Source organism: Phalacrocorax carbo, chromosome 8 (assembly GCF_963921805.1).
Source record: "Phalacrocorax carbo chromosome 8, bPhaCar2.1, whole genome shotgun sequence".
Classification (NCBI taxonomy): Eukaryota; Metazoa; Chordata; class Aves; order Suliformes; family Phalacrocoracidae; genus Phalacrocorax; species Phalacrocorax carbo.
Window position 1 is genome coordinate 2287365 of NC_087520.1, and position 118707 is coordinate 2406071.

General features: G+C 50.3%; 2 protein-coding genes across 2 annotated transcripts in view; both read right to left on the reverse strand.

The window, feature by feature from the left end:
• The window catches only part of LOC104049698 (solute carrier family 22 member 4), a 26852-nt gene extending 3276 nt beyond the window's left edge, over positions 1 to 23576 (reverse strand). Inside the window, exons 1-9 of the mRNA XM_064458279.1 lie at positions 23121 to 23576; positions 16050 to 16153; positions 14219 to 14373; positions 10374 to 10545; positions 7541 to 7667; positions 5501 to 5601; positions 4277 to 4491; positions 3441 to 3623; positions 936 to 1071 (exon numbers count right to left, since the gene is read on the reverse strand). Coding sequence (XP_064314349.1) covers positions 936 to 1071; positions 3441 to 3623; positions 4277 to 4491; positions 5501 to 5601; positions 7541 to 7667; positions 10374 to 10545; positions 14219 to 14373; positions 16050 to 16153; positions 23121 to 23513 — 1586 coding nt within the window. The 5' untranslated portion in view covers positions 23514 to 23576. The remainder of the gene's footprint in view (positions 1 to 935; positions 1072 to 3440; positions 3624 to 4276; positions 4492 to 5500; positions 5602 to 7540; positions 7668 to 10373; positions 10546 to 14218; positions 14374 to 16049; positions 16154 to 23120) is intronic.
• Positions 23577 to 30387: 6811 nt separating this feature from the next.
• PDLIM4 (PDZ and LIM domain 4) lies at positions 30388 to 86589 on the reverse strand. The gene is made up of 7 exons (XM_064458280.1): positions 86400 to 86589; positions 70534 to 70685; positions 59800 to 59884; positions 41629 to 41807; positions 39061 to 39218; positions 34128 to 34248; positions 30388 to 33233 (listed from the first exon to the last, which is right to left on the reverse strand). The coding sequence occupies exons 1-7, from the start codon at positions 86490 to 86492 to the stop codon at positions 33029 to 33031; spliced, it is 993 nt and encodes a 330-aa protein (XP_064314350.1). The 5' UTR covers positions 86493 to 86589; the 3' UTR covers positions 30388 to 33028.
• Positions 86590 to 118707: the final 32118 nt, after the last annotated feature.

Genomic DNA, 118707 nt, shown 5'->3' on the forward strand with positions numbered 1-118707 from the left:
TTTCTAGCTACGGTTTGTCAACTGCAAAGCTGAAAAGCCATAGGTCAGACATATGAGAAGTCCCTAATTGTGCTAAAGAGCAGTATGCCCTTCTCAAGAAACCTGGCCCGAGAAGTCTTCTTATTCTGGAAGCATAATATCATCTCCTTATAGAGACCAGGAATGAGGACATGCAATTCCAGCTTCTTCAAGAGCAAATTCTGTTCCAGCACCAATTCTCACTAAGCTGGATGGAAGCTACGCAGCTGCAATTTGCCTGATTCTGTTTCCCTCTGCTGCTCCCAAGAGCTTTCCTCCCACGATAGGAACTCGCAAACGCTCGCCGTCTCCACCGCACCAGCACTATAATGTACGCGCACGGATTTCAGCGGAGGTGTTTGCTCAGGGTACCCTAAATAGCAACGGCGGTGGGGCAAGAGAACCTTTGCTGCTTATAGCTGAACAAAATAAACCAGGAGAAAAGCTGTCCTGGCGTGTCTCTAGCCTCCCAAATGCAACAGGCTAGAATACTGAAATCCTGTGTTTAATCTGGAGTAGTGCCTAATGAACTTACACCAAGAGTGAAGTGTTTTGTAATGTAAATCATCCCACAAAATGAATAGTTTAAATGAAGAATTAAGGTGAGTGGATGGTGTCAAAGGATGGAAAGTGTTGGGAGATAATGAAGCAACAGTCTCAGGGTAATGTGAAGGTCAGCCTTGATTTGCGAGTGCCCACTTTCACCTGTCTCAGGTTCAGAGATTCTGCAGAAACTGCATAATGTCAATGTCTGTCAAATTAACAACCCAAGGAAAGAAATAACCTAAAGGGCACTTTGAAAGCTGTGATGTTTTGCAGTGGCTCTGCTGAAACACGTTTACTGATTGTGAAAAGGGACTATGCAGAAAGAGGTCCTGAATTCCTGTGAAGCACAGGGTGAATGACAGCCGCCTTACCATTTCACCTTCAGCATTTGCTCAAAGCTCTCAGGCAGAGAATTGCCGTAGCTCTCCGGGAGAAACAGGGTGAGGATCCCGATCAGCACAGTCAGGCTTCCCATCAGGATATATGGCAGGAATCTGTCGTAGGCACCTGGCAGAACACAGGACATGACAACAGTACTTAACATACACAATCAATGAACTCGTGTAAAATTTATATTCCAGACATCGCTGTAACACAGAATTAGTTTGGAATAGTCTTCATAAATACCAAAGGTGAATCCAAAACTGAGTTACATCTGTCATCTGCCAGCAAACAAAGGGGTTTTTCAATTTTAAAGCTACAGTGTGTGCTCTGGGATGGTTAACGCCTATCTATCATCAATTTCATGCCATCCCGTGTGTTTATGTAGCGGCTAATAGGGGGGTTTTGTACATTTTCAACTGGGATAGCCAACATCTTTGCAAGGTAGCAGCTCTGGTGGGATCGCTGCTGGAGTCTTCAGTACTCCACTGTCATCTGGAGCCAAATCCTCAGTTAAATAATTCAATGTGAGGGAATAAAAATGCTCATAAGCAATAAAAATGCGCATAAGCATTCATCAGCCGCCTGGGATTGTGCATCCTGCTGATTTTGTGCAAGAGAAGGGAAAAGACTGACGGCAGCTGAACAGACCAGTTTCAGACTAACGGGCCATTAACGGGGGAATCCTTAAATACCTTCCTTGTTGCAAGGGCTTCCCATGACAGACAAGAGGCTCTGACCTTGGTCTACTCTGAATATTATTTTGGCCTAGAAGGCAGCGGCCCCTGCCAGCAGCCTGAAGGTAGTGCACAAATGTCTGGGCAAGAATGCAAGATCTTCAAATCACAATAGCACAGCAATGAAAAGGGCTTTCAGGAAAGGGATTAGCTAGGGAGTAAAGTACTTAAGGTAAAGTACTAAACTGGACTTGACAGCTTTATTTTTTGGTTGGCATAGAGCAGTATGCTTTATAACATATGGAAGAAACTAGGACTAAAGTGAAGACCCCTGGGTGTTTCACATAGAGCCAAAGTTTGTGATTTGATCTCTTCTGTGTTCATGAGCTAGATGAACTGCAAGGTCCTAATTTAGCTGTAGCAAATAGCAGCAGCTGACGAGTTTCTCTGAAAACCTCCTAAAATACAGGAAACTATTCTGATGACTGGAACAAGATTTTTTAAAGGTTGAGCCTACGGAAACCTGGGAGAAAAAAAAAACCAGTAGTAAAAAACTTTATCCTGTCTACATCTCTCTATTCCTGTTACCTGTGCTGCAACGGAGACTGAAGACCCTAAGGAGCATCACAGTCCTACTTTACAGCCCCTTCTACTTTACATTTGCACTGTATGAGTATGAAATAAAGACATGTATTTTCATCATTTTTAGTACAGCGTGTTACAGTCACACGGGAATGTAACGGTGAGACAACACAGGTGAGCTGCAGGTCTCCTCTGCCCTTTCCTGGCACGGTGAAGCAGCATTAACCCGTTAGCAGTACACCAGCGATGCTCCAGAGTCAGGAGGCACGCTTGGTTTGCATCAAAGGTCTCAGCAGAAAGCAAAATTTGTCAGCTGCAGGGGATTGCTGGATTGGGTCCAGTCATGGCAGAAGGAAATAAATCATGTGCGAGTGAAAAACAGGAGATTGAGCACTGGACTGAGCAGGTACTTCCACCCTTAATCCCCTCTCTGTCACCCTTTCCTGCCTGCAGCATGAGGATCACTGCTGTGTACCTTTTAAATTAAAAAAAAAAATCAATTAGTATTTGCACAGCACTCAGAACGTGATGGTAATAAGTGTCAAAAAAAAAAAGCCTATGAGGAAATCAGTAATTCCACTTACAGACCAAGGCATGAACAATAAGAAAAAGCAAAATGAGCCCCAAGGTGCCTGTCTTATAACCCCCCAGAAAAAGGTCACTTCACAAAGGTCACAATTAAATACACACTTATGCTGCTTAATCTGCATGGGTTTTCCCATGGATTGCTTTAGAGAGCACAAATTCAGGGGATGTTTGGATGCCTGCCTGGTTCATCTGCTCCTGACATACCTGTCTCGGGATGCGCATGAAGAGTACAAGGCAATGAGCTTCCTCCTGGTGCTAACTTGCTGGATTGCTTCTTGTCACACTCTGCTGGGAAACTAACTGGCGTCCCAGGGGTAATGCCCATTGCCAAGATGTGACCCATTATCAGCCCAACCACTCCGCTCGCCCTGTTTATAAACACTATCTTTGTCTTGGACCGGCTCGGACCCGCTCCGGTGCCGTACAAACGGTCCTTGGCCTCAATAAGGGACAGAAGTGCCTTATTCTTCTGTGAAACCCAAAGAGCTCCGCTTTATATCTACAGTGTTTGACAGCGAACTTAGACCCAACGTGAGAGAAGGGACTTAATAAATGAAGGGGCTTAAAGCTAAGCCCGCACTGCAGAAGCTCCCGTAACGTTTCTGGGCAGTTGTGTAGCCGCAAGGCAGGAAACAAAAGATGTCTCACCCAGGTAAACGAAGTAAGGAGCAATGATGCTGCCCAGCCTGGAAGCCGTGGAAGTAGCTCCGACCGCCATATTTCGCACTAGCGTTGGGTACAGCTCCACGTTGTAGACGTAAAGCATTGAAAACGCAGCCGTGATGCCAAATTTTCCAAGCATCACCAGGCCAACAGACAGGACGTTTAAATCTGGAGGAGGAAAAAAAAAATAAAATCAAGGCAAATAAACAACACCCTGTGCTTATTACTTGTGTTCCTTCTACATCCCAAAGATCATATCGCTGTTTTTTTCCTAGTGGTCATGAGTTTGGGTTGTTTTTGTTTAAATTATACCACGTATTAGCCCCATACTTAGATGACTCAGCTCCAAACTTAACCTGAGCATCTACATTATGCTCAGGGGGATTTTTGTACTTCTCAGATTTTGGTCCTCTCCCAGTAAAACAACATTCTTGAAATGGAACAAAATTCTGGATTATACAAGAATGAAGCACGAGCGTAAATCCGCCCCTTTTTTCACAAAAACCTGCGGAGATTTTCACACAGCGAAATCTGGAAGACTTGCAGGGATTTCTTGCCTCTGTGCACAACCAGATAAATCACGGTACATTTTTGGCTCTCATTTTACATGCTGGTTCCCCTGGACTATAAAAAGCTCAGTAATTTGACACAATAAATGAGAGCCGTGCATGACTCAGCATACACATATACCTATCAAAAACCCACAGGTGCAGGTGATCAGCACAAACTGGTGGTTTCCAGTAATTTTACAGAACTATTAGAGAGCACCATAAAATATTTCTAACATTTTATATACTTAAGTCATGTATTGAGTCTTGTACCTGCCGGAACCAGCTGAATGAAGAGGATAACGCCTCCCCCTAAAAACAAGGTGCCAGATAAGGAGTAGCGCCGAGGGAAGGAGCGGAGGAGAAGCCAGGCAATCACGTAAGCTGGAACTTCAATAACAGCCGAGAGGAAACAGTTGATGTAGGCATTTCCGTGCCAGTTTGGAGTGCTGAGGGACAGGCCAAAGTAACCAACTGATGTGAAAAACCTGAGAAAAGCAACAAAACCAAATGATTCCAGGTGGTCTCCGAGCGCCTCCAGTGCTGCCTCAGATGTCGTTACAAAAATAGGATGTCGCAACGCATCGCCACAGGCATCGTGGCTTAAAAAAAAATCTCAGTGGCAACCCCATCTTTCTAATTCTGTCATCCCTTCCAGTGATCATATCCACAGCGGCTTGAAGAGACCTCTGATTGCTCTGGCCTTCCTGCAATATACTATACCGGGTAAAAGGCTTTGTGGAAGTCGTTCACAAAGGCTTTTCACTGCAATGGACTCATTAACGGCACAAGGAAATAACTCTTGAAAGGTTCCCATGCCAACTATGTTCCTACTTGTAGCCAACTCCAGTGACAGGATCTCCCACCCTCAGCAGTTCCGTGACATCTTATTTAATCTTCATGAGAGAGCTGGATGTTCGGGTTTCAAATCTCAAGAGTGCCCCACTATGGCACCAGTGTGCTAGCCAGTTCCTTTCTGCTGGGGGAAATAAGTACAGAAAAGGGTCCCGGTTTGTCTATATGGTATTATTGGGTCCTCATTCCTTGCGGCTGCCCAGGCAGGGACCAGGCTCTCACTGAGATGGGCACTGCACAGAAACAGAACAAAAACGCTGGCCATGGGTCTGGTTCTTGTTATGTTACTGAGTTGCTGCCTCTGCTTCAAGAAGGACATTTCTCTTCAAACAGAGATTATAGAGGTGGGAGCTTCATAAAAAAAAACACACCAAAAACCAAACAAAAAGCAACAAAATTTAAAATACATAAGTTATTACATATCGTTTCCTAACTATTTTACATCTGAGTCGAGGCTACTGTCTCCATACTCTTGTGTATTAAAGCAGTGCGGGTGCAAGGCCGTTGAGGGCCATGTACTGGCCAAGGACCACGTGTAGATGGGCTCCGAGGCTGAGATTTATTATCTAAAACTGTGGCTTGTGCCCTCAAATCAAAAACTGTTCTATTGCCTGGGTACTTTAGGAATACACATTTCCTTACCACAAAAGTAATGACATAATAGTAATAGTTGCAATGTTTCGGGTTCGAAATAGGTCCAGAAGGATAGCCTTCTGCTGCTGCTGAGGCTTCGAATCCTCCATCTGAAGGAAAAAGGAAAACAAAACCAAAAAAATTCCCACACACCTAAGAGCAAACCAACCTCTGCACACGCACAAGTTTGGGCAGTTATGAAGTTACGACTATCGGGGATAACTAGCCAGCCCAAGGGCCACTTCTGCACCAGGGAAGGCGGTCCTTAGTTGTACTCGTGGTAGTTTCCAGCTTTTTGTTAAAAAAAAAAAAAAGGTAGCACCGAGACCACCGCACCGTGCTGACTAATTAAAAAGAAGTATCAGCCAACAAGAAAGACGCATTAACATTTCCTTAAGGATCTAACACAGTACTTCCAGGAGTAACCTCGTTATCAAAAGCATTTTTCTGTGCACTGTGACTCATCTCTCTTCTGGTTCAACCTTCACAAACGATGTGAAATAAATGCAGAAAATCACCCAGTTTTGCTGCCCGCCTGCTGGCACCCTGCCAGAGAGGGGGACGGATGCCAGACCTCGGCGTGGTGGCCAGGGCGCATCACGGAGGCATCTAGCACCCGAGATCGGAGATGGAGGGTCCAGTTTGAGGCTTGGAGCACAGGAATGTTCTGGATGGCGTGAGGGTGCCCTCCTGCCTGCTCCGAGAGCCCTCGCCGGGGCAAAACCAGTGCCTGTGGCCGGGCTTCCCCGCAAGCCCAAAGAGTGAACCCCCTTGGCCCTCCCTATGGGGCTAGCCAGGAGTTTTTCTTTCATAGGAAGAGAGGATCGTTTCTGAAGAGTATCTTTCTAACAACATTTGAAAAATACTTCCAACGGAGGACTTCACATGCAAACATCATCCTCAGGCTTTTGCGGCCAGATGCTTTGCACACAAGCTTCCCACGAAGTGAATGAAGGACAGCTGAGCTGACGCTTGGTCTCAAAAATACGCAGCAGCAATGAAAAGCAAACTCACGTGCTGGAGCCTGAAAAAGTCACGTACGAAAGACATCCGAACTCTGGCTGTGAAGTAAGGGAAGTGGTTTTCCATGGTTTCTGTAGGATGAGCTTCCTATACCTGAAACGTGCACCTCAGTTTACACCAGAACATACGCTTGGAAAAGAGATCTTCCGCAGCTCAGCCAAAATGTAAGCGTGACATTCAACAGATGGATCCTGCCCCCAGGAGGCGTAGCACGCAGCATTTCTCTCCTACAGATACTGCAAAGGAGCGCGCGGTGCTTTGCTTTCTGCTCTAACAGGAGGCATCAGGAGGCATAAAACGCAGGTGCTAGCATAACGCAATAAAGTAAGAGCTGACGTACGGACACGCGGTCATTGCTGACGCAAGGCTGGAAGCGGTGCTCGTTTCTTTGCACAAGAAAAATGGATGTGCCTCTTCAGCAGGGCTTGCTGGGGGACTAGGTTTGTGCTACGCTTTCTCCTTAATACAGGAAAAACGCAGGCCTGAACAAGAGCTTAATGTTCTTCACTGCCTTCGCTACCATCACGGTTTTCAAGTGCCCTTGTAGCACTCGGGTGCTTTGGCTGGTTTGTGCAACCCGAGGAGTCCCTCAGGGCTCCGTGCAGCCCTGGCACACGTGGGTGCCTGTTTAAGGTCCCCTGCACAGCCCCCCCCTGTGAAGGGCTGCTGTTAAACTGCAAATCACTAATGTCGCACCAAGTTGAAATGGGGACAAACGCGTCTTCCTTAGGTCTTCTCAGTGCCCAAAGGATGAAGCAATCTGGGTCACCCTTGCTCTGAAAACCACAACCAACCACTGCTGAGGAAGAGAATTTTACTGTAAAAAAACCCCAAACAACTAACCCCCCGCCTCTGGCTTCTCATTTTGTACTCACTAACCCAGCACTTACCTCACACCAACAGTCACCGCCAGCCTCTAAGAGCTGCTGGTGCAAACTGTTTCTCTGCTGGCATTTCCCAACAAGTCAACTGGCCAAAGTGGGGAAACTGCCGGCGAGGTGAAGTACCAGGCCATGTGAAACGTACCTCTGCGGTGTTGAAAAGCACGTCTGGGGGTGTAATGCCATTTATTTTCGCAGCCTTTTGGATAATAACTTCTGCCTCCTTGTATCTTCCCTGGGAGATCAGCCACCGAGGGGATTCAGGAATGATCCTGCAATAAGTTTTAGAATAAATGACTCGACATTTTCACAAAAGTAAAATGTTATTAAGAACACATGTATCGTTTTTAAGAGTTATGCTCTCCTCTCATAGATTGCTTGCAGCGGAAGACAGTCAGCACAGAAGCATGTGGGCAATGTAATTCATGGATTTGTCCCACTGGGATCAGTGGAAGAATTCAAATATATGGGATGTGTTTATTCTCGTGCTGAAGTAGATGCACGCTTGGGCCCTTGTCCTGGGCGGTTGTTTTTTAAGGAATAACCGATGCCCACAAGAAGAAAACAGATGTGACCAGACAGGCAGCAGAGATGGGGGTAGCTTAACCAGCGTCGAGCAAAAATATTCTTAGGAAACTGCACGCGATGTGGAAATGCTTTAAATAAGCACGAGGTATATTTAAAGGCTCTGTGTGACAGGAATCTTATATACAAACCTCACAATTTTACCACAGCTCTGAGGCAGGCTCTCCCAGGCAGAGGACAGTGGCAGTGTCCCCTTGCAGAGTTGATGACATTTTCTAATAGATTCCAGGCACGTGTTGAGTGAATTAACACCAAACACAGGACAGAAATGTCTCACCTTTCCTTAACTAAATCCTTTGATCTAAACAGATGCTACCTTCCTCCCTTTGACCAGCAGCATTTTTTCCTCTCCTTGGGAAAAAAGCAGGTCAGACACTCCTTTTCTGATGAACTCCCTGCAGGACTGACCCAAAGCCATGTCAACTGGTTCGAGCGTCAGATGATTTATATCGGATCGTTCAACCACTAACGTGACTTTCTGTGACGTGAGCTGCCTCCACTGCTCTTCTTTGTGGGCAAGCTGAGGAACACAAGACTGCAGAGACGATGCTGGCAACCTTCTGGAGAGTTTGGAAGAGGAACGAATAAAAGAGTAACCACGTCACGGAGCAGTGGGATGTGCAAGTCACATCGCCTGGGGAAGCAGTGGGTCCAGATGCCCAAATGCCAGCTAATACCAACCTGCCTCGGCACAGCTTTGCCAGTGTACCTTGATCCCCATCACCACCACATTAGCCCCAGACTGGAAGTGCCACCCGTGGAAGTTTTTGGTGAGCTTTACGATGTATGCTCTTGAAAAGCATGGAAAGTCCCACCAAATACATTTCAAAGCAGGACTCTGAAGCCGTGCCTTGGGAACAAATTTAATGTGCCTCATGGTGCCTGTTCTATAGCAGACATCTGGGAGGCTTCCACCCAAAACCACCCTCCCCAAGGAGCAGCTGCTTGGTGCAGAGGGAAATGCCGCTGTGTTGAAGGAGTTTGAAGCATTTCAAGTTAAATAAGCAAATTAACCCTTAAACAGAATCAGACTATCTTTAACGGTTGGACAGTTGGACTTGATGATCCTAGAGGTCCTTTCCAACCTAAATGATTCTATGATTTTAAAGTCAAACAATAGCAGAGGTGGAGCTAAAAACCATTTTAAAGGTTTGGTTTGAAGGATGAGATTAAAAAAACCCCAAACCAAAACCATCAGCAGAGACTTCTGACAAGACTGAGATCTGCAGGAGGTCTTTTAGACTATAGAAGAGTGGGTCTAAATCACTTAATTGTGATAAAGACGTTAATCTCAGCGGTACAACTGTTTCAAGATAATAGGAGGAAAGGAGTTCCCCAGATGAGACTAATATGAAAGGAAGGAACTCTTTTTGTTGTAAATTATCCTTATTTTAAGAGTCTAAGTGATAACCTTGCCTTTCCCTTCCTATTTTCTAAACAGCTATCTCTTCAGAAAACAAGAGATGACCAAGGCAGCAACGGAACAAAGGTATCTGCCCTTCTTCAATGCTTCTGTCCAGCTGAGAAGAGCAGGGAGTTCTCCTGAGCTGTTCTGTCAGTCCCCCAGGGCAGAGCATCCATGGGCAAGTGAGGGTGCGCCCAGATGCCCACCCGTGCATTAGAGCAGGGGTGGGTGAGTGCAACGGAAAGATGAGAGAAAACATGGGCTCAGCCACTAAGAAGACAGCGTGGGATGGCTCGGAGGGGCAAGCTAAGGAAGAGCCAGCCTTTGGCTTAGCCAGAGTTAATATGGGCTGAAGGAGCTCACAAATCAAAGTCCTGCTCCAGCAGCCAAAGCAAAGCCTGGCAGAGCCCACAGCTCCCGGCATGCAGCGCCTGTGGGAGAGGGCTGGCCAGGCGAGCGCTGCCAGCATGAACTGCTTAATGACACGGAGTGCAATAACCTGCTGCGTGCCAAATGAGCGGGCTGAGCCTTTCACTGAGGTTTTAGTGCCAATCAGCAGGGGAATGAGCATTTACAAATGGGTTAAAGTAAAAAGCAAGGAAGAAAAGTTAGAGTGAATCAGCCAGCGGTACTACAGGGGTAAACCTAGAGGTGGTTAACCGTGTCAGAGTTAGGAGTCAAATACAGAATTCCCAAGCTGCTCTGGGAAGCTGGTGAAAAAGTGGGTTCAAGCACACGGCCAGCACCACCGAGGCTCTGCACGTAGTTAACTTGACTTAAAACCGGCAAAAAAACCCCAAACAAAAAATCCCCCCAACTCCCGCCTGAAGGCAAAGCCTCCTCACATGGCAAAGAGGAAAAAAGAAAAAAACCCAAGCGGAGAAACGGGACGCCCCGACACTCTGCCATTACCCAGCACCCGGGGCGGGAGAGCATCAGGTGGGGAGGGGAGGTGGGGAGCGCGGCCTCGCGGCGCGGGGGCACTCACCACCAGAGCGGGATGCAGAACAGCCCCGGGACAGTGAGCGCCAGCAGCAGCATCCGCCAGTCTCTGATGAAGTAAGCAAACAGTGGCAGCAACATGTAGCCAATTGCAAAAAATATGCAAACTCCTAATGTAGAGAATATAATACGAACTGATTTGCCAAGAATTTCTGTTCCTGTTTAAAACAAGGGAGGTTGGATTAGCATTTTAACTCTTTCTTTTCAATCATGACTAAATACTTTACTGCATTTACAAAAAAATAAGCTAAACAATCTTAGAAAAGAGCGGTTTCTCTTATCGTACTTAAAGAGACACTGTCAAGGAGCAATGGTCCAAGAGATGATCATCATCACACTGCTATTAATCTGGTGGGAGGTTCCTCCAGATTTTTTTGTGCATCTCCCCTGGGGCTGCCACTGAAGCACCCGTGAGACCAGCACCATTTGGGCTCTTCCCGTGCCCCAGCAGTCTGGCAGAATCTGGTACAAAACCATTTTCAATGCTAAACATAGTTGTAACAGCAACATTTATGCAGCTTCTATGTTATTACCATCAGTATTTGCTCACAGATCTAGCAGAGGATTCAGAGACCCACAGTTCAGTGAGTTCTCCTCTATTACAAAGGCTGGCAAAGTAAAAGAGAAACAGAAAAGTGTCCTTTTAACGAAGTCTTCTTGTCCACATCTGCCGGGAGTTTACATGAGTTGGGAACAGAAAATGAAGGCTACCATGTGGAAACACACAGTGAAACACGAACCCTCTGTGCTTTCCTCCAAGGACACGAAGATGAAGGAATCCCAGTACCGGCTGATGGAGCGCCCGGTGCGGCTCCCACCCGCGGTCAGAGGTGCGTGTAAAGGCATGAAGCCGCCGCGGTACCGGCAGTACCGCAGGGACGGGACCGAGCCTGCTGATCAGCTAGTGCATACCCGCAAACAGGCTGAGCTTCCAGCGGAAGAGTTTGTGTCACATTTTTGGTCCTCTGTGTCAGCCTAGGAAGGCGCACCTGGACAGTTAAAGCAGCTCGGCTGACGGGCAGTAACTCGAATGGGTGTTCAAAGCCCAAATGATGCTTGGCGCTGCAGTACTTCCCACAGCAGTGAGTCCCATACGTTCCAACTGCATTCAACAGCTCATAATGCCCTCTCCTCATGGGAAGGACTGAGCAGAGAGGATTTCGGTTATCTCCATCAGCCTCATTTCCAAAATACTGAGCTCCGTGTCTGTACACTAACACCCCAGTCAAACTATTGAACTGGAAGACTTGTGAGGAACCGGGGGAGCTTCCCTCCTCCCTGGTCCTTCTCCCTGCCTGGCAAATCTGCTTCTGTCCGACCCAGCGGTTTGTGGGACGGCAGAGAAGACCTGGGCTGCCGTGCTTCCCACACCAGCGACAGCAGCGGTCACCCGCAGCATGGCACGGACCCACCCGGTACAGAAAAGCTGCTGGGATTATCCGGGACCTTCAGATGAAGGAGCAACTTCTGTTTGCTTTGATTAATGCATTGTCTGAGACAGATAAAGGCTGGCGTGGGGAATGGCTGGCAGACTTTCAGGAGCCTTCCTGACGTGCTCAGCTAGGACATAGCCTGCTCCCCCGCTTAGCTCGCCTGGGATATAAGGTGTGGTTCATTGCTGAGCACTTCTGGAGGACAGCGGGTCTGTGGACGGCAGACTGACACAGGATGGAAGGATGTAAATTTACAGTGAGGTGGGAACAAATCTCACATTTATTTTTTGGAACAGAAGGCTGTAGGACACAACCTAGGGGTGTCCCCTACAAGGGAAGATCCCATCTTCTAATAACGCTACTGCACCAGTAGCCAGGCAGCAGTCACTGAGAGCATCCTACAACCAATGCTCAGCCTAGTACCATCCTAATATCTAGTAATAAAAATTGAGACTGTTGTAAGCCTTCAAGAGCACCTGATTTCTTTTCCAATAAAATACCTAGCCACTGCTTAATAAAATCCACGGACGCCCTCAGGTCCACCTCACTTCTCACTGAGCTCTCAGCCCTGGGTCTACAGAGCCCTCCTCTCCATCAGGAGCCCCACAAGTGCCACAACTCCCACAGTTTGGTCTGGACTCGGTTAAAAAGCAAATGACACTGAGCAAGCAGGAGGGTGTCAGGAAGTTTGGAGAGTGTATGTTGGTTAGGTAACGTGGTAAGACCTCCAACATTTAAGCGGCTGACAGCTCACTTAGGAAGCTAATGTCTAAGTTTAGATTAATGCCACCCTTAGTAACAGCCTCAAGGGTGCCGGGGGAACGGCCAGCACAGCGAGCGCCCAGGGCACCTGCCTCTCCACTCCCAGGGAGTCATCGCTGCTGCAACAACGCTACAGAAGACAGAATGGCAGGAGAGAGAACACAAGGGGTGAAGTGCCCTCTAACTGCAGCCGTGCAATCAAACAAACCTGACGTTGCTTCAGGAGACCCGGTCCTACCCCTCAGCAGTGGGGATGTTTGGCCAGTGGGGTGCTCTGGACGCCCCCACGGCTTTGCCCATGCCAAACGCTGAGGCAGCATCCCGATCTGCAGCCGGCACTGCCCCACATTCCTGGGGGAGCTGCGGAGCTAAACTCCTGCCTGATCACATCCCACACCCCCATCAGAGATCCTCATGATACCCAAATCCCACGTGCTTCCGAGAGGATTCTGAGCCAAGCCAGTGCTCCTGACCCAGCGCCGTACCTCCCAGCCTTCCCACGGCAGGCGTTCGCTCCGGCTCCATCAGCTCCGCACAAGAGTTAACTACCAGGTCGGAGGGAGCAGTGGCGATGGCAATGGCAAGGGATCTCCCTGCTGACAGCCTGACCTACTTAATCCTCCCTCTGCCACTCGCAGCAGTGACTCATGGCATCATGTCCCCTGTGTCCCCTCCATAGCACAGATTTCATATCATGCTCTATTTTTTCCCCCATTAAAGCCTCATGGGGTAGGAAAAAACGAGCATTAACTGTTATTATACGGTTTTAATTTAGACTAGCTCATGTTACGATCTACAAATTGTAATTCTGACACCACTGGCTTGAAAGCTGACATAAACGTACACATGCATATTTTAAAGACAGCTCTTGCAAATCCCAGCTCCTTCTCGAGACCTGCGTCAGTCACCCCAGTAATTCACCCCTGCAGTTGCCTTTCCTGAAAACCCCCTGACTAGCGAGAGACTCTGCGGGGTCCCCTTCCCCACGGGGTACCCCTTTCCCCACAGGGTCCCCCCTTCCTTCCCCACGGGGTCCCCAGGCAGCGACTGGAGCTGTGCAGCCTCCCCATGGCCACTGGCTCTTTCCTCCTACGCTCCCTGGAGAAAACAAACCAAACCTTGGCCTCTAAAATTAGGGACTTCATCATTAACCTTGGCACTGAAACTGGTGACTTTATGGCTAAGGGGGCTCTGACACCCACCCAGCTCCTCCGCTCCGGTCCCGCCACGCGTTGGCTTTGCCTGGAAACGCTGGTTTGCTCCAAGGCTCTGCACCCCAGTATGCACCGACCCCTCTGCAAAGGAGCGGAGGGGCAGGGAGGAACCCGAATGCCTTCCCTGTCTCAGACCTGCTGCTTCTGATAACAACCCCTGAACGCTTCTCAGAACCTCTTCTCCAAAGAGGAGGGAAACGAATGTTTATTTAGAGGTTGCCTGCTCTCATCTTTTTCTTGAAACCCGTAGAAAGTGTAGGTTTGATGAATCCAAGAGCAAAAAAAATGAAGTCATACTGGCCTAAATTAGGAATTGTACCAGTGAGGATTTACCGCTGTTTAAATGATGCGGGTTCAGAGGAAAATAAAATAAATAACAGTACATTAAGCAAGCATTTAATCTAATGCAGACATATTCATACCTAGTATGAAGGCCACCACGTAGTTAGAGATCTGTCCCATCCCCACTATGAGAAAGAGCACTGTGAACATCTCCCAGCTGGTAGAGAAGATCTGCAGGAAGCTGAAGCCAGTCTGCACGGCCATCGTCAAGAAAAGGATGTTCTTCCTGCCAAACCTTTTGCAAAAGATAAAGCGAGATTATTATTGAAATGGCATTTATTTACGGAGCAGGGCTCAGTAAGAGAGCACAAGGGAGCACGAATATCCAACCTCAAGTGATGCAGCTTAAAACAACTTAAGTTTCAGGCATTTAAAAAAATTTTATCATTTTCATAAACACTAAAAAAAACCACCACAGTAAGTAACATCTCCAAGACCCAGGAAATAAACCGAGAAGAAAAATTAAGAGCAGAAACTTCAGGGAGCCATTAGACAGGGACTAAAGAGATGAGACAGCAAGAGAGACACCCGAAGATTGCAAGCCATGCAGCCTACGGGCATCTACGCATTGCAACGCCGGTACACTGCGAACCTGCTAAACAGCTTTATCAACTGGTTTCAGCCTCTCTGAGCTGCCATACATAGCACACCCTTTCTCTCACCCACTTGTCTGCATTAGAAGTACGTAGCATTTTCTTACGGGAAGGTAAGAGCAAGCTTACGTACGGGTTTGCGCACCCACGTGCTGACCCGGGGCACGCTGCCCTCCGCGCGGCTGCGGCGCGGGCTGCATCGCCGGCTGCCTGCAGCAGCCCTTGGCTTAGGAAAGGTTTCTGCAGCAGTGCAGGGGACACGGCTCGGGGACAGGCTCAGAACATACCCCTTTACTGCCAAACCGGTAAAAAAAAAAATTAAAAATTCACCGAATAGCTCATGCTAGGAGGTGACCCGGCCGTCGGGCAGGCTGACCGCCAGGGCACGCACGCTTTCTTAGATGCTCCCAGTGGGCACATGGCCCCAGCGGGATTTAGTGATTTAGGGATTATCTCATCTCCCTTTCAAACATTAACACCGACTGACTTCTGCACCGGGGGTAGGAGTCAGGAGACCAAATTCAGATCACATGGAATTTAACGGTGGAGGCTTTAGGATTCAGACTCCCATGGAGTTTTGAAACCCCTCTGCTAAACACCCAGAGAAGTGCTGAAACTGTTATGAATTCCTCACTAACAGGCAGCAGTGGAAGCAGTATTTGTGACCCTGCCATAATGAGAAGGAAAAAAAAAAGGCTAAGGGACGTATAAGGAGGGAAGCAGAGACTCACAGAAGGAGCACATATTATGCGCTTGTCATTTGTAAGGCCAGAACGTCAATACGGCCGAGATAATTGTCAAATGCCTGTAATTTTTTCCTGATGTTTTGCATCTCCTTAGATGGTATGACATGACTGCTACCCATCTACAGGTTGTCTCTTCATCTTCCTCTTGAATATGCTTACTTCATTTCCAGCAAACCACCTCTTCTATGCAGAGCTTCCAAAGGACAAGTTTTTATCCTGCGGCTCTAAGAACGGACTGTCAGTTAATGTGTGACAAAGAACAACATCTTTTAAACTACAAAAAGGGCCAGATAAAGAGACAAACGCAGTCGTGAAGTGAAAACCACCACATGAATCTGCAAAGCAGCTGCATGAGCTCCGTGTGGAGATCAGTCGTTGGTCTCCTGAAGTGCCCAAGAGGCAGGAATCCTGTGCCTGGGGTAGATCAAGGTTGGGATTTTTGAAGAAGCCAGGCCAGTTACCTCATTTTGATCAAACCTCCGAGAATTGGAAATTTAACTCCTTTACGCCTCTTAAAAACAAACGCACCAGCCGTGACACCAGGTCTGACCTGCCCTGCGCACGGGTGTTACCTGTCTGAGAGCTGCCCCGAGACGAAGGAGCCGATGAGGACCCCCACGAAGAAGAGGGAGGTGGTCAGCGGGGCTTTCCAGTCGTCCTCACACACCAGGTTCCACTGCAAGAGAAGGGCCCGCGCTCAGACACAGCCGCAACGCTGCGTCGAGCCTCATCCAGGCGCAGGGGCTACTGCCGGAGACACACACATTTCCGTGTGATTTCATCTAGTTTCCCCACACCCGCATTTCCACCCATCGCTGGCACCAGCGCAGCTTTCACAGCGAAGGTCACTGCCAGAACGCCCTGCTTAAAGCACAAAACCCCAGGGAAAACTCTTACCTCCCCAGGCAAGCCCCTTCAGGCCGAAACAGCAGCCGTCTGATGGGACCCCATCACCTCTGAAGTGGGCGAGCGGCCAGCAATGCCAAACCTGATGGGCAGTCAGTGCGTGCAGCCTGGGGGCTGCCCTGGCTCTGCTTCCAGCACAACCTCCCCACCACACGCCTGTCAGACCCCCCAACACCCAGGACCTGGGCCCCCCCGGCCCGAGATGCTCCCCAGCAGAAAAGCAGAGCGATGGAGACGGGTGGGAGACTCTCCCATCCCTGGCTGGGGACGGTTTCCAGTTTACCTGATCTCTTCCAGCACAAAAACTGCTGCATTTCTCTAATTTCTGGGTTCAACAAGACATATGCAAGAAGATGCACAGAATAAAATCACTTCTCCTACGCTGACGTTGTTTCGAAGTTCCTTTCCATCCCTACAACCTGCAGCGCTGACTCACTGCCCGTCGCTCAGCCTCACGACCAGACCCAGCTGGGACTGGAGGCTTAGGACAGGAGCCAGCGTGGAAACTTCCACCTAAAGCCACTTGTAACCCCAGACAAGGTTTAGAAAAATAAAAACAGCACCACGAGTCTCCGTCCACTGAAGTTACAGCTGAGTGTGTTTCTGCCACGGCTTGCTCCCATCCCAGTGACTAATCTCCCGGTTAAGGGATGCCTGCCAGGAGTGCTTATGGATAGACTTCAAACACGTCAGTCTCAGATTAGATAATTCTACCAGAAAAATAAGCTAATTAGACCACAGATCAAAGTATAGCATAATTTTAATAACTAGCCATGCTATCAGAGAGTGGGGACATCGCCCACACCAGCCTGTGCCCAGGGAACGGATGGGCTGAGCGGTCTCGGCAAGCGGTGGCCAAGCCCAGGCAAAGGCAGGGGTGGTGGAGCAGAAACCTCCCCTCTGGGCTGCTCAGTCTCCTCAGCTCAGCTACAGGCAACAAAAAGGAGCAATTCTTGCATTACAAAGAGAGCCAGATGCCATCTGACAGCACTGCCAGTCCTGCCAAAACCAAACCTAGCAGCTGATGGCTCGGCGGCTGGGCTTCGTTTCCGTTGCTGCTGCAGAAGAAGAAGCAGAAGTAAACCCCAAAGCAAGGGGGGATGTGGCGTGGTACGACGCAGTTTGCTCTGAACTATAGTTTAGGAAAGAGAAGCAATCAATGCCTATTTCTAAACAGAGTGAAGGGACGCTGCCAGCGGTGGGGAGCCGGGTACCTCTGCCCTTCTGCCCAGCTTGTGAAGTAACGCCAGCTACGGGACAAAAAGAGATGAATTGAGCTTCAAAACGCAGCTCACGCCTCTTCCCGAGAAACACACAGTCTTTAACACGGGAATATGGAGATTTGAGGACTGAAACACCCGTCCAATACTTAAATCTGATCAATAACAAAAAGAAACCTACAGCAGCCGTTTCTGTAAAGTGTTTTCTCCTCCCTGCCGGGAAGGGAGAGGTGGCGAGGCGTGGGCCCATCTGGGCACGCACCTGTGCTTTTCTTCGCTGTGCTTGCTATGGTGGATGGGAGCGTGTGGGTCAGCCCGGCTGCGATATGTTCAAGGATGCTAGTCCTGAAAAATACGTATAAGGATCCATTTGACGCATCAAAGAAAACTGAGATTTCTGTAAAGAACCTGGTGGAAATCACGCACCATATTTAAAACGAAGCGAAATTCAGCATCAGGAAACATGGCGTTAAAGGCAAGAGTTTCTTTACGAAGCGCAAGCAGGGAAGAAGGAAAGGCAGCAGAGGGGCTGCTTCTGCAAGCGGTGGGAGCTGTGGGAGCTCCACGGCAGCCGGGCTCGCCGGGGCCCCACACCACGGAGGCGTTTTCCCACAGCCTCCTGCACCTCCCTCCCCCCTCTCCGGGAAAGCTGGTGACTAACGAGGTGGCACAATTTGCAGCCGATACAGCCCCTTATTAACCATCTGGGTGCTGAGCACCCCGCTCTAGGGCTGCCAGCGCAGTGCCTGCTCCCGGACCTTCAGACTTCAGTCCCTTGAGGTTAAGGGTCAGCGCTTCTAAAATGCCTCCACTGTGCCAAAGGCACTTTGGCTGCAAAATAAATCCAGCTAAATAATAACTTGCCCGTGAAACCGAGTTGCTTCCTGTGGTGCCAAATGCCTCCTACCCAGCTGTTTGCTCTACCTTTTCGATGACTTACTGCACAGACAGCAAAAATTCATTACACAGCGTTGAGTCTTTAAACTCCAGCGGGAGCTGGCTGGCTGGAGAGGGGTCGGCGTCTACAGAAACTCGCTGTATTTGACCACAAAACACACAAACACATCAAATCCACCCGACTCCAAGTATACCTGAAGCTGCTGAGTGAAAAACACTGCCTCTTTTAGATGCAATACCACACGCAGCACGTGGGACCTGGGCGATGATCTATGCAGCCCTATTCTATGGGAACACATCGTCTTCTACCAAAACGCCAGCCTCCCCTCCCCAAAGGCTCAGACGGAGGCTCAAGCCCTAGTGCTGCCCAGTGGTCAAGCAGGCGTCGACATGGTAAGATTTCACGCGTGCTTGAATTCATAGGGCTTTAAGGTGTTCATTGCACACTGACTCCTCTCAAGCGGTACTTGGGGGAAAAAATGAAACTTAACTTATTTGACCTCTTCCTCAGAGGCTGCATCCATCACAGCCGGCACCGAGCACACCGTGGGCACGGGAGCTACACCCCGGCCACAGCTAATCTACCTACAGCTACAACTTCCTCCTGTGCTGTCTGTAATGGCATGATTATTCATTAACTAGAAAATAAGTAATTCTGTAATGTCCCTGGCTAAGCACACTGGAGAGCAAAGTTCATGTAAGCTTCCAAGCAAGTGCTTTGAACGCTAGGAGTAAGAGCTGCTCAAGAACACTGTTAAATCACTTTATTACCATCAAATCCCTCCAACCCTTTCCCACAAGCTCCCAGATACGGCTCCTGGAAGAGCCAGTTCTGTCAGGCACTACCAGCAGGAATGCTATGGATGGAGAAGCTTTCTGAAAAACTGCTGCAGAAGGTGCCTGGGCTGCCCAAAGTGACCCTGCCGCCGGAGTTCTCAACCAGAAATCACTAATTAACCATCCTGAGTATCAGCCCGTTCACATCAGAGAAGAACACGCTAGCAGAGCCTCATGTAAATGGCCGAGGCCATAAACCAGGGGAAGTCCGACCTTGTTTCTAAGAGTAAATCTGAAGACAAACAGCTCAAGAGGTATTTAAAAAAATCTTCAGCAGCAGGGTGAGCATCACCCTCCGTGCTGCTCCCCTGGGCACCAAGTCCAGCCACGAGACCGGCTCCGCTCAGCGCACGAGTGATGAGCACAGACACCTCCACGCCCAAGCACAGGGCAGGCTACCAGGTTTGGGTAGGGCTGCTCGCTGCTGCTGGAAAAAGCCATAAGGGAACAGAAAAATCCTTCAGACGCCTTCAAACCACAGCAGTTCATCTCCAGCTTCTCACCTCTGCCAGTCCCAAAAGCTGCTGGTTTCTGCCTTCCCTGGGAAGTCACCGCCAGGGCAGGGACAGGGGGGCTGAGCAGGGTAACACAGGTGAGAAGCCCAGCAAAGCCTCCAGCACTCGCTCTGCCCTTCGCAGGGGTCTTGTGGCGGTGCCTGGGGTACGTGCCATGCCCTGGTAGTGGCGAGCAGCCCAGCGAGCGTGGCCCCAGGGAGCGGTGCTGGAAGGCAACCTGGCTCAAGGGAATTAACTGGATGCTAACGCCTCGCTCCGGAGAGCAAAACCGGTGCTTGTGCTTGAACCTCTAATTATGGTCAGATCTCAGCACCGTTATCCGGAATTGAAGCAGAAGTAGGTTAAGTTCCATACCCAAAAACACCCCAACATAACAAAAATACATATGTTAACATTTAGATTAATTTCAAAGCACAGATGGTAGAAAGCAGGATGGGGTGGCGAGAGGAAAACAGCCCCGGTTTGGAGCCATGACCTGCTAAATTGGCTCAAGCCCCCTTGTGCAAGCACAGGTGGCACCGGCCCGGTGCAGCGGCCACCTGGTTAGGCAGAAAACAAGGTTTATGTTGGGACAACTCAAGGAGGTGCAGCAGACGGGGAGGCTGCACCCCGGTGCCTGCCAGGGTGCCTGGCTGAGCCCCACAAAGCAAAAGGAAGCCCTGGAGCCTCCTCGACTCACCCAGACCACACCTAATCCCTCACTTGCTCATCGTTAACACTTACAGACTCACTCTTATCACCCTGGCCTGATGATCACCTTTTTCACCTGTGCTGGAAACACATTCACTTTTCTGCCATAACCTCCATTTTAAGACCAAGCAGATGACTGAGTCTAGGATCCTCTGCTCCCAGGGTTTAGCATGTCCTCACAGACCAAGAAACGCTGGTGCTGAGCCGGCATCTCCCAGCCTGCTCCCTTCCAGCAGCAATGATAATTGGACTTGATGCAACTGCACAAATAAAATAAAACCTCCAGTGTTTAATCCTGTACCATCAAGTTTTGTTCCTCAACTGAGTTCTTGAACTGAAGAGTTTTTTTGGTGGAGATTTCCTGATGGCATGTCCTGGCTTGTCCTTCCTAATATGGAGCAAAATGTTGGGTACAAAAATAATCATCTCAAGTTTAACTGAGCTGCTTCTTCTCAGGGTTTCATCAGTGCCTGTTTTCCTTGTTTTAAAAACCAAATTCTATATTTTTTCCAAATGTCCATGACGACTTTAAAACAAAACAAGTATCCTCTTCCATCTGGCTTACAGATGGGAACCTGGCACTTGACTTCCATCTCTGAACGTGCTATTGCCTCCCTGGCGTGCCCCAGGCCCCGTGGCAAACCCCACTGCTGCATCCCACCCAACCTGGCACGGAAGGCTCTTGACTGGCATCTGCCAACACAAGTTGTTTGCTGCTCGTTGAGGAAGAACACGATTTCTCCTCCTTTTGCTTCATTTACCTTCTCCCTCAGAGCAACTGCTAACTCCAAACCACAGATTACGAGTTCGTGGCTGCCCTGGGATAATCCAGCCTCCTGGCAGCGATCGCTGTGCCACAGCCTGTGCCAGCGGTGGCTACCAGGCGCCTGCCACACGGCCGTGCCAGCCCAGGGTTACAGCCGGGCACGGCTGCGTGCAGCATGTGGGCTGCAGCCGGGCTGCCGCTACAGCTCACCCGCGGCCAGGAGCAGGACGAGCTTCCCAAGCACACCCTGCCTTGATTTGGTGCCGTGAGGGCTCCCCAGCAACCGAACGCGACTGCCAGCACGAATGGCAAGAGCCACGCGTGCACAGGGGTGTCACGAGCGCTGATGGGCTTTGTGTCAGGCACGCAAGAGGCTGGCATTCCCCTGCCCGCATCCTGCCCTCCCCTAGCCTGGAGCTGCTCCCCGCTCACCTCCCTCCCCCCATGCTTCAGCGCGGCTGAGCCCATGCCTGCACATCCCTGGCACAGACCCTGGCCGTGTCCCTGCGACCCAGACCCTGGCCGTGCCCCCTCATCCCCAGGGCACAGACCCACAGCCACGTGCCTCTCGGTCAGGACCTTCCCTGTCCGTGCCCCTGTGCAACAACCTTTGGTGGCAGATGCTGCTGCTGAGTCACGGCGACCCGAGAGGAGGGCCGGGGACCCGAGAGGAGGGCCAGACACCCGCTCCCCACCACGCCATGCACCCCGAGCACGAGCGGGGCATCCCGCAGCTACCCGGGCCGCGCTGCTTGGCCACACGACGGCGGTGCTGCCAGCTGCCAAACCCAAACACCGGTGGCACGAGGATGAGCCCGTTATTCCTTTACTCCACTAACACAACACAAAAGAGCAGCAGCACCCCTGCAGCTTTAGGGGAATTGTGTTTTCCTGCTCTACCAGAGCTCCGCGCTCCCCGCTGGTGTGGACAGACAGAGCATCCATGTGGCGACACCGCAGCACGGCCAGAAAACCAAACAAGCGCTTAGTGGCCCATCACCATTGATGTTCCCACAAGACACCCTATAGAAATGATGCCATTGTACAGTCTTAAAACCGAGCTGGCAGCTTGGCCGCAACCCCGGGGGCCGGGCTCATGCCCGATTCCATGAGCCGGCAACGCCGCAGATTGCGGGCAGCTCCCGCGACACCTGCCTCGCACCAACTCCCCTAACCCAGCGTCGACGGCCACCAACGCCACCGGCGTGGCTGGCAGTGCTGGCGCGGGGCGCGGGGCCCAGCAAGGGCCCGCCGCCGCTCTAAACCCAGCCAGGCTGATGGAGAGCATCGACGTCCCCATCCACAGCAAGACTGGGAACAAGCGATTCCATCGGATGGAAAGTTTACCGGCGCGGTCAGCGTGCCGGCAGAAGGAAACTACCGGGCTTCTATTTTCAGCCTTTGCCTCCCCGTCCACAGAAAAATGCTCTCCAAACAAAACAAGCTGAAGTTTCAATAGCAAACACAGCCGAGATAATAAGGACGGGCGGCTTCTCCGGGGGCCGTTCACCCCACGTACCCTCTCCCCGTAGCATCGCGTCCACCGGACCCATTCCCACAGGCACTGGAGCCGCTGGTCGCGGCTCCCCCCGTTCATCCCCCTCCCCAAGGGCAGGGCGACCCTTCCCAAGGCAGAACGACCCCCTCTCCCAAAGGCGAAACGACCCCCTCCCCCAAAAGCGGAACGACCCTCCTAAGGCAGAACGACCCCGCCCCGAGCCCTGGCACAGCCCTGCCGGGCACAGCCTCCCCCGGGGGGCACCGACTCGGGGCCGGGGGTGGGGGGAAGGGATGCCTCGCCGCCCCCCGCACCTCGGTGACGATGGTGGAGCGGTAGACATCGCGGCTGTACTCCCAGCCGTCCAGGCACGGCTCCAGCTCCACCGAGCCCAGCTCCACGTCGGAGCCGGGCCGCAGCCCCAGCGCCGAGAAGTTGGCGAGGGCGGCCAGGCGGTAGCGGCGGCAGCGGCTCGGCGCCGCCCGCCCGTCCCGCAGCTCCAGCGGGATGCTGGCGTTGCGCCACTCGCCGCTCAGGTTGGCCCCGCGGGGCACGGCGCACCGGTGCTCGGGGGTGCCGGCCAGGAAGACGGCCGACATCCCGTTGAAGCCGTTGGGGACGATGCTGGCGCTGAGGAGGAAGAAGACGAGGCGCTGGAAGCGGCCCCACTCGCCCAGGAAGGCGGTGGCCGCATCGTAGTCGCGCATGGCGGGGTGCGGATCTCCCGCGGCGCCCCGCGGACGCTCCCGCGCGCCGGCCCCGCCCCGCCCCGGCCCCCCCCCCCCCCCGCGGAGGCGGCGCGTCCCCGCGGCCCGGCCCGGTGCGGGGTGGGGGGGGGGAGCGGGGGGGGGCCGGCGGTGCCTTCCCTGCAGCATCCCCCGGGGAGGGGGGACACGCACAGCCCCGCACCCACCTGTGCCCCGCGGCCGGCTCCGGGATTTCCCCCATTTCCGCCCCCCCTTTTTTTTTTTTGCACCGAGCCCCGCCCCACCCCCCGCAGCCCCGAATCCAGCCCCTTCAGGAACCCAAACCAATTTCCCCCCCTCTAATGCCGCCGCACCAGGGACACATATCATTGCACAACGCGTCCTGCAAGAGCTGGGCAAAGCCGAGCCGTGAAAATAGCTAACAGATTGGAAACTGGAAGAGTTATCGATCAGCCCATGAGCTGGGGGGGCTGCCGTGGCCGGTGGGAGCACAGCCGGGGGGCAGCGGCAGCGGGGTTCCCCCTCCGCAGCTCCCCGGCAGCAGCAGCACCCCACGAAATGCAGGCAGAGCCGGAGGCGGCAGTGGTGTGAGCCCATCCCACGCGCTGGCACGGGTGAAAAATAAGCATCAGACACGGCTTCAGAAATCAAATGCGCTCACAGCCCCTGCAAATCTGTCATTTAGCTGCAGCGCAGTGCTTTTTCCCAGCGGTGTTTACTCTGCGCAGCAGACAAGGTCAGCAGTGTCTGCTCTGAAGGAGCCCGAGGCAGCTCTGGCCTCGGGAAAGGAGCTTTTTATATTCCGGTTTCCTATCTGTTAACTATTATTGCTTTGCATGTGACTCTTGGCTTTGCCTGCAGTGCGATGCGTACGTAGCTGGTAAAGCCATTTCAGAAACCCGAGCAACGCTGTCATCTTCTAAAATAACTCACGGAGCCCTTGGAAACACGGTGGTGTTTCAAAAAGGCCCAGCTCGAACGCTCCAGCTCCCCGGAGGCGCGCAGCAGCGTGCCCGGCGTGCGGAGCTGGGGGTGCTGCTGCTGGCGGTGGGCGAGGGCAGGCCGGGGGAAGCACCTCTCCGGCAGAGATGATCGAGGGGGGTTACGTGGGTGTGTGGGGAGGTGGAGGCACAGGCTGGGGAGCGATCGCTGCGGCAGTGTCTGGGGAGGAGAAGCAGATGGCAGCATTTATCCGGGCCAGGCAGAGATCCGCTGCTACTCAGGATAAGGGATGGAGAGCCGATGTCATGCAGTAAATGGGGATGATTTCGATACCTCCTGCTTGGAGAGAGGCCGGAGGCGGCATCTCGATGCCAGGCCTGTGCCACCACACAGCCAAAGCTGTCCCCAGTGATAAGAGAGGAGTGGGAGCCGGGGCGGGGGCTGGTTCGGGCAGATCAGGGGCTCGCAGGAGGCAGCAGGAGGCAGCTGTCGGCCTCCCCTGCCCTGCCTTGGGGCTGTGCAAGAACCACAGTAAAGACAGGCAAGGCATGCCTGTTCCCATGAGGAAATAAGGAATCGGGAGTGTATTGTCTTAAGCATTACTGCTAATATATTCTTGATAATTATCCAGTCAACAGTAATTGTTTACAGAGGACTAATTTGCAGTACTCGTAAATAACTGTGGTTAGGCTGCTAATTTAGTGTATCAAAAGTAAGTGGTAGACATGTATGACATGCTCAGGGGTATCTGGTTTGCAGATAAATCCTTAATGCATTATAGATTTCATGTGTTCAACATGAAAACACCGTGAGGATTTTCTCTTATATTGTGAATCTGCATAAATTAGTAGTAGTTACAGAAATACCTTGTGTTCTGGCCACCTCTGCCACAGCACCACTGACTACTGCATACGACCATTTTAGCCCAGAGCGATGCCACTCTCCTGCCAGCCTCTGCCGGGTGCTCCCCAGATCGCAAACCCAACATCAGGGATGCTTCAACCCAGGCACGAAGATCATGAAAACCACATGGAATTAGCAGCTGGTAAATGGCTCTGGCAGTCGTGGAGCAAATTCACTGTAGAGGAAGGACCAGTCCCAGTTCTCCCAAATGACCCCCTCTGAAAGCAGTCCGTGCATTTCACTGCAGTCTTCTAAAACACGCTTTCAGCTATTAGATGGAGAGCAGCGTGTGGGAAACGAGGTCAGAGAGGCTCCTGTAAAGGGAAATCAGATGAGGAGCCTGCAGAGAAAAGGAGCACTTCCGTCATGGGGCGCGGGGCGGGGGGGGGGGAAGGCGTGAATCTTTGATTAGCTGAGAAACCACCTCGTGCAAATATTTTGTTCTTGTGCAAACACATTTTCTAACACGGCCTAAACCAGTCAGGCGGGTGCCGGGGGAGGAAATGGCACCCACAGGCTGCTGTGATGCTGTAAGCTGCCCAGCGGCCGTGGAGCAGCACGCCTTCTGCTCATGTGTGGTCACATCACCCTCACCCCCGTGCGACGCTGCCGCCCGGCACGGCCGTCACCAGAGCTCCTGGTCTGCTCCGGGTTAGGGTGGTTACTGCCCGCGGTGGCTGTGCCTGGGCAAGGTTCCCTCCCAAGGGATCCTCTGCCTTGGTGGGACTACAGTGTCACCCTCCCAGCAGCCACCTCGAGAGCTGGGAATTAAGAAAACCCGTGTTAATTTAGAGTTTTGTAATTCCGCGTTGTTTGCGTAGCGCTCGGATCGTGTGGAAGCTTGCTTATTGACGGGGCAAAGCAAAATCTGTTTTGTAAGCGTGCTTGCTGAGTCTGCAGTGTGCTCCAAGGGGCCCTGTGCCCAGGTGCTGGAGCACACGTGCCACCCAGGGAGGGCACGGCACGGCCGCGCTCTGCCCAAAGCCCCGCACTTACACCCCTGCCCGCCTGCTGTCCGCCCAGCAGCGGCTAGATCCGCTGGTCGTGTCCATCAAGGCCACGTCCCACTGGATCGATGGCATCTGGAGAAAAAAAAACTCTCTTTGGCAACCCTTGAAAAGTCTCTTGACTCATTTCAGCCTTGCTGCTCTCGCAGCAGTGCAGTGCATTAACCCACGGAGCAGCGCGGAGCATTGCCCGGCGCAAGGCTCCCTTGAAACCATATTCATTTACGGGACTTAAAGCTTTTAGGGGCAGTTGTGGCCGCCGCTTCCCAGTTCCTGGCAGCGGGGTGTGAGCTTCCCCCTCCTAAGCAGAGCTGGGCAGAGAAACACTCAGCGTGATTATTTTCCAGGCAATTGTATTTGTGGTAGGAATCCCCTAGAAGAGATGGAGCCAGGGTGCCTGCCCATAGTGTGTGTGAGGATTGGAATAAACCCCCCCAAAACCCATCTGCTCCAGTGGAATCAGCTTTCCCAAGACCACCCACTGCTCACCAAGGACTTAAGTAATTTACCTGGTGCGATGTCACTCTGGTCAGGTAAGACTTTGGCCCTGTGAGCTAGCAGGGCACCAGCCCACGCTCGCACCGCAGCTCCGCGGCAGGAGCAGATGCATTGAGGCATCCAGCACCCGCACCATGGGGCAGCACCACCCCGTCCCGCTTCCCGGCCCCGCAGCCTTTGGGTCAGGGCCCGGTGATGTGGGTCAGGGCTGCATCAGAGCAAGGAAAGGCAAGGGATCTTGCCAGAGAAGCGACGGGATGTGTGACAGCGCGCAGAAGCCCAGGGGACAGGCTCAAACCCATCGCTGCGGCTTAAACCCTCCTCTCCCGGGGCAGCCTTTGCCAGAGGTTTCTCAGAAGCGCTGCCCTCTGGGTGGATTTGGCTGTTCCCACCCAGGAGCCACCCCACAACGCCGGGAAACCTCTCAGCGCCGGTTCTTCTCCCACCCTGCTTGAAACCGCGGGTTATTCCGGTTTCCATCACTAGATGGTGCAGGAGACAGGCGCTAGGCTAGGCTGGGCCGGGCTAGGCTGGGCCGGGCTAGGCTGGGCCGGGCTAGGCTGGGCCGGGCTAGGCTGGGCTGGGGCTCGGCCACCCAGGCACCCCATGTGCCCCATCTGCCCCTATCCACCCCATGTACTCCCGTACACCCCCTACACATCCTATATAGCCCCGTGCACCCCCATTTTCCACTCTCTACCCTATGCAACCCTCTGCACGTCATGCACCTGATGCACTCCTTTGCCTCCCCCGCACCCCCGGGACACCCTGCCTGGGGAGCTGGGAGTCTCTGGCCTCAGGACAGGTTAGCCATCTCCCGGGAGGGACGCGGGTGGCTGGTGCCGCCTGGGACAGGAGCAGGGACCGGGTGGCCTCCCCAGGTCCCCTCCGGCCGGCTTTTCCAAGGCCGGTGCTCGGTGTCCCGCCGGTGAGCCGCAGCTTCCCGAGGTGCCGCAGTGCCAGCAGCTTGCGTCTCCTCTGCTCAGCTTGGGGAGGACAGACGCTTGCCCCAGGCCTCCCGGCACCCCTCGGGTTTGGGACTGAAGAACTAAGGTGTTTCTTCAAAAAAAACCCACCCTAGCTGTTTTCATTAATAAAGCATCTCTGCACAGCAAGAGAGCGACCCTGTGTCCGTGAACTGCCCAAAGCAGCAGAGCTGGCGGCAGACCAGACCCTCCCCACCAGCTCTCCCTGCACGAATAAACTTCTTTAGGACTATGTAAAAATTCAAAATATTTAAATGTCCCGGTGTGGGAAGCTGCTCCTGGGTTGGGGGAGCTCTGTGGGTGTCTCCCGATGGCCTGGGCTTTCCCAGGGAGAAAAAAAGAGAGGCAAAATAACTTGCAGATAAGTACCCTTACTGTCTGGAGTGATTTCATGTGTTCTATTAGATGCGTGGGGAAGATTTTTTCCCCCTGAAGTAATTAAAATAGCCTCTTTCATACATGAGAAAGGGAGGAGATGGAACTTTTCCAAAGAGCCTCTTTCGCTCTACCTCGCCTCCTGTGGCACAAGGACTTTTATCCTAATACAAATGGACCAGCTGAGATTTTTTTTTTAAGGTCCCTGGGGCAGCCATCCAATAACAAAAGCAAAGTTAAAACAGCTCCAGACAAAAGCAGCAGAAAAAAGGGGGTGTGGTGGTGAAAATAATGCCCAGCTAAGTAGGAAACTTTAATGATGATACATGGAAAATGTTAAACAATTAGAACTTGAATCAGTTTGGCCCTGGTCCCACCTCATTTAGTTAATAAACAGTGCCCTTCGTCCCGTTTGATCTTATGCGTTGTTTTTTCCAAAGCAGTGAGGAGCCTGGAGGAGGCTCCCGGGGTTGGGCAGGTCAGATGGCGGCTGCTGCGTGGGCTGGGGCTGCCGCGGGGGTCTCGGAGGGGCCCCAGGGATGCCGGGGTGCCCTGTGTCCCCCTCTTTGGTCTCCCAGCCGGGGATCGCCCCACTGAGCTCAGCCGTGGGGGTCTGAAGTGCCCAGGGCAGGGGGGCCGGGGATTGCGGTGGCTATAATGTATAAACACATCTGACATGTGTATGCATTCAAGGGAGAATGAAAAATCAGTAACTGGGGAGAGGCAGAAGCATGTTAATTATTTGGACATGTGCACTGATTAGACATGGAGTTCCACAGACCCAGAACTATATGAAAATCTGTCATGCCACATGTGGATCCTCAGAGGCTTTGTCTTTTTAAATATTTTTAGGCACATACAAGCAACGATTCCCATGTATGAACGCTTTCCAAATAAAACCTTTTAGATTAAATATCTGTTGGAGGCACTTACTTCTGACTTTCCCACATACCAGTGAATCAAACACCAATCAACTGTTAAAACCAGAACTAGTGGCGTTCAGCTACATAAGCAAACATCCCTCCATCATACAGCTGCTAAACCCCAGCAAACCCACTCTCATCTTCCTCCTGATCCCCTGTGCTCCTTCCACCCAGTGGGTTCCTGTGGTTTGAGGGTCAGCAGTGACAGGGTGGGACGGGGCTTTTGGGACAGGCTTTGCCCTGCCGTGCCCGCGTCACACCTCCAGGCTCCCCGTGCTGGCTTACGGGGAATGAGCCTGAGCGGTGGCGCAGCGGAGCAGGCAAAGGGGAGTTTCAGGAGCGCTGTGTGCTTACGGCTGTGCCGTGGTTTACATCATCCTCGAGGAGAAGGGTGTTTTCCAGCCCGGGTGCTGCCCAGAACCCTCCCACAGTGACGGGGCAGGTGACATCCCCAGCCCCGCAGAGCTGCAGCTCCTGGACTGGTGAAAGTCTGGGCCATCAGGCGGGAGAAGGTGCCCTTGGAGCAGCACCGTAGCTGGTTAAATGCTGCGAATAAACCTAATTCATTGACATTGCAGGGGCAGACGCAGTAAAGCTCTGGACCATCGCAGCTGGTCTCTGCTCCCAAGTCACCAGTGACAGGACGAGAGGGAACGGCCCCAAGCTGTGTCAGGGGAGGTTTAGGTTGGAGATGAGGGAAAATGCCTTCCCTGCCAGAGCGGTCAGGCCCTGGCACAGGCTGCCCAGAGAGGTGGGGGAGTCACCGTCCCTGGGGGGGTTCAAACACCGTGCAGACGTGGCACCTCAGGGCATGGTTTAGGAGGCCTGGGGGTGTTGGGTTGGGGGTTGGACTTGACCATCTTAGAGATCTTTTCCAACCTTAATGATTCTCTAGGATGAGTTGGGCCCCGCCAATGGAGAGGAGCCGGGCACCCGCAGGCATTCCCATAACGGGCAGAGATGAGATAGCCCTTCCCCCCCCTGATGGGATACAGGGACCCAGGAATGTCTCAGGAGTTAAAAACCAACCAACACCCCCCACCAAAACACAGACCAAACCTCACACAAGGCTCTGGATGCACCATGCCGTGAGAAGGGCAGCTCTCTGTCTCCAAGATGCTTTTTAAAGTTTATCCAGTGTCCTCCTTATCTGGATACCGAGGGACCCCCGCACGTCCGGGTCCTGCCGCGGGAGACCCAGCCAGGACCAGGCAAAGGCCAAGCTAAGTAATGCGAGACATAAAACCAACAGTACAATTTTATTTCGTATTTCATACAAACGGCACCCTCCCCACATTTTACAGGGTTAAATAGCGTTACCGGTGACTCGGCAGGCTCGCTTGAGGCAGCTCCTACAAACCCCGTAATGCGAATGACGTGGCCTGAAGCCAGGAATCAACGTGCCCCGGGATGGGGTTGTGTGAGGCAGCTCCAGCTTTAGGCTCCTCAGCGGGGATCAAATGAGTTGATTGCTCCCAAGAAAGGGTATCATGAGACAACCGCGCAGAAAAATTGATTTGTGGGAACGTGGTTTTAAATTAAAAGAAAAGCCCCATGCCCGGTGCTCCCAGTGCTGTACTGGTGCAGCAGCCAGGGGGGAGCACCGGGGATGCCCTGCCAGCAGCCCACGCACTCAGGTGTTCACAGGGAGGGCGGTGAAGAGGTGGTCCCTGTGTCAGGGCTGCAGGAAGCCTGGCACCTCCACAAGACACAACCGCCGCGCACATGGAGTCGAACGGGGGACAAGAGCTGCAGAGAGTGAAACACAACCCCAGCTGGCAGCCGTGGCCGTCTGCCCTGGAAAATGGGAAAAGCCCCCCAGAACCATTCGTGTCGTGAGATTTCCATTGCTCAGCTGAGCTGGATTCAGTCCTGGCTTTGGGTGAAGCCTGAACTTTCAAGCCACAGGCAGCGGAGCTTGGCCCGGCAACGCACGAGGTTAATGGAGTAATCAGAACAAATGTTTCTGACGATGGCAAACGAAGGAGCTCCAAGCAGAGGCCTGCGAACAGGGGGCAGTTACGCTTTGCACCTGGTTGTTGTTAGCCTCCTCATCATTTACCCTTGCCCCAAGTATTTCCCTTCAGCTGGTCCAACCTACTGAGCAAGGCTATGCAAACACGAGAAAAAACAAGGCTCAGCGCCGTGATAAAATTTTTCACACGTTTCTTGTACTTTAATCATTAAAAATCCTGATGGCCGAGGGTGGGGGAGGTGGTTGTTCTGCCGCTAGCAGGAACGCGCGGGGCCAGCGTCCCTCGGCTGCGAGGCGGTGCCCAGCCGGGATGCGCGCTAGGGCAGCCCAGCCCTGCCGGGAGGCTGCTGGGCACGGGGCAGGAGCTGCTGAAATCCCTGTAAGGCACCACAAGAAAAGGTCTAAATGTGGCCCTCTAACACCCTAAAATCCTTAGTCCCTCTGGGGTGCAGAACCTGTAGGAAGAAGTTGCATGCCTGGGATAACGCTCTCGACCCTCCTCCAGTCCCAGATTTCTCAGACCCCTGTTATGGAGAGCCAGAAGGGGAACGAGTGCTTTAGCTACTGCCCCATCTCTTATTTTCCTTTTCCATGGAAGGGAAGTGAGCACAGACATTTCTTTTTGTCCCCCACGTCCTCCCTCTCTCAGCTGAGGAGGAGGAAAGCGGCTGTCACAAATCAGAAGTAACCTTGTGGTACCAAACACACGGCTCCTACCACCACGCGCGGTGGCACCCAGCAGCTGGGTGACTGAACTCTATTTCTCTCTGCCAAACACTAACATGAAAAAAAAACCCCATTTCTCCAACAAAGCAACATCCCAAGATCCTCAAAAATTTTTCCTTGCCAAATAAAGTGGGTGACAGACCTGGCTGAAAGCGCAGCCTTGGGATACAGGTATAAATCCGAACCCTCTGCCTCTGGACTCGGGGCTCACAGCTGGGCTCGCCGCCGCCCCAGTTACTTCCTACGTGCCCGGAGGGATTTCATCACCACCTCCCCGCTGCGAGGCAGGCCCGGATGGGAGCAGTCTGGGGATCTAGAAATAAAGGACTATGAAAAACTAGCAAAAGCTGGGGAAGAGTCAGAACAGCCAAAGCAAGGGCAGCCGTGGGGCAGGAGCACAGGAGGTGGGGATAGCTGAGCTGGGCTCCCCGCTAATTCAGTGCCCTTTAAAGGTGTGCTCGGGTGGTTAGATACAGAGAGCAACTGAATTAGGAGGGAAAGAAGGAAGAAAGAAGCCTCCTCACACGCTCAGGATGGGGAGATCTCAGGGAACTCGGATCGGTCTGTGTCAGCCTCAAGTTGCAGTGCCCCGTTCCGGGGGATTTCACAGGAATCGCTGTTTTAAGAGACCACCCTTCCTCAGCACATCTGCTGGGATGGGGCTAAGCCAGGGACCCCCACCCACTGGTCCCACATCCCAGACTCCTTGAGGAGGGGTGTTTAATCACTGGGGCAGCTGGAGGGCAGAAGATTAAGGTCAGGATATAGGAGTCAGCTTCTTCTGTTAAAGTGCCTTTTTTTTTCTTTGAGCTTTAAAAACATCTTCCTTGCTTTTTCAGAAGAGGGGGGGCAAAAAAAAAAAAAAAAGGAATACTGGTTTTATATAACACAGAGTAGAGAATTAATCAATATTTACACAAATCTTGGATAAGGTTATGGCACAGACTAATAACCCAACACAGCAACCCAAAAAGCAGAGTGTCAAAAAGAAGGGAAAAACCTGTTCGTATGCTTTCAACACCACCCCCTGGAGATCCCAAGTGTAAACGGTTTTATCTAGGAAAAGGCATTTTAACTTGGGCTTTGGTAATCGGGGTTGATTACAGCCACATTGCGCAGCCGGCGGGGAGGACGTGGGTGGGCGCGCGGCCGCCCGACCTCTCCAGAGCACAGTCTGGGTTTAGACAAGTTCAACTTTAGCGTTTGGATAAACAGCCACCACGTCATATCCCTCGGGGGGCTTAACCCTCTCCTTCGCGTGCGTCTCGCAGTACAGCTGCTCTTCGATGAAGAAATATCCTCTCTGCTTCAGGTTGAGGCCACAGTCGTCGCACATGAAGCACTCGGGGTGGTAAAGCTTGTCCCGAGCTTTGACGATAGTGCCCCTGGTGAGAGGTGGGGAGAGCTCGGGTGAGATGGGGAAACGACGAGCATTAACAGCTTTTCCTGCTGCCTCAAGCAAAACCGAGTGAGTGAAGGAAAGCGGCGTGTAGGGGCACGTAAGGGTGTTATTGTGGGTTCCCATCCCAACAACTCAGCCCACCCAAAGCTGCCACCCTGCTCCAGGCTCGGTGGCTCTGGCGTATTTCTGCAAGCAGGGATGCTCCATTCCCATCTGTCCCCCCCCCCCGCAGCACCGCTCCACGGCTCGATGCAAAGCTGAGCCTCAAATATCTGCGCTCAGCCCAGATCCGAACGCCGGGAGCCAGCATCCTCCCAGCGCCGCTGGCAGGGCTGGGGCTGCGCACACACAGCACCAGCGAGAGCGTGGTTACAGGCGTTTGCGGAGCGGACGCTCAGCCAGCAAATCTGGCTTGAGCAGAACATAAATTACAACACAACATAAATTACAATACAATGGAGTAGAAAAATGCCTGTATTCTCTGAAATCAGAACCAACATCCATCCGTTGGAGAGTAACTCTCTAACAAACAAACAAAACCAATCTGCAGACATCTTCTACTTGACCCTTGAAGTGTTTCTCCCTCCTTAAGGCAGCGAAAGAGTGCTAGCACCGCCGGCGCTATTCATAGTCCCTGGGCAGTTACTATGATAAGCAGGGCAGAAACCATCCCATGAATCATCCCCGTTTTGCTGCAAGATTCCCTTAAAAGGGGCAATCCAAACGGTATTCCTCAATTCCAGGTTTATACATGGTTAGCAAAAAACCAGAAAGGGATTCAAGGTATTCTGCTATAAATCCTAGCCCGCACGCCTGGTAGGACCCAACCCAGCCACGTCCCGCCGAACCGGAGCCTGCGGCGAGGCGCGACACTTACACGATCCCGTTCCCGCAGCGGGTGCACTCAGGGAGCATCTGCAGCCCGGACATGGCACCGCCAAGCTTTGACACTGGGGACTTGATGTTTCGGGGGTTGCTCAGTTTGTCGAGTTTTTCACCTGCCAAGAATTTTAAACAGACACAGATTGAAAACTCAATCTCTTGGAGCTTTTTTTTTCCTTTTTCCTTTTTTATTTTTCCCTTAAGGAGTCAGATGAATCTCTGCCTGCCAGAACAGAACCTGCAACTTGCCTATAAGAAAGTAAAAAGCAGATAGTGAAACCGACTGTCTCAGAAGTCACACAGCATTCAGGTTTGCAGATGACCGCAGGACACTGCACTGACCCTCCGCTCATCCTAACAAAGCACGGATGGTGGCAGAAGCCCTTGGCTGCATCAGCAGATGATCCATCCATGTACTGGGGTAGCACCAGCTCACTACAGTCACCTTATCAAAAGGCAAAGCAGCCTTAATCTAGAGACGAGAGATTGATTTGGCTACAATACCATTTAGTGAGTTAAAGACACATAGGAAGAGATTCTATCACACCAACACTTCAGGTGTACTTCGTAGATCCACCATCGGGCGAGAGACATGGATGATTTGGAGCCCTCAGCACAGGAGGGACATGGAGCTGTTGGAGTGGGGCCAGAGGGGGCACAGAAATGCTCCGAGGGCTGGAGCCCCTCTGCTGCGAGGCCGGGCTGGGAGAGCTGGGGGTGTCCAGCCTGGGGAAGAGAAGCTGCGGGGAGACCTTATTGCAGCCTTTCAGTGCTTAAAGGGGGGCTGTAGGAAGGGTGGGGGTGACCTCTTTAGCAAGACCTGCTGTGACAAGCCAAGGGGTGATGGTTTTAAACCAAAGCAGGGCAGATTTAGACTGGATGTAAAGAAAAAATTATTTACAATGAAGGTGGTGAAACCCTGGCCCAGGTTGCCCAGAGAGGTGGTCGATGCCCCATCCCTGGGAACGTTCAAGGTCAGGTTGGACGGGGCTCTGAGTGACCTGGTCTGGTTGGAGATGTCCCTGCTCCCTGCAGGGGGGTTGGACTGGGTGGCCTCTGAAGGTCCCTTCTGACCCAAATCATTCTATGATGAAAGCCTTGTGGAGATTAGGCAAGTTAGGACAAACAATACAAGAGCTACATGCATTTTTCTTCCTAGAACACTCATTTAATCTCAAATAATCTAAATTAATCTAAAATAAAACATTGTGATAGAAGATAAAGTCTTCTGTGGCACGAAGCCTCCTGTCATAAAGATCCAACGACAGGAAAGGAAGCAATAAAAATTTTGTGCATATGAACAACATCACGGCAAAGTTTCCAGCATTGCAGCCCTCCTCCCTACAGATCATCCATCATCTGCCCTCGCATTTTGGGCAATAAAAACACACCTGTTGCCAACCACCATGACACTTAAAAGTTTCCAGTAATCCCTGCGTGGTTTTTCATGGCTCACAGCTGACTGGTCTTTTGGGTATGTATTGATCTGCGGTGCCTCTGTGATGGCCTAAGGTTATAGAAAGGAAAAGCTCACGAAGAAGGACGATGGATTTTATTCCATCAGCTGACACAGTTTGGAAGAGAAGCAGAGCAGCTCTTGGATGAACAAGCCATTCTTCAGCCCTGAGGCTTCCTGCACCCCCTAAGCTTCCAGGGTATTTCAGCCCGTGGTCAATCTTAAACATGTGCTTAAAGCCCACGATGCCCAGGAGGTCTCAGCAGGGGCCCAGGCGCTTTCTGACCCCGGTATCCACGCGTGCTGCGCCGGTTTTGGAAACTTCCACTTGGGTCTCGCTCGGAAGTGCCCACCGCAGCTCCAGGAACGTCTCTGCATTTCCTAAAGTGAATTTTTAGTACCTGGAAGCGGTGCGTCACTGCTTGCGGTCACTCACTGCTCTCATCCAGGTTCACGTGGTATGTTATGAAGCGCGTTGCTTGGCAGAGCTTCCTTCCGTGGAGGGACCCCCGCTTCCCCGCATCTCCAGAGCACCCGCTGTCCTGGGCTCGGCTGGGGAGGAGGCAGCACCCCCGATCCTGTCCCTGCGGGGTTACCCTGAGGATGCGCGGGCACCCTCCCACAGCAGAGCCCATCTCAGCGGTGGCTCTGACCCAGAGACCAACACTGCCAATGGTCCCAGCCAAGCAAGTAAAACCAAAAGAACTGATTTCTCACCAAACCCTGCTTTCCCAAGATATAATATAGTGTTTGGAGATGCTGAGAGCCTTGGTACGTGCGAGTCTGCCTGCCCAGGAGCGGACCGAGGCTGCTCACCCCAGGGGTCCTCCAAGCGCTCGGCCACCTCCAGCCACCCTCGCCTGGTGAGTCCTTCTGCTGCCTCGCTGGGAATAAACCAAAACAACTGCTCAAGCTATTGGCTTCCCCCAGCATGAGATACAGCATGCTTGGACTAGACACGCTCATCTGCCAACATTTAACAGTTAAGCTGTCACTGCCTCTCTGGCAGAGTGCATCAGAGCTTGGATAAGCTGCTTAAAAGAGGGGCGGGGAATAGATTTTACAGCAAAACGAGCCCTGCAGAGAGGGCTGCTTCCCATCTTCCCAAACGACAGATCGTTTCCTTCTATTTACCAGCCCACAGTCTTATCATAATTTGTGGTCCTCGGCAAGGCAGTGAGATGCTTTAACTCCACAATCTTAACCACCGCCGTCCCCGTTTGTGGCTGCAGCACTCATCCCTCCTGCGCCTATGGAGACGACTGCTGCGATTCCTCCAGCCTCCACCAGACCCTCAGCATGAAACATTGCTCCTTACAGGCGCAGGACAGAGCTGGCGAGGCTGAAGAAAATACAGCTTGCAGTAGAAACACCTCCCATATAAAACAGGTTGTTGCCTGAGACACCCAGCTCTGTGGGAGAGATCTTGACTTTAAAAGGACAACACACAGCAGGCTCGGGCAAAAATATATAATTTTAGGCTTAAGGAAAAAGGAGAAGGGGTGGGAGCTGTAAAACAACCTAGCAGGAACACTCACGGGGATTTCAACTGTGCTGAAACATCACGGAGCTTTATGCCAGGAGAGATGCTTTTCACTTCATTTCTCATCCCTTATGAAATAAACACTGATAGCATCGTAACGACTGAGGCATGAGCAAGACGGTGCCTGCAGCCAGTCGCACATCCCCTCTGCCCGCTGCCCGGCACAGCCGAGAGGGAAAGGGTGGGTGGCAGAGCCCCCCGAGGTGACCTCTCCCGCCTGCCACCACGCTGGCTGGCACCCACCGGCAGCCTCTCAGCCCCAGGCTCCAAACACACAGTGCTGCATCAGCGATGGGCTGGCACCGGGATGCCTCCGGGGCGAGCAGAGGTCCAGGACTGGCCGGGACAGTCCCAGCGTCCGAGGACTGTCCCGGCACCTCTTTGTCCCCCACGTTCCCCCCGCCCACACCCTTTGCTTTCTCCCTTCCTCCCAAAGGGCAGCGCTGCGTTTCTGCCGCCCCAGGGCCATGGGATGCAAGGCGAGGCAGCAGCAAACCAGAAAAGCTTTGGGTTTGTTCCCTTGCCCAGGCACAGATTAGGGAGGAAGAGGGGCAGCAGCGTTATTAATTGGGATTAACACAAACGCTTCCTATTTGGACTTGATGATCTTAGAGGTCTTTTCCAACCTTAACGATTCTATGACATTTCCTTCTTCCTAATGAGGAGACCTGGGGGTGCAGCAGACGCCTCGCTGGGAAGCTGCTTGTGCTTGCTCTCAGTGAAGCACCTGAAGGTACGTCTGGAACTTGTAATTAACACCTGTTTTCCTGCCAGCCTAGGAGGGGCTGTAACATTTACACCCAGTACTTGCAAGGCCGATCCCATCTCACGCTTTCTGGACATGCCTAAGTCGAACTGAGAAAACTAAAATTGGTGGAAACTCGGTGCTCAGAAGTTACCTGCGATTGTGCTTCTTGCAAAGCAAGGAGCAATATCCTTCTACTCAAAGAATACCGTTCTCCATCATTTTATATACACAGAAACTGAAGTGCAACAGCCTGACTCGCTACCTCTCGCAGCTTCGTAATGAGGTTTGCAGTAGTTGCTATCTTCCCATAAAAATCTAAGTTCCTGGATCCACGTGATCGGCGTATGAGGCTCTTGGAAGGAAGCAGAAGGAAGAGTCTTGCCCTAGTGATTGCAAAGTGAAGCCTGGAAGTTTGAACATAAAAACCCCAATGGACTTAAGGTTGAAAGGCAAATAAGAAGAAGCTGAAATGTAGAGTTTGGGGATCTCTTATTTAATGCCTGGGTTTGGCTCCGGCCCGTGTTAACGACGCAGGCAGGAAGCTGCGACAGACCTGAGAAGGGAGCCAAGAGCTCCTGATCTCTATCCCGGCGTTGTGAGGACCATCCCACACCCTTATGCAAATGCCATTTACTCAAGCAGGCCTACGGTTCTCCACCGGTGATCTTACACAACCGCTTCAGGCCATTACATTTCATAAACCATCTCAGGAAAACAGCTGCCACGCAGAAGCTGTTTGCAAATACAACTTTCTCACGATGCTCAAATCAGCCACAAAATTTGGTAAGCCCCCAGATGCTGGCCCGAGTATCCAAAACCCTGATTTGAAACTTGCCATCTGGGTGTTCCCCCTCACCGGGTGCTTGGACCCTCCCGCGTTGTGCTGAGCCGCCTCCGCACCGAGGCAGCGTGTGGTGAAATGACAGAGCAGAGGCGTTTGCAAGCCCACCCCATGAGCTGTTGCAGACGGGTCCTTTAGAGGCTTTTCAAGCTTCTGGACCTCAGCAGGGGAAGGAGAAGGAGGTTAAGCCTGTAACAGCAACTTGGTGGGTGTGGGGCCATGGAGCGGGGTGCAGAGGGACTGAATAATGGTCTAAGCCCAGCAGCAGTGCAGTGCCACAGCCGCGGCCGTGGGGAGGCGTAGGGGACTCGCGACACGCTGTGGGTGCCAACCTCCTTACCGTTCTCTCCAGCCTCCAACATGCCCTGCAAGTATCGGAAAGATCCAGACTGCTTCGGCTCCGAAACAGGCTTTTCGTAATCCTGAAGCATCTTGTAGACATCCGACTCCACATCAATCCCATTTCTGTTCCGTGGGAGAGACTTCAAGGGGTCGAGGCTGTTTTAAAGAAAAGCAAGAAAGTCAAATACAAACAGCAATTGTCAGCTCAGTAGGGAGGTACTGAAACCTCCACATTCCCACAGATTCAATTAAACACCTCTCTGTTCCCATGCGTTTCTCTGCCTGGAGGTACGCCCGTCCCAGGAACAGCCATTGAACCGGGGAAGTTAAACTCATTCCCTGTTCGCCTCCGATTGAGCAACACAGCCAGGGCTGGCCCAGTTACCAGATGCCTTCAGGAGACAGGGCAGCTGCTTACAAGCACTGTAAGTTGCCCTGCCACACATGGAATTTATGGAAAAAAAACCAAACGGGTAAAAACAATGCATTTCATTAATTATGTAGGGCCAGGGGATCCACCCACCCCTTGTACTGCGGTTAGGGCGTCCGGCACTGGGAGAGCGGGTGCTGCTGCCAGGCACAGGCATGACAGCAGCTCCCCTTACCACCCACAAATGCCTCTTTTGAAGTTAGCGTTTCTGTAGGTGACTGCATTAAAAGGTCCATTTGCCAGACACAGCCCACAGCTTAAATGAGAAACCCCCCACCCCGGGCTGCACGGCACCGGGGACGGACGCGAGAGCGGCCCCGTGACGTCCCTCCCAGCCACACGGCGACCCTCAGCATCCGGACCCGAAGCTGCTCCTTGGCTCCGTGTGGCATGACTGGGGTACAACAGGCAACAAATAGTAATTTAAACCATTATTCCAGTTCATTCGATACATCAAAACATGAAAAGCGTCGTTTGGAATCAAAAATATTTCAGGTACATGTTAAGTGTCCTGCTGAGTAGCGACGAATTCAAGTGCTGCTGCGCTTTGCTGAGGCCCCAAGGCATGGCCCAGCTTCATGGGAAGGGGCTCCTTTTCCTTTTTAAGGAGAAGATCATCAAGGTCATTACAAAACCAGCAAAAATAGCGAGAGCCCTGAACCCCATCAGGCAGCTTAACACATTTTAGCCACCATCTGACTCATTTTCCTCACCAGGATTATATTCGTGACCACGTTAAAAACAAAAAAATAAGGAAGAAAATTCACTTTCAAACAAAGAAAAAAACAACAACAAACAAAATTCATTTTCCAAGAAAAGCCAAAGCTCCGTTTTCTGGGAGTGACCCGCCAGCTTCTCCCGTGGCTCTGACCTCTCCAGACGAGGGGCAGAAGCGCCGGGGACCGGGGCTGCCGAGGCAACTGAGGACCCATCCCCCTGACCCCTGGCCAGCCGAGGCAACTGAGGACCCATCCCCCTGACCCCTGGCCAGCCAAAACCCTGCACGTGTGCCTATCCGTGCTGCCACAGCCCTCTCGTACATCAGTTCACACATTTTTTGATGAAAAAGGGCAGGTTTTGACACCAGTCCAGCCTGATTAAGCACAAATTCAAAGCGAATGCACTTCTGACCCAATTCTACTTGAACACCCCAGCTAACCTCCTGGCTTTTGGCTCACACACAGATAACATCAGATTTTTGTTCTCCGTATTTTTTGTGCGGTTCTCTTCTTTCCAACTTCATTAACTTTCCTGGAGCAGCGCAGGGAACAAGCTGGCTCACAGCATCACTGAAATATGAATTCATGCAGGCACAGAGTTCCCCAGCTGAAAAAATCTGCTCTTTGTATTTCATACAGACGTTACTTTCTTGCAGAATATTTTGCCAGTCTGGAGGAGCATAAATCATCAGCGGCATAAGCCGTGCGAAAGCAGCGCAGCCCACAACCTGGCCTGTCTCAAAGTCCGAGTTATCCACCCAAACTGTTCTTGGCTACACAAAAGCTTTTTCTTTCCTATGAGCATTATTTATTTCCCAGCCTCCCGGACAGCTGCACTGAGCAGATCTTACATTTATGAACATCCCATGTTTACTGGGGCTAATTTTCTCTGCAGATACCTCCAGCTCCCAGGCCAAGTGTTTGCTCTGGGGTCTGTGGAAGTGTCATCCCCACTCCTAGGAGGGCAACACCCTCCATCCAGCCCTGAATATATACGTTGAAAAAACAGGATACTAGCATCTGTGACGCTCCCAGCCTAGTGACTGGATCTGATACCGCTAATCTCCCTATCCCCCTTCGCCAATAGAAGGATCTTACGTGGATCTGGAAAACCAGCACCTTTACCCATCTCTGAGATAAATGGCTGAACATTGCTTCGGCATCACAAGCTTAAATTCAGTGTTGCAGTTGCTACTTACGTGCACGTGGTCCTTTTGTTCCTTTGGCATCTCTAAAACACCATTTTTGGGGGTTTTCTTTTTTTTTTTTCCTCCCACCTACTCTCGACTAACGGAGCAGGAGCTGAACCCAGCACCTCTGGAGCTCGGGGAGCACCACAGCCTCAACGCACACCCCCGAAACCGAGTTTGCGTGAAGAGCAGTGGGACCCAGCGCGTGAGCCGTGCTCTCGTCCTACCTCTGGGCAGGGGTGATGTGGAGCCCACTCAGCTGGCCCGGCAGAGCCGACTCGGAGCCGCTGTTAGCGTAGAGCCGGGTCGGGTGGTGGTGCTGCACGTTCAACATCTGCTTGTTGTCCATGGGGCTGCCACCAGCCCCGTGGGGCATCGGCCTCCTGCTCTGGGCAGGCCCATTGTCCTGGAGGGAAAGAAAAAGCAGAACCACCTGAGATTTATACTTCTTAGCGTGATACACAGGGAGAGGCTGCGTTGGGACGTGCAGTTTGCAGTAATAATATTTTATATGTACTATGGAAAACAGAGATATGCAGCAGGAAAAGGAAAACTCAGGCTTGACCTGCACTTAAATATTGCTGAATCTGTGCAGCTTTCCTTGGTCTCCGACCAAATGAACTTGCCTGTTTCTCCACGGTGAGCCACTGCCAAGTATTCTGCATTTATTCTCCTGTAAAAGCATATTTGTTATTTCCGCAAAAGAAAGGCTGCGAGTCTGCTTCTCATTTCGAGTTACATCACTCCAAGAGCACTTATCGCTCTCCTGACTTCGGGGCAATCACTCCTGATTTACATTAGCAAAACACGATAAAACCCAAGCTCTGCAGCTACAGGTTGGGCAAGACCTGAAGCCAAGGGGCCAATCCTGCTATTTCCACTTACTTGCAACTACCTTCGTCCACAAAGAGCCGTGTTCGTTTCGGAGGTTTTCCTCCCGAAATAACACCAGTCATTAACAACGTGAGAAATGCATTGGTCAAGGGTTTAGCTTAGTATTCATATTTTCATCGGCTTTGTAATTCCCAAGGCAAACTACGGAAATCTTTTCGTCATATGACCTCAAGTCAGGAACTCAGATGCCATTAAAACGCGAGCTTTCCATATTATTTTACCTACAAAAAACATTACCTATGTGTTTTTCCAGAGCTTTGTTAGTCAGCCCTGCGCACACCCATAAATCCAACAGTACCTACTGCTAATCCTGCCACAAGCCACCTGAGCCAGGCTTTACCTGCTAATGCTCAGCCTGGGGAGCGACCAGCAGCCCCTTCCCCGGAATGGGGCTAATTCCAGCTATCGGGAAAAGCAGCAGAAAGCCAGACACAGCCTAAGGACATGCGCCGGCTCCTGCTATTTCCAGCCATGCGAGTCAGAAACATGCCCGTACCGATGGAAGAAAGAGATGCTTGTATAAGAGGCTGTAATCTGTTTAATCGGGTTTAATCTGTTGCAGGGCAGGCCCCCAGCAATGCTGCCTGGCACCAGTTTTTCAGTAGACTGAAGGTGATGCAAAACCAAGCAGGCAAAGAAAACACCGTCCTGCGAACAAATAACAACGTGCGTATTGCAGGGCTCTAACACAAAGCTTACTTTTGACTAAAATAATCCAATAAATACTAATTGGAAACAAATGTCTGTCACTGGTGCATAGCAGAAAACACTGGTGCTCCCAAGCCTTGTAAAAATGAACAGCTAAGAGAAATAAAAACCAGATTCTGCTAGGAAAAAGCTCTTGAAAGCCCAATCCTTCAGTTCTTCCTAAGGCAAAACTCCCATTGATAAAAACCAGGATCAATTAAGAACTGCAGGATGGTGCCTTTGAGGGCTTTTTTTCCTGCCACCGGCTCAAAAACGGCAGACTCCGGCAAGCTCCCGGCAATTCCACCGCCTCGAAAGCCCCGACAGCCACCCTGAGCCCTCTCGGCGCTGCTCCTTCCACACTGTGCGTGCACACACACGTGGGGAAAAACTGCTTCCAACATAATAACTTCAAATTATCTATTAAAAAAGGAATTTTGCTGCCAGGAATAATATAATTTTAACTGTTCCCCAATTTATATTCTTTTTAAAAAAAAAATTACAACCAGGCTATGGGTTTCCAATTCCCAGATTTATATTATGATTTCAAGGGAAATAAAGAAAATGTTTTCAACTGTGACACAGAAAGGAAAAGAAGGATCATAAACATTTCGGGGAAGAAAGCAATGGCCCCTGCTGCCTGGCAGGCCAAAGTTATACTTTTAAAAAGCCATTACCGTTAATTACGCGTGCGGCGGGGCTCCGATGTGCACTTGATCCGAGGGAAGCGGCAGCCGGAGCCTCTGCCTGCAGAGAAGAGGGCAAGGGTCCCTCTGTTCTTCTCCCCTCTAGCCTCATGGGCTTCCCCGTACCAGGGACACCCCAACCCTCGCTGGGGAGCGCGGGGCTGGCGGCTACTTCTGGAATGGGAAGTTCTACCATCCAATGGCCCAGAGACTATAATCTCCAAGGACTTGCTTTAATCCGAGATAGTTTGTAAAGCGTTGGCCATTCATTCCTGTTAAGCTCAACAATTTGCGCATCAAGAGCAAACGTTGCTATAAGGCTAAAACTTGGGCATAATCCAAAAAGCACGAAAGCCCGGTGATGGAAACGGGGCGTTGCAGAGCTCTCCCCGCGCTGCCGAGCTGCCCAGCCTCCTCGGTCGCCACTGGCTCCCGTCCCTGCGGACGGGGGGTGCTCGTGGTGGTGGCAGCTCACCCTTACATCTACTCAGCCATGTAATAAAGCCACAGGTGACCCAGAAGCATCCATAGGGATCAACAGGCTCCTCCTGACGGGCCCTGGAGCACTCCCGCTACCCTGACACCTACCAAGACCATGGAGATGAAGCAATAGATGACCCTCAGCCTTTTCCACCAAGTTCTTTGCAGGCTTTGGAGAGCTGTGCTGCATGTCAAGAGCAGATGATGGCTTTGTGGGAAACACACACAAAGTATTTACCCCTCTGAGAGCACACCAGTTTGCCTTCCTTGTCGCTCTCTGTTTCCCTGCTACACAGCTTTCCTCTTGCACAAAAAGCGGTTCTGAGGATTGAGCTGAGTCCTTTTTTCTCATCTCAAAGGCTGCTTCAGCATTTTCCCATGAGACCTTTGCAAGGCTTCACATTGTTCAAAACACTCATGCATTCGTTCTCGGAAACCTAGAACCAGATGGATTTCTTTCCAGTTCTCAAATTCAAGATCAGAAAAAGTTTCCCCCCTTCAGGACTTAATTTGCTTTTCTCTACTGGCTTTTTTTCCTGCTTTTTATGGCCTCTCTTAAATTAAAGAGGGTTTGCAAATGCTTCCTAAGAGCTGGCCTGTGAAGTTTCACCAAGGAGAACTCTCTTAGCCTATGAAACAGAAACGTGCAATCTGTTTTCTCACGCTTGCCTTCTAGGACCATCAATTACGGAGCGTAACCAGCCTCCTGACACGCAGCATTTGGAGCTCCTGGAGCCCAGGCCTCCCCACTCCTGGCAAACATGATTCACGCAGCTGTCCCACACCAGATAAACACAAGGCAGAGTTAGAAAGGAGCTGTTTGAAGTCCCAGTCCCCGGGAGCAGGTGAGTTTTGGGGTGGTTTTGTGTGCGGCTGCAGTACGGGAGGGCAGCACGATGTGCAGCGAGTGCCCTCAGCCAGACCCACCTTCTCCAGTCATGACCTGGCTGGAGACCCCCAGCCTGTCCCTTCCCACCAGGAGAAGGAGCAAGCAGAGGAAAAAATGGATTATTTGGAGGAGAATCATAGAATGTCCTGGCTTGGAAGGGACCTGCAAGGCTCACCGAGCCCAGCTCCCGTCCCTGCACAAGACACCCCAAATTCACACCGTGTCTCTGAGGGCCTTGGCCAAGTGCTTCTGGAATATCCCCAGGCTGGTGCCGTGATGCCTCCCTGGGGAGCCTGTGCCAGGGCTCCACCACCCTCGGGGGGAAGGACCTTCTCCTAATGCCCAGCCTAACCCTCCCCAGCACATCTCCCTGCCGTTCCCTCGGGTCCTAATGAGTCACCGCAAACGGAAAAAAAATATGACCTGCAGCACGCACCTGCCTTGGCCACCCCTTGCGCGGCCTCATCAAGCCACCTTTTCCTCCTTGAGATGCGTTTATCAGCGTTGCACAAATGCAGCCCGTGCCTTATCCCGAATATCCCAAGGAACTATTTCCAGCAGAAGGAAAACGCGACGCGGCGCGCGGCAGCGCTTCTCTTGGCAGGAGGCGCAGGGAGCCGGGGCAGTCGGGCACACACAGCTGCGGTAGGAGCAGCGCCGGCAGCAAGCAGTGCCTCGCCCCGAGCCCACCGGGCTCCTGCGTACTAAGGGGAGACCTTATCGCTCTCCACAGCTTCCTGAAGGGAGGTTGTAGCGAGGTGGCGGTTGGTCTCTTCTCCCAAGTCACAAGTGATAGAACGAGAGGAAACGGCCCCAAGCTGCGTCAGGGGAGGTTTAGGTTGGGTTTTAGGGCAAACGCCTTCCCTGCCAGAGCGGTCAGGCCCTGGCACAGGCTGCCCAGAGAGGTGGGGGAGTCACCATCCCTGGGGGTATTTAAAAGATGTATAGACATGGCCCTTGGAGGCATGGTTTAAGAGGCCTGGGAATGTTGGGTTGACGGTTGGCCTTGATGATTCTAGAGGTCTTTTCCAAATTTAACGATTCTATGATTTTTTAACACTGACCCTCGGACACCAACAGCCAGATGCCACCAACTTTGCTTGCACTGAGCGGCACCTCACTCTGTAGAGAGTCTTAAATGCATTCTTGGGTGCCACTATTTATTAAGAGGAAAGAGAGATTGTTTTTGGATGCCTGGCTCTCATCCCCACCACACAATGCAGTGTAGAGAGCATGAAAGGAACAATTTTCCTTTTCTATTTAATGGAAAGATACCGTACGACAGGTTGCGTGGATTTAATCCTGGGAACTCCTCAGAGAGCCAGAAAAAGGGAGAGCTTGCTTCCTTCCTTATTCAATTTCTAGCAACTTATTCAATTTCTAGCAAGTCCCTCTGTTCCATGCCTGTTTATTAGCAAATCTCTTTTCCCCTATATCAGCCGAAGGCATTTCGTTTAGCTGCAGCGTGATGCCTGGACACAGCCAGTGGCGCAACGAGCACAATCAGCAAAGTAACGAAGCTCAAATGCTTTTCACAGGACACACCGTTTCCAATTTCAGGAAACATATAGGGGAGCATTAAAAGAAGCAAGTTAAAGGTTTCAACAGAAATACAAATACAGTCTGTGGCTTCACCACGCAGAGGGAACACGTATTCTAGGTAATGGATAAGACGACAGGCTTTGCCTGCTCATTACAGTTGTGCCCCTGATCTGCTGGTGTAGCTGAATTAGAGGCACTTTCATCCCTCAGGATTTTTAGTTAGGACAGAAGACTCAAAAACTTCTACCAAGCTAATCACTGCTGAAATAAGCGTTCCCATAAGTAGGAAAACATGTGGCCAAGAGGGAACTTCCAAAAGGTCCGAAAATCAGTCTCAGTCCCCATCTCTTCTGGAAAGAGTTTATCATCTTTTGAAACCCCCTTTTGTAGAGTCATCAAAAAGCATAAATCTCTTCAGATTTTCAAAATACATCAAGGCGAGCACACAGCTTTAGCCGTCTGCTTAACAGGAATAATGTTGGGATCCAAAGCTGGGAAGAGTTTAACTCATGGATTTATACCTAAGCCCGTCTCTCAGCAAGCAGAAGGCCCCTGGGCTCGCCACCTCGCCTGCCCCCGGGACCAGCCACCCTCAGCCATGCTCATTAGGGCTCTGTTTTGCAGAGCGGCAGGAGTTAAATGCCCTTCGCACTCAGAGAATATGCTAGAGCAGGCACCTTTTCTTAAGAGTTTTGGGAACTGACACCCTTTGGTGAAATACATCCAAGCTTTCCTAAAGTTTGACTTCAAGTTCTTATTCTCAAGAAAAAAAAAAAGGGGGGGGGGGGCGCGGAGATTTTTTAAAAAAATATTTTGCACAACATCCTATTTGTCCTTCCAGACTTTTTTAAATACAAGCCTTTAGCTCTAGAGACTGCAGGCTTTAGACACAGCTTTAGAGAACATCAGACTTTGTGTTCTGACCCAAAGCATTTAAAGTTCATCCACATCACAGTGTTTTAAATTAGACCCTTAAAAGGCCAGAAGCACAAACAAAATAATTAATCTCATTTTCCAGACTATCCGACAGAGATTAAAACTGAAGATTGCTAATTTGAGAGGTCAACGTCGGCTCCTACAGCCTCTACGTAAGCACCTACACCCATGGCCTGATTTGGAAGAGCTTTGAGCAACGGCAGCTTTGGTGCATCTGAGAAGCCTTCCTCGGAGCAGACCCGCCAGCACAGAGCCGAACACACCTCCGAAATTACCCCTCCAAGCCCCAAATCCATCCTGGAGCCCACTTGTGCGGTGGGAGATGATCTGCAGGGAAAGCACCAGCAGCAGCTCCGGCTCCCAGCGGTGCAGGCACCCAGCCGCCGCGGGGATCCCCTGCAAGGTGTTAATTTTCCTAAGCCCGGGGAGCCAGTCCTGCTTTCGGTTAAAAACACGCGCCGCATCAGACTTAAATAGAGCTGAAGGTCATTAACGGCTTGGCTCAGCCGACTGCAGTTTTCTGCCTCATGTACTCCAGACCCACTCTCTTCCTAAAACCAGAACACGATCAGTCAGTATCAGCTAGGCGTTTGCTACCAAAATGATGCATTAGGGATGCGAGCGTTGCTATTTGTGCACCAGGAGGTCAAAGCATCCCTTAGCCACAGGGTCACCTTGAAGGTGTCTCTTGTGAGCACACTTGTTACTTGTGTCCATCCTCCGAGCGCTCCGGCTCCTCACCGACGTTTGACTTCTCTCCCTCACTCCAAACAATGTTCTGCAGGGAGCCTGCCAGTGTTTCTCCAACTCTCTGCAATATATGGCTAAAAGATGTGTCCCTGGTGTTGGTCCCTCAGCTGCCCACCATGGAAGAGAAAAGGACAAGAATATTTTTCTGCAGAACCGGGATAACGTTTGGATGTCACTAATATCATTAGGACATCGTCACACCATCTGCCTCAATAGCTACACCCAAAGGAAGGTCAGCTTAGAGCAAACCCATCACGGTTCCTGCAAGGCTGAGGGGTGGTTTGAGACCCGTCCCCACCACACCTGCTGTCCGACGTGCCCAGACAGCCTGGTGATGGGCTCCCCGCTTCTCCGATGGGCGCCTGGCACCGCCGGCTGCCCGGGGCTCACTGGGGCTAGCTCAGACCTGGCAGCAAAAGAAAGGGATAGAATAGGTTTTTCTTCAAAGCAAACATGCAGTTTCTGCCCGTGGCTGCCTTTTCTTCTGACCCAAGGGGTACAGTCGCACTTTGATGACCCAATTCTGATCTCTCTTGGCAGATGGCTTTTTGTGAGCAAAGTTTCACCCCCTTCATTGCTGCAAGTCCTCTTTCATGCTAATATGACAAGCAATTGGCACTGATTCTAGCATATCCTGACACAAGATGTATCCTACCATATCCCGACACTCTGAAGACTGAAGTTCAACCTCAACAGAAGACAGCTGCGATACAGCAATCCTTTCCTCTCCTCCCCCCCAGTTTTTCAACAGCAAAGACACTGCTTTGTCTCTGATAAACTGGTTCAAAAGTCCCAGAAATGGAAATATTATTACCCCACAGAGGAGGTACACGGGACAGACGGCACTGTTTTCATCTGAATGCAAATAACAGATTTACACTGCAGCCAATGTCCGCAGGAGCGGGATCGATTCTCCAGCTCGCTGCCTCAGAGGAAGTCCCGTGGCGAACCCTTATGTCAAAGGCTGCCCCCAAAGCTGTGGAAAAAGGATAAATTTTAAAAGGTCTACATATTTTAACACATTTCCCTACGAGCACAGTTCAGGTGCCCTGTTGAGATGCTGGTTTTACAGACTCAGCAGGCTCCAGTCTAACTTTAAAAAGCTCTAGCAAGTACAATCCCACTATTTAGCTCAGCTCAGAAGATTAACCGATAAGAAAAAAAGGTCGGGCGTAGTTTGCTGAAGCCGGATGAACGGAGCATTATTTTATGAGGCAGATTCCAAATATTCTGCCAAGTTCCTCTTTCAGCATATACCACAGCCTGAAGAAAAACTTTATCCATCGCGTCCCTCTTACTACACTCCTTTCACGGTCGTCAGCTAAACACCAAATTCATTTTTCAGATCTAAGTAAGAGACCAAACCTTTAAAATCAGATGGTGTTTTAGTTAAAAGGCTGCAGACGACGTTCACATGAAACATAACCTGGAGCCTGGCCGAGCCCCAGCCCTCCCGCGTCCCCAGGACGGGCTGTACCCTGAGACGGCACGGCTCTTAGCGCACAGCAGGCCACATCTCAGGGCAGGGGCTCAAAACGAGTCCCACAGCCTCGTGCCAGGTCTTGGGCATGCTGAAAAAACACCTGTGGGTCATGTCCAGGTGGGCAGAGATGCAGCCCCCGCGAGCATTGCTATGGTTTGCTCAGCTTCGTGGTCTCGGATCCGGCACTCCGGCTCATTTTAAAGCTCATTTCTGTATTAGGTTCTGCAATTTCTGCCGAAACCCCTGCAAGTGAAAGCGTTATATGAAAGTCTCCTCTATTTTCTGTTTAATTGCTGTTAGGGCAGGGAGCAGGCTGAGGTCAGCCCCACCATCTCCCATCAGCGCAAGCTTCCAACCACAAAACTCTCGTTTCCACAGGCAAAACAAACAGAGCTTTCCATACGGCAGCCTGGCTTTGTTTTTCAGGAGTAATTCCATAAACACGCGACTCCAGGAGCTGGGGCCTGACCAAAGGCACCCGCTGCCCTCGCCCTGGGCACTGCCGAGCCGCCGGGGCCAGGCTGCGGCTCACCGCGCCGAGCGCGCCGCATCAGGAGCGACAGCTCTGCAGATGTAAAAGCTGAACGTTTCCCACCAGCTTTAAATGACATGTCACTTCTGACAGTGTTATAGCAACCTTGACAAGAGTCAGCCGGAACGTGTTTGCGTGGATGGGGAGGTTTCTAAACCATTTGTAAGCGATGGTTGGGAATTTCTTAACTTCCAGGAGGAGGACATCCACCCCTTTCTGAAGGAGGGCTCTCAGGAGACGCTCGGTGATGTAAAATGAGGTATTATTTTTAAAAAGTGGCTTTAAGGTAAGCTAGGAAAATATTCCAGCGCTATATTTGCACATGCACACGTTCTGCACTGTGTAACGTACAGCTTGAGGACAACATACATCTAACCCCGGGACAACCGCTCACGATTAGTGAGAATTAAGCTACGATTAGGGAGAAGTAAGTGACACAGACCCTTCTTAAACAGCGAACACCTTTCTGCCTCAGCACGGTCACGCTGACGGCCACCGGCGAGGGCCCGAAGGCTGCTGGCTCCCAGTGGCTCAGCAAACAGCTTCACCCCCCGGGAGAAGCCACAGCCCTTGCGCAACTTGAAGAGCTGAGAGGGACTTGAGCTGCAACACCATGACTTTATCCCTTAAGCCACCTGGCTCCCCAGCAGTCTCTTAAAAACCCACAGCAATGGAAAAGAGTTACCCAAGACCAACAAGAATGATTAAAATGTGTTTCCATTTATCTCGCCTGCTCCAGTGTAGAGGGCATGTTTTTAATATCAAGGGTGCAAGAGGGTGTTTAATAAGCAGACAGAGGAGGGCTTTATAGAATGTATTGGTTTTATTAACACTTTCGTAAGAAAAGCAAGATAGCTGGGATCAAAGGCTCTGCTGAATGGGAAGAGCGCAGGAGACACTGGCTGCGTTTTCAAAACTCCTTTGGGCAAAGCTCTGCAGACAAAGCCCTCCTGCGCAGGCAACGTACATACGTTTAGGCGGGAGAGAAACTACTGCACTGCACTAACGTAAGAAACTCGTGTTAAGGCTCAAGGCTAGGGGTGAGTATCTCCAGCTCTCACAGTCCTACGACAACCTCCGTCACAGTTTCACGTGTGAACGGAACTAATATTCATAAGTGATTTTAGAAGAAATTAGACTAGGTGAAGAAGCCTAAGAATAAAAGCATTTCTGTGTATCCTATAAGTAGTATTTAACTTTCACCCATACAGGAAAACCTAATGACCGTTAATAGAAAATAAACATCAGTGAAGCCTCCAGGTGTTTTTGCAATACAACAACCCTGGATAACAAAGGTAGAACGGTGTCGACAACTCCTCTGTTGTAAGACGCAGCAGCGGTGCCCTCCTGCCAGGAGGCTGTCTAGCCATGGCTAAGCTCAACGACAGTCTAAACCCTAGCAAGGATTTTCTCTCTGCTTCCCAGTGTTCAGGGTCACCTTTCCAGACATCCACGGCGCAGGGGAGCATCGCTCAGTGCAGGCGTCAGGCAGGTGCTGCTGCCAGCACCCAGCCCTGCCGTGCACGGGCTGCTGTGCAGGGTCAGCCTCCCCGCCGTCAGAAAACAGCGCCTGCTCCAGAGAAAAGCCATCGTCGCAACAGGTATGCTCCCCGTCTTCGGGAAGATGCTGCTCTTCCCATCTCGGTGCCACCTGCCCGAGCCACCGTTCAGCGCTGCCATTAAATGGCTTTTCTCACCATGTGGCATTTGGCTATAGAACAAACCTAGTGAGCTTGACACTAACAGGCAACATCCTGATTTCATCCTTCTCAGCTCGCTCCCTTCTCTGCTCCCAGTTGGAGCAACTGTTGCATTTTCAGGTGTTATCATATCAGACTTTCCGATTTTCTTTCCATAACCACTACCAGCAGCTAATCAGGAGGAAGAAAGCAGCATGGGCTACAAGCTAAGCTTTAGACTACAGAAATATTACATGCTTAAACCCCAGAAGATGCCTACTTCATGAGTGTGGCTTATCTGAACGCATCTTTCTGTAAAAGCCAAGGTAGGATACAGAAGACAACACAACAAAAGCAATAGGATAATTTTGGTTTTCATTTTGGAATGTGCCAACCTTCTGCTTTTACTCATTAATGAAGAAAATAAACTCAGCTTGAGTCAAAAACGTGTGTCTAGCTTTCCTGCTAACAAACAAGCCCTGCAGTGCCCGTGGGACATCCCAGCCCTCAGGAGCTGGGCTGTTCCAGGGGATGGGAGGCAGCTGCCGCAGCCCGGCCCTCCTGGCCACCATTTACCATCCCTTCCTGCCAAAGAGAGTCTCAGGACCCGCTCCCTGCCCTTGCCCCATCCCCTTCACCCCATGCGCTGGCAGCCGGTCTGCCCCAGGGCGCTTGGCTGGCTGCAAAGAGTCTGGGGGACCACAGCGAGCATCCCTCCCACACCCAGCACCCCCTTCCCGCACCCAGCATCCCCTTCCCACACCCTGCCACTCAAGGAGGGCTCCCTCTGCAAGCTCTCACCCCAGCAGGTCAAACAAGCGACTGCAAAGAGCAATTCATTAATCTTAAGTGAGCAACGAGGAAAAATGAAATAGGGTAAGTTATTTCTCCCAAAGGATAAGAACAGAAACGCTGACCTAGATGTGTGCTTCCCAGCACTCGCTATTTCTGAGTAGGCAAGCAGGCAGTTTCCTTGCCTGTGTTAACAGAGTCATCTCTGAAACTGATGTTATCAAGTAAAATAACGTGGTGGATATCTGTGTTAGCTCCTTATCCAAGGGCATTTTCTGTTTTGTCCTAAATCAAGCCACATCATTACTATTTCCATATAGTTCCTAATTACCTTTGGTGAGAACAAACTATTTGAGTTACCAGAACAGAATAAAACCACCATTTTGAAGTTTCTGTTCCCATCTTCCCCCCCCCTTTTCTAGATACTTTTTTCCTTTTTCATATACCAGGATTATTGGAGCCCACTTAATAAAGGTGCTGATTTATAGAAGAGGTATAGGGAGGATTTCACACACAAGGTTATAGCTACAACAGTTCAACGCATTACAGTGGTACCGAGAGATTTCTTTTGCTTTCAAATGACTCAATATTATATCACAGGAAAAAAATAAGCCCAAGTGCACCCTAACTTGTGCGTAACCTCTTCACCCAGTAAGTTAGCTCAGCAGATTTTGGTGGTGCACAAAGCCCCGATATCTGAGCGAGCGATGCCTGAGTAGGCGCAGCTCAAGGCTGACACCGATTACAGCGGCCGTCAGGATTCAGCATGTTTCTGCTATTAAATCAGTCCTCAGACAGCACGCTGGGAGTTCCCATGCGACGGGAACATGGGCTCGTGCCAGCGCATTATCTCATCCTTTGTTTTCCCAAAAGCACGAGGCCGGCATTTTCCTCCTGCCCCGAGAGCACCAGTCGATGCCCGCGCTGGGTCGACGGGGGAGCTGGGGGTCCCGGCGGGAGCTCTCCCAGGAGCAGCCATGGCCCGTCCCACGGTGCCGGCCAGGGGAGGGAGGAAGGAAGGTCGGTCACTTTGGGAAAGGAAATTCCACCTCTCCAGTGAGGAGGCTTTAAGCCCCGGTTCACAGAAAGCAGCGTGGCCTATGCCATGCTTTCGCAAAGATGTATATGGAAATTTCCAACACCACCAACCCCTTGAGAACTTAAAGCAATAGTCAGAGCCAATTAATCAAATGAGTTACCATTCACCCTTAATTAAAAAAAAGTAACGATGATCTACTGAGACCAAAAAGTAAATATGAGACTATTTAAGACACTTCTAAAGCTGTTAAAATTAGTTCTAAGGGACAAATTAGCACCAAACCCCCTTCCCTGCTCCACTGCGGGACACCACTGCTATGCCCAGAGCTGGGACGCTGGCGGCTCAGACTCACAGCTGAAGCCCACGTGTGATATTTTAATTTTTTTTTTTTTTCAATTAGGAGCAAGCACAGTCAGCAGTAGACTGATACTATCAAGAGGCGGCTATTTCTGAGGTCAGGGCAGGTAAAATAGCTCACGGGAACGATGCTGCAGAGCCCACACTGCCTGGAGGACACGTGCAATGGGAAGCAGCAGGTCTTCAGCCAGGTCTCCCGTGTCCTGCCAGCCAGCGGTGCCTCTTCAGCCACCATAACGCTAGTCCTGCACCCATACAGACCTGAGCCCATCTGACACCAGTACCGATGAAGCAAATCCGGGTATGTGTGCATTTCTGTTGGCCTGGATTAGGTGTAGTATTGAGTTTCTTGCACTGCCTGGTCCAGGCTGCTTGAACAGCTATGGTAGAGGCAGGTTTGCCCCAGTTCCTCCTCTTCACCCCACCCTGGTTGGTATTTCCACACAGCAAGCTGCCAGCTGCGTGCCTTGCACCTGATTTTAGTCAGAGCAAACTAACATGAATCTCTACAGACGGAGAATTTGGTGTCAAGTACAAAATAACACATTATAGAAAAAAAACCCAACCCTGAAGTGATGAGCAGAAACAGTCTTCTCATCCTTTCTGTGCAATTCCCCTGCACTACGGATGGACCAGCTCTTCTCCACTGCTCAGAGCTCACCCCTCAGTTGGGTGGTTGGGCTTGGAAAGCCCCTGCTCACAGGGCCAAGCGCAAGAGACGACCAAGGCCGGGGGGACCGAGAGCACCAACTCACCGTTCCCATCCCTCCTGAGAACGACACAGGTGCCACTCTGGCCAGCTGGGTGGCACTGGGATGCCATTCCCATGGGATGGGGCTGATGCCTGCCTGCGGGAAGTGCCTCTCCCTCTCCAGACAGTCGGAGGAAACCCAGCCTTTCACCCCACATAGCTTATTTTAGCCAAGCGTCCAAGTTTGGAAGAACTTGAATCCTATTCCAGCTTTGGCTCCGTGCTGCCAATTTAATTTCGGCTGCAATTACTCTCACACCCAGACACTTGATCTACTGTCAATTAGCACAGACACGGCTCTGCCCCACGGCCCAAAGCCCACGTTTCCAGCCCCACCGGGCCAGCATGCTGCCAATTCTGGCAGCATGAGAACAGTCAAGAAAACAAACATCCTCTCCTTTTATTAGCACCACATGGTGGTATTTTGACTAGCGAGCTCACGCCACAAGAAGCCGAAGACAGTGAGACCTCCAGACACTGATGGATCGGCACTCCTGCTCTCCCCCTCTGCCAGGGAGGGACAGCCGGGGCCCCCCAGTGACACTGACACCAGGCAGGAAAGCAAGACCAGAGATCCCAGCGTGTCAGCCGCGATGGCAGGTCTGTGCGACGGGAATCCTGACTCCACACAGCGGTGCTGCTGGCTGGAGAGCAGCGAGCTGCCCCGCAGCATCCCCGTGGGTCCCACCGTCAGCCACGACCGGGTCTGACACACAGCCCTCTGTTATTTAGGATGCAAGTTTGAACGTCAGTGAATTTGCCGCCTCCTCTATAGCCCCTTGCTGTTAAGGACAGACTTGTAAAGCATAACAAACCGATAACCGAAGTATTATTTCATGAAGGTGACTCACTGGCATCCTGTTCAGTGTCATTTCTAATTGTGACCACGCAGCTCTCTCCACTTCCATTATCTCCAGTTGTGAGGGCAGTTATTCCCTGCAGTCATGGCGTTAATCTAAGTTTTAATAGAGAGGATTGATTACGTTCTTGGTCCCCGAGTAGGGGTTTTCTGCAAAGCTCAGCTGACAAACCACAACAGATTTACAAAGAGAGAAGAGGAGAGCTCATCCGCTGGTCCATATCTTCCAAGTTCTCTTGCACAGAAGATAACTGCAAGCCTCACTGCCTTCGAGACAAAGATTGCACCTAAATAAGCTAAAATGTAATTATAGGGTACACGCTTTCCTGGAAATTGCATGGATTTAGGTGTGCTGCTTATCCTCACATGTTTCAGGGCCTGTAGCACGAATTACTGTAGTCACAAGTCAAAAGAGTTTCAAGACATCTTTGCCCAGTACGATGGAAAAGTTGACGGAGTAAAACCTGGAGAAAGACACATGCTCTGCATTACTGGAAAGGCCACCTGGGGTAAAAGTCTCAAAACCCTTTTCAAGGACAACCCCACTTATTTTTGTGATTTGAGGGAAGAATTCCAGCAGATTTTTTTCCCCCTGTGTTTCAGATTGCTTTTTTCCAGATGCAAGGAAGTGCACCTAAAGGTTGCGCATTTTGAGCCAAGCTATTACTTTACAATAAGCCTTTTCTTTCTCACAATCTAATAACCGCCTTTGCTACAGGGTCTGAATGAATACAGCATAGGACAGCCCTGGGTCTATGGCATCGCTCCATAGGGGACTCCAGCCATGACCAGGATCTCTGCTCCCAGGGGACGGGATCTCTTGGGGGCTGATGATCACCCTCAGCATCACGCAAGTCAGAGGACATCTGCAGTAACACAGGGGTTAGGACAGCTACTGTCACACGGCCTGAGCAGCCAGCGTGAGCCATGCTCAAGGCACAGTCGGTTTGGGGAGGGAGAAGAGTCAACCAGCACATCTGTTGAGAAGGACCTGGGAGTGCTGGTGGACAAGCTGACCCTGAGCCAGCACCGGGCCCTTGGGGCCAAGGGGGCCAGCGGTGTCCTGGGGTGCATGGAAAGGAGTGTGGCCAGCAGGGCGAGGGAGGTTCTCCTCCCCCTCTGCTCTGCCCCAGTGAGGCCACAGCTGCAGGGCTGCGGCCAGTTCTGGGCTCCCTGATTCAGGACAGACGGGGAACTACTGGAGAGGGTCCAGCGCAGAGCTTGCCAAGGTGATCAGGGGCTGGAGCATCTCCCTTGTGAGGAAAGGCTGAGAGACCTGGGCTTGTTCAGCCTGGAGAAGAGAAGCCTGAGGGGGGATCTCATCAGTGCTTATAAATATCTGAAGGGTGGGTGTCAGGGGGATGGGGCCGGGCTCTTTTCAGTGGTGCCCAACGACAGGCCAAGGGGCCACGGGCACAAGCTGGAACACGGGAAGTTCCACCTGAACATGAGGCCAAACCCCTTCCCTGTGCGGGTGCCAGAGCAGGGGCACAGGCTGCCCAGAGAGGCTGTGGGGTCCCTTCCCTGGAGACATTCACCCCCCGCCTGGACGCGGCCCTGTGCCCCTGCTCTGGGGGTGCCTGCTCCAGCAGGGGTGGGACCGGGTGAGCTCCAGAGGGCCCTTCCAGCCCCCGCCAGTCTGGGAGTCTGTGATCTAGGGTGGAACCACAGCAAGAATACTCTAGTTTGTGCGTGGTTCCTCCTTCACCTCCTCTCTCGGAGGCTAGAAAAGCAATTAAGCAAGACAACGTGGAGATACAACCGTTGAAAAAGAGAGCAAGGGGAGGAACCTGCTGTCTCTACCTGCATGTTCTTGTTCGTACGCCTCTCTTGGTGCCTTGCCATGAACGCGTCTGCTTTACCCACTGAGTACTCCACAAATATAGACATTGTCAGTGTAGGTCTGGATGCAGGAAAATCTATCTCTACCCCCTCATTATATTCTATGTAACTGTCTAATTTTTAAAAGGATCCATATGTAACATATATTAATAGTCAGATTCAAACCCAATCTGCATTAAACCTCAGAAATGTTGTATCTGGCAGCAGAACTGCTGCACATTTGGTCCTTATTTAATATTATTCATAGGGTTTTGGGCACATCAAAGCCTATTAAGGAAAAATATCTGTCAAAAGAGATTGCCGTAATTGATTAATGAAGCAAACATGGCCAGAACTCAAAGCCCAAGCACACAGATCACCCTGTTCTGTCAATCAGCACAGGAAAAGATGAGCACAAGTTGCTCGTGTGCGATACCGGGATGGGTTTGCTGGTGCTGCAGCTCTGCAGCCGCTCTCCCCGCTGCCCCAGGGTGGGAAGGCAAAGTATTTGCAAATTCTACCGACCCGTCACAGGGCTGCAATGGCCAACAGTCACAGGCATGACTGTGGGGTCTGCTCTTTGTAGGGTTTGGAGGATCTCACCCCCGTCCTCATCGTTTGGGGACATCTCTGCTGTCAGTGCCATCTCCCCACTCCTCCAAGGGAAGCGAGGCCAACACCACTCCTCGTGGCGTCATCCCACCCTCTCCGCCCTTGCAGGCCTTATATTCCTTCTGGACTGAGCCGAGGGAGCGCCGCAGGGGGACCCTGTCAGGACACTCAAAGAGCCACCTCTAAGAAGGAGCAGCAGAGCTAAGCCAGCAGCACCTGCACGTGGGCACTTTGCAAGTGCTTAAGAAAAGGCCTTCACGGAACTGTGTAACACAAACCACCTTTGAGGAGAAGAAAGCCATATGAGCAATATTTGAACACCCAGCATCAGCACAAGAGTGCTCCCGCATTGCTCTGGCAATCATAGGATTTATTTTTTCCTTTGTCAGCCTGAACTGATGTGCTTTTGTTTTCCAAAGCTTGCACGCAGCTCTGGTGCCTCCACCACCGCTCTGGGATGAGTTGGCCAACCTGCAGCAGCGAGGAGTCTCAGCAGGCTTCAGCCCTGCCATCCATTGCCTCGTGTGCCCTGGGAAAGCTTGCGGCAGGCGCAGCAGCTCCACACCCATCTGAGGAGAAGCAAGATATCAGGAGCTCCCCCCTGCCCCCTTCTGATCTCCTCCTCATCCCCCAGATACCTCTAGAGCACACATCCTGGGCCAGCAGATCCAAAAACGCAACGGTCAGATAACTTGGAGGCAGAAAGGGAGGAGCGAGACACCGTTGCTATTCCCTTTGAGCAGCCAAAAGAGAACGAGAGTCATCTTTGACCTCGCTAACAAGCTATTAGACAAGAGATGGGTACAAAAGGTGGAGATCTGTTCAGGTCCATCCACCTCCCGGCAGCAGGCTGCTGCTGGAGGCGGCGCTGCCCTCGCCCCGGCTCTCGGACACCACATTGGGGAAGGCAGGGTAGGCTGCAGGCAGAGCGCTGGCAGGAGGGACTAGGGAAGAGAGATGAAAACAGGGAAGAGACAAGCTGCAAAGCAGAGAGAAGGAAGAGAAAGGTGTGAGACGGGGTGGGGTAGGGGGGGTGGGAGGGAAGAGGAGACCATTAAAAAGAAAAATAATCCACCACCACGTGAAGTGAATCACCGCCGCAGGATTAGGAGGGCGCGGTGGATTCTGGAAGCAGCCGAGACGGAGGCACGTCGGCCGAGGCAGGCGCAAACAGACCCCGGGCGTGCTGTGCTCCAGGAAGGGCAGGCATCGGGCAGCGCCCTTAGGAGGGCTCCCAATAGCTCCATCAAAATAACGCTGACCACGGCCCCGAGGGGGGCCCGTGCTGGGTGCTCCCCCCCAGCAGGGCTGCCCAGCCCTCTCATGCCACTGGCAAGCCGATTCAACAAAGCCTAACTTGGGTGGAGAGCAATTACAGAGCTGGGTTTAAGCCAGGAGGCTGAGCTTTGCCAGCCCAAGGAAAGCACAGCAAGACCTGCACGGAAAAGTCTAACAAACATGACGCTTTAAAACCACACATAGAAACTGCTTAACCTCTGGAAGGACCTCAGGCAGAGCAGAGGGCTTTCCAGATTTCACATACGGATCTCCTCTCCCCAGAAAAGCGAGCTACAACACCAGCCTGTGTGCGGGGCTGCTGCCGCCGTACCTGCGGTTCCGGCTCTATGTTGATCCGGTAGGCTTGGGCCTTGCCGTCTTCCAGAACAGGGGGTGACCAGGTCTTCCCTTCAGCTCTGCAATGGGAAATTATATAAATTCAACTTAAAGTGCTTTTTAAAAAAAAAGACAAACCACAAAATCCCAAACAAAAAACGCCAGACTTTGTGGAAAAAAAGAAGGCAAACCAAAGCAAATCAAAAAACCCCACCCACGCAACCCAAATATATATATATAAAATATAGGTCTGCCAGAGAATGAATATATATGTTTGTCTAAAATTACCCTCAGAAATAGTACAGTGACAAATAGAGAAGATGCCAGTTCCACGCTATTAACACCACGAAGCTCAAAATCGTCCTGGGACTACAGGCTCCAACTTAGTGCGGAGTTTAAGACACAAACTTATTTCAGTTCAGTAAATCAGTAGATGGGCTTGGGGTGGTTCTTGTTTTGCATACGCCTGGCTTTGCCTCTTTATTCTGGCCCTGAATCCTGAAATGTATTCTGATTATGCATGTGTGTATATATATATTTTGTGTGTGTGTATATACATATATACACATTTATGTGTGTGCATATATATTAGCATTCCCTGGCAGGCCTATGTGCTAGACCACAGCAGGAATTATATAAATGCCTTTCAGCGAGAAGGCTTACACAACCCTGTATGAATCATCTTGACCCTTTCAACACAGGTGCTGGATAGAAAAAGTCCTAAAAATACAGTTTCCATTCACAAATGCATCTTCAGTCCTGCCAAGCCAGAGCAGGACGTGCCACTGCCCAAAGATTTTCCATGTGCCTGATCATTTTTTCCCCTCAGAGGTGGCTGGGGGCATGGCTGGGATGCGATCGCCAGCGTGGCTGTCCTCTCCGAGGCTCGGGGCACAAGGGAGCCGCAGGGGCCCGGCCAAGGTCCAGCAGGCACATGCACAGGCTTTTCTGGATGTTAAGAGGTTGAGTTGGGAGATGGAAACTGCATGAACTACAAGATAAAGTTTTCAAATGCAAACTATTCTGTTTATCATCACAACCTGCATAGGCACTGCTTAACGACAATAGGTCTTGCTCTGATAGGCACGGATCGCTCGCTGTGGCCAAGCATCCTTCACCGGACTCTGGCCCCTGCCACATACCATGTTCAGCTTTGGTTTAATTATCTGCAGAGTCCGAGTTTGAAAAATAAAGAGCACGGTTTGAACCCAGGAATCCTTGAGGTGATTTTTTTACCTTTGGTATTTTACATCTAAACCAGTCGACGTACAAACCTACCCTTCCAAATTCAGGGTCCGATCCAAAACCTATCAGAAACTCCCACTGGCTTTAACGCACTTGGGATCCATCCCCTGAGAATTTAAGCTTTTTATTTTGTTCCAAACCACTACTCAGTACTACCATCACAGCATTTTCAACTGGGAATAGCATACCCTCTCTCATAGCTAGTGGTGGTCTTCTGGTTAATTATCTTCACTGTAATTATTTGATTTTAGGCTGGGGCAATTCACTCTAAGTTCCAACTGTTTTTGGTGGGACAAAGGAAACCGTCCTTCCCAGGAACAGCAGCATTCCTACCCCTCCGGCCTCGCTTTCTGCAATGATCCAGCGCTGTGTATATTGCTTCCACATTGAAAATTGCATCTAGAGGCCCAGAACAATGAAAATGCCTAATTACATTGGCAGAGCTCATCATTATTATTTCCGTGCTTTTCCCCCTGCATGGAATCAGCCTGGTGTGTGCTCGCACTGCCGCTGAGAAGGGGCAGTTACGACATTCCCCTTTGCTCAGCTCCGGAGCCCACGTGCCAAACTCAGCTTAAAGGATCCCTGAAGGCTTCAGTTTGCCAGTAAACAAGAACCGAGATTCAGAAAGCGATTCTGGTTGCGGAAGATAAGCGCGATAGCAGTGCATTCGCTCTGCATTAAGCTACAGCATTCGGTCACTGGTGCTGCCAGTACTTTCTGCTTGGAGCGTCCCAGTTCCCCATATCCCTAAATGAACAAAGGTCACACTGGCTGTACCACAAAGCAGCTAAACTTGTGTTTTCCTAAAATCCTGACAGGCATCTTCACTCTCAACATAAGACGAGGCCAGTCTTAGGTTTGCATGTAGAAGCCCATTTGTAGTTAGTGCTTTTAACGATTAAGCTCATGAGCTCCTTAGAGCGACCCAAAGTTCTTGGTATGAGCAAGACAGCCTTGTACAGCTTCCAACGATGGCCTGAGCAAAGCCAGGCTCAGCTCAGCCACAGCTTCCGCCTGCACGACTCTGAAGTCAAGCTGGTGCAGTGCAATTTAGGTTCTCTTTGGCCCTTTTAAAGGAGGCTGGGAGAAACACCAGCCTCAAAGAGAAATGCAAGTTGCCTGTCTGATGAGGATTCACGCTTACGCAGGGACACTCCCTCTCTTCCACCGGAACAGCGGAATACGAGGTAATCCAAAATAATTCAGAGGTGACTGCCCACGAGTGAGATGCCACAGGCAGCTACTGCAGAATGGCTGATGCTCTGAGCTCACCCCAAAATCCCAGCTGCAGGAACACCCCTGTGCCCTCATCCCCAGCAGGACCAGCAGCAGAGGGGGTCCCCTGCAGCCTCCCCCCAGGTCAGGGTAGCCGAGCAAGCCCTGGAGCAGCAGGGACCTGGGGCTGCCCCAAGCCACCCTGGCAGTGGGTTCACGCTGCCAACAGTCAGAGCTTTGTGTTTAGGCAACAGCAAAAACTAATCACGCTTTTCTAACGTAATGGGTGAGAGATCAGACATCGCACTCAAATATTCCGAGTCGTTTAATTTATGGCTCAAGGATGGGAAAAGTGTTTTCAGATGTGTTGTAGGGGATTAAAGTCAGCTATGTGGAAATCATTACCCTGCACTAACGACACACATCTCTATTTTAACTGCTGCTAGGACAATCCTAAGAAAAATAACTTGACCTAGGTTAGCGCTAGGCCTTCAACACGGGGCTTCCTGGGAAATGGACCCATTAACAAGACATGACTGAAAAAAAAATAAAGTTGCAGACACCTTATATCCCACGGTTTGTTTTCTAAAAGTCTCAACGTCATTCTCAAAAGATTACTTGCATATGCTCACGTATTTTACCAAAATATTTTTTCAACTGGTAATGATCCACAAGTCTTGCTCTCTACATTTGTAAAGCTGCTTTTAAGTTGCAAGAATTCCTGGGTCTTATTGAATTTCTAATTTCTTAATCCCCTTATAAACTAACATTTAGTGCCTGGGAAGGTGGCAAACCGGACCTCGGGCGCTGCCGTCTGCTATTGCACAGCCACACAGGTCTGAGCGGGCGACAACTACGCAAACCTCCAGAACGACCCTATCGCTGGATTTCACCCCAATCTGTACAGTCCCTTCTGGGGAGTGACTCCGGGGTCCTGCCCACCTCCCGAAGGCAATTCACCTCCCATGATGGCACATCATTACAGTCACGATGGATTTTTATCGCCGATATGGCCATTAGCCTTCTAGGAGCTGGACTGAGTCTAGAAGCAGCTACAGCTGATGCTTCTAATTCCTCAGGACTGTGAGCCTCGCCATGATAACCATAGGGTGTTGGATCCATCTCCGCAGCCTGATGTAGGGCTTTCACCTGCTGTGCAAGGTAGGCAAGGCTTTGCACAGGCTGGTGAACAGGCACAGGAGCTGAGCTCAGCTGAGCACCCCGATGGACCTGGCTCATCCAGGGTACACAAAGAAGAAGCTGCAGGATTTCTCTTCCTTCATTCCTCTTGACTGAAGCCATTGCTGTGTATCGAGGCTCTGGAAAGCTGCCGGTTTTCCCCTCTATTAGTCCTCGAGGAGCTCTGGAGGGGAAGCTGTGATTCACTTTTTCAGTTGTACTTTTACTGGAAACTTGAGAACCTCATACATTGTCATCCTTCCCACCTTCCAGCAGCACGCCTGCGCTGCTCGCAGCGAACAGACCCCGACAAAACCTCCACGAGCCAGGGGAGGCAGAAGAACATCAACTACGTGATGTTCCAGGGACTTCTGGGGCTACATGTCCAGCAGACTTGTTAGTGGGCTTTCTTTTTTAGAAAATTCCAGAGAAACTCCATCTCTGTGCAGAGCGCAGGAATAAATAGAACGTCTTTCATACTTGAATTCTCCAAGCAGACTCAGCAGAACTGAAACGGTGCCTCGGTCCGTTGGTTCTGTGCACTCCACGTGTCCCCAGGGCAGCGGCGTTCGGTGATCCACCCTGCACAGATCACGGCTGCAAGCCCCACTGCAGTTCTGTGCTTGGGCTGCTGCTTTCCTTGGTCAGCAAATGAGAACAAATCTGATCCACGCTGCGAGCACAACGCTGCATGCCACTGCCGCCTGTAAAGGAATCTGGGTTTTCCTGGCCCACGCACGCTGGCTGGCTTCCTTCTCAGCCCTTCGTCCTTGCTCTGCCAGGGTTGCACAGAGCTAAACAGCCCCCCAGGTCCCCCGAGCTGGGCAGGGGTTTCCATAGCTGCTATTTAAAAAGAAGAGTTGCCACCTTTGAAACACCTTCCCTGCACAGGCAAGGGCCCAGCAGAGCCACTCCTGCAGCGTGAACACCACACGGAGGGGGAAGAGACTGCTTCCAGGATTTACTGTAGACAGAAGGAACCAAACCTGGACCTTTTAGGACTTGTGCTTTAACACCACAGCCAGGAAGCAAACACAACGCAACAACCCAGGGGACCCTGGCTGTGCCTGGGCCAGACAAATGCTGCCAGTCCTCCAGCACCCACCTGGCCCCGTGCACGAGCAGCCCCACTGTTGTTACCAAAAGAAAGGGCTGTGATTGGATTGGGCTGGGAAGAACATCATTAAAATTAAGAATTTTGTTTTTAATAAGTCTCTCAACACACCTGAATTCCTCCCTGCACAACACAGGAATATGAACACGTTACTCCCAGGGTGGAGAAGCCAGAAAGCACACTTTTTGCCTGATAAGGAATTTCTTCATTTGCGTAACTTAGAGACAAGTTCACAGCGAGAAAAATAGAAAAAGAACAGCTTTTACCATGTGATCATCCTTATCCACACATTTACATTATTTAAAACTCTGAAATCCTTGGCATCCAGTCAAATGCATATGTTTTGTGGCTAAATACCAAGGTCTCCATACCACGTTTCTTTGAGTAATAATTCATGGGGCTGCTTAACACCCAGGATCTTCTCCAACCAGCTGCCACATACCCAGCCTTACCCTCGCTAAGGTAGGTGAAGCAGACCCTGTGCCACCTTGGCTTGGGATTCAGCAGCTGGGAAGATGATGCTGGAACAAGCTGATTTATCAGCAGGGCATCCTGAACTGTCCCGCTAAGGCTTCATCAGCACCATGACCACATCCCGCCGCAGCCCGGGTGCCAGGCGGTGCTCCAGCCTTACTAAGCCCACTTGAACTTCTGGCCTCGCGTTTTGGAGCCATTAACCACAACCTGAACGCCCACCCCTTGTTACCGGGATGCGTGCCTAGGTGATTCCTCACACGTTACATCAGCACCCGCGTGAGCATCGGTTACAAAAATCAACTCCTTTCATGAGCTGATGAGGATTTTCCCCTGCTCCATTTTGGAACAGAAAGACTACTGTGCTGCTTTGCTTTCCATGGTACCGCTGCCCAGAAACAGCCCTGCACATCTCAGGGCAAAAGGTGACCCCACAAAGCCAGGGACAAAACACCCGCTAACTTCAGTGGGGACGGGGGTCTAGCCAAGAACGGTGTTTAGGAATGGGGTGCGAAGAAAGGAGAACCACCCCAAGAGAACTTAAAGTTCTTGATAAAAGGACAGAGTAGAGATTTTTTGTAAAAAAATACATATATATATATATATATATATATGTAATGTATATTAGTACAGCCTGAGGATGGGTGCAGCCTCACAGATACTGTGCTGAGAGCGCCCTGGACTCTGGGCTGCAGAGGACACGGGGGAGCCACAGCCCCAACACACTTAAAACTGCAACACCCCCTTCCCAGCAGTTTTCCCAATGCCGGCTCGGGGCCAGCTGCTCCAGGAAGGATGCAGCACAAGCCTTCGTGCTCCCAGCTGGCAGATGACAAAAGCTTTACAGAAAGCTTTCGGGCTCGCCTTCCCCCTCTGGCACAGATGGGCAGGTCCGGACATTGCTGCCAAGGACTTTCCAGCAGCGTGTGCCAGCAGGAACGGCATCGGTGATGCCGTGACTCTCCTGTCCAGCACCCGAGGTCCTTTGGGTGCTCAACCCTCTGTTCTCAAGTGGTGGTTTCAGCAAAGCACAGCTCCAACCCAATTTTATGGCTGCTTTTATTTGAGGCGTGACTGGATTTGAAGTAACAAGTCTTCCCTAATAACCAGGGCTGTAGCATAACCACGAGAGACAGTAACAGTCAAAGGAGCTGGAAAAGCTTTCTTTAAGAGATAAGAAAATACAAAGTCATATGTAAGCAAGAAGAGGACAAGCTGCAGTGCCGAGCTGGTTATGTCTGTAGGCTTATTGTGTACGCTTGCCTGGATGCTGACTGCCTTCCAGGGTAAGGAAGGGTTGAATGGGAGAAATACTACTGATTTTAATATGCAAGAACTCGTTCACATGAACATACATCGCTACAGTGAACCCAGACGTGATTTATCAAGCCTGCAATTATTTTGGTTTGTGTTGCTGGATCCTTTGTTACCGTTAGAAAACAAAATAGCTTTTCCCACCCAAGGTGACCACTGTTCGGAGGCAGAAGGCCCAGGCTCTGCTGCCTTCTCGCCATGTTCTGTGTTTTGCTGCTGATGCCCGCCAGACCCTGCTTCCCTCAGCCTCCCCCAAATTATAGGAGAGATCAGATGCAGAGCTGCCCTGAGCCCTGCTTTGCAAACCAACAGCCCACGTCTTCCGAGGCACCTCCTCAGCCCTGCCTCCTGCGGGGTTCATAACCAGTCCAGGGAAACTGGAGCATCCCACAGAGTGAAAAAACCAAAATGTTCCTCCAAGTCTCCCAAAAGCCGTCATGCAACCGTGCCAGATATGCTAGGAGACAACGTGCTTCCTTTCTGCCGACACCACCATGCTGTTTGCACCGTGGATCTTCCCTGCTGCCTCAAAACTTCTCCAGGGGTCCCGGTTCCGCTGGGCCCCCCTGCGCCCCAGCTCCAGGCGAGCGAAGCCACAGCAGATGTGCTTCCCAACGGCTGGCACAGTTGTTGAGACGGCAGAGCTATGGGGAGGAGCGCTCTGTGTGCTGCTTTCCATTATAGCCTTTGGAAATTACAGGTTCACATTTGATCAGAAATTCTCAGCTTTTCTCCTTCCAGACAGATGACGTGAACAGATTCTGCCATGCAGCCGCGTCAAAACCATCAAACCCAGTGTGACGTTCCTAATGACAGACTGTGCTGACAATGGATGCACCGATCTATTTGCAGTCCTGCCACACGGTCACGCCTGGCTGCGGCCAAAGTTTGCACCACAACAGAAATCCCACGTACTTCAGTTGCTCCCTCCCAAGCACAGGGGAGAGATTTTGCCTGCACTGCACGGGAGAGGTTTATTCCACCCACAACCAGTCAGTCCTCCTGGCTCTTTACTTTTTCCCCCATTGGTGTATCCAAATGTTTTAAGGAAGCAAATTTGATCAACAGGATAATCAGTATCTCTCCCCATCAAATTCAGCGGGCTCTCTGCTTTACCAACACCTCCAAAATCCAGACAGCCCACGTCGGCCTCAGGACGTCCCGTCAGACCACACAGTAACTCCCCTTTCTTGTCTTCCCCCGCACGCCTTCCCCCTATTCCAACTTTCTAGTCAACGGGCATTTACTGACCACAGCTTGAAAACAAAACCGATTTTGTTCTGTATCTTGGTAACACATAATGTCAAGGGTTCATGGAGAAAGGGCGCGGGATGGAAGAAGCCCAGAGGGCACCAGAGGACTGGAAGCCCTTGGCTGTCAGGCTTGGTGCCCAGCTCCCTGCCCTCGGCACACACGCCCGGCTGGAGGGGACCTCCTTTGGTAAAACAGAATTGACATCAAATTCCATACATCTTCACTGAAGACATACCAACAAGCTCGTTATTTCAAATATATTTCAGACAAACACACTTATTTAAAAAAAATAAATCTCCTTGTGCTGACCTGCAAACTATACTTTGTTGAAGGCAGCGTTCAGAGAGGACACTGCTTGGAGAGCATCCTCCTGCCCGAGGTAGGAGATACTAATCCACACCTCCGCACATGGGGCTTTCCTGGAGCTCAGCCTCATAGAGGGGGCCAGGGTGGCGACCTGCAGCTATCACAAGCACACAAACCAACAAAATCCCCCCTGCCAGTGCCCCAGGACACGGCTCCGTCGCTAGCACCGGGTCACCCTGCTCTGCGGGAGGCAAGTCCCGGAGCAGGGATCTGCTCACGCCGAGGAGGCAGCACCAGACACGCTTCCAACAATGACTAACGGCTGGGCAGAGTCATCTGGATCCAATGGGTCACCCGGGAAACAGGAGAGAGATCCAAGAGCCATGTCACCAAGCACTCACTTTGGCCCAGACTAAAAATAGACCTAATAAAGCGTTGCTGGAGCTGCTTTCCTTACTGTAGAAAAAATAAATTATTCAGTTTTTCCTATCAGGAGAAAGGCCACCCCACAGACTTCTCTGGGCATGGCCAAGGTGCATTTGCTCTTGGAGGAGCCACCTGACCAACCCAACAGCACAGTCTCCTCCCTGAGAGGAGCCACCCCACGCTGAGCAGCTGCTCACTGACACCAGCTCCTGTCTTGCAGAAGCCTGAGCATTTATTTTTACCTGACTATAAGATCTGAGAGCCTTTAAAATCTGCATTTGTGAAGGCTTTAAGGCCTGACAAAACCATTGCAATCCTCTTGCCTACCTTCTTACCTAGCAAAGCCCGGGTCACTTCACCCACAAAGCCTGCACCACTGTGAGGCTGCCGGCCACCATCAGCAACACCTGCTACAGAGGAGCCACCGCTCCTCTGGGCACACTGCGAGGTCTCACAGTTAAAAATATCCACTTTGGCAGGTGTAGTTGGGCAAACCCAACCTGAAGCCACAGAACCCTCTGCTGCCAGGAGTCTCCCACGCAGCAGCTTCCAGACCACGGCAAGGTTGTTAATGAATGTTTCTGCATCTCAGACAAGCTGAACGGATAAACCACCCTTATCCCCACCAAGGCACGCAGCAGCACTGCTGCAAGACCTCTGTCCACTCCTCTCGTGATGCAGCAGAGCTGTACTGCTGTGATGCAACCCTTGCCTTGTGTCCATGCAAGAAGTCACCTCTTAGGAGGGGAAATACCCTTTCACGGAGACACCGCCGACAGTACACTGACATGGTAGCTACCGCCGGCAAGATTCAAGCACCACTTCATGACCACGAGGACAGGGTGGACACCAAAAAAGCTGTGCACGTACCGTGTGCCTCCCACGGAGGAGGAGTGCTCAAGGGTCCAACAAACGGACACCAGCTGACACCAGTGGCTAACATCGGGCGTGAAGTGGGAATTCAGGCCACAAATTCAGGCAGGAGAAACCCTCATACGTGAGAATAAAATGCTGCCACACTGCAAGTGAAAGCTGTTTTCAGCAAAACTTTATCCTAACTCCTGATGATGATGTTCTGCTGTAAAACCACTCCAGCAGCTGCTCACCAAAACCCTCCGTCTCTACATGAGGATTTCCACCTCTTCCAAGGAGAGCTCCGCCAGCATGTGGACAGCCAGGACAGGAACCCTTGTCCTGCCCTGGGTACAGCCCCCATTTGAGGTCAAAGACCATCCAGTCTCCCTAAAACTGCTCCTAATGGAAAGAAAAATGACCGTCCTCCTTGGCTATGGGAAATTCCACCTGCGTGAAGGGTTTTCTTGTTTTTCTTCTTTCCTTTCTTTCCTAATGCTGAAGCCACACCATCCCCATGGGGCACGGGCTGAGCTCAGGGGACTCTGCTTTAGCCGGGCAGCTCAGACACCACTCTCTGATGAGCCACAAGGAACCAAGGAGGCTTTGCTCCATTTACGGCAGCGCTCCTTCCCCGCTGCCCATGCTTCCAGTCAGAAACTACATGTTTTCCAAGAGCAGTATAAACAGTAAATGGTAGTTCTTTATAGCAGGAAATTCCTTTTTAATCTGAAGTGGAAAACTGTATAAACTTATTTAAATTATTACAGATAACATTAGTCATTTGTGAGCCTTATAAGGAGCACTCATTTTGCCTGGATAATTTGTGATTCGTATTAGAAAAACTTTTAGCTACAGAATTCATTCCACTGGAAAGCAGAATAAACCCCAAGCCTTTGTTTTGCCTTGAAATATTCTAAAAAAGTGAGTTTGGCAGAACCTTCAAATGTATATTCATTGAACAGATATTTAGGAAAATGGTTGGTGGATGTTGAGGTGGGAGGCTTTGCCCAAAGGAGATTTCGATCCCAGCACTACTCTTGCTCAAGTCAATAAAACCTCCACTGCATTGAAGGAGCCGACCCAGCTCACAGCCCGGACAAGCCTTGCAAGGTACGATTGATAATCCGTGCATATAAATGAACTGAACCCATTTTTTTGTTTCAGTGACCTTTTAAAAATAATTTTGTTTTACTGTTTTTAAAGATGCAGAACAATTACACAGACCATGGGGCTGCACCAAGAACTGAGCCTAAGGGCACATCTGCTCCGGGGCCAGCCGCAAGCCTTCTGCTGAAGAGCAAAGCAAAGCTGGCACAAGAGCACATCAAAGAGAAGAGGACCTACCTGTTCACAGAGAGCAATAGCTGGTCCGTGCACGCTTTGATCTTGTTTTGTGCTTCTAGGTGTGTCATGTTCTCCGTGCTCTCTCCATTAATTGCCAGAATAATATCTCCTGGGCACAGGTTTGCCATGGCTGCTTTACTGCCAGGGTTAATCTAGGCAGAGAAAAAGAAAAGGGTTACTTGAAAGAATGCTTCATTTTAAGAGTCCAGTTTCCTGGAATAAGCAGCAGATAAAGGGAGTGATTATTTCTGGACAAGACACATATGTTTTGCCTATGCCAATGGCATCTGCCAGAGGTTGGATGTCAGAGCCAGGGCTCTCGGGTCAGCCCCAGCTCTCCGAGGGCTGTCCTCTACAACAATGCCCTTTTAAATAAGGAATTTCCGTCGGCCCCAGTCAGTGCGTGCCCAGCTCCTCTCTTCAGATTTGCTTAAAATAACGCAATACACTCTCTTCAGAGAGATGCTTCAGACTCCTTTGGCTTGCAGGCCTTAAATCACGCTGCGAGAGTCAATCCCTAAAGAGCACGTGCAATCCTCCTCGCCTAACTACGTAATTAGAAGATGAGCGCAGTCATCCCAATTGCTTCCTGTGGAGAGGCTACGTTTGACATCAGTTTTTCCTGACTATCATTCAAATGACTTGTCTCTTTCTAGCCCTGCATGGAATATCACACAGCTCGTTAAGCCTCCGCAACTGTTTCCCCCTGCTTTTGTAGGAATGCCAGAACCTTATAAAACTCATAACTTCTTTCCTGGGGAACTAATGACAGGTCCAGGTACTGTCTGTGGTTGGCCATAAGACCAGTCCTGCAGCCCATAAAAGAGTTCCTTGAGAAATTACCATTTCATTTACATCAGCCCAAATGTGGTTTTGATTTTTGCAATAATACAAAATGATACCAGGCATAGGCAGGACAGGTAAATGTGTCTGTTTAAACTCTTAATAACTACATGCTTGCCCTCTAATTTCCTCTTCAGTCATTCAGAGCATCTGCTAATGCTCCGCTAACCAACCACGTGGTTTATCAAGTGAGAAGGTACAGCGAGCCTGACGTTCGGTTACTCATATCTCACTGCACGTAGAGTGTGATGGACCTTTGATTCTGTTTAGTCTTGATTTACACGGGTATAATCCCATCTCAGGTGATGGGTCTCTGCTCCATCACACCCTGCTTGAAAGCTCCAGGCAACAGGATTGCTGCTCTGTCCTGCATCTCCCCTCGGATATTGCTCACCTTGGTGCACGGGGGCAACCAGACACTAATAAAACAGGTATGTTTTTTTCAGATGGTTTGAGACCAAGTGCTGGCCACCGGCTCCAAGGTGCCCACAAGCCCACGACCACCGCAGGCCATCATTGAAGAGTCAGTTTTTAGAAAGGAAGGCATGCACGCCTCCCTGTTTCATCCTGACCTGTTCCCCCCCCCCCCCCCCCCCCCCGCCCCAAATCTATCTTCATAGGGAATTTGAAGAGGGTTTAAGCCTTCCCACCAAAGCGCTTCGTGGGATGTGCTGGGGCTGCTCCCAGGACCGAGGCCAGTTAAGAGAGCCAGCGAGAGGCAGACAGCACCCGGTGTAACACGGACCTGCTGCACAGCCCCCCGGGTGACTACAGCCACCAGTACCACTGAAACACGAACCCGAAGGTGTTTGAGGAGCTCCAAACCATATCTTGTATTTAAGTAGAACTGGCAGCCTGAATTAAGCCTTTTGTTGCGTTGTCAGAGTAAATCAGCATTTGCCATTTGCTCTTCAATAGTTTCAGCCTGCCTATTTTGCTCTGAAAAACTTGCCAGGCCAACTCCTTCCCTGCTCGCAGGCTGCCCTGTGACTCAGCTCAGAGCAAACAACAGGAGGTATTTCCGAACACGGCACACGTGAGCTGTAAAGCTCTGACACAGGACATCTCAACCCAGGACAGGTTTATTTTCTCCCTGGCGTGCATTTGTCCTCTTGTTTTCTTGAGCCCATGTGAGACCGTGTGGCATTGACAGAGCATTAGGCTCCTACAGCCACAGAAGCTGCCAGCCCCACCAGAAAGTCAACCAGCAGCTCAACCAGCACCTCCAAGAAAGCATCTCCACGCACTTGCCTGTTGCTATCCGCTTCCCTCGGTGTCTGCCCCATGGCCCTGGCTGCCAGCAGGCTTTTGGACTAACAGACCTTCAGTCTGACCCAGGACAGCTGTATTTTGTTCTTGTCTATTCAATGCTGTCTAGATGTCCGACAGATTTTTCTCCGTGCGCTGATCTTAACCAGATCAAGGCTTCCTTGGAGAATAAACTGTTCATAAACGGGGCCCTTAGCCATTTCCTATTTTTAGATTCTGGTTTATTTCAAAATCTTTTGGCAGTATCTTCATATGAGCGTTTTATGCTAGCCATGGAAATGACCGAGGGCTTGAAACGGAGCTGCACTCCAAGAACTTATTAGTTTGAGATACAGCATCGGTGTCACAGCAGCTTGGGTATCAGCATCGTAATGTCTGTCAGGTCCAAAGCTTGCATTTTAATGAATTATGTTTAAAATACTTCAAACCAACTTCTCCTAACTGACAGCTGTGCAAAGCCATTGACACCAAACATGCCACAGAAAGCCCTGCGAGCCTGGTTATGGGTCAGGGCTGTGACCGAATCCTTGTGCAAGGGTCCTACCTGTTTTGCTCGCTCTGCACGATTCCATGCGGACAGCCTACTGCAAAACCAGGCTCGCCATAAGGACAAGCATGCAATTTTGGGGATAGCAATTTTTGTAACAGAGCCTACACTTGGAGTGAAAAACCCAAGAGGAATTACCTTCTATTGTCACATGGAAACGACCAAACAAACAAGGAGCAGGAGGGATCTGGGTGTCTCATTCAGGCACCCATCAAGCTGAAAGCAGCCAGCACCCACACCCAGCAGCAATTGGCTCAACCCAGGGTGCTCCTTAACCAGCCTCTTTCCTTACAAAGGCCAGCTGCTGCCCAACGAGCACTGAGCAACTACTATTATAAAAAAGCACAAAGGAAAAAAAACAAGTGGTTTTTTTGTTCAAGTTATAAATCAGTCTGTTCTCCAGGGCTATGGCTAAGCGATGTAACTAGAGCCCCACGCATTGCCTGGGGGTGTAAGGTCTCTCCAGGGCAGTGACATTAAAGCCCAGCAGTGCAGAGGGGTTTTGGGATGGAGCTTTTGGAGGCGCTCACTCACGCCTCGGGTCTGCCGTGAGCAGGAACGGCAGCACGCGCGATGCGAATGAAGCGCACGCAGATTTGAGAGTAACTGGGTAGGCTACGAAGTTCACAACGCTGCAGAGGAAACCTGCACCAAGTCGTGGAAGCTCTCAGTTCTCAAAAGGGCCCTCCAAAGGAACTGATACTTGAGACTAGGATAGGCTTAAAAAAAAAAAGTGATAAGACTTCTTTTTTTCTTTTAAGTTCTCCATCAGTGCTAAGAACAAACTGCTTTAAAATCAAGGTAGAACGAACACAGCCTATGACAAGATTAATGGATACACAGCTCGGGATTGTAAGTGGTCTCCCGGGGACGGGGACAGGTTGTGTCTCCCCACCACACGCCGTCTTTCCACGGGAAATGCCGAGCACCCTAAAGCACAGTCCCAACTCAGGCGCTGGGGCCGAACACGGGCTCCGTCCCGCAGCGCCTGCTGCGCTCTATGTGTGCCTTGCCTCGTCTTGCCCACGCTGGGCACCTGCCAGGATCTGGGCTGTTTATCTGCTTTTCTCCAGCGAAGAGCTCAAGCGGGGCAATCACACGTTAGCAGGGAGCCAGCCCAGCCCCTCGCACCCTGCTAAGCCCCAGGGCTGCGAGGACCCGCATGGGTGCTGGTGTTTCGGGGCCAGAGCAAAGCGCTGGTGGAGAATTACGCGGGTGGACGGGGCGGTCTGAGCCCTCATGCTGTTGGCAGCTCACGTGGCCTCACTCCTTGCAAGGCCACACGGCTCCTAAAGAGCTCTACTTGTGCCGTGGAGTGACGGCAACCTCAATCCATGTCCAGAGCACTCAAGTGTATGGCACTGAGAGCCAAACCCACAGCAAACACTGCAGGCTTAAAGAAACACAAATATTTGCATTAAAGTTCCCCTAAAGGTTTCTCTTTTTCAGCTAGACAAGAATTCAGCCTCATTTGGAAGCTCTGAGCTCCCAAAGCCACAACTCTGTACAGCAACGGAGCAGCACCGATGTGAATCCCCGGCCACCAGTTAACTTACGCTGCTAGTTACTGTTGCTCTGCACTTGCAGGTATTTTCCCAGCAACATAAATCCAAAGCCAACTGATGGAGACTTGGGGTGAAGTTGCACAAGACAGCCTAGTCAACCCCACAGCTTGCCCACGAGAGGGGGAAGGACCTTCTTTCTGCACCCTCCTGCTCCCAGGTGCCATCCAGCCTCTTCCCTTGTGCCCAGCAGGTTTTTAAGCACAGCTCGGGATGCAATCCCACAGAACTGAACCATTTTTGGAGAGTGAATCAAAGCAACTCAAAGTAATGGGTCAAGTGTGCTGGACCCACCATCTGGGACCAGGGGAGGGATGGAGTTAGCTGGTGGTGACCTCTTAATGAGATGATTATATCACAGAACCATTAAGGTTGGAAAAGACCTCCAGGATCATCAAGGCCAACTGTCAGCCCAACACCACCATGTCTCCTAAACCATGTCCTGAAGTGCCGTGTCTACACGTCTTTTAAATATCCCCAGGGACGGTGACTCCCCCACCTCTCTGGGCAGCCTGTGCCAGGGCCTGACCCCTCTGGAAATGAAGACATTTTCCCTGATATCCAACCTAAACCTCCCCTGACGCAGCTTGAGGCCGTTTCCTCTTGTCCTATCGCTATTTAACTTGGGAGCAGAGACCAACCCCCCCCTTACTCCAGCCCCTCTCAGGCAGTTGCAGAGAGCAATAAGGTCTGCCCTCAGCCCCCTGTTCTCCAGGCTAAACCCCCCCAGCTCCCTCAACCTCTTCTCAGATCCTACACAGCGCTACACGTGAAATACCCACTAGCCATCACCTAATCACTGCTGCATCTTCAGCAGGAAGAAGCTGAGCACGAAATACGTGCAGGACCAGTCCGTGTGCTGGGGGGGTCACTGGCACTTGTGCTTTCACAGCTCCTTCTATGCCCATAGAAGTGCATTTGCGTGTCCTCTGCCCGAGGCAGTCGTGCATGCACAGCATGGCATCTGCTCCGGGAACGCAGCGTAAACGCGTGTCATTTTTAGTGCTCTCCTAAAATTAAGTAAAGCCAGGAGCAAGCAATGTTCTGCATTTAACCCCTCCACAAAAATAAGCAGCTGCTTCTTTGTTTCTCTCTCAAAAAAAGTGCAGATGCGTAAGAGTATTTATAAACAGAAAATAGTAAAAGCAACAAAACCCATGCAAAAAAACAATCGCATAACAGCAGGGCACGTGGAGGTTTGCAGAGCGTGTGCCCCCAGCAAGTAGCTCTAGGCTCTCAAGAGCACAGAGAGCAGCCTCTCCCTGCCCAGCGTGACTCCTGCAGGGATTCACTCCTGTAGGAAGCCAGAACATATTTTCCCCCCCCCTTTTCTAAAAAGCATATTATTCTCCCTAATCCCCTCAGGACAAGTCTCATTTGTGACACCTTTGTACGTCCTCTACATAGCACTGTGCTTCAAAAAAAATACTAGAGGTCCAATATCAGTGCTTTTATATTATTCCATCAGGAAAAGGAGAATTTTCAAGAAAGAGACCCCAGGAAACAGCCCTTCTCTCGCTGCCCTCTGCCTCCTCCGTCACCGCAGGAGGTTCAGTCACAGCGCTGCGAGCGTCACCCCCACGCCGGGGATAACACAGGCAAATGTGACCCACAGGCTGCAGCACTCAACCGACACCCCACAAGTTAGTATCGCCTTTCGTCAAGTCATCAACCAGTGAACTACATCTGCACAATTACTAACCCATTTTTTAATATAAGTTTTTTCCAGTTATTTTCCCCACCACCTTTCCCAAGATTACCGCCCACCTCTCGCCTCCCCTCCAAGGGGACCAGCCTCAAGCAGCCCCCTCCCCAGCCAAGTGGATACTCTGATGCTATGGAACAGTCTGGAAAAACCCTGAAGCCAGCAGCAGCTATCTTATCTGGCCACTTGAGCCTCATTAGGATTTACTAAGTGCTAGCATCTGACATCAGGCCCATAAAATAAAGTACTTTAAAGGCAACTGTTACACTAAGCCAGTTGGTGTAGGAAGCTGTGCAAATTAATTTAGTAAGCAAGATTTGCACCGAGAGGAGTTTACTCGTGATATATATAGTGTTATACTTTCTCCCCTGGAAATCGAGCACAGATGTGTGTCAGGGCTGTCAGACGAGTCAGCACAAAGCAAGCCTTAGGCGACAAAGTCCCCCAAACCTCATGGAACCATAGAATCGTTTTGGTTGGAAAAGACCTCTAGGATCATCAAGTCCAACCATTAGCGCAGCACTGCCAACTCCAACACTAAACCAAGTCCCCAAGCACCACATCATTTAAATACCACGAGGGACGGTGACTCAACCACTTCCCCAGACAGGCTGTTCCAGTGCTTGACAATCCCTTTGGTGAAGAAGTCGTTCTTAATGCCCAATCTAGAACTCCCCTGGTGCAGCTTGAGGCCATTTCTTCTTGTCCTATGGCTAGTGACTTGGGAGCAGAGACCGACCCCCCCCTCACTCCAGCCCCTCTCAGGCAGCTGCAGAGAGCGAGAAGGGCTCCCCTCAGCCCCCTCTTCTCCAGGCTAAACCCCCCCAGCCCCCTCAGCCGCCCCCCAGCACACTTGTGCTCCAGACCCTGCCCCAGCCCCGCTGCCCTTCTCTGGACACGCTCCAGCCCCTCCAGGCCCTTCTTGTCCCGAGGGGCCCAAACCTGAGCCCAGCATTCGAGGTGGGGCCTCCCCAGGGCCGAGCACAGGGGCCCCATCCCTGCCCGGCTCCTGCTGGCCACACCAGTGCTGACACAAGCCCGGGGGCTGGTGGCCTCCTTGGCCACCCGGGCACTGCTGGCTCATGCCCAGCCGGCTGTCAGCCCGCACCCCCAGGGCCTTCTCCGCCGGGCACTTCCCAGCCCCTCTGCCCCAGGCCTGGGGCGCTGCCTGGGGTTGGTGTGACCCAGGGGCAGGACCCGGCCCTGGGCCTTGTTAAATCTTGCTTTGCGCATCCTGCTGCCCGCGCAGGGATAAGCTGCCCGTCGCTGCAGCGGCTCAGCTCAGGAGCAGCTTTGTTCCAGCCATCTCTACAATTGGGCCAACACCACAAGCTGAAACAGCCAACGCTTTTAGCGAAAGGTTGATTTGTTATACCAACTTTACACACACCCTCCTTTTATTTTTTTTACTCTTTTCCCCAGAAACCTGCCTCTGTAACATCACCTGTGTCAGGACCCAAGGATGAGGGACACGGTTCCTCCTCGCTGCCTGCACAGGTCTCGGCACAGCCATTGGAAAGAAGAACTTAGTATTTATTCTTCCAGCAGTTTTTACTCAAACTAACAAAAGCTACCTGCTCAGGCCAATCGCATAATAAAGGCAGCTTTCTCTCTTCAGGACCTCCTTCACTTTTAAACAGAAGTGCTACTGTAACACAACACATCCCATGAATTAGCGAACCATCTACCCAGAACTTAATGGGTTAAACCATGCAATCCCATACAAGCCTACACAGACCACATCACCCTTCTCTTAAATCAAGGGTAGTTTGTTACAGGCAAGTCTGGGGAAATTTTATGTTCTGCAAGCGTGATCAAAAGGGCCTGATTAAAGCCTCAAGAGGCTTTCAAGATAGTGTGACAAAATTCTCAGCTTTTAAACAAAGCCAGCCTGTTCTGTTATCAGGAAGCATGCTACAAGGCAGCAGATAATCTTACGGTAGCAATATCTTTTAAAACAGGAAGAACCAAGAGTTAAATGACTAATGAAGATAAATTCCCCAAATCCTTCAAGCATTCTTTCCAGGGATTCTCTTCAGCTTTGAAAAGCATCGTGCCTTGAACTGACATACATTCCTCACCAATCCACTTGCATTTTTCTAATTGCTTATACAGAAGGCCAAGGTAGCAAGACATTATTTAGCTATGCTGCACAGCACAGCAAATGACGAGCACTGTTTATGCAATGTGAATCCACTTAACTACCGAAGAAAACGAGAAGCTTAAGAGCATACAAGGGAAACAATCAGAGTATGAGCGTTATAAGAAGCAAGACACTTGAAAATCCTTTTGAATCCAAGTACTGATGAATCCAAATTTAGAATCAGATTCTTAGCGTAGATCCTCATCCAGCTTAAAGGCTGAGGTCTCTGTACAAAGAAAAGGCTGAAAAAAAAAATCAATGAAATCGGATATGAATTTTAGAGCAAACAACCACACACCCTGACTGCAAACCTCAACCAGCTGACTGAGGAAGGCACAGGTCGTTCAGACACTCGTACCTGGCTTATTTTGCCAAAAGCTTCCCTTGCTCGGCCCAAGGGCACCCAGAACTCCAGCAGAACCCGGACCGGGAGCGGCAGAGAGGGCAGCACCCCACGCTGCTGGCTGCGTTCACGGTACCAGCAGCCCTCTTACTCCTCCCTCCAAGGACAAGATGCAGATGCACTGCCCTGCTATGCTGAATGACCCACTCTTAACCACTACGGCTACTACTACACTTAAATTTGCTTTATAGTCACTCTGCCGGGCTGGAGGCCAAGGCCAGGGCGGGACAGCCGACCCTGGGGGACATTGGCTAAGCCCCGACGTAGGTGTGCTCGGAGCAGCGCTGCGGTCCCTAAGACACCGCACCATTACACGCCACTCGGCAAACTGGATTCAGCAGCAGCAGAGAAAGTGTTTATGATTGTAATTGGTTCATCTCCTTTAGAGGTTTAGTGCTTTGCTTTCCCGTGAAGCCTCCCATTCTCAGACACCTCACAGCCAGCAGCAGAGCTCCCTAAACCTAAATCCTTGCGGAGAAACCCCTGGGTGCTCTGCAGAAGCTGCTTGGAGCTCTCCCCTTCACAGCACCCGCCTTCTTGGCCAGGAAGATGGGCCGATACTTTCTTTCCTATCAAAAGGAAAGTGGCCACTGAGGGTTATCTCCTAACAAGAAAATTCTCCAACGTAAAAAGCTTGAATTCAGCTGGTGAATAAACCTAAAGCCTCGTCCTGGCGAGCGAGGCTGATGTCGCACAGACTGCAGGGGCGCGCGCCTTTGCAACGCGGCTGCTTTCTCCCAGTTTAGCTTTGAACATGAGGTATTTTGCAGGGTTTGGTCTTTGTAAAGCATCTGTAGCAGCAGCTTTACATGTGCTAAAGGCTTCTGAGGTGGGTTTTGTGGCTTACAGTGAATGACAGCTTTCGGACTCAGCGTACTGTAAACCTCCTAGCCGAGCATCTACTCCCTGGTGCCCATTACTGAACTGTCCTGGATTTAACAGTTCTCAACAGTTTCTCTTCTAGCTGTGCATTGCCCATATCTCATAATTAATAATAAATACTTTAAATGATCTCCTTGCATCTGGTGTATTTTGCTTTCTGAAGCTTGCACTGTAAAACATCACTTGCATGTAATCTGCTATCAGTCCACACAACATGTAAAACTACTTAAGGTTTAATGGGTGTGAATTTGAGTTGCTCTGGTCGATGAGAAAGATTGAGTGTTGCATGGGCTTTGAGGCATCTTTATGATGTTTGGAAAATTCACTGGCTGAAACACTCTTGCACAGCAATTTCTTATTTATTTATTTATTTTTAAAAGGAGCTCTGTTCTCTCTGGTGAGCAAGCACAGTTTATTTTAGCTCTCTGCTGGCTGTAAAAGCTACTTGAATGTCACGGTGAGGCCCGACGTTTTTGCAATTGCTCCAAGTAACCCGATGAATCCCGGGATTGCTTGAAGTTTTTCTGCAAGTCCTGAAGTAGAAACCAAATAAAACCTTATCTTCCAGGGCTTGGACGAGCGTGGAGTTAACGGCCGCGTACAAGTCCGCTGCAGTAACAAGCTCTCGCTAGATACGCCGGGGCTTGCTTTGGTACACATCTAGCAGAGCTGCACTGACAACAAATCAAGCAGAGTATTTTCTGTGAACATGTTTGTTTTAGCTATTTTATCAGCACTACCAGATCTTGAGAGATCTACTGTTTTCCTTCACACTCTAGCACCTGTGGTCACAGATGACTTAAAAAAGATAAACATTTTCAGTAAGCATTTGGGTATCTAACAACCATGAGTCAATGCATTTTAAGAGCTCAGAAATCAAACAAGAAATTCAGAAATACTATATTTAAAAGGACTTGTGACTTCTAGGATTTGCTATGCGACTGCTGCAGACTTGTCATATGCATTTTTCCCCTCAAGCTACCAAAAAACCCAAACCTATTTAAATTGCAATAGCCTGCACTAATTCCACACAATCCATAATGGCATATTTGTATTAAAATTAAAGGACTGATCTACCCCCAGCAGGACCAGGATTATCACCATCTCTTGTGCTGTACAGCAACAAAAATGTTTAAGGAAAAAATAATTCCCCATATTTCCCTCATATGCTTCCTACACTAACAGGGCCGTTTCAGTAAGTTTGCTATTTAGTTTTATTCTTTTATCCTTGTATCAAGTGGGATACAGCCATGCACTTTTTCAAAGTAACTCTGAATCCCCGTCCCAACAGGCAACCTTTCAGTCTTCAAGAAGTTAGAAAATCGACATCACCATCATTTAAAAGAAAAAGCAAAGCAAACACCCCCCCCAGCCCACAAAAACCCCAAGCCCAGTTACACCAACCCATTCTGCTTTGTTCGACCTGGCAGAGGCCCAGAGAAGTGTTTTCAAGGGTGTGCTGGGTTTATTTTGCTAAGCTCGCCCCAAGGTCAGACCTTGCATGAATGGACCTACATGAATCATTCTTTCCGCCTGCTTTCCCACTCCAGATTATCAGTGTGCTTGATTACTGTAATTAGCGTTAGGCTTTCATTCCAGCATATTCCACCGTTACTGTCTCCTGAAACAGCACAAGCATTTATTCTTGTCTTTCAGTTATTAAGTAAAGCCTCAGTGATAGAATAACTTCAGCAGCAAATGTATTTTTAAAAAATACTTCTCTTAGTTCTTATCTGTAGTTCAGATTAACTGTTAAGTACCACTACAGCTTCAAGTGTAGCCACCCAGATCTCACTCCAGACCTGACAAGCCATCATTGGAAGAATAATGAGAACTAAAGAGAATGACAAGCAAAACTATTTCCCTCCACTTAAAAAAAAAAGAATCCTACTTGAACTATTATGTTATAACAAACATGAACACGCAGCCGAGAAACAGCTCGCATCACTTAGTTCTGTACAGGCAATAAACCCACCAAAGGTCAGCAGAACTCAGCTGGGGTCCTAGGTTTAGGATTCATCAACACAGAGCAACTACTTCAGTCCACGTGGGAGCTCTAAACACAGAGGAGCATCATTTCTGTCTAAAACAATCAAATACATGTAAACCCAGGGAAAAAAACCTTATGGAAAGTGAAGAAAAAAAGCCCCGTTCCCTTTGCTGGCACCTCTGGTTCTTGCCTTCCTCACCAGCGTACGTGGAGCTCCTGGGGGTAACTAACCCAGACCCCCAGCGCCACCCAGCCACAGGCCTGCAGAGCGCTCTGTGCTCTGCCGTCCCCAGCCCGGAGCACGCAAGAACAAGCCTCACAGGCCACCCCAGAAATTATTCCTCCGTGCAGGGACTCTGCATTCAAGCGGGATCACAGCAACACGCTCGGGTATTCGCTGGCTGCCCCAACGGAGTCAACAAGACAACTTTTACTGGAATTCCTCCCTCAGCAGAATTCCTTCTTGAGTACCCTAACCTTTAACAGGACACGTATTTGCTCAAATACAAAAGCTACTTAAGTTTAAAAGTCAACCTTAACTCAAACAATACCTGGGTAATGGATTGCAGACCAATTATTTCTCACCCTTCTTGCGTTACAGGTCCAAGCAAACACTGAAAAAGGCGCTTTTGCTGCTCCGCTAGAGACTAGTGGATAAAGGAAAAAGTGTATTAAAAATTTTTAAATATTGGAATCAGTCCATTTGTCAATTATCTGTTTAGCCAAGCAATTTATCTGTGATTCTAAAAGCAGCAAGTGCTTGGATTAACACTGGCAGAGTTGGGTAGATGACGACATTGACCGCTCTAGGAGCTAGACAAGCGAGTTCAAGTGATTCAATGCATTCAGCTCCTCCAGTTACACTAATGACCGATTATCTTCTAATCCCAGGCAAGGGGTAGATCAGCTGTGATCCCACGCAGAACCACAGCATTCACTGATGTGGTTACAAGCGCAACACTGAGAGCCGCTGAGTAAGTTATTCCATTTCTGCTCCTGAACCGCGGCTGCCGGTCAAAGGCAACGTGTCTGCAGTAAGCCCCCTTTCCCACCAAGGGCAGTGTCCAGTTGTTAGCCTGCTCAATCAAGGAAAAGCAGCTGCCAGAGACTTAATTAAGTCTTAAAACCACTTTCTATCAAGTCCTTAAGGCCAACTCTAAGCAGATGTTTTGGGTCATTCTCCTACCCCTATAAATATCACCTGGAGGAGGAACCAGCCCAGTAAACTCCAGCCCTGCTCATCTGGGCCCCCCAGAAAATGCAAGAAGAAATGGGGGGGGAAGAGGGTGGCTAGCACATAGCACACCTAGCTTTTTATGTGATCACATGAGAAAGATGCCCTAAGCACACCCTTCCAGATTTGTATTTCTCTTTAATACTGAAGAACCTACACTTCAGCTCAAGGCCTGGCCTCCCTAAGGCAGCGCTCAGCATCAGCTGTTCCCAGTCATCTGGGCAATTAGATCTTTACCACTTGTCATTTAAGATGGATCAAACCACAGAGGGAAGCGACCTGCTTTCAAGAAAAATAGATCATTCCTTGATTTCATGGGCAGATTTGAAACAGCTGCAAGGGTTGGGCTCAACACCACCAGCTGCACCTGCACAAATGCAGCAGCCTCGCAGGGCTCAAGGCTAAAGCAAGCCCTGGTGAGCGAGTCAAGTCCCATTCCAAAGCAGGACTGTGTGATCATTATTTTCCTTGCTACCAAATCCACATTTTTTCAGGTTTATCCCTTGACAACACTTTTACAAGCCACCTTTGGGGACCACCTTCAGCTTTCCTTCCCACCCCACGCCAGGGGCTTCTCCCTGCCCGGTGTTCAGCTGCACCACGGTGCCTCCAGCTCAGCTCAGCCCGGTCTGGCAGCTCCCCTCACACCAACCCTCTAAGCAGTGACACTTTGGCCTCAGGTCCCTCAAACACAACATTAAGGAACTCTGCCTTCACTTAACCCAGAGCAATGACACTCAGACAGGCTTTGGAGCAGCAGCTGCACCCTTCCAGGGTCCCCCCAGATGACAGCGAAGCATCGCTCGCTGTGGCTGCTGGGGCAGCGAAACATCTCTGCGCTGTTACAGCTAATGAAAGGTCTGGAGAGAAATTGTTTCCTGTAGCAACTTAGCAAAGATTAGAGAAAACCAACCTATTAACGACCGAATAATTTTTTTTCCAACGCGTACACAGATGAATTTGTGTTTTATAAGTAGGTGGCCAGCCTCTGCCACCCAGAACTGAACGTAGGTGGCTTCTGGATGCCTCAAATCCCAAACTGCAACCTACAAATTCCCAACGTAACCGGTGCAGGTAGGATGCTTGCAGAGCTGTACGGCCCAAACACCTTGTGGCACATCAGTCCTCGCCCCGCCTTGGGCACAGAATTGGGGTGCAGCTTCCCTCAGGCAGCCCATCGCACCCGGAGCACGTCGGCTTCTCGGGCTCACAGCTGGATGCAGGAGTCCCAGAGTCTGGTCCCGCCTCCCAGCAGAATTTCTGCTTTTCAAAATATGTTTGTAATTTAATGGCATTTTAATATAAAACAAATAAAATAAAATAAGCACTTTGAAGGAAGCAGAGGCCAGCCAAAAGCCTCAACAATTACACTATAGAAAGAGGCTCCCTCCCTCCTGCAGTGACCCAGCCTGGGGGCTGGGGGCTCCCCATCCCTGCTCTGCAAGCCCCCAGTCCGGCTTTCAAGCTGGAAAGAACAGATTTACTGGTTAGACAATTAAACTAACTAGGCAATTACAGAGTAAAAGTGAACACAGCACCACACCAGCCACACTCGGTTCTCTGCAAAGAGGCAGGGTTGCACAACCCACCACCAAGCAAAGCCCTGGCTCCCCGGGGAGCCCTCCAGCAGCCCCTTCCCGCACCCCCATGCCAGGAGCTGCAGCAGAAGCAGCTAACACTTCCCCAGTCTTAACATTTTTCAGGTATTATTTGCAAAGGCAGTGAGGTCTCTTCTTGTGTTAAGAGACTAGAGCCCACACAGAGCACCCTACACCCACATTCACGTTCCCAGCAAGTTGTTTATCACCCCCCGGGAGCAGCTGTTAACATACGGCACATCAGAGCATCTCCCCTCTCCTCAGCAGGAGCAGAATTGAAAAAGCATCCAATTTAAAAGGCTGCCACACTCAGGGCCATGAAATAACACCCTCCAACTCCTACTTGTGTTACAGCAACTTGTGATCCGAAGAAAGACTGGCCTGATAAGAACTACCCTCGCACCTCCCAGGTCTGCTCAATCAAACAAGGAATTTGGCAAGCCACCTGCCTAGGCAAACGCAGACCTTGTTTTTTCTTGCTTAACATTAAACCAAACTTTTTTAAAAGTAACAGGCTCCCTCCGCTAAATTAAGATGTTCATCTTCACAACAGAAAATCGCCTCTTGGTGACTGTAAAAATGCTCCCTGCATCTCCCTGGCCTTTCCCGGTCCGGGTCTTCCCTCCTCTCCGTCCGTCTCCTCCTGCTGCTCCTCAAAAAAAGCCCTGCAACACTCGGTAAGGGAGAGCCCAAAGTAAAAACAGAGGCATAAAGCTGTGTAATAAGCGCGTTTGAACTCAAATACAAACCAAGCCTCTTTAAAACATGCTCTCTTCCAGAATTCTTTAAAACTCAGGGTACGTGTTTTCCCTTTTCTGTCACAGCTTTGGCAGATGAATGAAAAGCCGGCAACCAGCTTGTATGCGTTACGGCAATATTTTTAAGTTATAGCTCCTTTCAAAGCCTTTCAATCCTCTCAGCGTTCGTTCAAGCGCCCCAGCAGCAGCTGCCCCGGGAGAGCTCAGCAATTCTACGCAGCCTCGACACGCTGCGGGAAGGCAGGGCAGCTTCAGGTGTCCGGCCCTTTCCCAGGGCAGCCCGACGGCGATGGAAACGCCGATGCCCGCGGGAAGGCGCCCGGCTCGGGGGCAACACCTCATCCATCACAGCCCATCACAGCCCCTCGCTGCGCTCCTTCCTGCACGGGGGATGGCTTGTTTTCACATACATCTACGCACAAAGCCTATTTCAAGCTAGCCAGCGGCGTCTTAGAGAAGAAGTTTCCAGAATACATCTTTGTGAGGTTAAATACAAGTGCGAGCACACTTACACAGTAATTACTACCAGCCCACAGGGACCCCCATAACACACCAGCCTGCGCGGAGAAACTTCTTGCTGACTTCACTCGTGCCTTCCTAAAAAACCCCAACAGCCTGTGAACTCGGTCCAGGGCACGAGTCCAAGCCCTCTGTAGTGCTGAGCATTAAAAACTTTGAAAGGGGATCTTTATGAATTAACATTCCCCCCTCTTTCCCTCCCTAAAAAATAATGAAAGCATGCTATCTGCTCTGCGTTAACACCGGGAGGAGCGGGTGGGACAGCGGTGCGTTCGGAGGGGAGCACTTACCGGCCTGTATTTGGGGGGGATGCGTAAGAAGGGGTACTTCAGGAGAGCCCAAAGGCTGCTGCCCCCCGGCCCCGCCGCCCCCCATCACCTGCCGCCGGCCCCGCTCCCCCCGCCCCGGCTCACCCTGGAGATGGTTAACGGGGCGCTGAAGTCTTTACCGCCCACCAAGCGAAAACCCCACGGCGAAGGACCGCGCAGGGCCACCGAGTGGGACATAGCGGCGGCGGGATGCTCCCTGCCCACGGGCGGCTGCGGCTCCGGCTCCCACTCGCGACCGCTGGTCGAAACACTTCGCGGGGCTCCGAATCGCCGGGACGGGTCGGTCCCGCCTCCCCGACACGCCCCGCGTGTCGGGGAGGCGGGACCGACCCGTCCCGGCCCTCCTCGGGGGGAGCTTCAGCACGGATTTTTCCCAGAACACTTTTATCAGTGGGTTTCGGAGCGGCTGCTCGCAGTGGTAAAGCGCCTGCGTTTGGTGCGGTCAAAACCTCCGCTTGCTGCCCCTTCGTCCCCTGGAGTGGAAGGAAAATGATGTAATACATCAATAAACACATAGTCACAACTATTTTATTCACCGCAAGCAAGATGTTGAAGGAGAAAAGAACTCAAGAAAATAATCAGGTTGGGTTTAAAGCAGTTTGGGGGGTCGCTTGGCCAATGCACCCCAGCATCACTGTGCCTTTGCAGGGTCTCTGGGGCAGCGCCAGGCACCGCAGAGCATCCCTGAACCCCCCGAGCGCCCAGAAGATGCCCACGCTGCAGAGGGTGTTCAACGCGATGGCTTGTGGGCACGCAGCGGTAGCTCGGAGGTGGGGTGGGCGGGCAGCACAGCCGCTCGGCCTCTCCCCCGAAAGCTGAGAGCAAAAGTCAAAAAGCCTGGGCTTGGGAAAGCTCCCTCTCTTCCTGGAAAGGGCTGGGCCAGAATATCCCGCTTCAAAAAAGAACCTAACAAAGGATTCGTTGTTTGAAAAGTCCAGTTTCATCAAGTTACCTTCTTGTTGCTCGCTTTCCGTGACTTTGATTTATGTGCTCTTTGCTGTGAAGCCTTTTTGCACGCGTTTGCTCCTGACACGGGACGGTTTGCGTGACCGTCTCGCCACCGTGCCCGTGTGATTTGGGAAGCTTTGGTCCGGGACAGCGGTGGGAGCTGAGACTTTTAGACACGCTCCCAGGCGATGCTGCAGCCTTGTGATTCAGCAGCGTGAATACAGCGAGCGCACTGTGTTACGAACCCAAACCACAACAACCTCTGTTTCCTTCGCTAGAAAGGTGCCTACGGAGCAGTTCAGCTGCAGCTGGTACCGGCACAGCTTTCACCCACACTCTTTGTTCCACGCGAGCGGGTGCCTCCACCGAGAGAGGCTATAAAAGCTGACTTTTGTCTGTGCAACTGGTGATGAATCATACCTCCTCATTCCTGTATGATATCACCGAGCCTGCAGAAGCCTGGGAATAGGCTGGCCTGAGGTTTCTTCGCTTGCGTTAGAAAATCCACCCAGCCAAACACTGAAATTTGTCTTGCAGAGAGCTGGAGGACTAGCTTATGTCCCGCTTCTGCTGCTCTCGCTGTTTGGTGGCGAGGAGCGCTTCCCCGAAGGACTGAGTTAAAGACGTGCACAAACGCGGCGTGTTGGCACTGGCATCACTTTCCTTTCAGGAGGGAAAAGAAAAAAAAGAAAAATCTTTTCTCTAAGAGAAACTCAATTTGCTGGAAAATAGCAGCAATAAAATCAGGGAAAAGGAAAAGAGCAGGAAAAAAATGGAGACTGCATCTCTGTGGAGTCAAACATTTTCCACTGGCATTCATCGGGGCTTCATTATCGGGTGGTTTCTAAGTTGCGCTCAGGCTGTGAGTGGCAGGCTCTGCTGCGCGGCAAACCGTCGGGGTTTTCAAAGTAATTTGCTGGCATGGGAAACAGATGATCAAAACACAGAAATCCCCACTATTAAAGTATTCATTTCAAAAGCTGATGGGAAAGCTGCTGGCTCCGAGGCACTTTCTCTTCAAGGCCTTTTGAATGCTCAGCCTAGGTTACCCCTCATGTAACTTAAGGCTTGTCAAAAGCTTAACCCAAGTAAAACACAATTACAATTAGCCAAACTGGTATAAACTTGTGGGTGTCCTTGTTCCAGATGAGGCTATATTCCAAAATACATTAAATTGAGCTGAAATAGAGGCAGTTTCACTCTGAATAAAAATATCTGCAGTTGAATTGCTCCTGATGGAAAGTGTCCACATGTAAAGCAGCCCTCAGACTTCAGAAATGCATCAGGAATCAATCTGGCGCCCCTCTATCAGTGATAGATATTTTTTCTTTTCCTAGGATTTGGGGAATAAGAACGTTAGATAAAGAACTCCACATTTCACAGGTGCTTCATTTTCCTCCAGTTGCTCACACACCTTTTCACATGTGCTTTCTCCGAGCAAAGCCGATGCAGTTTCGCAGCCTGCCGAGGACCCAGCCGTAGCCTCCCTTCGGTCAACTGAAGTGGGCTCGTTAATTCTTTTTTTTTTTTTGTCTTTGATAACTTGAGAACTTTAAAATTATGTTTTCAGTCATTTCCAAAAACTAATTAGAGGTCTGCTTCTGGAGCAGAAATCAACCGACAGAGGATTCTGTGGGAGCAAGCCTTAACATCCAAATCAAACAGAGAATCTCCAACATTCTTCTGCCGAGGGCTGAAACCCTACAGCGAGCTCTAACAAAGATCGCATGTTATTCAAGGGAGGTCAGACGTGGCCATGAATTCAATCTCATCACTCCATTCGCTTCACCTCCCCCCCTCCCCACAATATTTTCCTCTGTGTCTGTTTCCAGTATTTTTCCAACCCCAAAGCCTTATCACCTCTTTGTTTCTTTTTTGAATATTCCATTCCGGCTCCCCTTTGCCGCTGGTGACACTCTCGGTTTCCTTCCTTTGTTATCACAGATCGACCGGGTAAACTACGGATATCCAGCTCCATGTCCCATTTTGAATGAGCATTCAGGTTTTCCATCTGCCACGCTCCCAACGTCTCGCAGGGGCCCCGTGCTTATCTGGGAGGCCCGATAACGACCCCCCCCAGCGCTGCTTTTGAACACCTGCCCATGTGAGAATGATTTCAAGCATCGTTATGGCTTGATAGTTCTTCTCCAGGTCAGGAGATGTTCTTGCTCTGCAAATTGCTGCCTCCCGGACTGTGGCTGTTCCTCCTCAGGTTTCAGGAGGCTGAAGTTAGCCATGAGCCCTCTGCAGCAGCAGGGTGGGTCTAGTGGAAGTAGAAACAAGATCCTCTGATAGTTTCACATCACTTTAAGGGTGATAAGTTGATGTATGGGTTGTTATGAACATTTTCTTCAGTGTTTTCCGTCTTATTAGGGTAGAAGTTAGTAATTCAGAAATTGCTGGATAGACACAGTTTGATTGTCAGTCAGTGATAAATCGCTGCCCTCTTTGCGCAGCCCCCAGGCCCTTCATGAGAGCTTTTATCTTTAGACTGTGGAAAAAAACCCCTTGTAAGTTCCATAAATGACTACATTTGTGAGAGAGGTCTGCAAAAGGCTCAGTAAGATAAAGCTTCTTTGTTTTTCAGTGTCTGAGGTAGAATTCAGCCACTCTCTAGATGGATGGGGTTTTCATGTGAGCCTAAAAATCTTCATCCGTGCAACTCTGCTTGCCAGAGCAGGGGCATCTCTCTTGGTTGCATATACCTCATCTTGACAAGTTGCTCAGCGTATCATCATGCACTGTCTGCTTTATTCCTGGCAGGCGCAGCTTGGGTTTTGAAGTGGCTTCATGAGACTCATGTGGCACTCACAGCTCCCCTAAACCAGCAGCACCTTCTTGTAGAACCACCCAGATGTTTGCGGAGTCCCCAGGGACGACTGCTGGCACCTCCCTTACCTGGTAGTTACGCTGCTACCCCTCCTTTTCTAGCTGGAATGTTTCACTGCAAGATTAACTATTCAACAAGGATGTAGGGCCTGTAACTGGGAATGTGCTGGGAATGACGGTTCTCACTCATCCATCAGCCATGCCTAATTTACCTTCTAGAAAGGGCACATTTGGAAACGCTAATCCAGTACGTTGATGGAATGGCATCTGAAGAAGACGAAGTGAACTGTCAGTCAGTCATCTTTTGGCCGAAGGGATAGATTAAAAGGGCATCTGAAGTGTGGGAAGGTGATTATTTGGTACTAGTGGAAATGATTAAACTTTATGAAGGCACTCTCTGCAACTACCTGAAAGGGGCTGTAGTGGGGGGGGGTGGTCTCTGCTCCCAAGTCACCAGTGACAGGGCGAGAGGGAACGGCCTCAGGCTGCGTCAGGGGAGGTTTAGGTTGGGTGTGAGGGAAACGTCTTCCCTGCCAGAGCGGTCAGGCCCTGGCACAGGCTGCCCAGAGAGGTGGGGGAGGCACCGTCCCTGGGGGTATTTAAAAGACGTGTAGACACGGCACTTCAGGACATGGTTTAGGAGGCCTGGGGGCGTTGGGTTGACAGTTGGCCTTGATGATCCTGGAGGTCTTTTCCAACCTTAATGATTCCATGATTCTGTGATTCTGTAATAATGGTTTGTTTGGCAGGTCCCTGCTTCATATAGAAAGCTCTTGAGAAAAGTATTAACTGAACTTCTGTGGCATTCCCATGCCTCTGGGTGAAGAGAGGTCTGTAATGCATTTATATTACAAAGACACTTCTCATCATATTCCTGTGTAACGCGGAGAGGACCTTTATCAATAGATGGTTCTCAGTGGAGTCCACGCGATGCCCGTTCCCCTCCCCCAGTCCTTCTCCTGCCGCCTGAATCCTTGGACATCCCCCCGAGCCAGACCGTGTGCCAGAGCTGGGCACGGCGCAGCTACAAGCAAGAGGGGACCTGGAGCAAGGCAGCCCAGCGACATCCTTCCTTTATACACCAGAAAGTGCAGCTCCGTATCGCTCACTGAAGCAGCAAACTCCCCTATGATGAAAAGTTCATTTTGAAGTAACATTCATCAAGCTCAGAAATACTTCTTGCAGCGCACTTACCCTGAGGTTCCAGGTGGGTGACCTCTCTGAAAGAGCTTTTATTGCGCTGACGTCTAACGTAGCCAACGTAAAATTCCAAACTCCAGTTAATTTTATCACCTGAGAATTTAAATACTTCTGCCATTAAGGTAAGGAAAATATTTTTATGGCCCCTCTGCTTCAACTCACGGTGGTTACCCAAGGTGCAAGATCTTTCTCTGCTGTTGGAAATGTTTTAAACTAACGTACTTACATGTTTCATAGGATGCACTTTTTAATCCATACAAGCATCCATATTTAATTTTTAAACAAAGGTGGGAATCTAAGGTAGTTCCCTGGCTGCAGCATGGAACAATCCATAACGCCCCTTTAGACCATTTGTGAACAGATTTATACAGACATTTGACTTCTAAAAGCAGCTTTAACTAGATGTTACGTTGTGGGTTGGGTTCCAGGTTCAGTGACTCACGGTTTGTGTTCGAAACTCATTTGTTGTGAACGTTCAGTTGCATGTTCTAAGGCTGGTTGTTCCTCTTAGTACTTGTGATTGGAAACGGGCCCTGGAAGCGATGCCGAACACATGAATTCAAAATTCTTGTGGGAGTAAAGACGCCAAGCAATGTTTCATGGCATTTGTGTGATTTGCCCTCCCAGTAGTCAGCATTTCTGAGAGTAAAACCTCTTTTCCTTTCTTACATTAATCAGTAGTCCTTGACAGTTTCATCTTAATTTCCTTTTCCATTGCCTAAATGAGCCCTTTCTGGTGCCTTCCTAACCCAACGGGATTCATATACAACAGATTCTTAAGGGTTTCAGTTTATTTCTTTAATAGTTAAAAAAAAATCCAAAACATCCAAAAAACCAACATCCTGTGAAAACAGTTAATTTTGAAACTCATTATTTGGATTAAGTCCAGTCCAAATCTCAACCCTATGGCAGATTTAACTGCAGGTCTCCAAAGGATTACTTAATTTATAAGCTCAGATCTGAGTTATTATTTTGGCTTTTGAAAGATCCTTGGCGGACGCCCAAGGGTTGGGAGCTGCCATTCTGAATTCTATTGAATTAATTTGTTTGTCTAAATCATTTCTAAAAAGTTTATCTCGTGGAACTAAGCGTCCCACAGAGAAAAATCCAGCTGTGATAGAAATCATTAGGATAATGAAAGAAATCTCGTCGGTCCAGTAGAATTTCTTGTTCTGTAATCGCCTTCAGGTGGAGCAGGCTGCTGCCTCCCAAGGCTTTCTAGCTTTGTAGGATGGCTACGGAGAAAACCGTACGGAAGAAGCTGTGCTGTGCAAGGTCAGTTCTACCTCTGATTCTCTTAAACACCGTGGAGCAGATGCAGATGCACAGTAAGCCCCAACATAAATCCTTTGTAAAATATATTCAGAGCGTAACAAGCAGCAGGGCCTGACCCAAAATGTGGTTTATTCTTATGGCAAATATTAAGGAGACAGTTTTTACACATTATTCTAATCCTTGCTGATCAGAGCAGCCATTTACCAGCTCTTCATACGGCCGGGGTTTTGCAGCCCACTGAACAGCAAGGATAAATCCCTACATCACAGACTTGCAGACGAAACACAAGATAAGAGCCGGCAGATGGATTTCCCGAGGGGGAACACCGGGGAGCGGTGACAAAGCGCGGTCGGCTCATGCCGGAGCCCAGCCTGTTCTCGATAGCGGGTAGCTTCAAGGAAGGCTGTGGAGAAGGACAAGGCAGCTCGTCAGGGTTCATGGAAAGCTCACAAGATGTTCCATTGTACTGTTTGCAAACAAAACACAGTCTTTTTATATCCCCTGCTTCTTATCAATTTTGCTGAAAAATGAATTGGCTCTGCGTTCACCCCATTCTCAGTCCCACTTTCCATCTCAGGCTGCAGAGCAAGCGGATGAGCAAGTGCCTGTTAGCTCGGGTCTAATCTTACTCCCAGCCTGTAATCTCCAGACTGAGATAAACCCGATGGCGAGCCCGGACAGCACGAAGCGGGCGAGTGGGGACCCTGCCGCCACCGGGGCCGTCCCGCTGCCGGGCCACCGCCAGCTGCCGCACCGGAGGAGATGCTCGGTTCCTTTTCATCTCGCCCGTGAGGTTGCAAGCCTGGAATATATTGGCCAGATGCAAGGAGCTGGTCTGTTTGCTTTGGGGGGTGCATGACCTCCTCCCAAGAGCTTCAGCTGCTGCCCTGGCTCTGACAGCGAGGGCAGGATTAACCCCGGCTCTTCCTCTCCATGAGCTGTAACCTCTTCGCAGGCACGGCAATGTGACCGATGAGCAGCGGCTGAGAAAATAAGAAATAATATTGGCATAATAATGTAAGCAGAAGATGAGATTAGAAGGGACCTGCTTTTTTTCTGTAAGGCTAATTGTTCCCATTATGGGATTAAACTGATTGATTTCCTGTCAGAAACGGTGCCTGGAAGAACAAAGTCAAAACCTCTGGTATAACGTGAGTCACTTCACCAAGCAGCTAAACACTGAGCTTTTGTATTTTTTTCTTGTGAAATCATGACAGATGTCAGCTGCTGGTATATTCTGCAAACAAATTTGGTACATTTTCACTATCAGTGTTTCATAGAGTAGAAACCAAGCAATTGTACCCATTCAGCGGAGGAGGTCCCCAGCCTTTCTTTGGGATTCCAGCATTTATCACCCTAACTCTTGACTCCGTTGGTAGCGATGCTTCCTTTTTTGGGTGTCGTACAGCTCCAGAATGCAGACAACTGGAGAAAATTAAGCTGAATGTTCCCAATTTATGCAGGTCAAGGAAAGTTTGCCTTTTATCGTTTGGAGATAAGTACAGCAAACTAGCTGTTTTTGAAAGGCCGAGTTCCACAGATGCCAGTATTAAGCCTCAGTAATCACCAAGGTTTCTGTAGGTGGGTTTCATTGAAGCTTCCCCATCTATTTCAGAATGTCCCACAGCCTTACACCGATAGGGACAGAGGGACAAAAAGTAGGCTAAAAAATGGGGGGAGATAAGCCTTGTGATGTCTTATCCCAGTGCATTCTGCCAAAATTCATTTAGCCCAGTTCCTCAGCTGCTGTCTCGCCTGGTGCTAAGGCACCACCGCGGTGCCGAGGGTATCCGATACGCTCCCCAGGCAGAATCCGGAGCGAGCAGCCCTCATCCAGCCTAAAAAGCTGCACTCTGCAACATGTATAATGCATGGCAAGGGCAAAGCAACGCCGATAAAATGGCTTAGGGCGTGGGGCCAGGACGTAAGGCACGCAGTTCAGCTCAGTGCTTAGCGTAGATGCTTTCTCCCTCCTCGCAGGCTGTTCTTCAGTGTTTGCAGGGCTTTTGCAGAAGTTCCCTGTGGAGGCACACGCATCTTCACACCACAGGTGAAAACCGCTAATGCGCAGTGAATCACAGCATCGCTGCTTACTGCCGGGGGGCACTGGAGGAGACATCCCCTAGAATTAAATGGAAAAGGCAGAGCATATTTAGCGGCGTTTATCCCGGATGAGGGGCGCGTTTAACAATTTGAACTCTCCCCCTTTCCTGAGTTCATCGGATCGCTGGAGGAGGATTTCAAAAAAATCTTTTTAAAAATATTTTGCTTGAACTTTGAGGTGAAATGCTGTGATGTGCTCAAGCCAGACAGAAGAATAAGCATTCTTCATCCCTGAGCATTAAATGAAGAAACTCTCAGTAACACTAAATGAAGAAGCTCCCTATTGACGTCACGGGCTTTAGCTCAGCCCTGATCTTTTTGATATTGCAACGAGACAAATGGACTAAGCCTTCCTCTCACTACCAGGGCCTGCAGGCCAGAATTAAGGCACTTTGGTGTCCAAGTCATGCCTTTTCTGGGAACGAATCTGCCGGGCACCAAGTGAGACCGAAAGCAGACAAATAACATGCAAATATAATTTTCCAAATTACCGCAATGATTCAAGATTAATCTTTTGAATTACTATGTCTCTTATCTTATTTCTCTCTTAATATTGCCCAAATTTGTATTTGTGCACCCAGATTACACAAACGTAACGGCACAAACTCCGAAACCCTGAATCCGGGCAGTAACTTTACTGAATGGGCAAAAATTAAAAGTAATTGCCAATATTTGTGTCCTAACACATAAGCGGGAATTCGTAAACCCTTGCAGGAATGTAACATATCAACCTCCTTAAACAGCCGTATCCTGTTTCTTTTGTTTCCTTCTCTGCTTTTGCAGTGACTGTTGCTACAACACTATCCATCACTGCTCCTTTCATCTGTCAGGCCCTCCCGCCGCCCGCCTACTGCTCTGTACCTGCCCCCTCAGGTCTGAGCTCTCTGGATTTCCCCCGTGTTTGTCCTCCTAGGGTGTAGATGCCCATCCTTTTCAGCTGGGGCTGTGTAGGCGATGAAGTTATCCCCTCCGGTTCCTCAGCACCCTTCCCATACCTGCTCAGCTGGTTGCATGAATAGGTTTCAGTCAAACAAGATTAGTTTTAACTGGTTTCGTTGTAGGGCATTCCTACTGGGACTGAAATGACAATTAGGATGGGCATGGTCTCGGCTGAGCGCCAGAGCGCGATGGCTGCGGTCGGAGGACAACGCACATCGACATCCAGGCACGTCTTTGTCCATCCCTTTCCTCTGATATCATTAGGTTCTCGACACATAATTACGTGGCTGACAAGCTGCAGGCTCCTGCCACTGAAGACGCTCCTCTGATCTCTTCAGAGCATTGCACTAGGCTACCTTCTGGAGCATATTCCTTGAAGAAATTAGTTCTGCACAAATGGCAATTTAATTTCCTTTTTCCCCTCATTCCAAGCACGCAGTTACTCAGACGTGGAAAAGCTGAGCCTGAAACAAACGTTTAAAGCACTTCGAAGGATTTGTCATTACTCAGAGAACTAGGTCTGCTGTTTACTGGAGCACAAGGAAGTGGAGAGAAAGAAATGCGTTACTCAGAAACTGCATCGGCCAGGCCAAAGTTCTGCCTTCGGCTGCATCTGGGCAACTCATTTAGGTCGAGAGAGCTGTGTCACGTGATTTGGAGTAGAATTTGCCCTCAGAGTTTAAAGAAAATAAATGCTATTTAAGAACCTGCAAGGCTGTTAGGTGGTATTGTACAAAAACGTGTCTACCAGCATCGAAAACTTTGATCCAATGTTCAGCGATGTCAACAGAAAAGCTCCCACCAGTGGTGGTGGGGATGTCATCAGTGAGCAGCTTGGCCGTTACCCCAAGTGTTTAGTGGGCATCAGGAAAATCAGAGATTCCACCTAATGAAGGGTCGGATCTCTTATGTTCTTCATATGTTCTTCATTATGTTCTTCAGCCTTTTTCTGGCTATCTTAGGAAAGGGTATGACCTGACTATGGAGTAAAGATGCCTCGTGTTAAGAAAAAAACAACAAAAAACACTTAAAATTCAAGGAGCATGGGAAGCAAATGCTACGAACATTTGAAGTATTTGCCTGCTTCAAGCACAGTATTACATTACGGTAATGAATCTATATCTGAACTGTATTATTAAGAAAAAACCTCTATTTGCTTCTCTAACCGTGGCACTTAAGGGCCTTTTGCAAATATTACCTCCAAATTTGTCCTCGCACACAGGATAAATAATGTTTCTAATAAATGAGTGAGACTATGGCATCAAATGGTTAAATAACTGCTTCCAAGACAAACAGGCAGCTCGTGCTAGAAATAGTACCCGATCTTCTAATTCGCTCTCCTGTGGTTTATGCAAAAGATGGATGTGTCTGAAAAACCCACGAGGGACTGAGGGTCCCCTTCTGTCCCATCGTTTGCCCCAGCGTCCCAGCAGTTAGCGGGAGAAGCTAACGGTATTCCACCGAAAGGGAACGATCGAATCTTTTAAAGGTATCATATAAAATAACACTTGGTTGCCAAAGAATGTGGTATTTTATGGATATTTAGGAAGGCAAGGTGAGGTGTCACGAGATCAAACAAATCCTAGCAATTCTGGGGGCTCATAAAATGTGCAGGAAGGACGATTTGTTCAGCCTTTTTAATTCCTCTGTGCCTCTTTGAAGATTTAGTATGATTTTTTGGTTGGCTTTAAGCCTTAATGGTGCTCTAAAGCTTGTTATTTTTTCTCAGGAGCAGTAACGTTGACCTATGGATGGTTCTGCTGAGCGTGGCCAGCGGCTGCTCTCGGGCTGGCTGCCCCTGCCGCGCCGTGGTGTTGCCTCTGGTTGCCTGTTTTCAGGAAAAACTCATCGTTTTTCTTTAGTTCACCCCAAGAACCGTTCACTGCTTCTTTCAACATCTTAATTTCAGCACTACTTCTACAGCGATCAATGTTGCTGCCCGGGGAGAGAGCACACAAATACTTGGCGCATGTTGATATTTACTTTTCTGTTTTCATGGATGCGGAGCCGATTGTGCCTGTTCGGAATGTCTCGGGAGAAGCATGAATAGTTTAAACATGTGTTCAAGGAAGCTTTTCAGTTTATGGTTCCCCAGGTATTTTTCCAAGTCGTGCTTTTGTAGAATTTCTTAAATAGGTGTACTGTTGTTCTTCTAAAAGAGGCTGAAAACATAATTCTGGACAGAAGAATAGAACATACTTTAGACCACACTTTGTGAAGGAAGTGAAAATTGCTGAGTTAGTGCTAAGGGGAGCCCTGCACGGCTCCAGCCCCTCGCCCACCTTCCCAGGGGCTCCCACACGTGGCCCCTCCGTGCGGCTCCCACGGGAGGCAGAGCCCGGCCTCGCCGCAGCCACGGGGAGCATCCCTCTGGGACAGCACGGCCAGCCTCTCCACGCCTTTCAGGTATGTGTCAGGTGAGTATTTCTCAAATCCTCTTCACCAGAGGTCAACGTAACCTTCCTGGGGAAATAAAAATTCATCGGATCTCTTGTGTCGCCTTGGCGCAATTGTTTTAATTTACAGCCAAATAAAGAGGTTAGTTTGGGGGTTTTCCCTGTTTCACTCGTATGCAAAAACACGTGTGTGGGGGTTTGGGTGGGTTTTGGCAGCAGTTTCACAGATTGCTTTGGGATGTCTCCAGTGGTCGGTGGCCCAAAGGTGGCGAAGCGTCGCGGTGAGGAACAGGGAGCGCTGTGGGACGACTGCTGGGTGATGCACCCTGGCCAGGAACGGCTGCTCCCCTCACCCCCAATAGATGCTTATTGCAAAGGCTTGACTAGAGAAAGATTTTATAGTTGCACAGTTATTTTATGTTGGCTAACTCAGTCCGGGAGTGTAGTGCAGATGTAGCTGTGGGAGCCCAGGCCGTGGCTTTTGTATGCGCTCCAAGCTTTAGCCACACTTGCCTTTCAGAAATGCACTCGTTAGCATGTGCTGGCCAACATGCACTAACGGAACACCTTGAAGAATTATAGGGCACATGAGGTTGCACTGGACCTCCGGAGGTCATCAGACCTGAGCTCCGGCTCAAAGCAAGGCCAGCTCTCTAGTTAGATTCCCCTTTCTGAGTCAGATGGGGTCTGACAAGCTGAAGAAGGAGACGTGTAATGCTCTTGAAATGCCACAGAAACCTCGAGCATCTTGGTGGTTCCTAAACTAAAGCTGGGATGGAGCAGGCACGTAGCTGAGTTCAACAGCAGAGAGCTTTCTCTGCATCTCAGAGTCACTGAGCATCAACCGCTGATGACTCATTTGGAAATGATTTGTTGGCACCGTGTCCCCATCCAGCACGCAGCCTCCATCCCACTGTTCCTGCAGACCCCCACGCTGCACACGCCGTTTCTGTGCTGCCGGGCAAGGGTGAAATCCAGCTGACAACAATAGATACCAGGGGGGAAAAAACCCCATCCCTAAGAGTTTCTGATCCTGTAAGGGACTTGGCAAAGGAAATATTGGAAGTCCCTTAGCTGAATTTGGCAAAAAAAGTTTGGACAGTGCTGTCAGGAAAATATTCTTCACTGGACGAGCGAGGCATCTTCTTAGGTCTTTTCTCTATTTCTGTGACTATGAAGACAGAATTAATGAGTAAGAGGCCGCTACGGCCGGTGTCCAACTGAATAGTTACAACATGCTTAGGGCAGCACACTTTTTCTTTCCTTTGGGACAATCAAACATGGTATTTTTAGTCCCGGACAGAGCTTCCTCCTCTGTAATGATGTAAGGTTCCTGTTAGCTCATCAGATTGGGTTGCCCACTGTAAAAAGCTAAAAAGAGACAAAATTGCACACCACATTAGGTCTGAGCGTCAGCTCGAGGCGGGACGATGGGGAGAGACTTTCCACTGCTGAATTGCACCCAAGCGGTGGAGCAGGCAGGATGCAGAAGCCCAAACAAACCACAAAGCCTGATTCTGGTTTAAACTGAATTCTTGTTAATTTCTCTCCATTTATGGAGTTATTTTATGTCAGACAGAATATTATGCTTCTTTACGGCTGCTTCATTTGAGACAAAATATGTGATGACCTAAACAAATACCAAAATCCACAAATTATACCCAGGTGGCAAATTTATTGTTCATGTTTTTAAAAGCTTTTTTTTTATATAATCCTCCTCATGGGCGGCTAATCAGTGAGGCTGGATCTGTGGCTGTGCCCAAGTGTATTCATCTCTGCTGCTTTATGCCAGCTAATAGTTTGCCTCATATATTTTCATGTTCTTATACTGAGAAAACTGCAATGCAGAAAGAGGGCTTAACAAAGCCGGAATGGTTGTTGTAATTGGTAAAGAAATACCTTCATTTTGCAGGGGTGTTGGTTTGTGAGAAGGGCAAGGGGGCTGTCCAGGTCGGAGCTGGCTGGGGGCTCAGCAGTCCCCGATGGCTTTTTGGTGGCCGAGACCTTGCAGGCTGCAGCCGCTCCGGTCCTGCAGCTGCTCAGCGGAGCCTCTGCCGTGGCTGGCGCGGATCCAGCCCTTCGTGTCTCTCCCCTCCCGCATCCCAGCATCTCACTGCTTTGGACACGGTTTCTCTGTAGCTGGAGGTCTGAGCTTCTCCCAGCTCGCACCCCCAGGGTTGTGTAACTCCGCTATGAAGCGTTCTCGGGAGGGTTTTTTTCTGTCTCCTGTTTTTTCCTCTTGCAGGCAGTCAAATCGCATTCACCTAAAGCTTTCTGTGCAAGAAACTAAAGTAATTTCCTTTGAACGTTCATTTGAGGCTTGTTAGTTTATAAAGAAATCTGATTCTCTTCCATCGCCCTTCCCAGGCACTTCCTCTGCATTCCTGGCCTGCGGGTCAGTCGGAAACGCAGGTGCCTTAACCTTCGGCTCCTGGCACCCATCGCCGTGGGAGAACAAAAGTGCGAAGCTGCGTGCCTCGAATCCTCAGCCTGATGATTTCCTAAATCCTTCCAGCATGGAAATTTTGCAGCTCCTAGTTATAGATCCTTAGCACTCTTAAAGTTTTCCTAGAGAGGTATAAAATACAGAGGGTCAGCTCCTCCGGGACTGTGAGTCAGGGTAGCCTCGGGGACTCGCACGGACGGCTGCCGTGCCCTGTCGTGGAGGGGGATGCTTTCACAGTGCTTTGCATAGAGCTCGGGCTTTCCTTGTCGGGCGTGTGGCCCCTCTTCAGCTGACACATTCACTGAAAGCAACAGGAGACTTTAGGTGGATGGATGCAGACAGACACGAGTTCCAGGTGAGATGTCATGCATAGCTGCTCAGAAGTGATTTCTGGGTGTAGAAAAGGTCTTTCTGGCCCATTGGAGGTCCCTGAGAGGGAAGTTTCTGAGTGAGGCTGGAGCCTAAATGGGATTTGCTTTTGCTGAATGCACTAAGGGGCCCCTAAACGTTTTGCGTATTGGCTCTGATCCAACCCACGTGAGCCTTCCCATCAAAGTGGCTTTTCGGAGCAGGCCAGAAGAAGGAATGGATTGCTTGTGATATTTCCCAGGCATTTGCTTTATAGTCACTGAAGACAAAATGTATTTAGTTTCTAATGAAAGAGGGATGTTTCTAAACGTAATGAAGTTCTAGCCTTTGTTTTGCTTTTCCTAGCCCAGCATTATGTGACATATAAAACCACCCCATTTGTTTTCCATTGCCTGTAAGTAAATTCCCCCGTAAGACCACCACCGCGCAGATGTTATCAAGGAGGCCAGCCCTGCTCCCGCAGCCCTGTCTCCGGGCTCAGCCAGACCCCTGGCCCCATCTCACCTCACCGCAGAGCATCACTGGGTGACGCTGGGTGCGTCCATGCAGCGTCCGCCCCGTGCAAACGTAGCGCGCGCTTCCTAGCACGGTGTAGCCCATGCGGGCACAAGACCCATCTCTGTTGCGAACATGTCACTGTTGTGCCACAGCACATGTTTAGTCCTAATTTCCATGGGCCTTTTCCAGCCAGATATGCCCCATACTGCATCGTGCAGTACGGCTGGACCAGTAAATGCATTTAATATTTTTGAGCCGGTGCAAGCGCACGTGCTTTGTTGAGAACAGGGCTCTGTCTCTGCCAGAAGAAAAACATACCTGTGTCATAAAACATGATTGTAGTGAATAAAATCATATGGTGGATGTGAGTAGGATATTGCGGTTTTGGCCTTCTAGTGTAAGAAGTTTCTGTAGCAATAGTTTGTGTTTCTATAGCATCGTCCATCTGCGGGTCTGACGGCGGAGCTGCAGGGTGTGCTTTGGCACCAGGGCCTCTCTGTGGCTCCTGGGTGGCAGCTCCCCTGACCCCCCTGGTGTGTCCCCTTGGGCTGGCCTCGGCCCTGCTCTGTCCTCCGGCCCTCCTGCAACTGCACGTGGGGGTAAACCCAGCCAGCATGGGTAGGGGCCAGTATGTTCCCCGTCCTGGTATTGCCAGGGCTGATGGATGGAGGCTGGAAACCTTGCCGTGAGTTGGAGAGAACGAAGAGGTTTCTTTCAGGTTGCAAAGCTGAGATGTGCAGAAATGAAGTGACCTTCCAGAGGCCTTTGGGAACAAAAGCAAAGTCCGTGTCTTTCAAACTGCAATCCCATGAATTCGTACAAACCCATCCTTTCTGCTCCCCTCCGCCTGGCTGTAGGTGCGCCTCGGTGGCTCGGGGAGCCGGCGCCGCTCCCGAAGGGGCAGCGGCATGGGAGCAGCAGGCAGCAGAAGCCAGCCTGGGGTTGTCACGCCTGGAGGGGCCCGCGGTTCCTCTCCCCTGGCACTTGCTGCGCTCCCAGTTGGGTGTTTCAAAAGCACGTGGAGAATCAAGCACGCTGCGATGGATGTTTGCCACGTGAAGTCAGCTTGCCAGGGCTTACGGGCTGCGCAGTGTCTTCATTTCCTTCGGCGTCTGGAAGTCACGTTAGGATCACCTGCTTCTCTTCACGGATGCTAACTAACACACAGTCCTATATTTCTTCTGCATTTAATGAAGGATTTGCTCCCTAAAGGACTCAGTACAAAATTCCTGTGCTGTTAAAGATGTGCCAACATTTCCTTTGCAATTCTTTGGTTCCCACTGAAGTTAGTGGAAAGACATTTTTTAACTTGCTGTGGCTGGGATGGGGCCCTCAATTGGGTTCACTTCAGGATAACCCTGAGGAAACCTGTTGTTTTCTAAATGTGGAAGAAATCATATATTCCACTTGCTGTGATTGCCAAGGAAAAAATTATAAGGTTGGGGTTTTTTTAGCTTTCGGCTTCTTGCTTTAACGCTCTAGGAGCAGGTGCTCGCGAGCACACGTATGCTGATCTACACCGTGGGTGTAACACTGGTATTAATAACAATGTGACCAGCAAAACAATTCAATCCTGTTAAGCAAATATGTTCCCACCACGCTTAGTGTATCTTGTGTATCTTGAGTTGGACCCGGCCGATGGTGATTAATTTGACTTTGACTACTGAACATACTGCTGTAATTGAATTCAGGGCAGCAGTAATGCTCTACAGAATGTGAGTTTCTAATTAATTCAAATAAATGTTTCATTAAAGTGAATGGATCTGCTTGGATGTATCAGCTTCTCCTTTTTGCAGTGCTCAGAGAATATAAAGCTGCTGAAATCCAACATACATTTGCAATTAGTACCACCGATAATCTCTCATGAATGTGAGATTTTTCAGGATACTCTCTCTGCGATCAGTTTATAAACCAGCTAATTTATAAATCAGCTTGTTAGCAATCAGATGTCAAACCTTTGGATGAGGGACACCTAAGGAATGCCAGCTCCTGCTGTGCTGAGCATCGGCCTATTCCACATGTAAAGAAAACCAGCCTCCCTTCAGACTTCCCCATTTCAGAACAACAAAAGTAATCCATTCTCCCTGAATTTTTGAAAAGACAGAGGGGGACACCCCCGAGCTGACTGCTGGGTACCCCTGTGGCCTGGCTGGCAATCAGCGCAGCCCCGGCTGCCGCACCTGGGACCCCAGAGCATCTGCGCCGGCCCTGGCTCTGCCACGGCATGAGCCGCGCAAGCCCCGCGCTCCTCCCGTCCTGCTGAACACCAGGGAGATGCCTCGGCTTCTGCTGGAAAACCCTTGGAGATCCACAGAGAGGGAGCAGCATCTTAGACTGTTATTGCTCTGGGTGTAAAAACCCTCTGAAATAGCCTCTTTCTTCGGGAGTCTGCTCCCCCCCGCCCCAAATCAACCGCAGTATTTGGGATTATTGGCTCTGTTAGAAACTCCAAAAGGCACTATGCTTCAGAGAAGTTTTAAAATAAAGGGTATTTTATTTTCTCTTTAAAATAGGCTCTGAGCTTCATAAAAATTCGCTCTTTATTTACTCTTTGAGCCCAACCTACAATTTTTTACCCTTTCTGTATGTGACGGTAGCCAAAACAGCCGTTGCAAATCTCAAACTGCAGTGTTATGTGAGCCGGTGTCTGCTTTTACATCAGAAGGCAAGCTGGGGCTACCACTGGGGTTGTTTATATGGAAACACGTTAATTAATTGCTGAAGATATGCTTCGGGTTTACATCACTTCATTGTTATTGGGCTGTGCTCATCCTGGCTAAACACTGTTTATTTTCAGCTGCTGCCCATTCCCTTCCAGCTGTTCATGCCGCTGTGCCCCGGCGTGAAATACACGGAGGTTTTTTAGCCAGCACCCCCAAATTCCTGTCACCACCTTCACGGTGGTTGCAGCTGTGAGTCCTGCCTTGGGAGAACATCTCCAAGAGGCTGGAGCCAGCGGTGCTGGCCCCGGCTGCCCGAACCCCGGGGATCCACGCGGGAAGCAGCTCCTCTGCTGCCCTTCCCCGCGGCTGGAAAGTGCCGTTCGAATTAGTCACCCACACAACTACTGTAAGCAGCTCGCTCAGACTCTCTGTTTGCTTTAAAGTCTGGAGAGCGCCTCTGCAAATGAAGCTTTGCCAATTTGTCTCAGCTAAGCTTCTGGCCCCACGCGTTGATTGACTCGTTGCTAATTTTTTTATTTGGGGAAATCAGCGGTGGTTCTTAAATGAGGATTTTGACTGGCAAACCAGCACAGGAGTCCGGATTCTTGAGCGTATCCACTCGGACGGGGCAGAGAGGGCAGGCCTGGCCAAGCACCACCATCAGCAGGGATGTCTGCCTGCGTGGAAAAACAAGCAGGTGTCTAAAAGGAGCCCACTGGGTGCACCAACGGGGACGGGACGGGCTGGGGAAGGCAGAGGTGCAGCCGCTCGGCACCGCTCCCCTCCAGGGTTAGCATCTGTTGTCCAAATGGCATTTGGTTACCGCTCCGCTGCAAACACCCCCTTCCACAAACAGCTCCGCGTAGCCGGGCTGCTCCGTGTTGTGCCGAGTGTGGTGGTGCATGAGCCGGGCCAGATCACAGCCCTTTGCCCTGCCTCCTCCTCCTCCTCGCTGTCCCTGTGGGACACAGGGCTTCCTCCTCATCCTCATCCTCTGCAGGAGCAGAGCGAGGGCTCCCCTACCCCATCTCCGCACCGTGGTGATTCCCGGCGGCTCTCCTTGGGGCTGCCCCCTGCCTCATTTTCCAAACTTCTCTTTAATCAAGTCAGATTAAGAGAGGCAGAAATGCACTCGCCTTTCCCTCCAGACTCAACATCACGCAGAATTAGCAGCGCTGAGTCCGTATTTCTGGTCTCCGAGGTAGACAGCAGATGTGAACAGGGACTGCAAGCTCTCCTGATAATTTAGCGTAATAATGGTGTTAGCAAGGGCCAAATTGCTAACTTGATTGTGAATGAAACTAATTACCCTGCCAGAACATTGCCACGAATACTTTAAGACCAATGAAAACAGACTGGCCCGGAATGAAATCCACTCATTGTATCAAAATCATCATAACATCTTGCACGTATTTATCGCCAAGTATGTTGGCTTTTGGGTTATTTGACAAAATAAGGCCTCAGCTGCTCTCTGCTCTTTGGCACCATGTCAGGAGGCCATGGAAAAACAGGGAATCCTATTCCACAGGCTTTTAGAAAGGAGGTAAAAAAAAAAAATGAGAAGAAAGTCAACATGGGGTATTTTTCACAATAATGTCTTAATTACGCAAGCGAGCAATTTGATGGATTCTGTGTGATTTTTATTTCCTGGCTACAAAGAGGGGATTTTTTTTTTGTGGGGGAGGGCATTCATAAAGCCTCTCTGCTATTTATCCCTTTGACCTCTGCATTACCCCAGCTGTGGCCGGGATGACAGATGTACCTCCATGCGCTTGGAGCAGTGAGGTTAAAAGGAAAAGTGACTCATCCAGTATGAAACCCCCAGGAAAAAAGAAAAATCCCTTCAGTGGAGAGAGGTGTTAGACAAGCAGCTTCATCTGGGCCGCTCGCTGCCTTCTCGCTGGACTGACGTAGGGGTTAGCTCGGTACGGCCGCAGCGGCTTTGGGGTAGGATTTCTGGACTAACTCCTTGGAAGCGCAGGCACTCGGGAGGAGGATTTGTCTGGCCGTAGGTGTTGGCATCCACGTGCAGGTCACCCAGGAAACAGCCTTTCTCCAGTGCAAGGGGGGAACAGAAAAATCCTCCAGCCTTGAGCGCCCTTATCAAAAGGCAATGCAATAGGCGCTGTCTCAGCTTCTGCCAAGGGCAGGAGCCTGTTTATCAGAGCTGGAGAAGACACAAAGCTAAAAGAGCCTGCAAACTCATTAGAGAGACATGTCTGAAATAAGTAAGATCCAGCTCAGTGGGGACACGTACCAAGTACGGAAACTGCATAGCTGCGAAGCGAGGAACAACCGATCACTTCTGTTGAGAATAGGTGGGGGGCAAATAAATCACCAGCTCCAGGCGAGTCCCGCTGGGGTGCACGGCACCGTGCTGGAGCAAAGGCAGGACAGCCTCATACGGGACAAGGGAAGGGCCCCTTCTGCTGCGCCTGCTGCAGGACGGGCCCCAGCCGGCGCGGCTGTGTGTCGCACACGCTGGTCCTTTTTTGGGCCGGAGCCATGAAGTAAATGACCTTTTTTTGACAGTTCCTGTGTTTTGGCATGCTGAGTATAGCCACGCAGTGTTGGTGGGTTGTGACTGGGGTTCAAAATCAGACTTTTCCCCCTTGTGCTTTTGGTTTTTTTTAAAAAATCTGCCTTTATTTAAGGAGCAAAAGTGGCATTTACAGCTCTCTGTGTGTAAAAAGAGTTTTGCTGTAACCGCTCTGAGGACAGCTTCATCCTGAGGGTCCCAGTCCTGTGCTGCGGGTGTGTCATGTAATAACCCATCCGCAAAGATTCCCATGGTGGAGGGAGCAGCTTGAACTACCCCAAGGTGGGTATGTGGAGAACTTTTGATGTTGCTGATGAACTGACTGGAAAGGGAGCTGTAACCACAGAGCTCGTGTCTGGTTTACACCCTTTAACTCCATTGATTTCAGTGCACTTCCCTCTCTGAGCTGCACTGATGCGTGGCAGTCCTCAGCTGCCTTAGCAGTCTGGGGTGACTTTGGGCTGCAGGATCAACAAGAGAAGCCTCACGGGCTCTGCCTTTCTGCCTCAGCTCAGTGTCTGGACATTACCACCATTATGTTGGATTTCTCTCAAGCTGAGCCTCTAAGTTGTTGCTCTGTTTGCTCCAACACTTCCAGAAGTACTTGCCTGCCCACGTGCTTGGATCCCCTTGGCGGTCACGGGGCCCTCCGTCCCCGGGCAGAGGGAAAATTGCATGATCGTATGGAAAATACCAATAATGTTGTTGAGTTTTGTTGCCGTGGGAATGGGAGCTCAAACCAGAAATACGGCACATCAGATGGCGGAAGGCTGCCTGTTGTGGAGGACGCCCAGAGTTCTGTCTTTAAACAAAGACATAGCAAAAGAATGAGGCACGAAAGGCCAAGAGCTGCTCTGCGGGTTAGTCTTCCATTTCTTTTGACCTTTAACTATAAATTGTCCCTCTTATGATTGTCTCATAATATAATCTTATATTGTACGTGATTTTTCATGCACTTGCATTAATAAATGGGACTATGTATTCCCCACTTTCTCTCTTCGTGTGACTTTCTGTAAGTAAAATACTTCATCAAGGAATGAAAGACTCTATTCCCCTTCAGCTCACATAAATATCTGACGTTCACACACAAATGCATGAGTCCTGCAGTCTGTATCCAGATGTAATGTCTCTTCATCTTTCAGCCTTACCAGGAATGAGTAGGATTCAAAGAAGAGGTGAACACTTCTGTGGTTAGTGAGCACATCTGCAGCTATAAAAACACCAGGCCACGGAGAAATAGGAAGGTCAAACTGCCCCACACGTGTCCTGCAGGCAGCAGGGCTCTGCCAAGCTCCCCGGTGCTGATGGAGGTGCTTTAAATAGCATCACACCCAGCTCCAGCCCCAACTCCCTCTGTCCCCAAAGTCCTTTCCCACCAGCTTCTACTGGGATCCACCCTGTGCTGAGGTACAGCTGGTCTGATGCAATTAGAACCAAGCTATGGACTTCTGCAGCTTTGCAGTGAGGTGATGGCGAGCAGCCAGCTTCCGTCATTTCTTCGCTGGGGCATCTCCACCTGCGCAAAGACAGGGCAGGTGAGTGCAAGGCAAGGATGCTGCACTCCGGCCACCGCCCCAGCCGCGTCAAGGCACCAAAAACACCCAGTGAGAAGTGGGGTCCTAACACCCCCCATGGTGGATGCTCAAACATTACTGTTTCTTCAAAGCTGGTGGGAGTTCGGTCTTTTGCTGGCTTACGACATCCACATCTGCGATGCATCACCAAAACGCACAGCCAAACATCGTATCAGCAGAGGAGGAGGAATAGAGAGCTCGAGCTAGCACAGAGGAGCGATTTTCACATGGCAGGGTGGGGCGATCACGCCACGACTCCCTCGGCTTTGAGCTGGAGGCCCTTGACAGCAGCGCTGAGCAAGATCTCGGCCAGCTGAGTCAGCCTTATCGGCCGGGGCCGTGCAGGAGGGAGCGGGGTTATGGATGGGCTGTCAGGCCCTCCTGGCAGGGCCTGCCTTTATTAGGTAGCGTCACAGCTGCTGGCCACTTTCCATAGGAGTTTTAAAAATGCTTTTAAAAAATCTTGTAGGGAGGGTGTACTAAACATACTGTACTGCAGTGAGAAACAGACCCAGCTGACAGGAGTGTCTGCTCAGGACTGGCTAAATTCCTCCTGTATTTTTAACATATTCATCACCCTTTGCACTACGTGCCTGTATTAGCTTTCAGGAGTTGTGTTAAATTTATGTTTTCTTTTTTTACTTTCCCTCTCACAAGCCCTGGCTCCTCTGCCCTCTCCTATGTGGAAGTTACATGCAGAGAGTGTGTGCGTGTTGGGCTCGGCTCGTGCCGAGGAAGCGGCCGAGGGCAGCCATGCTCCAGGCAGCCGCAGGGAAGGGAAGGCCTGACCCAGGGCGGTGGGTGGTGGGACCCCGGCTCAGCTGTGCTCCAGGATAAACACATAGTGTTTGCAGGTGGCTCCATCCCTTCTCCCTCTGCATGATGCCTTTCTGCTTCCTTCGCACCCTCCTCCCGCAGCCAGCCCAAAACCCAGGCCAGGAGGGTGTGGGGTGGTGCCGCAGCGGCTCTGAAACCTTCGCCCATGATGGCTCCGTCACGGCCCTCGGGTGTGTGCAGCCCATGCTGTGCAGAGCTGGGACCAGCGGCGCCTGGCCGCAGGGAGAGGAGCTGGTGCTCATCCCATGGCCAGAGGAGGGGTGGGGATGCAGGGTGAAGTCCAGGCAGTAATATGATGAACTTTGGGTCAATTCACTTTGCCTTCCTTGAGAAAGTGTCTCTAAGACCACGCAGAGAAACATTCCTGCTGTGTCTCAATTGCTTTTTCAGCCAGCAGAGTCTGTGATGCAACTCCAGGCTGGCCGGCACCAGGTCAGATGCAGAGCAGCTAACGCTGCCTTCCCGCTCACCTGAATCCCCTCCCAGCGTGTGGCTGTGCCAATTTAAGTACGTTAATTTAGAAACAGGCTCTTTCGGGCCACACGGCTTCTGTAGGTCTCCGGGGAGTGGGTGCCAAAGGGAGCTCATTCTTTCCTGCTCCCTTGTTCCCTGGCCACCCATGCGAAGTGGTGACAAAGGCTGCACTGAGCAGGAGCCGTGGCGGCGGCCGATGCCATCCGGACATTGCCCCGCTCGTGCCCGTGGTTCAGAGGCCGTCGCAAACTGCCTTCCCTTCGGAGCCAGCTTGGGCTCCTGCACTGACAGCGGGGTGGGAGCAGATTTCCCCTTCAGCTGAATCAGATCAATCCAAAATAATTCTGTCAAGATCAGGGGAGTAACTGTGGCCTTACCCATGCCAGGGTGACTGAGAGCCTGTTGATCCCACTAAGTCTGTGTTTCACTATCAAGCTGCTGAGTCTGTATTTGGGTATGTTTATTGTTTTCAAGGACAAGGTCAGGATCCTTGGGTTTTGCAGGACATGCTTCTGTTCCTTTACACTAAAAGAATCATGGCACACATTCAAAATACAGAAATACCCATCGCTGGGTTATAACAGAACTGTTGGAGCCATTAAATCTACTTTCTAAATTTTGTGCCAGAGTTGCTTTGTTAGTACCCAAACTATGTACAGTAGAAGCTGGTATCATGTTAAAAATTATCTGTGTGATGCCTAGTGAAATATTTTGCTTACATATGTAGCCACAAAATGTCGGCAAAATGTGAATTTGTGTTTAAGTTTGATGGGAGGTAACAAGTAATTGCATATTATCCTGTCATCCTTCCTTGGCTAGCCGAGACTCTTGCCTCCAGGGACAATAACTGTTTTACCGTGGCCATGCTGAGCCAGCACAACTATTGAGGGGAGAATGGATTTGTTCTGAGCACCTACAGCAAGAAAAATGTTAATTATTTCAATGTTCGGTTTCAGCTGTAGAAGTTTTCAGGATGGAAAGGGATGCACGGAAGTGTAGAGCTAGACGAGGCATCCAGTCCCTCACCCTGCTCCAGAGGGTGAAAGATCTGCTTGATCAGGGATTTGGTTGATCCTGCTCTTTCCCGAAGATGCCAGCCCAAACTCCTCCGAAAGCCGGCTGGCAGACTACTCCTCCTGCCTGCAGAGCTGCTTGCAGGAGTTGCAGCCCCAGCAGCTTGATAATAAAAATAGTCATTTCAAGCTTAATCTCTTCTGCTGCAAATTAAACCTGACGCTATTTATTCCCCACCCAGCCTTGTGGGGGGAGCTTTTCAGCCCAAGCCTTTGCTCTCTTCCGATGCTCGGCTGTGCTGCAGCGTCCCAAGAGCTCCCCCTCCGTGTCCGTGGCCCGACCCACGGCCCGAGCTCGGCGTGCTCCCTCCCGGCCGCTCCGGGAATGGCAGCCGGAGCATCCCGGGCCTGGCTAGGCTCGGCTCACCGCCGGGCTTAATAGCCCCCGGCTCTGCCCGCAGCGCCACGGCAGCCAAAGCAGCGGGTTGCAGAATCATGGAGTCATTACGGTTGGAAAAGACCTCCAGGATCATCAAGTCCAACCGTCAGCCCAACGCCACCATGTCTCCTAAACCATGTCCTGAAGTGCCACGTCTACACATCTTTTAAATACCTCCAGGGGTGGCCTTGGCCAAAGAAGCGTCCTCTCGCCAGGGCATGGCATGCTTGGGCATCGCTGCTCTGCGAGGGTGGGTGCTCACAGTGGGTGCTCATGGTGGGTGCTCGCGGAGGGTGCTCTGTGACTCGTCTCAGGTCGTTTGTTGCAAGGGATGGCAAACCTCAACTTGGAATTTAGTGAATTAGTCAGAGGACGTGGCCTGCCGGAGGGGAAAGGGAGGGCGACGGGGACCAGGGGGAAGTAGAGTGGTTCTCCTGCTCGTGTGGCGTCCTGTAGCAGGATGGATATGTTTTTCGGTAACCCTGGCTACGGTGAGAGCTAATGGGTCACCGGAAGAATGTAAAGCTGAGCTATTTGTGGCCCTGGGGGTGAAGATCAGTGCCAGCTTTTCCTGAGATGCAGTTCAGTGAGGTACAACTAATGAGGAGCTAATAAAGTATTAGGAACCACATTTAATTCTGCAGGATGAAAAAAGAGGTGTTTTGCCCTCGTGGGAGAGGGTTGGTAGGCTGCCTGGGCCAGAAGCCGGGGCCAGGGGGGAGAACAGCTGTAACACCTTCCTTTGCAGGAAGAATTGCAGCTGGAGCCCTTGGCGAGCAGTGATGTTTTAAGGACATTTCCCAGGGGTCCTGAGGAGACCTGGGCAGCGGCGCGGGGCCAGCGCTACGCTGAGCTCGTGTTAGAAACCACAGCATTGCCTTGAGATGGCTCCTGTGAAATAAACAGGTAACACGGACAGAATGGGGCTTAAAAAGTTGCTTTGCCCAGCCAAATGGCTCAAAAGGAACTTTCCAATTGTCTAAGAGTGTCCTTTAATTTCCTGCAGCACAATGATCCCTAAAAGCGATGTGGAAAGGGCAGATCCAGGCATGCAAGGCCCCATCCGGCAGTGTGGGCGCTGGCATGTAAAACCACTGTTGCAAAGCTGTGTCACAAGCTGCATCCCTACAGAAAACCTAACACAAATACTAGTTTTGCCCATGGTGGTTCATTTAATTTTTGGCTCCTCAAAATCATTATAGGGACAGCGTATTAGGCCACAATACTAGGGTCTGATCCATAGCTAATTAAAAATAGCTTCGTCTCTCAGGGCTTGAAGCTTTGCTGATTAAAGAAGAGTCATTCTACTGGAATTAGTAGGGTTTTACAATTTAGGCTAGCTGCAGATTCGTCTGTAGGGCCAAAATTATTTTTCTCTTTATAAGTTTCCACTGTCACACCCATACATGCAATATAATCCAGATTCAGCAGACTGGAAAGGTGAATGAAGATTTATGTTATTTTAATGTGTTTATTGAATCAGAAATTAGAAAATATAATTTCATTTTCTTTTGAATTTCCAGCCAGCTGTACAGAGAGTAAAAAACCCAAGGGACATTTCTTATGTTTACAGCAGATATTCTTATTTACCCTCTTGGTTGCATTAATACACGTTTTCCAAACATATTATTTTTCTGCATTAACCATGGAGATTTAAATCTTCATTAACTAGAATGCCTCGGCTCAGTAATTGCTAAATAGAGCTGAAGTAAAGACATATATAACAAGAAGCAGACTAGCAAATAAAAACACACGGTTATATCATCGCAATTATATCAGGAGTTATGAAAACGCCCATAAAGAACCCTTGAATCTGCTCAAATGCCAGAAATGGTGACACGTATATACTCTATGGATATGGCATTACATTCCCTGCAGTTGCAGTTTGAATCCTTTGCCTGTCTACTTCTTTCTTTCTCTTTGTGTTGGGGATTTTATAATCTGAGGGAAGAACACACCGCAGCCTGATTTAAGCTCTTTGGTTTATTCAAATGTGCTTAGAAAGCGAGGAGCCGAATGGTGCTTCCACCACGCGCTATTTCCCGTAGAACCAGTCGTTATGGGAGAAGTCTCTGACTCCTCCGCTGCCCCTGGATCACGCCAGAAACGAACTGCCCTGAGTGTCCTATCACAGGCAGAGCGAGGGAAAGTGTTTGCTCCGAAATAACCCGAGCAAGTGCATGGCGTGGATTTACACACGGAACTGGAGCATGGGTATATGTAGAAGATGTGCTTTTCTCTTCCAGCAGCTGAAGTGAAAGGAATTCACTGCCTTATTTAATACCTCTACATGAACATCCATGCTCAGGCATTCACTGTTTACTTACGCGGAGTATACAGTGCACACACTGTACTTCTGCCTGGGAAGGAATAAAGATCTACTGTGCGAGTCAGACAAATATTTTTAAAATTGAGTGATGTGCCAGAAAGGATTTCTGGAACTCCAGAAGTTAATGATTCCACTGCTGCATTTTGCTGTGCAGATGTTGCTGCTCAGAAGAATGATCGGGACTCATGATCTCAGCATTGCCCGTCTTCAAGACTGAAATGGGAATTCAGAAAAAGACCCTTTGCTCCTGATGGGACAGAATAGGAGAGACCTCTGGGGAGAAGAGAAGGGGGACCCTAACACCTTCGGGAGGCTGCGCATGAGCCATGAATGATACAGAATGCAAATGAAGGGATGTCATGTGTGAGCACGATGAGAAGCTGAAGGACTAAGTGCTCTGCAGATGGAGGAAAGATACATTCCCTTTGCTTGCTTATTCCTGGCAGGCCTGGAAGTCATGGTGAACATTGCTCTCTCGGAGCAGAACCTACACCTGTGCTCAAATTTAGGAAGGGTGCTGTCATCCTGCCTAGGATTTTAATTCTGAGATAGCCGAGATTTCAGAACCTCAGCACAAAGCTAACGAGTCCTCTGCATAAGCAGTTTTCATCAGAGGGGTTTCCCTTCTAAGACGCCTGTAAAATAGGTTGTGTGCGGAGAAGGGATGCGACAAGCCAGCACAGGCCAATGCAGAATGAGTAAGGATGTGGAGCTGACAGCACTGGAGCTAGTCAGCAGTGAAACCCCAGAGCCTGCTAGCAGCGTTTGGCTGGGCTGCTCTCTCTAGTGCAAAAAAAAACCAAAAAAGTGACCTTTTCCTCATTTATGGAATCTCTTCTGGATAAATATAGCTCAGTTCCATGCAGAAATCCCCCCCCACATAGAAGGAGCTATGCCCAGAAGATGGTAGCCACCTAAAGCGCTGTGACTGCAAATTATCCTCTCTCTGTGGAGAAAGGTTTCGTGCTGATCTGACTTCAGCCTGGTTCAATGTGTGGGTTTTTTAAGGTCTGGCTTTTCATCTACTAATTAGTAGCCTAAATAAAATACAAGCTGAGGTTTCTGGGTTTTTTTTCATGATCTTGTAATGTCTTTTACCCACATTTCTTAACTACATCTTTCCCTAAACCTAAAAGGAATAATGTGACCGGCTGGCCTTTCCTATTTCTGGATTTGATTTATGCCGGAGTCTGCGAAAGAATGACTCATAGACCCTGCTTCACATTGGCCGCTCAGTCCTGTACAAAATCTGTGTTAAAATCCAGGGCACGCAGGGAGGAAGGTCTGCACAGCACAGCGTGGGATGACCCGAGTCCTCTTCCACGTTCCCTCTTGGGCTGTTCTGTGGCAAACTGCGCTTCTCCTCCCCTAACCTCTATGTTAAAGGTGTTGCAAGGCTAAAACCCTTGTAGGTTGCTTTCTGAGCCTCAGCCGGGGTGGTCTGGCTGCCTTACTTCAAAGCCTTCTTTTTTTTCAGTTGTTAACGTGAAAATTACTGCCGTGCGGTGAGCGTAGAGGTCAGACAGGCAACGCTCAGCAGCTGCGTGCTTGCCAGCCGCCCAGGTACATTCCACACCGCTTACACCCCAGGGTGCAGTGACACGGGGAGATGGGAATGTGTCTTTCTGCCACAGCTGGGGCTGCTGCTGAACCTTGCTGCAGCTATTGACATCTTCCCTTGGGCTCCCACGGCTTGCAGTATATTCTCCTTAGTTCAAACAGGGAACACAGGGTGATTCATCATTCCTGCTAGCCAAGTTTATGAAAGAGCTTACTCATTTGCTGAGGAGGGGGCCAAATTTTGATTATAAAGCATAAAACATGGATATCATTTAAAAAATGTTTCAGCCTGGGCAGTGCCTCCTATGCACATAAATGATCGGGGCTGCCGTTGCTCAGTGCTTTCACAGAGCTGCCCGCCTTACGTGTCCACGGACAGATTTTGGAGCAGAATATCAGGACACCATTTATAAAAGCTGCCTCGCCCCCTGCAAGCCCCTCCAATGCTTAGCAAGGGCTACGATTGGCATCCCTACATCCCCTGGTTCTTCTGGACATCCCTGGAGAATTTGGAAAATCTAACTAAAACATGGGCAGTGTCGTTTTAAATAAGATAAGAAGGGAAGAATATGTGTCTTTTCCCTTCCCTGTAGTCAGACACCTCTAATTCTGTGTGGGTGCACTCAGACAGCTTTAAATAAGCTAGTCAGGCAATTACCAGTTATTTCTATGTTTGCAGAAGTTTAAATGACCTTGTGAACGTGCAGCTGCGCACAGTTCTGAGCGCTGCCAGACCAGCCTCGGCTGTACCATAATTACGTTAAATGGGAACACGAGCCGTCGGATTCCTCCTCGGGCTCATCTTCCCGGCATTCCCAGTGAATCTAGCTTTAGTCTCCCAAACCTGGCATGGAGACAGCTGGAGCTACCGCTCTGTGTGACAGACCTTTTCCATCTGCACGCTCTGCGTTTATCACACTTTAACTCTCATCCGGCTTATCTGCAGCAGAATTTAACAGATAAATCCCATCCTTTCCTTTCTCTTGGTTGCACTTTGGTGTCCTCAAGGGGTGCAATCTTGAATAACACTGACTGCTGCCTGCAGCCTCCCCGGTCCGCTCAGCTTGGCTGTGCCCCAGCATCAGAGCAGCTCCAGAACTCGCAGGACTGAGCTCCCAAAGCGGTGTAAGAGCAAAAGGCCTTTCGCCCATTCCAGGAGGACCCTGGCGCAGGTCTGTGTGCTCGGGAAACATTCAGAGCAGGGGTTTGCAGCCAAGGTCTCTGAGTTTTGTCAGAGGACAAAACTTGACGTAGTTGACACCTCAGTGTTTCACAGCTCGGTTTGTTTAGCCTGGGCAGGTCAGCCCTGTACAGAGACACCTGAGCTCAGCCTGAGCTGGCTGCTGCACAGATTTAATTGCAGTCCAAAGAGCAGATGCTGAGCGGAGGCTGTGTGGGCTGTGGCGCTGCACCATGGATGTGCACCAGCCTGGCATAGCTTTCTGTTGCTGCTGTGCACAGTGTATCATTCAAAGAGGAAATTGTACCCAAGTCTGCTCACAGTGAGGTGTGTACATCTGGCTGCATAGCCTTTCTCCCGCGTTTGGCCAGTCTTGCATCTTAGTCACACCTTTCCCTGGTGATGGACTGTGTTCCTCTAATGCTCAGGGGTTCTGATTCAGAATGGCTTCCTGACAAATGCTCAGGAATTTTGCTATCAGCAAATGCTCCGTGATTTTGCTGTCGGCTGGGTGCCAGACAGTGACTGGGTAAGACCAGAACTGAGCCCACAGGTGCAGCCAGCACAGGAGACTCATCTGAGCCCTGTACCAACCCTCTCCCTCACCTCAGAAGTCCCCCTGCTTCTGCCCATCATCGACTATGAAGTTAGTATTTACCTTGGTGCACCAAATTCTACAGTTTGCAAGATCCATCTGCCCACACACTAATGGAAGACTAATAATTAGATGATACTTCAGCAGACACCACTTCAGTGGTGTAGCGTGATCTTCTAGCTATGGTAGATGTAAAGATGTTGGTCAGAGTTTTGGCTGAATCTTTGAACAGAGAGGATGTTGGCATGCCTTGGGTTTTGGCTTCCATTCTTGCTCTTCTAGGATCTGGTATGATTATTTTTTCATTCATAAAAAACAAGAGACGAGCAACAGACATACAGCTAAATTTAGAATTATTCGTGCATGAGGTCTTTTTACACATGTATGTTTTAGCTACAGTTTCAGGGAGAAACCTGAGCTACACTGAGGTCAGAAAGAATTCTGTTATCCAGACATATCCCTGCCTCCTCCGTTCTGACTCATCGTTTTATGGGAAATACTATACTGCGCTATGTAAGTACTCCTAGATAGTTTTAATATTTCCTCTGTTAAGGTCCCAGACAAAAGCCTTGTAATATGAGAGACAAGGGGGCATCCAAAAATACTGGTGGGTGCATCTGGCAGCCAAGCTCTTCGCAAAGGGATTTTGACTCCACTTTTAAGGAAGGTAAGGGCTTGAAACACTCACAGGATGCTTGATTCTCCTGGTTTGAAACCAGACCTCCACGTCATAGCTCTTCAGGTGCCAGCTGGGGTTGTGCTGAAGGGAAATCAACCTGGACTGGTAGAATCAAATGTTAAAAAACCACCTCCAGCAATTCCCCCCTCCTCTCCACGGCTTGGTGAGCAGGGTCTCCTCCTTCTCTTCTACCAGAAATCTCTCACCCTCGTTCCAGGGGCAGAAGCAAAGGAGCTGTTTTTAACCCGAGACATGCTCCTGGTGCCAGCCAGGGCCACTCTGTGAGCCCAGCAGCTTCATGTAAAAGAATTTCAAAGCCAATATAGCTAAAGGAGGATAACACTTAATATAGTATTTAGAAACATTAAAAAGTCAAGGCTCTTTGCTGTAATGCTACATCGTATGGTCTGTATATACAGTCGAAAGGATAGCAGAGCTGGTTATCCACATAAACAAAGACAGATTCATGTGTCCTTGGGGTCCCTCTACAAGCACACTTTTGGTCCTTTCCACTCAAATAGAGAAAAAAATTCTCTGTAACATAAAAGCAAAAAGTCTATCATAAAAATAGGTTAAAAAAAAGCACTGAGTAAGAACTGGCTCTGAATCACATCATTGTGTAGATGCAAGACTAACGCTGTTTTTACAGTCTCTAAAATGTACTAGTATCTTTCGTGCAGTCACAGACTTACAGATTGCTTCTTTCATTAACAGTAACGCAAGATTTTCTACATCTATGATGGAAATTAACTTCACCCAAATAAATGTTAATGTCCAAAGTGTATGTATGTGCAGCATATGGAGCTCTGTTGGGATGTTCTGGTGGCAGGACAGCCGGACCCTTTTATTATGGTTTATTATATTAGCTGTTGCTAAAAGCTTCAGAGAAATTGCACCCTTATGTTTGATATTTATTTCCCTATTTTCCACTTTCTTTATGGATTCTGATATGGTGAGTCATCTCCCAAAACCTTGCTTTTTGAGTCACGTTTTGCTAGGTCTCTGTTTAGCGAATGGACTTGTGATGGTGGAGTGAATCTGGAAAGTTAGAGGTAGCTTGTTCTTGGTGTTTTGTATGGTCCGATTTGTTTTCTGACTCTATTTAATATTGAAGCGAGGTTATTTTTGGCTAAGGTAATCATTATGTTCACCGGTAATGATGATGGTCGCTCTGATTCGGTGTGAATATTGGTTTGGGTTGGGGAAAGAGAGTGAATTAGATGTTCCTGGTGAGCTGGGCAAACGATCTTCTCCGGCTTTGTTTCAGCTCTATCCATGCCTCAGTCGTTGAGTCCGTCCTCGCTCGAGAGCCTGCCGTGACCCCTCGAACCGCGGTGGGGGCTCAGGCACTCCTTGGCGGGGCTGGCACGGAGACCGGCCGCTCCTTCCTTAACCCGTCACACCCTGCTCCTGCGTGCGGGTCACGTTCCAGTACAGAGGTCATCACCTCATTTTCCTTTTAAACAGAGTTTTGCTCCTCCTTATGAGTCTGCCTGAGGCTTACAAG

Excerpts from the sequence above, each read along its gene's own strand:
- PDLIM4 (XM_064458280.1), bottom strand. The coding sequence starts at position 86,492 with ATGTCCCACTCGGTGGCCCTGCGCGGTCCTTCGCCGTGGGGTTTTCGC. Across the intron at positions 59,885-70,533 it reads CTATTGCTCTCTGTGAACAG|AGCTGAAGGGAAGACCTGGT; the intron begins GTAGGTCCTCTT and ends TTCCCATTGCAG. Across the intron at positions 33,234-34,127 it reads CGCTGCGGGAACGGGATCGT|GGGCACTATCGTCAAAGCTC; the intron begins GTAAGTGTCGCG and ends ACCTCTCACCAG.